At 34.4% G+C, this 128,822-nt stretch overlaps 1 protein-coding gene across 5 annotated transcripts; it reads right to left on the bottom strand.

Moving 5' to 3' along the window:
• Positions 1-33,324: 33,324 nt before the first annotated feature.
• Positions 33,325-124,523, bottom strand: LOC115452495. Of its 5 annotated transcripts, none has more exons than XM_037437421.1 (2): positions 124,129-124,523; positions 33,325-36,567 (listed from the first exon to the last, which is right to left on the bottom strand). In XM_037437421.1, the coding sequence occupies exons 1-2, from the start codon at positions 124,335-124,337 to the stop codon at positions 36,078-36,080; spliced, it is 699 nt and encodes a 232-aa protein (XP_037293318.1). In that variant the 5' UTR covers positions 124,338-124,523; the 3' UTR covers positions 33,325-36,077. The 5 variants fall into 5 exon arrangements, with proteins under 5 accessions (XP_037293318.1, XP_037293319.1, XP_030036919.1 ...); XM_037437422.1 differs by lacking the exon at positions 124,129-124,523 and adding an exon at positions 80,833-80,907; XM_030181059.2 differs by lacking the exon at positions 124,129-124,523 and adding an exon at positions 48,398-48,557.
• Between the last annotated feature and the right edge of the window lie 4,299 nt (positions 124,524-128,822).

Raw genomic sequence — 128,822 nt, 5'->3', positions numbered from 1 at the left:
TGATATCAACATTCTAAAACCAGTTGATTTAAACCAACTATTTATTAAAGCAAATGTACTGCTTCAAGCTCATGTATTATAATACTAGATCCATGACTGTTAGTCCATTGGGGGTAAAGTGAAATGCATAATTAAGATCACCTACTTTCCGCCTTATTAATAGGTCCTAGACATGACAGTTGGAGAAGCTCCCTCCGCCTTGCTTGTAGAGTGCACGAAATCAGTATTATAACTAGTTGATTTATACATGGTGTTTATAAATATACAAAAAATAAACAATAACGAATTCGCAAGGTATAGAAGATTTAAGGCTAATCTCAATATGCATTTTCTCTGTGTTTGCTTACCTAGTTAGACAATTGTATCTTTTTTCTATTTAATGCCCCGATAAACTTACTTATACCTTAGCATTTTCTTCTGTTATATCGTTGAAATATTATTACTTGTTTACCTGCTGAAAGCCAATAATGAGTACTTATTGTGTTACTACGCTAAATCCCACCTAATGGCTATATTACTTCGTGTTTTAGCTTATAATTTGATACAGTAGTCAAAGGCGCAGATATAGGCTTGTGAAGTCATTATTTAAACGTTTCGTTATAAAATATTCACAATAATACTAATAGTATTTGTACAAGATCTCTAGTTTGGCAAGTAGGATAACATCCTTCCTACGTTACTAGGACATATCACTTGCAGTAGCTACAGAGAGTGGAGACAGACTAATGCTACATGTAACCTGACCTAACCTCAACGTATACATGTAGATAATCTAATAATAGCACATCCTGAACTATTTCGAGTATTTTGAATTATTGATTGTGTCAGTCAGACAACATTTATCAATGAGTAATGAGTGTTAATTGAATTAATTCCTGCTACGCTTTGACATCTCGACTCGCACACAATCCAACATGGCTGATTTTAGTCAATCCATAGTCAACTTATCGTTAAGTATTTGTTAAAAATCAACCAGTTTAGTCTAACATATTCTACTGATCCTTTTCAGTTGTAGTTTTACATACAAAGGTTATTATTTTTTGGTAATTAAAAATATAAGCTCAAATTTGTGGTATTTTTATTAATTTATTATTTCTATTTTTTTAACTGGATACAATGAGACTTGGGATTTTTTATCTCCAGATATAAGGCTATCTTTTTCGTCACTTCATTCGGTTATCCAAATAATTATATAATTACCAAATAATTAAACATTTTAATATTCGGTTATTATATTATAATTATTTGGATAACCGAATGAAGAACCGAATACTACTTTATTAGTTATGTACCTAATAAAGTAGTATTTATGAATCCCTTTTTAAAACATTATGATTAAAGCGTTTACTGATTTCAGTAACGTCTTGTTGCAGCCCGAATTTAACGAGTTTTACCCAGTTAATGCAAGTCGACTTTCGCGGGTCATTTATCCATCTGGCGCGGGAACGTCCCATTATAGGTTTGTCGAAATGGTCTTCAATATAAACCCGTTCATAAGCAAATTGTTTGATTTGTTTTATAGTTGCTGTACATCAATCAGTCTGATTTAAAGAATGTGTTAAAGACGCGTAATTTACAATAACAATAGTAAATAAAATTATGTTTTTTAATACTTGGTTAAAACATTAAAAACAAAATGTTTAAGTAATATTTGATTGTCTTGATCGAAAACTAACAAAATATTTAATAGAATCTATATCACACGGTTATGGTCATGTTTAAATATAGCAGTAAATGTTTACTGCTATAAAACGTTATGCTACGTTTTATCAAATAATAAAGAGAAAACCTATTGTTAAAACGGACTATTTTTGCTAACAACGGTCCTAATAAATATTGCAAAACATTAAATAAATAGCAGTACATCCACAATCTGTTTTATAAATTAGTATCTGGATTACATATATAAATAATTCAAAACATATATCGCGATATCTAAATGATTTCGTTGGAACTGGGCAAATCTTTACGTGCATGATCTTCCAAAAATATGGTCTAGACGTCTTTATTTTTCTCGTGTCGAGCATTTTAAGAGGTTTTTAGGGTTCCGTGTTTCAAAAGGAATACTAATTACAAGGTGACTATTGTCCGCTTATCTGTCAAGATATGTTTTCACGAACGTGTAGAAGAATTTAGTTGAAATTTATAACATATAATGGAGTCTGTGGTCCCTTTCAGGGCCCTTATTCTGTATGATAATGTAAACGCGTAACGCGGCCGTGTCATGTTATCTTCGTGAAATGTGCGTGGAATGGTATTCTGTAAGCCAATTTTTATAGTCCTAAACATGATGCGTTGGGTTACGTGCTTGTTACGCACTGTTAAAATAACGTGTGCGATAGAGAATAAGGCCCCAGCTACGAAAATTAAAACTTGTAAGTCAACGCGATCAAAGGATATGACCGTTTATGTCGTATATTTTGCGGCTTCACAAGGACATCAACATCTATAGGGTTTTTAACTTCCCGTTATACAGAAATCGTGAATTTTGGCAAGACACTATCATCGACACGATTAATGAAAAAAAAAACAACTAAAAACTGTAAATGTGTATACAAGTTTATACGGAAACCTCTGTGTCTGAATTCAACTTTCACTTGTTCGGTTTTCTAATTTGAGCAAGATCTTTAATTTCAACGTTTTAAGTGAATACCCGGCGCGGCGTCTCGAATAGTGTCGAAAAATATACAATTTTTTTTCACGAAATACTTTTACATCTCGTGAAACGTTTGCTTCTGTGTGTTAATTGACATTTGATAAAACTGACGCTCTAGGAAAATGTCATCATAACAATTACTTAGCCCTTATTGAGGTTATTGGTAAAAATACTCAACCTTAATGAAATTTTGTATATTTTATTCATTTTATTGATATTTACTGAAGTACACTTTCTGTTCAGAATATTATTTTATAAGATATTTACAATTAAATCTTGTTTCTAAAAATAGGGTAAGCTGTGAAATTATTTTTTCTTGACATTTATAAATTATATTGAAAATTTTTAAACAACGTTGTCTGTATGCAGTGTATTGAGGATTAGGTAGTGCAATGTGTTCCGTTAATTTCCTACATGTACACCACTATCACATTTGAAGATAAGCGTGTTAACATATTTTTACGTAACATGTTTAATTAGTTACAACTAACGCTCTACCATTTGCAAAATCAATTTATTTCTCAATCCATTAAATCACGCGTCGCTTCAATGCTTGTACTTGGCCAGAGATTCTTGGCCTTCTCCCCCCCTCTGATATCTATTGTCGGCCGAACTCTGAGAAGGTTTTCAATGATCATTCGCAGTTCAATACAAAATGGCCGACAATAAAAGTTACCCCATGTTAAGTACAATGCATGGTGCAAAGGGGCTGCTACCCTTATGTTGATCCGGAGACGATGGGGTAAGTACGTAATGCTAGGAGGAAATAGTAGAGGTTCATATCTTTGATGTATTGTTTGGTAAATTCCAATAAATAAGTATTATTGAAAATGTGCTGACGGTTCCACGTGTGTTTATGATTACTGAAATATTAATTTTATTTTTTTATTAATTATTTGAGTTAACACTATCACGATTTAAATTAATTAACACCTCATTTCCACAATTGTTTTATTAGAAGCGATATATAACATCATTGGTAAGATGTGTTTGCATTGATGGTAGTGCATATTGAAAGAACAGTGTAATTTGGGCATCTTATCTCAGGCTGACAAACACAGTAGTGTTTTGTAATTTGAACTTCGGGTGATGCTGCTACTGAGGCGAACGTGAAGTACTATTACGTGAGAACCTTGCTCGTCTTAGCATTCAGTCATCTTTGAGGGTATATCCCGTTGACGTACAATTTAACACGGTAAGAGATATTTTGACATAATTGGAGAATAAAATCCGGCAAACATTCGTTAAGGACGGAGGTCGTAAACCTTCAAATCGTGTAGGTTTAATTAACAATAGATGTTTTGCACAATTTATATTTGAAAAAACTTAATATGTTTCGTGACGATTTTGATCTACGCCATTAAATGTTTTTGTTATAGAAAACTTGCGTGCCTCACACATGTTGTTTGTATTGTCTTTTTGTTATGTTCAATTAAATGGGAATCAATTTTATTTAGTAGAAAAAATATTCATACTGGTTGGTACTTTTTATGAACATTCTCTCTCTCCAGTCAGTCCCTCATGGTGATATATCTCCATTGGCTTTGGTCTTCTGCATGATGAATGAATGGATAGGAAACCTGGTCTATCTATATTTTGGAGTTTCGTCCTTTTTAGGTTGTGAACATTAAAGCTATATGGTTTTATCTCCTGACAACCAATAAACGCCATCTTGTGCTTTGTTTCTAAAAGATCTATGACCATCTACAACGCCACGTGTAGCTTTTGCCTGTTTGACGACAGTAAAAAACAATGCCGTGATACCAGAGTCTTGCATACATACCTCTGGTAAACATTTATTTGTAGAAAAATTCGTCTAATAAAGTCTAAAACCCGTTTACTATGCAATATACTGTTAACCGAGCAGTAGAGCGGCTAAAGGAGTACTTTTAAAGTTTACTTGCTCTTTGAAAACGTAATAACTGCTCGGCGAAATTATCACAATCCGAAAGGTAATATCTTGAGCGCTGCACTAATTCTTATTTTACTTATGGTAGTTCACTGGTGGTAGGTCTCTCATATGTGAGAGTCCGCGTGGATAGGTACCACCGCAATGTCTATTTTGGCCGCCAAACAGCAGCGTGTAGTGACTGTTGTGTTCCGGTTTGAAGGACATTGTAGCCAATAACTACTGAACATAATAAGACTTAACATCTCATGTCTCAGGATGACGAGCGCAGTGGAATACAAAACAATACTTTATAATTCAGAGTTTTAGATGGTGTTTCTACTGTTTACGGGCAGTTTTATCGCTTACCTACCATCAGGTGAACGGCAAGCTCGTCTCGTCATTCAAAGTAATAAAAAAAACTTATACTGATGACTTCAAGAGAAGAGTGGAGAAGTTATCTCAACTCTCCTACCTTCTTGCTTCTCCTACCTACTTGCTCTAGTTGGCAACCAAACCACTAATAGTAGATCGGATCTCATCTCATCTCATCAGCCCACTACTCTCCACTGCTCAACATAGGCCTCCACTAGATCGGATATCGACTTACAGCCCCTGTATCACTTTTTATAAGGCATACAAATTAGGCTCAGGAAGTTCCGAATACATATATGATGCTGCAGTGATGATTCTTAGCGGTTTCAGTATAATACTTCGGTGAAAAATACTTAAAACTTCCCTTAGAACCCGCAAAATTAATTCGATGGAAAAAACGTGATCTGCAGTCAATAATCATGCATGTTATATGGATATTTGTGTCAGAAAATAAAATGCCACCATGAGTTTACTTTTATTGGCATTCGTATTAAATAGACCTTTATTGACATCTTTAGAACTATTATTCGTGTTAATATTTCATTGATTGTCTCGGTGGCGTAGTTGTAATGCAAGTGCGGTACGGCAGCGCTCTGTCCACTCGGTCCTGGGTTCGAATCCCGTTTCGGGCAAAGTGATATTTGGGTTTTTCTGCTCAATATCAGCCCGGAGTCTGAAATATGTGCCTGATATGGCGATAGGCTCGCCTCCTATCACATCCTGGGACAAAACACACTTGGCAAAAAGTGGGTGCCCTGATTACATCTCTGCATACCCCTTCGGGGTAAATACGTGATGGTGTGTGTGTAATATATCGTTGATTTGAGACATGATTAGTGTATTCTCCAATGAAAATAGCATGCTGGTGTATGTTGGTGGTAGGATATATTTTATATCCGCCCGGATAGCGATCACCGTACAGTTTGTTAAAAGCTGCCATAGTGGCCTACGTGAGTGTGTCGCGTTCCGGGATCAGCCTGTATACATGCAGTTCCAACAGGCCGGCATAATTGTGTCGACTGCCGAGGGGTAATCATCTCTCGTCAATCGACATTCTATTGAACCCCACTCCCTTTACCACCAGGTGCAGTGGGGTCACTTTGTGGTGTCCGTATTAAAAAAAGGATTCTCGTATATGGCAATTTTAATATAGATGTCTCTTTTTTCCTATTCTACTGAGAGTATCCAACACTCTAATACTTTGACAGTTTACAAATCATGTAACCACGAAGTAGTAACGAAGGTAGGAATAAGGTGTCTAAGGCATTATTTATCAGGTCGCTTGATCAAGGTTTGAAAGTCCGACGCGCATTGAAGAGCATATAAAGCCATCGGTGTAGGCACGTGAGATCTTTTTATAGGACTTTAATTTTATTCGTTAACATAATATAATGACATAATGTAATGTATATACATACATACATAGTAGTGATGTAATGAATGTCATTTTTTGAACATTCGCGAATGCGAATGCGAATGCGAATATCTGCTACCGACATTCGCGAATGCGAATGCGAATGCGAATGTTTAGTTTTTGTTCAAATTTGGCGCCAATTTTCTATGATGATTATCTAAATTTTATTATTATCTAAGATGATAATTATCTAAACATTAGAAAGTTATGTAAAGACTGATAAAAAAATTATAGAAGAATTTGTTTTTGTTTCTTTCAATTGCTTTTAATTTCTTAGTTGCTAATGTGTTACAAGTTCGAATGAGAATTACATTTTTAAGCTTTATTAAAGTAAACGAAATATTTTTGTTTATTTTTAAAGTTTAATGTTCCTCTACTCAAGTTTAATTACTAACTTAAAAACATGGTAAAAATAGTTAATTAATTGGTATGTTTTAAGAAAGAGAGGTATTTTTCTTTGAGAGTCTATAATTTTTTGTTTGTTTGTTTAGACTATATTTATAGTTTATTGTAGAAGAATATTGTTTTAGTTTAGATTTTGATTTTATTAACCTGCTATTACACACACACAGTATTACGAATATTATCTCGGAAGGGGTATGAACTGGCGCAATCAGGGCACCCACTTTTCGCCAAGTGTGTTCCGTCTAATAGTGTGACAGAGGCGAGCCTATCGCCATGTCGGGCATAAATTTCACACTCCGGGCTGATACTGAGCAGAAAAACCCAAATATCACTTTGCCCGATCCGGGATTCGAACCCAGGACCTTAGAGCGCTGCCGTACCGCACATGCAGTAGAACTATGCCACCGAGGCAGTCTACTATTATCTTCAAAAAATTTTTTTCTGACATTGACATTCGCAAAATATTCGCAGAAATTTTGCGAATGCGAATGCGAATATCCAAAAATATGCGAATATTCGCGAATGCGAATGCGAATGCGAATATTCGTTACATCACTAATACATAGGCCAGTCCATAAAATATGGAAATAAATGTTCGTATTTTAAAATCATTTTCACAGTCGCATGTATGCCTTTTTGATCACAAATTAATTAACCATGGAATTATTACACTGTTAATACAATGATATGATATGTTAGATCAGCTTTTGCTCGCGGCTTCGCCCGCGTTAAGGAGTTTTCCGGGATAATTTTTTTCCGACTTACTTGAGAAGGATCTTTATATTATGACCAAATTACACAAAATCTTTATAAATTGTAGCCTCTGTGTTATTCTGATGTATAACCAATATTACTGTAAAGTTTCATCCTAATCCGTTCAGTAGTTTTTTCGTGAAAGAGGAACAAACATACATACATTCATCCTCACAAACTTTCGCATTTATAATATTAGTAGGATTTATCATTGCGGGATATAAATTCTTCTTCCTAATAAAATAAATATGGGTTTTTGAACGTGTTGGGATAATAACGTATTTCGTTAAATACGGCATATACATGTATAATGTCCTGGCTTCACATTAAGACTACTTATTAACCCGGATAAGCAAACAATTGACAGTTACAATAGTTGATTGGAATTATAAACGGCTACCGTCGGAGGTCAACCAACTTTGGTTTAAAAAACGTATATTTCTAGAAGGATATATGAAATGTATTCTTATATAGTTATTATGATTGTAAACTGTACTCGATTTAGTAATTACTCAATTCTATATTAATAAATTTGTTATATTTTGTAATAATTGCGGATGACGGATGATGTAGATTATCATCATCATCATTCAGCCGGGAATCGTCCACTGCTGGATAGGCCTACCTCATTGAGCGCCATAGGGGCCGGTCCTGGGCCGCCCTCATCCATCGGACTCCGGCGACTCTCACCAGATCGTCGGTACATCTTGTGGGTGGCCTACCTACGCGGCGTCTTCCGGTTTGTGGTCGCCACTCCAGAACTTTTCCTTGTAGATGTATACAAAAACTTAATCTATTTTATCCTACTTATTTTGTTTAATCAAAACGCACAACGGCCCGACCTACTACGGGCTAAGTGCGGAAAAAGGAGCCCCTCATCATAGAACACAGGTTATCATCATCAGCCTGTATTATATACTGTCCCACTGTTGGGCAAGGTCCTCCTCTACTACTGAGAGGGAATAGGCCTTAGTCCACCACGCTGGCCTAGTGCGGATTGGTAGACTTCACACACCCTCCAAATTCCTATAGAGAACTTCTCAGGTATGTAGGTTTCCTTACGATGTTTTTCTTCACTGTTAAAGCAAGCGATAATTCACAAAGAATACACACATATTTTTTTAGAAAAGTCAGAGGTGTGTTGCCATTGGGATTTGAACCTGCGGAGATTCGTCTCGGTAGTCCGTTCCACAACCAACTAGGCTATCGCCGCTTAGAACACTGGTTAATCAAATGTTAAATTATTTTTGACTAGCTTCCGCCCGCAGCTTCGCCCGCGTGGATTTCGGACTTCAAAAATGGAGGAGGTGCTCAATTTGTCGGGATGTTTTTTAATGTATGGTGGTATGCAGGTCCGATTGTCCGGTCAGGGTCTGATGATGGGATCCTGGTGAAATCGAAGGAACTTTGAACCATTAAGGTTGCACACGCGACGGAAGTTTAAAAATGGAGTAACTTCTCCCGTTTTCCCAACATTTCCCTTCACTGCTCTGCTCCAATTAATTGTAGCGTGATGAAAAGTATACTATAACCACCACAGGAGTATGACAAATAATTGTACCAAGTTTCGTTAAAATCCGTCGAGTAGTTTTTGTTTCTATAACGGTTATACAGACAGACAGACAGCCAGACAGACAGACAAAAATTTTACTAATTGCATTTTTGGCATCAGTATCGATCCCTAATCACCCCCTGATAGTTATTTTGGAAATATATTTCGTGTACAGAATTGACATCTCTACAGATTTATTATAAGTATAGATATAGAAAGAAGATAGATATAGATATAGATAATTGTAATAATAATAAATAAATAATAAATTTACCTCCGAAAAGATCACCCGGATAGAGCCCAGATCAATTTTTTTTAACAAAATACATGTCACGCCTAGTGAAATTAACGTTTAAAAATTATTAATGGTAACTTAGAGGTAAAAAATAACATGTTATATTAAAAGTAATAAATGTAACAGTTAAGGAGAGAAGTTATATAAAAAGCGTCATCATCATAACATTCACCGTATGTCTTGTGTTGTTCTTATTTATATAAATATTTAAAGTTTTGAACTAATAGCAAATAGGTTTTAACATGTTTTTACATTAATGTCACTGCGCGTTTATTCGTGAAGAGGTAAGTAAGGTAAAACTAGGCGTGTCATGCCATGTGTGTTCTGTTCCATGTTGTGATAGAGAGTGGGCATACCGCTATATGAGGTACAAATTTCAGACTCTGGGCTGATAGCAAACTATCACTTTCACAATCCGAGATTCGAACTCATAACCTCGGAGCAGTGTACCACGCACGCTACACAACTACGCCACCAAGGCAATATAATCAAAACCTAAGTACATTATAAAAAAGTTATTCTCACTAAAATAAGTTTCGAAACTGTTTCATCAAATGTAAAAATGACACGAAGACTTTGTCGTTTGACTTTACGATAAAAAGCATGTTTGCAACTAAACAACAATAAAATGTTCATAAAAACTACAGAAGGCTCGCAAAACTTTTATGACGTCTAAATAGCTTGTTGAATGTTCTAATGTTAAGGTGTATGTATATAGACATTACAGCATTTATAAATATAATCGATGTGACTTGGATTCAGTGCTTGTGGCTAAAGGCCGGACGGTTTTAAGCTCTATTCCCAAATCGATCTATATTAGATATTTTAGGTCCTTTATTACCAAAAAAAAAGCGACGATAGCCTAGTTGGGTGTGGAACGGACTGCCGAGGCGAATGTCCGCAGGTTCAAATCCCAAGGGCACACACCTCTGACTTTTCTAAAAAATCATGTGTGTATTCTTTGTGAATTTATCGTTCGCTTTAACGGTGAAGGAAAACATCGTGAGGAAACCTACACATCTGAGAAGTTCTCTATAGGAATTTCGAAGGTGTGTGAAGTCTACCAATCCGCACAGGTGTGTATGTTAGGGGCTTGGCCCGGCGGTTGCTGGATGGCTCCATCAAATCCGAGCGGGTCAACGTCGGATCGTAAGGCACAATATACCCGCCCAGTCGCCCCCCGCGAGGGCTGGCCGATGGCAAATCACTTTCTACGCGAAATTTAAAGCCATAAACCATTGTAATGGCCTAAAAATACATCATCAACTTCATCATTGTAATACCTTCTAATGAAACACGTCCAAAATTGCGCAAAGAAACTAACAAAACATGTCACACTCGTGAACAAAGTCGCGGACACGTCTAGTTACATCATAATATTAACTTTTTTAGGTCAGATCTACGACTAGTATTGCCATCGCGACGATATCACAGCAAATTATGAATACGAAGCTTACATAACATTTAACTGCTAGACTCGGTGAGAAAGTGGCTCGGCCGTTGGTAAAAATTGCGGAAAAGGCCTCGATCGGCAGCCCTAGTGACGAGTAACTGTAATAAAACATTTGCGTTTTAATTAAGCCTTGTTAAGTTTTAGTGTCAGTTCGTAGGTATTGGTACCACTCTAGGAATACATGTAATATTTTGTAATGAAACTCTTTTTTGTATTGCTTCTAACGTCGAGACGTGCTTGCCGTAGCCGGTAAGTGGTACGACCGCCCATAAACAAAATGCTTGAATACTTTGCATATCAATACTACTACTAAATATATATAGACGAAGCTTATTCTCCTTATTTAAATGCTAATCTCTAACTACTGCTCCGATAACCTATAATGATAATGCTTAACCTATAGGAATCTACATTGCTAAGTGCTTTAGCTTTGAGCTATTTTTTCTGAAAGACGGAATTTTTAGTTATAGATGTATAATTTTCGAACTGAGAAACAAGAATTTTGTAGCGCAATACATAATCTAAACATTTGTGACCGAACTTCGTAGGAAAGTTAAAGCTAGCAGACTAACAATTTAAATTTCATCTGTAATTTTGATGAATAGATTTTAGGGCATTGGTTTTATTCGTTTTAACGACATCGACTGTAGACTTTAGCCTTAGATTTTACAACGTCTCCAGACAAAATGGGCGATCATTTATTATGCTCTTACCGCGGCAATAACGACGGAGTTTAATTTTAAACACGTGTCTATGCGGATTTGACAGATTAATTTATTATTCTTTTTTATATATTCACGGTGTATCCAGCTTTAAATTCGGAGCACGGGGATCTCAAATTTTTGATTTTGGTGGCACAGAGGATATATCATAGTACCAATAATACACAAGTACCGACTTACACAAGTATTATTTGTATTAAATCGAGGACAAGGGGGGGGGGGGTTGTAGCTTCCCCTTTATTGGCTATGTATGTGTAACTTTACTTTTGCGCCCATTGACTATACCATACTACAGTTCAGATGTTTTATTGATATAAAACAAAATATTAATTAAACAGGAGGTCAGGTTCCTAACTAAATCTGATTGAAGAACCGACTTATCTCTTTCAGTTGAGAATGGACATTAATTTTTTCTACGTGTCGTTACTTTGAATAATAAGGTAACTTCACTATGTTTAATTTCAATATAATCACGATTAACTATTTTGTACATGTGTTGAGACCCCTTTGATGAATTTTGTGATTTTAAGTAGAAGGTAAATAAATGAGTTATGCAGCAACGGAAATGTGTCACCAAAATTAGCGTATATTTCGTCTGCTTTGAGTCCGCTTAACATTTCAAGGATTCGTACCTTAGAACCTCCTTAAAACCTTTTTAGGTTAGCCATGGCTAACATATCAAATCAGAAACGTAAAACCGGTATTTTCGGTAAAAATATTCGTTATTCAAAAAGAAAGAAGAGTGTGTGGTTTCATTTATTAACGCAATGTCAAAAGGTCCCTGTACAATGTTCAATATACAAGTTTCAAATCCCGGTTGGGTTTTCCTGATTTTTTTTCGTTTTGTAGCTTAGTGCGAATTTGGCGTGTGCGTGGTGTATTTCTGACTAAAAGTATGATGTTTCAGTTGCGGCGTACTTGGAGTAGTAGTTGTGGCATTAGGGCACGATTGTTTTTATTGATATTTAAGTACTTTCCTAACTTGTATATTTTCATTTTAGATCTACGATTAAAGTTATTGTAAAGAGTTATTTTCAACAATCACGTGGTGTTATATTTAGTACCGCAATATCAAAATTACGTAGTGTTTGTCTCTTTCTCATAAAATTGGTAAGGGTACGTTCAAATCAATTCAAAAAATTAGGGTCTCTAGACCCTAATTTTTTGATTAGTTGTCACAAATTCTTTGTGCATGAAATCGAGAGGAAAAGCTAGTAACACTTAGACTCAAATAAAACAAAGTGAACATGCCTCGATCATATAAGAACCAAATTAAAATATAAGCCCCGTAATTTACATGAAAATAACGCCCTTAATTTAACTTCCGTAACCGTCCGATTTTAATCGTTTTCGCAAACGGCTCATTTCCTTTGTTTTAGTTAACTTATTTACCCGTGCTGAAAATCCAGAGTTAATTGCGCCTTAAAACTAATCAAGTGAAATTTCAAATTTATACGGGCAGGTTACCCAATTTGTATGTAGATGACCTGCGACCATGTATATCCTTGAGACCTTTGCGTGGTCGAGTAATGGTATAGCAATAATGTATAGTTCTGTCAAAAGTATGCGATCAAGTTGATAAATACCAATGTATAGTGACAGATAAATTTATAGAAGTCTTAATAATATTAATTACAAATAACCATTTCTTGTCGCTGTGTAAATACTTAAATTTTCATGCTGTAGTCTCCTTTAATAGAAAAAGCGCGTTACACTGTTAATTAAATTGTGAAAATACTACACCATTGTTTTTATTAAGTCGTGTATCCTTCGTTGGAGGTCTTTAAATAAATAAAAAAATAAGACCATATTGTTCGTATACAAAGTTGCATAGATAAATGGACTCGTTCACACATACAAATATTAACTCGTAAAAAGTATGTATGTCATATGTGTTACATACAATTACTACTAACGGCATTTATAGGCAAACGATTATTATTAACAGACCAACTTTACTCAGTGGGATTCTTATGAAATGTTTATTTTTTTTATATTATGAGCATATGAAACTGGCTCCACTGCACCTGACAGTAAGTAGAGTGGACTCGACTTAAACGCTTAATAATTTTTATACGAACATACCCAAAGTAACTCCACTGTACCTAATGGAAAATAATGTGGTGTCGACTTCAATGCTTATTTTCTTATACGAGTACATTAAAGTGACCTCAATGCACCTGATAATGGAGGGGAGTCCAGATAAAACATTGACTGACAAGAGACACATTAATAATCTCAGTAGAGTGACCGTCCCACTCCGTGGATCATTTAAACAAAATGCTTATAAACGTCACATCGAGCATTGTTAGATCCAAACATACCTAGATAGATTGAAAGCTCAAATACCTGTAAACTACAACGTATGAATGACGCCCACCTTACAGAAGGCGATGTGGGCGTCACAACTAGATGGATGCTCTGACGAAACCTGCGCATATTGATTGTTGGTGTTGAATGATTGCACGCAGTACATCATGACGTGGGACAACTGGCAAACGAGTCGATGTGTGTATTATTTCCTACTCATATATTGTATCTTCGAAGATGTGGGCATCAGATTTATTCAGTGTAGCTATCAGGTTAGTTGATGTATCTGAGTCCAGGGCAGAGTTGCTACCGTTTGGGTAGTCTTGGTATTTTCCGTCCGCCGAATAAATCTCTTGGAAAAATTTAAGCAATTTTTTTTTGCTTTGCGTTTCTCGAAAAGGAATCCTTATAGGATCACTTTTGTTCGTCTGTTTATCAACTCTTTTTCTCAAGAATGCGTAGAACTGAAATTTATATGAAAAACTCGGTTCAACATCTTAGCTGTAAAAAATTAAACTTGTACGTCAACGTGATCAAAATATATGTGTTTATGTCGTATAGTAGGGTAGAATATATAGAGTACTTCCAATAGAATCACAAAATTTGGTAAGAAGCAATGTGTAATAGCACATATAGAGGAATAAATCTGAGAACCGTAAGTATGAACTGATATAAATAAAAAAATACTGTTACTAACTTGTTATTTGCGGTTGGTGCAATAATCATCTCTACGGATCGAACGGCAAAGCTAAGTTTGTCAATTAAACTAGCATTTTAGTTATATGCTATATATGGACTGGCTGGCTTTTTTGTACCTAATTACGTACGGATTTTGTACAGAACCCGCAGTGCACGAACCCAACTCGCTCGTGTCCGGTTTTTTAAAATAATTTTCCCTCAAATTTTAATAAGATAGAAATTCGACATGTGATTTAGTAACGTGCTTGGATGATTTAATGTTAGGGAATCTGCCAGATAGAAACTATAGACATATTTATCAACTAAATAAATATATAAGCATTTGAGACGGTCAATATGAGGTACAACAATGTTGCAGACTAACCTATGGCGCGACTTAACAAGTTATTTGTATTCGTTTAGACGCTCTTACTTTAAGGTGTGGATTGTTGCTCAACATGCTCAGCTACACTTGAGCAACATTTTGGTTCTCTACTATAGATGGGTACATTAAAAACAACTTCATTTTTTTGCAGCATATATCAAAGTTTCCGGGGATAAAAGTCCCGCTATATATTTTTCAGGGATAGAATGCAGCCTTTATCTTTCCCAAGGTCTTAAACTATCTCCATGCCAAATTTATTCGATATCCGTTACGTAGTTTTTGAGTTTATCGCCTTCAGATCGGCAGACAAATGTGGTAGGGGACTTTGTTTTATAATGTTTTATAACTTTAACTGTTTAACCTGTTGAACCTCCGATGCACATGCATCAGAGGTTCTCAAAAGGAATACATTTTCCCCGTTTTTGCGATATTGTCTATTGATGCTCCGTTCCTATTGGTCTTAGCGTGATGTTATATAGCCTATAGCCTTCCTCGATAAAAGAGCTATCCAAACAATAAAAGATTTTTTCAATTGGAATCAGTAGTTTCTGAGATGAGCGCTTTGAAACAAACAAACTCTTCAGCCTTATATAATAGATCTGTAGTATATATTGCACAGCCAGTAGAGAAACTATAAGCTTCTCAGAATTGGAATATTACGGGTATAAACTCAATTATTAGAAGTTAATTCGAAGAAACGGTATCCCAACTACGCAACTAGACTACTTATTAGCCTAGAACCATTGACGTATATTCTATAGACACGAGTGTCCATATAAACTATTTGTTCAATATCTGAACTAAAATGGCGACCAAAAGTCACTGTTATAACCTATTTATTCACTTGAACAACAAATAATTTTAATCATTTCACTAATATTTTTTATTCACATCCAGGTTTACATTTAGACTCGAGTTTTTATATTATGAGCGTCACTCGGTTAATAACCACACGTTGTCATTGCAGTTCAGTTGAGTCGAACACAATGAGTACGGAACGCCAGATCTAGTACGTAGTTCCGCCCTGTGGAATGGGGGCGTTCGGAGAATTCCACCACGGTATCCCCTGCCTGTCGTAAGAGGCGACTAATAGGGGCCACGAAGAGGGTCGTCGGCGGGCAGCAGGGGGCTGTCCGCCCTAGTGCATTTCTGTGCATCTTTGCACATTTGTCGGTTAACCCCCGGGTTGGACGGCAGTGTGTGTAGTTGGCCTCACGCTGCCGTAGACGCCGAGGGCGTCCTTCGGTGCGCGGGGGCTTCTAAGCCCCCCCCCCCCCCCCATAGGAGACGGGCCGCAAGGCGGCACCGCGCAGGGGCGGCTGCGATCGCATACTAGATACTTCAACGTCAGAGGAAGCCCGCAGCCGTCCCTAATGCGCCGAAGAGGGCCACCGCGGAGTTTTAGCTGGTAGGCCGTGCATAGGTTTAAGTTGTATATAGGGTTAGGGACTCGGCCCGGCGGTCGCCCGAAGGTCGTCATCAAATCCGGGCGGCTCAACGCCGGGCCGTAAAGCACGGTTACCCCAGCATAACCGCTCAGTCGCCCCCCACGAAGGCTGGGCGGTAGTAATAAGGGACTTTCTCCGCGAAACAAAAAAAAAAAAAAAAAAGATCTAGTACGAAGTTCATATATATCGATGCCTGAAACTAAATCAATAGTGAAAATCACGTCACATATAATTTCCTTTATATTGTTTCGATTTCGAAAATCAAAAATGTTCCGGACTGCATTGTGAGAATCCTGACCGATAAATTATAAAATTATACAACTCCAATAAGCCAGGATCGACAGTGACAAGCATTTTATAATAGCAAACGGGGATCTCAACAAGCCGCTGGGCGCGTTAATTACCCTTAATCCTTTCTCTATTGTTACTATCAAAAACAATATAAACCACAGCGGAAATAAAACTTAAATCTTATCTTCCGTTTTCGTATCGTTTTGGCATCCTTATTTTCCTTATTGGATGAGGTCCTTCCGTAGCTTGGTTTAGTACAAAACAAGTGAGATTACCTCGGCTAAGCCGCGCCGCACAAGGTTAGTTTCCGAACACTGGATAGTCGGTCGCTTAGCGACAAAAAATGAGTATTATCATGAATCTATTATATTTTTTTATACGCGCAAGGAAAAGGGACCTCACTACACCTATGGTAAGCAGAGTGGGGTAGTATGTTCACTGACGAGAGATGATTACCGGCAGTCGACATAATTATGCTGGTTTGTTTGAACCGGATATACACAAGCTGATCGCTGAACGTGACACACTTACGTGGGCACTGTAAGGTATCCTAGGTACTTATAATATTTGATTTTTAGAAGTTTTTTTGTGTATGGGTTATTAAAAATTTTAATAAAAATATATTTTAACGTATTTAAATTACTATTTTCTTTACCATGAGATTTGATCATCACCTTTCAGTAATACTTGCTCATTGAGACCATTACTATAAGCCCAAACACACTATATATGCTGTAAGTTGCTGAGGAGTTGGATATGCCGCAAACTACATAATACAACATCAGTTCAAACTTGCAATATCTTAAAATACCACCAAAGTATGAAACATCACATTCGAAAACAATCTTAATTGTGAAAGTAAGAAGAGCTAATGATCCTTAAACGCCTGAATAGATCTTCCTTAATTATAGTTAAGAACAATCTCGATCATCAGTCTTCAACCAAAAAACCGCATCAAAATCGGTCTATTCATTTGAGAGCTACGATGCCACAGTTACACATACACTGACACACACGCACACAGACACACACCCACACAGACACATACCATAAACATAAAACCCCTCTTTTCGTCGAGGGTTAATAAGAATCACTTCAAGCACAACGGAAAATAATTTCTTGAAACTATTGTAGGATTGTCCTAATAAATATAATTCTTTGTTTAATCCATTAGCGGTGTGAAGCGACACAAAGAGCGGTGGGCGGGACGTCTGTCATCTACAACAGATATCTAATGACCTCAAAGACAGTCTTCCTTTGCCTTCGCCAGTTCAACCTTATTTTGGAAGGTTGCGAAGATGGTATCGCGACTAGTCGTGAATTATGACTTTTTGCGAAAAAGTAATATCACGGAAATGCATGATAATACGATACAGGATCCGCCATTTTGCGATAAAGTATTATTAGATAAATGCATGATAATATAACACGGGATCAGCCATTTCCCTATACTAAAGTCTCACAATTATTGACTATCGAGGTTATATAAAAGTGTCTTCGTTTTAATTACTGTTATTTTGACTACAATACAACTTAAAACTATTTATATACCCGCAGGAAAACTACATCCATGCCGAAATATTTTTTATAGAAGTATTGTTTTATAAACTAACCTAAATTGGAAATTAAACTATTTTACAGATTTATTCGCGATACCTCTGTTTTTTTTTTCGAAGACTGTAGCGTTCGCAGTCATGGAGATGGGGGGCGGGTCTTATTACAGCCATAATTTAATCTAAAATAACATTATAAAATTTATTAGATTCAAATATTATGTCGAAATGTTGTAATTTATTAAGTTTTTAAAATATTAATAAACTTCCCGATAGAATTTAAAGAATTTGGGTTACTATTTGTAAATATTACTTACACTCAAATCAAACAAATAATTTGTCTCTAAATTATCATCTTTTTCCAAGAAAGAGTCAGAATTAGAATTTAGAATATTTTAAAACACTAAAGCTGTAATACCGCTAGACGCCTCTAGATGGCACTAGGGGTACCAGTGCGGCGAACTGAGTCTATGGCAATTTTATTACACAAAATTGAGACACGTTTGAGTTTACTTCAATCAGTAAACCCATGCCATCTGTCAGTACAAAGTTAGTCTGGCACGAATAATAAATTTCAATTGCTGTGTTGAAGATTCCATAGAATTTAACTTTAAGAAATACTATGAAGTAACTCCCAGAATTATATTTGGTTAATCGCAAATGAAATTACGTAATATTAAATTGTTTTCTATTATGTATCACATTTGTTTCGAATTGGATTCATGCCATTCAAACTATTTTGATTGTTAGACGAAATAAATAAATAATTTTTAAATAGCCGTACGAATTAAATATTCATTTAAATATTAAGATGCTAGAACGCACTTTCAATTCTTTATCATAAACTTTTGTTTATGGTTCCGTTTTAAACAGTCAATAAAAATGTTACTTATCACAAATTAAAATCTTTAAATTAATACGACTTTATATTATTCTCGAATATAATGTATTTACATAGCTCATTAGTAAGAAGTTTGTCTATTGCGGAATTCTAAGACCACTTACAGAGATTACACATTTAAATATAGACGGAAAACTGCAACAGGAATAGAATATTAAACACGACGCGAGCGAAAACAAAACGATCATAGACAAAGGAGAAAAATTTGTACGTTCTTACAGTCAAGGACTTATATTTATGTTGCTTGATGATATGATTATCTCGATTATTGTTGTTATAATCAAAAGACGTATCAAAAAGTACAAATACCACATTTTTGAGATTAGATGTCATGTGAAAGAGTTGAGTGATTTATAATTTGTACCAACACAAACATACTCATCAGACTGTGCATTCTAATGGCATATCTACCTCTTTATTATAATATATTAATATCATTGTTATAATCAGGTCTCGTGGCTGGACTTCGATGTGAAATTCCGGATTCGTTTCCCAGGACGTGCAATTAAAATTTATGCGAATTTTCAATTGGAACAAAATAAAAGTCTGAGTTTTCAAAATTGGAATTAGTAAGTACCATTATGGCGATAGACTCGCACCCTATCACATACGGGACAATAAAATGCATTAGCGTCTTATTGTAAAAATATAAATGTAGAGTCGACAACTACAATGCCATAACAAACCAACAAACACTATTGATAGTTGTATGGCTACATGTCAATCCCCTGGTATAAATTATGCGATTGGCAATTAAATCGTTTGAATTTTCGATTGGCAACATTGATGCGATCTGTCATCGGTATCTGACGAATGGCGTCGCGGCTTTCGACTAACCACGCGTTTCCCGTTTTAGAGAATTGGAATAAGTATAATTTTGAATTTCAAATGGAATAAAAGTGGACTTGCAAGAAACCATAAAATATTTCTATTTTTAACACTTCAAAACTTTGCTCTAAATATTTTATGTTCAACTACGCTATACCTGTCATTTGATACTAAAAATAAGGTATTATTATTTTAAACTAAAATAATACTATATAGTGGCGCAGCGTCCATACAACCCAATTCCTACCGGCTTCCCTTTTAGGTTTATTTACGATTGTCTTAGCTTTGGTTTTCTGTTAAATTGACCGCTAAATGTTAACTAAGGAAAGTATTTTATGCCTCGAGTTACCTTTTTAAAAAAATTTCCCTTCGCCACCGATAGTCCCTACTTGTACGTATCAGTAACTATATTATTATTTTAATACCAATTTAATAACCTGAACTCTTAATACATGTATAATGCGGCAGAGCTGAAAAATACAATTATATTAAGAGTATGAATACCATACGCTCCATCGAATTTCCAATGCATCATACATTTTGCAGTAAATGAAATACTGTTAAGCAATGTTTTTTTAGTCCAGTAAAAGTAGACATTAAAGTTTACAAAAAACGCATAAAGCTGAAAATTAATACGAGTATTGGGTATACTGTTGTATATAAAATGTGAAAATCCATCGATCCTAGGTGTGCAAAAATAATTCAAGATCAAAGTTTGTAATATTGTTTCCATAATGATATTCCAAAGATTTTTGATTCTACCTCATATTATAGACAACACTTTTTCAACTTTTACGATCGCTATATCTTAAAAATAGTCATTCTTAGGGAAAAGAGTATGAGATCTAATAAAATAATTGTATATTCCATAATTGTGTCTAGTTTATTTTTGTGGTAAAACGTAACAGTTTTGTTGAAAAATGCAAGAAACACATATATTGATTTTGATTTTTGTTGCACACTGCAGACCAATGGCGATTTTTCACTATTAAATTATAATTGTTTTTCAACACTCGTACTAATTTTTAGCATTATACCTTTTTTTTTGTAAGCTATCTACTATTTTTCAAGCTAACTTGACCGGAACATTTGGCTGGATATTACGAAGTTTAGTAACATTTAGTAGCCGCTTAACATCGAAGCCCACGTATTGATTCATCGTTTAGTGAATGAAGTTTCGATTGGTGTCACTTATTGGCGTTTGTATGCTAATATATGCATACTTCAATTATTATTGAATTCATCATCTTTAGTTGATGTGATGATGCAAATACATTCAGATGTCATTTATTTCTGATCCAAACTAAGATTATAATGTTTGTGCCGTGATTAGGAATTATAAGGATTGTCCAGTTGCAGCCATCAGGCGTGTTTGTAAATTAATTGAGTGATATTAAGACAAATAGACACTTTTTATTTAAATAATAGTGACGCTGAAGTAACAATAAAATTTAATAATGTGAGTCCATAGTCATTCCATTCTAGTTTGGTAGCAGTTGGTGAAGTTATGAATTTGTCCTCATTCATCAAGATCCTGACAAATATTTGATAGACATTTGTCTATGTGCGGTAATCGAACACGGGGCCATTCGTTTCACAGTCAGCTCGCTGCTAAGCTACAGATGCTGTCATTGCGCTGTGCTGTACGTTTATACAAATTACATGCGGACGAAATTTCACTTCATAATGTGGACGACCAAATCCGCATTGCGGACAGAGAAATATTTTTTGTGCCTAATAAACAAAGTTTTGGTTGATAGCCCTTAACATGATTGTTATTAAAGTTACCTAACTTAGTAAGTCGTACAGATACTCAGAATCAAGACATGATTATATATTATATATTACCTTTTATATTCAGAGTAAGTTTTTCAATACGAGATTTCATGTATTAAATTAGGGAATGTTATATTATAAAATCTTTGACAAATCTTTTGCATCTCAAAAACTTTAAGCTGACGTTAAGATTGAATTCATGTCAATTTACAGTTAAGGTCTGGATGGCAAAATTTTATTCAAATATTCCTACTTATTACAGTGATTATTTCACACCCTTTGAACTAAGGTGACCTAACTCAAAAAAGACGATTTGTTGGGAACACATAAAAGACTTGAAAACAATATAAAAGGCAGTGAATTGGGCGGTCGCGGCGTAAATGAGAATCTGTTTCTATTCTATATTTTGTCTTTTTTCGTCATAGGTTTGTAGAGGTCGTGTTTTTAACAAAATATCAAAATATATAAATTTTGAGCGAGGTCACTTTATTTCTAAGGGTACGATTTTTTTTACTGTGATAAGTAGGAATAATTGATTCAAATTTTGTTCAATTATAAGTGGTTACAACTTTAACCATTAGATTAGAATGAAATTCTGCTTGGCATACAGACAAGTCCTTGATTAAAATGATTGTATTTATCTCCGAAAAATACAACATAGAATATCGTGAGTCTGGTAATATAAACATTAACATAAGCAATACAAGACTCTTTGTCTTCGAAGGGGTCTGGTTGCTACGTGACATTTGTGGAGTGTCGAAACGTAACGCGATATGTCCAGAAAACCCTAAAACTGTCGATTACCCGCGGCTAATGTTACGGTACGCGGAAAGGAACCGAGACTTTGATGTAGAGAAGTTAGATAATCGTCTGAGAATTGTTAGCGCTTTTTGTACAAAAATGATTGAAATTTACTTATTTGTCGCGATGGTGGTAATATTTGAAGCATCTTTAAAACGACAAAATTTGTTATCAATTACAAATGATTTGTATTTTAATATAAAGCTTTCTATAGGTGAAATTAAAACATAAATAAAATATTTGTTATATAATCCAAGAAAAAATCGCTTTCCTTAAAACGTAATATAAAATTATTAAACTCAATCAAAGTAAAAAATATATCCCTAGCCGGAATCAAATAGGAAACAGTTATCCTCTTTCAGAGATTATAATACAGTGGTATAAAGATGTAGAGCCAAATCATAAAAACTAATTGAAAATTTAACTAAAGACAAAAAACATAAAGTCTAAAATAGTTTTCTAAGAATACTTTGGGCTTTGCGGCTACTAAAATGAAATTGTAAGTTTTAATGTAGTTTTCATGATATTAGATAAGTATATACTAGGTAGAGACTCTGGATTTCCACTTCGCACGATTTTGACATCCTATTCCTTTTCTTAAAGTCTGGCAGCACGTTCACGAGTCTTTTGGAACTGGTTTATGAGTGAAGATTGTTTGAAACGAATTGAACCTGTTCGTTACGAAATAGTTATGCCGGCTAATGAAATAGTTATGAAGTATTTAGAAAACTCATTGCTTTGGTAGTGTGGTTGTATTACATGCGCAGTATGACCACTGCATCGTTCTGAGGTCCTGGGTTCCAATCCCGGGTCGGGAAAAGTGGTCGGGCATAAACTGCATACTGTATTTGCGCGCGTTATAGCGATAGAGTCGCCCCCTATCACATCACGGGACGGAAAACTTAGAGCGAAAAGTAGCTGCCCTGGTTGCCCCTGCCTACCTATTCGGGAATAATAGCGTGATGGTGTCATTGTTTTTCTCTGTTTTCAAACATATTTGCGCCATAATGAGTGAAAATATATTCTTTACTAGTTATGTTATTAGTTACTTATTTTAGTGCCCAAATTGGAGTGGATAAAGTGGGGGAATGATGTCTACTTGCGCTGAGCGAATTTTCCTCGAATTCCACCAAGTCCGGTATCGTGACTCCGAATTATTACACAAAGCGATTACAGCGGTCGGGGGATAAGAGCATGCGCGATCGTGCGGATTTACCAAAAAATGGGTGCATTTATATACCTTATTTATTTGGGTACTTGGAGTTAACGGAATCGCTAAAGGTAAACTTTAATCTTCAAATAAGAATTATTGTCATAAATTATGTGTAGTTAATAACGTCATTAAATATCAAAGTGAACTGAATGGGCAATTTTACTCGTACTATAGTCATTTTAACTTCTTTATACGATAGGACTGACACTTCATCTTTGGATAAAAGCCCCTAAACATAAATAGAATTAAAAATAAAACTTCTTTATATTTTATCCGGCGTATTTATACTGGGAAAATTCTTTGAAACGATCGGAGCCGCGGGCAGTACTTATATACTCAACTACTAAGTACTAAATACCTATACATCAGCTAGTTATATCCTTTACATCATCTTGTCAATCGATGACGTTGTTACTACTTACTTTTACTAACAAGGAAAATACAATGAGGAAATAACCATGACATTAAAACCATTATTTCTAAGGTTGACTTGTGACTAAATTTACCAATAATCATGGGGGAAATCCAACGTAGTGAAAAACATAGCATTTCTTGTTTTTGTAGTGCACTTTGGCTGTGTGGATGGGATTCTTTATTCGACTCTCGGGTCAAGCAAAAATACTATTCTATACTAAAAATACTGAGTTTATATATTATTTAATTTATATAATACTTTAGGCATGTTTATACTAAAGGCATACACATTACGGAACGCATAATATTAAAATAAAATACTTAATTGATCACGTAAACAAACAATTAATGGTTATTATTACAATTAATTCAATTATATAACTATACATTCTATATTGGATATAAAATTACTGAAATATAATCAAAGAAGATATGGGCTGGCAGGAAAGGGGACATAAAAATATACAATATTAATTATTTATAAATAATAATGCGTAGAACGCGTCGCGATCCCCACCGAGGACAATAAAGATAATAAACCAAGATCTAACCTATTCGCGTACTAGTAGCATTCTGCCTAACCGTTTAGGAATAAAGGCGTGACCTTATGTTAATTTGTATAAAATCATCTACCATTAAAGTTTGACCAGTGCCTTCAAGTACATATATCTCTTTAAACGTAGGGATTTTTATTTAATAGGTGGACTTTCGTCTTTCATGTCGATGCAATAATTCAAATGATCAGTCTATTGCAGCGTTGGGCTCCGGACACCCCTCGCGTTATAGCAAGGGTTGTATTTCACCATTGAGCCGTCACCTGTTCGGACTAGAGTTGAGAAATTCTTACGTTTGGCTCTAATTTTAATGATGTTCAATAAAATTATTGGATGGTGCGGCCTCGTTCGTGTAAGGGACTTATCCTGGCATGAAAATCGTGTTTACGTAATATTATGCTAGTATATATACATATATTATAACATCATAATACTTATAAGGAGCCCTGTATTATATGTATACAGTCCCACTGTTGGGCACGGCCTCCTCTACTGCTGAGAGGAATTACTACACTATAGCATAGAGACTATAACATATACATGTTAATCCAAGTAATAGTCTATGTGAATACTAAATTTCATTGTTTCTCGTTCAGCAGTAAGGAACTAACAAACATCTAAACTCTTCAACATGTTCAAACTTTTGTATAATAATAATAGTAAGTTTATTTACAATATCGGTCAGTTTTGCATGTTATGACATTTGTGGAACTTGTTTGTGCGTGTACAATAAAATACTATGAAAAACACGTCACAATGCGTCATTTGTATACATGGTCAACAGTATTATATCAAAAATATTGCAACAAAAGACTACAACTAATAACGTCATTTGGACTTGTATTAGTAATAAAATTTAGAATAGTATCAAGTTTAAACGTTTTCTAATAGTCACTATGAGTCATCATAGAATACTTGAACATTCTTGGAATCTTGCTAGAACAGTTAAAACCATCAAGTTTTTTTTAAGCCGTATCAAAATACGTACTTATGGTAGGTCTCTGGTACTGGTGCTAGGTCTCTCATATGTGAGAGTCCACCTCGGTAGGTACAAACGCAATGTCTATTTCTACCGCCAAGCGGCATTGTGTCACTGTTGTGTTCCGGTTTGAAGGGCATTGTAGCCGGTGTAACTAGTCATAATAAAACTTAACATCTCATGTCTCAGGATGGCGAGCGCAGTGGAATACTAAACAATACTTGGTAATTCAAGGTATTGGATGGTGTTTCTACTGTTTATGGGCGGTCGTATCACTTACCATCAGGCGAATGACAAGTTCGTCTCGCCATTCGAAGTAATAAAAAAAAAATACTTACAGCTTTCTTTCTTTTACTCTGTCAAAACATATAGAATTCGCGACTCGTTGACTTCAGACGCTATCGTGACTGTCGATATATTTACAGGCTTCTTTCTGTGTTTCACAACTGCCAGTTACATTTAAGATGTTAATCCGACAAAGTTAACGAGGCCCGATTGTCGACGCCTAATGTTATCCCTCAAATGCTCTGTAATTTCGCCGAAGTACTCGCATGGATATATTATTAGGCTTTGAATTGGACAAATAAAATTATCATTTACAGGAATTGTTTGTTTAGAGAATAATAAGAATTAGTAAATGTTTGAATTACGTTTGCAATTGTACAAAATTTTAAATTGGAGCTTATAGAACTTTCCTATAAACAAGGTATTAAATCTTTTAGTATCACTGGTTTGTTTATCGTTTTAATACATATTGGAAATCTAATAGTTATTTTGGACTGACGAAAACAGCGTTCTGACGACTGACCTATCCACGGTGGCCTATAACTGGATTTTATTATGAAATTAGGGCCATCTACGTACATCGAAGATGCTACTTTACAAATAATTAAATTGATTATAGTCCAAAGCTTGTAGTAACAGAATTAATCCCGCTATTAAGTTGAAACTGTGAATGGCAAAAAGGGCGTAATTTCCTTTTACTGCCGAGAGTTACGGACATTTAGTTATTAACGGTTAAGTCGTTCTAACTGCCGTCATCATTATCTAGAATGGAGACCGCATTTAGGTTCGCCTAGGGTTCCCAGACAAGAGCTAAGTATCGGCAAAGTCAGTAATATAATGGACATAAGTTCAAGAAACAAATAGTTCTAAATCTTATAGCAATATGTCATTTTTTCTATGATAAAGTTAAATAGAGTATGGTCGTTGTGGGAATATTATTTTTATTGAGCTGACAGTGATGACGCTGCATATTTTAACGTACGTATTATACGTACTACTTGCAATCCATATAAATGTTGAGCAATGAAATCATATTCGATCGATGTTCATCGTAACTAGAAATACTACCGGTTGACTTCAATGCATGATCGGAACGACCAATAGGTCGGATTATTCATTTCTAATAGCAGTAAGAGATAATAGCAGTAATGGAATTGAATCTTTAAAGACGCAAAAAAGAGAAACATGAGTTTATTTGACGGTAACTGGCCAAACTAGGTGTAGTGAATTAAACGAATTTTAATAATGTCAAATATATTATAGTTTCAAAAAAATATCAGCTTTTTACTTAATTTTTTTTTTACATAAATATGCGTTAAATATTTTATTTCTATTTTTGAATATTTTTCACTCAGTACTAATTTCCTCGAAGCATTTGCATCAAACTAGCGGTTAAGGCCAACTATTTAGAATAGACCGGGTTGAGCCACGGTTACACGAAACGTCCTTCGGCCAGACAGAGCGTCGACCTGAGAATGCTAGCAAGAGTTGAATGGAGTCGAAATGTAGACACTTTTTAGGACGCCTACTTCTAACCGTAGGTTATAAATCAATAATTTAATATTTTGCGTTTGTCGGGAATCTTTGTACACACTTGAAGTGTTGAGCTGACTACATATTGCAAAAGGATAAAAGGAAGTTGAAGATAACCATAATTGAATGTAGAGACGAATTTGAACATGGTGGTAAGTTTCATGACTCTTCATGAACAATAACAATTAGAAAATTGAATTATACAGTCATTTTTATATTGTATTGATAAGTGCAACCACAACATCTCTTTACCTCCGCTAACATTGTGTCGAAGGTCATCCATGAATTATGAATATTTAGAAATAATCCAATTTAATTTGTTTTTCATAATTTTGTAGTTGAGTGCGAATATGGCAATAAAACGTGATGTTGTCACTGCGACGAATTCTCTTAGAGTAGTAGTAGCATTACGATGATTAAAATGAAAATAGTTTTTATTGATATTTTTTTTTACATTTGCACTTTTTTATTTTACGTCTACAATTCGAGTAACTTATTGTATAGTGTCATTTTAGAGAACATAATTATATAGTTTCATTAACAGCCGTTTTCAATAAACGATCCCATTCTTAATCTTCAATCCGATTCAGAGAATGGATCAATCAAAATAACACATTTGTAATCATGTCATTAACCTTTGTTCTCATTGGTCGATTTTTGAGATAGATCAAAAAAAGCGATTGGAATCCTTTATTGAAAATGGCTGTTAGTAACGCAATGTCAAAATAGTCCTTGATAGGACTGTGTGGTACTGTATAGATCTCGTTTACCTAAAACAGGCTCGTATTGGCAATGTCCTTCAAACTGTAAAAGGGATAGTTTGCACGCAATTAATTACCACAGAAATAGCCCATAGTGGATATGTTTACATAAAAATATTATAAGTTCAAAAGACACGACCTTTAAATATTCTGTATTTGAAATGAAAGCTGATTATAAACCGTAAAACATAAATAGGATCGAGGATCAGAATTAAATCTGGTTTTTTTGTTTCCTACTAATATTATAAATGCGAAAGTTTGTGCGAATGGATGTATGGATTTATGTTTGTTCTTCTTTCACGAAAAAAAGTACTGAACGGATTTGGATGAATCTATATAGTAATATTGGTTATACATCAGAATAACACATAGGCTACAATTTATAAAGATTTTGTTTAATTTTGGTCATAATATAACGATACATATCAAGTAAGTCAGAAAAAAAATACCTCGGAAAACTCCTTCACGCGGACAAAGCCGCGAGCAGAAGCTAGTTAATATATAAAAAATATTCTTAATGGATTCTAACCTAGACTTAAGACATAAATTAGATAGCGTAAGCATCAGAAAATCTTGAATACTCACAGCAGAAAGAAACCCGTTATTCAGACATATTGACGTCCCTCCACAATGTTACGTTTAATACTATAACGTCATAACTTCCTTTACCTGCGTAGAGTTGCGAACTTATAGCTGCTGTAACCATTTAGGACTCGCGGTTTTATGAAACTTCAAAATTAGTATTTGTATGACACACGCCATAGTGTGGAAAAGCCTTATTAACTTTTGCCTACTGTTTCGGACGAATGAAGGGTTTAATACATATGTATTTTAACCGACTTCAAAAAAGGTGTTGTCAATTCAACGTGTTTTTTTGTAGTCTTTGTTATGACAGAACTCAGTCATTTAGCTTATAGGAATTTGTTTCAGCTAGCTACTTGACAGAGAACATAGCTTTCCGTTTCCATTTTTACAGTATAGGGGTTAAATCTCTAAGAACTGGGGTACGACGAGAGTACTAATATAAATTACATTGATAGCTTTAATACTAGGGTTCAAGTAAATAACAGAAAAGAATTTCCATACAATCTTTCCTACACTTTTCTCCTATATAGACATGAATTTCAAGAAGTGTGTTGTTAAACGAGTCCTACAATCATTCAAAACGTTTTCAATATTTCAAATTTCTGCCCACTTTAATTTGGTCTTGAGGACAATTTGTTTCGGTTTACAGTAATTCATAGAGCACTGTTTTATTAAGTAGTTGCGGAAGGCAGTATTTTTTGCACTAAGGGTATCTAGCAAGTAACTCATCTAATAGTTGTTTCTATCGCCCATAACCATTCATAATATCATAGAAATAGGGAGTATGTTGCCGATCTTTGAAAGTAGTTTGGGGAAAGTTATATTGGTTCCAGCAATCTCGCAAACCTCATGAAACGCTACTAATTACTGACATGATCAATGATATTTTAAGAGACATGTGACCTTTTTTACTGAAGAATAATTGTGTACGTCGGTTTTCTACGGCAATACTAACATCCGATGGAGCTAGTCAAGTCACTGTCATAAAAATCTTAAATTGCATTCTAAATTTTGCACACTACTTCTACATAACATAAACGAAGCATCTGTTTAAAATTCAAATGAAAAAAAAAAGGGGGGAGGTTAAATTCCATTAGGCAAACAGCTAGTCAGTATTACAGTAGTTTATATCATGCCTACGTACATGAATGAATATAGTTTGTTGTTGTTTTTGAGATCAGTGGTTGTGCGCAATTTGTTTGTAAACAAGAATGGCGTAGGGACTGCTCCATTAGAATCACTGATGTGCAAAGTAAATAGAACCCTAGTTTCATTCCTATAAGTGGGTTTTGTACATCATCTCGGATTTGATAACCTGATCGCGAGAAGTTGGAACTTGGATAGGCATTGCTGCCTTCGTCATCCTTTCAACGTGATAATAGCTATACTACACTGGCTAAAATGTCTTACAATCTGGACTACAACAATAATTATGTATTGTTGCTTGGGTAGAGAAAAAGTACATTGCTAGTGGTAGATTATATTTTATATCCACCCGAATATTGACCACCGTACACAAGGTGTTAAAAACGCTGTAGTGGCTCACGTAAGTGTGTCTCATTTCGGGATCAACCTGTGTACATCCGGTTCCAACAGGCCGGCATAATTATGTCAACTGCCGAGGGGTAATCATCTCTCGTCAGTCGACATTCTATTAAACCCCACTCCACTTACCATCAGATGCAGTGACGTCATTTGCTGTCCACGTATAAAAATAAAATAGATAATGCCTCAAGAAACTTACTAATTCATCCACTACTTTGAATATATTGTGCATGGACAGGTTTTTTTTACGTATACGGCGAAGTACTCCTCTGCCTCTGATAGTAAGTGTGGTCCAGACAATGTGAGGACTGACCAGCGATGATTATCGCTCGTCAGTCGGCAAAATTATGCCGGCCTATTTGAAACTAATATATAGGCCCCAGAACGCGACACATTCGTGGAAAAATATGGCGGGCTTTACAACGTTTCCAGTGGGCGGTATACGTGCGGATACCAGCAACCCACTACCAGCAATAATAATAATAATATTAGCCCTGTATTATATACTTGCCCACTGCTGAGCACGGGCCTCCTCTACTATTGAGAGGGATTAGGCCTTAGTCCACCACGCTGGCCTATTGCGGATTGGTAGACTTCACACACCTTCAAAATGCCTATAGAGAACTTCTCAGATGTGCAGGTTTCCTCACGATGTTTTCCTTCACCGTCAGCGAACGATAAATTCACAAAGAATACACACACGATTTTAGAAAAGTCAGAAGTGTGTGCCCTTAGGATTTGAACCTGCGGACATTCGTCTTGGCAGTCCGTTCCACATCCAACTAGGCGATCGCCGCTACAGCAAAGCACCGCTTATTTTAACTTGCACCTTAATGTGGATACGCCCTTGCCTATTGGGGTGTAGTTTAAATATTACAGGAGCGGATTGAGTCACGCAATTGTGATTCTAAGTGGAAGGCATCTTGCAAGTGTGTCTCCGTCTGGGTACTATTAGTATCCCTGGTCTATTTCTGACCCTAAGGTAATGTCCTAGCACTGTAGTTTCGGTTTGAATATTCTCAACAGAATAACAGATCTATCTCAGGATGAAGAGCTTTATTACTTAGTGCTTTATCTACACTAATATTATAAAGAGTAAAGTTTGTAGGGGATAATCTCTGGAACTACTGAACTGGTTTGAAAATTATTTTACTAATAGGAAGTAAAATTACTCTTGGATGCTATAGACTACCGGAAAAACTTTTTGACACAGACTGAGCCGCGTGCATGAGCTAGTAAATATTATTATAAAACCTATGGATGACAGTACTGTTTGAGGGTTAACTGTTTATTTGTTTATTACTAAAGATCAGTGGTGAAGAGTCCATATAACTCGATTCCTCTCGGCTTCCTTTTTTGTAGGAACTAATTATCACTAGAAGGATTTACAGACTGCATTTATGTATATTATTAGTAGCTATATGTTGTGCTGGTTTCCTTTTCAGAAGAATTCACCCTTCGCTACTACTAAACATATCCTGTATGGTGTCTGATGCTGCTATATAAACACTAATTACCTCTTTAAAATTAAATATAATTAATCGAGGTGGCATTGAGAAGATCGACTTCAAGCAGAAGTTTCGTTGTAAAGCTAATTCAAATCCAGGCAATATGCTTTAAAATGCATCGCCGTTGAAATTAAACTAATTTTCGGATTCTATTGCGGTATTACTATTTTATTTTCTCCCGACGTTTCGAAGACTTTGCAGCCTTCATGGTCACGGGGGGGACTGAGGTGTTGTTCATCCGTAAAGTCAAAGTTACAATATCTACCTACATTTTACAATTATACAACTTTTTTAAAATGTTAGCTGTTGGTGGTCCGATCTACGCAGAATGAGCTCACAGTGTCTTGAAGTCTGGCAGTCGGTCTTTTGGGTTCCGATTTAATTAAATGTAGAACTGGAAGCTTGCACAAGCCTGGGATCCAGGTCCATAAACATAAGAAATCATTATGCATCGCCGTGTCTATATTGAGGTAAAATAAGGCAGATGAAAAAAAGTCGATATTTTAATAAATATATTCACTTTCTTCTTTACGTAAAAAAAAATACTGTTAACGTTGATGTATTGCGCGCGCAATATGATACCGCTCTGAGGTCTCAGGTTCGAATCTCGGGTCATGCATTTATTGCATTTGTCTGTACAGTATCAGCCCAAAGTTTGAAATTTGTGTCCGATATAGCAATACACTCGCTCCTTTCACATTATGTCTAGAATACACAGGGCGAATATTGGGTGCTTTGGTACTGGTGCCTACTTCATCGAGGATAAGATTTATGTATGTTTGATTTGTTAATTCATTTAAGAGTCCAACAATGAATCGATGAATCACTCATTAAAATGTTTCTTAAGGCCTTAGTGGTTAAATCTGAAACCCTATTATGATCAGTCTTGATGCAGATTTTATTCTGAAATCGTGTCGAGGTTTTTGTTTATATTTGGGCGACATAACTTGGCAGGTCTTCCTCGACCATCGCATGAGTTTTAACAATGTTTATTTTTCATTGAAGCAACGCAGATTTCCTAGTATAACACGCTCTCCTATCCTCTAGTTCATAAGTATTAATTACTATCTTATTTATAACCTGTCTTTCTCGAGTTAAAATGTAGGTATCTTATTCACTGAAACTGCTTTACCAGACCTTGAAAACCATCAGAAACGGCTCAGCTGTATAATATTGGGTTCTCCAAAAATACACTTGTAGATTAGTTAAAAAAGTGTTTTATTTTTTTTATTTACTTTCATGTCACTTTTATATATAACTGACATTAACATCAAATATTTTATATCCAGAGATTACGTAGGGCACTGATCACCCTCTAAATCAATTAAATTATTTCAACGTGCGTTACATCACGTAATCTTTCATGCAAGGGCGTGAAATACTTATATTATTCATGCTTATTCGAGACCTAGACTCGAACTCAGACGATGACTCATCCTTGCTAATGGAAAAATGAAACAGAGTTTACAGTTTTAATTGTAATATTTATTTAATGATCATCTCTTAGCTTAAGACAGGAAACATTTATAAAATAGCAGCTAATCACAATAATAAAATTATGATAACATTTAACTTTACTATCTCCGTTGAACAATTGTCACCTCGCCTCTGTCTAGATGCCTGGCTACCGAGTATCGCCTATTCCATCAATGTCCTAATAACGTATCTTCCAAGACAAGTAGTGCACCGCCGACAACTGTACTGATTCAATGAGCTAGTGATTTGAACTTTTGTCAGTTAGTTCGTTAATCCGATAAGGATTATATCCATTTGAAGTGGATTGAAATGAGTTACAGTATTCAATCGGTCGCGTCTTATTGCATCAAGTTTGTCTCGCTCGTATGCCGTGCGTGTGAAAGGGACGCACCGCTTCAATAATCTGATCTCCTTTTTTTACATTTCCAATTGTACACGTTTCAACTAAAACTAGAGGCTCGGTATTAAATTATTTACTTCTATGAATCTCACAATCTCGTTAGAGATAATTCTAGAAGCCACGTTCGTTGGGACTCGCGGTCCTTTTGGTGGCTCGCTTGTTACGGCTACAAACCGTTTCAAACGTGGCTTAAAGAATGCATCGAACTACTTAATTATCATAATTATGTGCGTTTTATTAAACAATTTGTAAAATACATTTGGTTGTAATTTCGATTTATTAATAACTAGTGAACAAAACATTATTTAGCGATCTGTTGACTTATTAAACATTAAGTCACACACCGCAACGCCCTAATAAGGGCGCCAGCTGTGTGTACAAGCGCTTAATTTATAAAATTTATATAATACAATAATGATTATTCAACATTACATACAAATCGAGCAAATTTAAACAAACACAAAAACAAAGTTTACACTTTACAAATCGTGTTCGCAAAATTGTCTAAATGCGTTTCTACTGACTTTTAAATGACTTAAAAATCCTTTTTATACGTACACAATGGCCAATAGAAAAGGAATCAATTTTTTCGAAGCATCTTTTTTTACAAGCACAATGTCCAAACAAGTTGGTTGGGAAAACTAGCACAAATACGACACACAGGCTAGGCTAATATCACAGGAGTGCTGGGAACGGTGCAGAGACCCAAACCAGCTCGCCACCCTACACGCGCCACCCACTGTACCACCGGCCACCCGCGCTCAGCCCCCCGCGGCCCCGCCCGCCCCCGCCGAGCCCCCACGCCGCCCCGCCGCTCCACCGCACCGACACCCCGCCGCCCCGCCGCCCCGCCGGCGCACCCCGCGCGAGCGAGCTCTCTTACCTACCTATTTACTATTCAGAGGGGGCGAAACGGTCTACAACCGATATATTTTGCGACAATTATTAAGACTCCAAAAGAAAAGGAACTCAACACGAAACAATTGCACAATCAAGTGATTGATCGGTTTCGACTTATTGCACAACCATTCGATAAGTATGCTCGTTATGAACAAATCGCAGTTCGCTAACGTTGTTTAAACGCTAACAACCGACAACAAAAATATTAAACCATTCGACATCTATAATTAGAACAATGTTTAAAATTTTGCAAACAAACAACGTACACGACTGCAATTAAAATAAATATACCTAAAATAAATAAATTAACAATGCCACAAAAGTTTTAGTAAAATAAAGGAGCTGGACTATTGTAACCGATTTATAATATCATAATGGTAACGAAGCTTAAAATGGTGACGTAAGCAATAAGGTAACGTTCCAAGAAAAAATAAAAACAAAAATAAACCTTAAAGCGATAATACAACAAAACATGTGAGATATGTGCCACGCGATCAAATGTTTGAACCAACACGCACCAATCGTTGGCCACACATTTCCTGAATCACGGTCGGTGACACACGCAACTGTCGGATATGGAAACTAAAATTCCATCCATTGACACATAATTTCTAACAATTTTTCCTTTGTACTTGCTAACGATGGCCAAACAATAGCAATCACTTGCTCAATTATACATGACCTTAAATTGCTTTGTTAAAATGCTCGCGCGTGTCACTTGTGTAGCGTTTTGTTTAATCTCCGAGAGATTTTACTTGTTCGATCCTCAAAACTAACAAATAAACTACTAACTCAGTCGCAAAGCAGAATAAAAAATAAGCACATAAATTAAACTAAGCGAGAAGACAACAATGTCGTCGCAACCGTTCCCAGTCGTTTTGCACTATCTCTTAATCACTATATTTACTTTACAGTACAATAATATAACATAATAATTATCGCTTACAACTATGCCTCCAATAAACCGTAGAACTTCCCCCCATATCTCTGGCGCAACACGTCACGTCTGTGCCGCGTCACAACGGCGCAGCTCGAAATGAGTCCGAGTCCCTTCGTTCTATAAAAAATTATCGTTGAACACTAATTGGACCGCGCCCGTTGGCAGCGCCTGAGCAACTTTCACTTAAATAATATAAAACACGCTAACAAAGTAAGTACTCATCTTAAACAACAAAGAATTGGCTAAACGTCTTCCGTCTGTTTGGGGTAACGTGAAATCATAATCCTCGTCAGTCCGTAGTCCGTACGGTTGGAGAGCCGCCCGGGCCGGCGGGACTGCAGTCTGCACGCCGGCGGTCGGCGGAGCGGCAGCTCGGCACGGCTTGGCACGACTCGGCGCGTCAAGGCAGGCTCCGCGCCGGCGGCGGCTCAGCGGCGGTCAGCGCCTCATTCGGCGCCGTCGCATCACAGTGGAGTGTGGAGGTGCGCGCTGCGGCGCGGTCATGAGTCCAGCACGGTCAGCAGGCCGGGGGGCAGCAGAGGTACGTCCTGTCGCGGCATCTGGCGCGCCAGTTGTGCGCAGCCGAGGTTCGCGTCGCCCAACTCGGGGATCGCATCGAGCAACGCGAGGCACTCGTCCTCGACGGCTCGCCGGGCCTTCTTGCCGACCCAGGAGTCGTCGCACTCCTCGCGCGCCCGTCGCCGCCGCGCCTCTTTCTCCCGGCGCGCTTCCTCGCTGAGCCGACAGTAGGTGTTGTTGATGCAGACGGAGCGGCGGAGGTCCCGCGCGGGGTCCTCGATGTTCTCCAGCTTCTGCGAGCAGATCTCGATGACGCGCTTGCGCTCCTCATTGGCGCGCAGCCGCGCAGAGATCATGGAGAGCTTGGGCCTGGCGGCGGGCTCGGTGCGCGGCGGGCCGAACATGTCGTCCTCGAACGCGTCGGCGATGTCCACGCCACGCGCGCTCTCGCGCTCTTCTTGCGGCGTCATTCTGTAACAAACGAAGCGCGGACACATTAGCATCTATTAGCGACTCGTAAATATTCGATACAAAATTAGAACGATCGGAGAGCGGGAGCACGATCGCTAAGAGCCTATCAGTAGATAATATTACGTTGAACATTATGTAAGGCACGGCCGCAGTTAACCGGAGTTTGGATGTCGAAGAACGTTTAGTTAAATTCTAAAACATTGTCGGAACGCGATTGAATCAAGGAGACGCCCTAATTATTTCATAATGGCAAACACTAGGTCAGTCCGAGAACAATGCATCGACGCCGAACGAGCCGATCAGGTTCACAACTTGTTATAATCCGCTCTCCGTTCTCAATAACATCAAAAGTGAGTTTATTAGCGGTCGAGTGCCGACGGACGATAAAGAGCGAACGCAAAACGCCTCGGAAACGCACTTTTCATAAACACCCACCTAAAAGATAAATCAGGGGAAATGATGAAGAATCCTGACATAAACATCGTGGCGGCTCGGCGAGCGACTTCCAGCGGGCACTAATTAAAATGGTTCCACAAATGTCACAGAGTTCACAACGGTGCGCCGTACGCGCGCGCAATTCGTCACTTTGTCCTCGGTGATGTGAAACGCACAGACAAGGGAAACAAAAATAAACGCGACGGCGAGCGGCGTGCGCGCAGCGCGGCGGTCTCGCGGCGAATGACAACATACCTCGCTGTAGATAAGACATTGAAAAAGCCAATTGCGTCATGTGCCACTACGTACGTGTGGAGAGGAAGCGGGTGACGTAGACCCAGCCGTCATTTTAAATGCTATTGACTGAGCGCTGAACGCGCAGCGCTGCGTGTCATGAGTAGTTGCTAATTTGTTTACGGGACAAAAGATGCAAGCGATGTGTCCGTCAGACGCGGCTGTAATGTCTGCTCGAGCGACCGCAGGGCTCCGTCACACGACATGAGGAAAACTACGCTTTCCACGCACGTCGAGCTCATCGATTGTTGCATAAAAAATCCAGTTTGCAGTTCCCGTGTTCTGTGATCATTACATGGCACTAAAAATAACATTAAACGCTCCATGACATCAATTCGCGTTTATACATTTTCCACGCACGTACACACGATCTGTTCCTAGTGGAATATTCACAGACCGGAGCATGTATCCTGTACAACAGCTTGTAACTGTGCCGATGTCCGCATCTCCAAACTCTTTATTATGAAGAGGATGGAAACACAAACGCGAGTAAAAGTGGTTATTACCGCCACCTACTGAGGTCACCCACTTTTCGCCGCTTCTATTTTGGACCAATAACAGTCTTGTGCCGCTACAATATTTGTATTATACTGTACTTCTTTATTTATCGTGTTAAGCGCTTTTTCCACTTTATTTGCCTTTGTTTGGTTGGAGTAAGTGCATTACGACTACGAGCTCATAAATAGTCAAATACAGAACCATAAATTATAATAAAAATCTAAGTAATTCTTTGAATTTATTAAATTAACTATTCCGCTTATTTGTCGTTCCTTTCTACTATAAATTTGACGTTGAAGATAGCAAAATTCGCAAATCTGGTAACAAATTCTAGAAAATCGTAAAGAGGCTACATACGTGTAGTCGAACATCCTCTGATATCAAAAAGAGCAGGAACAATAAACCATGTAACGGTATAAGGAGATTATAGACAATACTTGAGGTTTAACAACGCGACGCATCCTTTAGAATTGGACAAGAGATGAGCCTGCTAGAGAACATACAAATATAACACTAAAGGTTACATCTAAGCTTGAAGGACCCATACCTGCTAAATTAAGGAATAAATACTTTCTAGGTGTAATTATATTTCATGTAATAAAGTATAAAATGTTTTTATAAGGTCTATAGACATAGTGTTGTTCAACACGGACTGCACAGGAAAAAGTCACTTATGTGTTAATTATTATAGATATGTGTTTTTTATTAAATTAATTAAGTAAATTAAATCTAACATAATATCGTACATAATACTATTAATAATAAACTAAGCCCGAATAATACTTTCGTGTAAGTAAGCGTGGATCAAATAAGCAAGTTTATAATTGCAAATTATCACTATTTGGAAATACAATAAAATGTTATGGTACTTCAATATTATTATCAGTTAAGTTTGGAAAAGTCTCAAACCTCGTGAATATTGTTATAGAATATATCGTAGATCATAATATTTATTTGCGCAATATATTTTATTGCGTCTAGGATATCTTACGTTATTAGGCTTATTAAATTACTTATTAAAATTGTATTAAATCGTTAGAGGCTTAAATTGCAGTAGATTATAAAATTAAACCTTACGTATACATACGTATATTACGTATACCAATACAAAAAAAAAAACAAAGTTAAAATAGGATCATATTGTAGGCTTAGGAGGTTGTGATTTATAATGCGTCGCTTAATATTTCACAGCAAACTAATAGTTTGGTTATAAGTAAATAAGCTTGTTTTACATACTGCAATCTACCGCAGTAACATTTAATTATATGTTATCTGACATTAAATGTTATTGGAAATATAGAAAATGTAGAAATAACTATTACCATCGTTTAATGATGAAGATAAAAGGAAATGCATAGACCACTTACTATTCATTTTAAATAATATGAATCAAAATCAACCAACCACGAAGTCAATATTGGATGAGGAATTAATTAATATCATATACGAGGTCAATATTTAAATTAGAGAATTAATGCATTACCGTAATAAATAGTCAATTAAATACGCATAATTAATCGATAGCAATGATACGATATAGTTTCTACCCAGTATCGCAGTCTCGGTTGACCTAATACGAAAGATTCCAAGTTTACACCACGAAACATAACTGTACAACACAATATCTTTGTGCATTGAAGAAAAATTTCCGAATGAATCACAAAGTCCAGAAATAAACTCTTCCAAAATATTTTAAAAGAAAATCTAAGCGCATAGAGTAACAAGTTATAAACTGAACTTTTACTGTGAACACGTTCCATCACATCTTATTATCGAAAAGACGTTACTCTGTACGTGTTTTTGTTCCGAAATAGCTGTTTGTCTGGCTACGGATTCGCTCTTGTTTTAATAACTGATTCATACTTGAAACATTAATATGAATACCGATATTGCTCATACAACAGGGTTTTTTGTTTTCTATTACGTATTAAGCGATTGCGGGGCATGTTTGCATTGTAGCTAATAGTCAGGGTATAAAACCTCTTTGGGAATAACCAACCGTTTGATTATCCAGAATAGTGTGAGGAACTAATTTAAGGGCGTCTCCACACGGAACAGCGAAGAGAGCCTGTCATACATTACGCACTTCTTTTTTACTCATAATTCACATTTTCTTTAAAGTAAAGCAGTTTTGGAAGTAATAATGAAGTTATTGCATATAACTTTATTTTGTGCCATTTGAAACCGTAATATGTATAAATAAGGCCTTGACCTGACCTTATAAATCAACAGAATATAGCAGAACTTGTTAACTGCGTTTAATATAGTGTTTGCTTTATCGTAGTATCGACCGTAAGCCTAATGACGTCATTAACCAATTGACAATGCTAAGTTGGAGCAATGACATTCAAAAATACCGGAGCCGCGTTCGATTTATATTTTTTAAAGACGTGTTTTGAGGCGGAGCGCCGAGGGCCGACGACAGCGCGCCGAGTGTTGCCGACCTCACAAGTTACGATCTTATAAATCTCGCGCCAGTCGCTCTGTGCTACTGCCTACCTGCACTTTCTTTTCTTTGTCCTACTCAGAGTTCGATATGAGAATGCCAGTTATAGGGGCCTTTTTTTGATACTTTTTGATGTTACCACGTTTAACACCTACGAATCGTCCGTGTTTGTTCGGTCACGATGACCCAGCTTCTTGATCCGTTTTAGGTTAGTCTTAACAGCTTAAACAAATAATTTTAACAATATAATAAGTACAGTTACGCATTTAGTTCTTTCGTTATCAGTAACTTGGTTATAATTTTCCTCTTGACGCCATAGTATATTGACGCAATGGCCTTTTTGGTACAAACGATATTATGATATTGATTGTTAAATAAATTGAACTCTAATGAGAATTGTATAACGGTACATAATTACTTCATAATAAAAACCTACGCTACGAATAAACTTCAATTTATACTTCAAATACAAGACTAAAGATATCTTTAATTAAAGTATTTTGACTAAAGTATTATTACATAGGCCTATGTAAGCAGACGTTTAACCGCAAAGGCCACCAGCCGTTCGAAGTCCTAATCTTTGCAGTGATTGAACTGAAAAACCTTGCGTAGGTCATAGCCCTTCGGAGCATGTCTCCGAATAAAAACGAAGGCGGCATAGCTAACCGAGTCAATAAGTACAAAAATTTTAAACCAAATTACCGACCATTTATAATAGAAAGTTACTAACGATTTTCACTTTTACTGTCAAACTTCCCTTATTTTTTGTTCTTAAAAGCTTTGTACGTCATGTTAGGTAACTATGCGGAAGTGTTAGCCAATTATGTAATAAACGATTAGTTATGTGTTTCGATAGAATAATGCGCTTAGTTAATAAGTGGAGGTGTCGACGTGTGCACATAAATAAGTGCTTAAACCTTTTTTTAGCCAAACAACTTATTTCTAAGGATTAATGTCGAAAAACAATAAAACGTTCATTCAAAGAACGATAAAAATGTAACACCGTCAATAAAAACGCTAATTACGCACACAATAACCTGTGTAATAAATTAAATTTATAGTTGTAGAGAAACATTATAAAGTAAAGCTTTTATTATGTCTTGCAAATGATTATTCCGCTGGAATATGTGAAGTTGCGAATACACTGAAAACTTTTAGGGTATTAATACTATTAGAAGCGTTATTGCTTCTTTTTATTAAAATGATGTTTGAGAACACAATGATAACACGATTGACAATTGTGGATATTGGCATGTATCGCGCTGTACAACTGCATACATAACACATCCAACACACAGACATAGTACACAAATAACTGCGTATTAATTACATTTTACATGGGCACAGCAGTCACCCCACTGTAGCAGATGGTAAGTGGAGTGGGAATAGAATGTAGAGTGACCAGAGATGATTTTCCCTCGGCAGTCGACACAATTATGCCGGCCTGTTGGAATCGGATATACACTGGCTGATCCCGGAACGCGACACACTTACGTAAGCCACTGTTAGGTTCTAACACGTGTACGGTGGTCGCTATCCGGGCGGATGTAAGAACTATCCTACCACGAGCAAAATATTTTTAAATAAGCACATATAGGTGTATATCATTTTCTCGACTCCTACATCTGAAACGCAGTTCATTCAACAGTAAACATATATGTTTATGACATATGCCATATATTACCATAATATGTTGAATTACGCTTATCGATATTTGTATGAATGAAAACCATATTTGAATGTACACTTGACCTGAGTGAAGACTGTGTTATTGGTGTACGATTCTGATTATGTTCGACTTTAGTCACTATCGATATGCTATTGACTCGTTGGTATTGAAGATTGATTTGTAAATTCCGTCTTGTGGTACGGTGAAGTGAAACAAAAACTTGGAACAAAGACTGGTTACGTCATACACAATTATACAGAGAAAGGCGTCGGTTATGATGATCTTACGACATTGAATTGCACTGAAAATTGTATACGGAGACTCAATAAAGGAATTGAACCAAATATTTGAATGATTGACGAAGAAAATTATAATAATTTCCACTCATCCACCAAGTGAGCGATAACGCTGTTTGCACGCGAAGAAAAAGTTATTACAAACTAAAAAGATTTTCATTTCTTACGTTTTCGCGGCATTAAATTTAAAAATGAATAAAATAACACTAAAAACTATTTGGTAACATATATCAATCCTTTTAAAATACGTATTCGTTCAGACGTTTCAAGGTAATTACAAAATTGGATACACTGTTATGTAATTTAAAACAAATATTACATAAATACGTTTTGTAGATATGCTCTATCATAAGTAATAAATATATACGAACAAGCGATTGAGACGATTATAAAGAATAGGGAAGTTTCCTATCTTTGATTTAATATATTATTTTTTATGTAACCGAAAAGAATACGAAATAGAATTTCTTGTGAGGAATCAGTATTAAAATTGGTTGCAAAATAAACCAGTTATTCATATTAGAAATATTATGATGAGAAATAGTGGGGGCGTGGTGGGATTATCACTCTGTCCTTTTCTCAGGCACGTAGCATTATGGCCAGTGACATTTGATGACGTTACAGTTTGCTATTATTATTATTTAACAGCTACCTCTTCTATCAAATTTCAAAGCTTTATACTTTATTATGGCGTGAATTTAAAAAACATTTTTTTCCGTTAGATTTTAGATATCATACATTTTAAATAAATGTAGTAAAAAATAGTTTCCTACCCTATTATGTTTTTAAACTCGTGACTAATTAGTATTAAATATTTGAATCGTAGTTTTTGAGCGCTGTCTCAGTTCTTTTATGTTTATTAAAAAACTAGTGCCAAAGTCGTGAAGCCAGAATAAAACTGTAAGTTACTAGTTCAAAGGCACATCTTGCAGGCACGGTTCTTGCTCGGGGCGTTATTGATCCATCTTCATCTGAAAACAGCTATCAAATTCTAGCCAAATATTAAATATAACGTAATTTGAAGTCAAAGATTAAGTTATTATTCGGATTTCATTCTTGAATTAAGAAAATAATTTTAAATAAAAAATATCGTCATGAGTGGTGTCACAAAAAATGTAAACTATACTGCATTAAGTTAAAGCATTTTATAACTAAAACCGTAATCTTTAAAAGTAGTGTACGACATAGTTTACACCGTAGTTTAATAAACACAGAATATTTTCGTCATAAGTGAGATAAGTGTCGTGATAGCGAGAATCAGACACTGAAGGGACATGAAAATTTATTCAACTTGATGCTTTATTCATTTGAAATTGTGTTACAAGCGCGACTCCACATTTCACGTTGTTCAAACCCGGATTTAATAATATTTATACTATTCAATGATGGCTTGTTCATGAAATTATGCAACATTAAAACACAAAACAAAACAAGATCTTTTGCCGACACAGTGATAAAACTTTAATTTATGCTTTCAATTACAACGCACCTTTTCTATGAATCCAGAAGCGGTTCGTATAAAATTTTAAGAATACGATTTAATCAACGAAGAATCTTCATCAGTAACAAATAGATACAACTGAGATAAAGTACAAGATTCACGTAATGCGATACAAAGGTTACAATTGCGAAAGGTTACGCGAAAAAGAAAGTTTAACTTGAAATCTCGCGTAAGACACTTGTGTACTTTATTTAACAAGTGCACTATTATCCAATTCCGAGTAAAGATTCAGTTTTCACATAGAAATTTACAAAGGAAATTGCTTTTCCCCGTCGAGAGAATTTCCCTTGAAAACCCTCTGAAGAGATCACAATCATTCGCAGGTGTCGTTGGTGTTGGTGAAGGACAGATATATCATTCCCTCACTGTCGCTCACCATAGAGTATTATAAAGTTTACTGCCGCGGAAAACGTGCCAAGATCCTAGTTTTGTTAGTAAAGTGGAAGAATAATACTTTAATAAACTTTAAGGACAATGTACTTATTTTGTTTGTTAACATCGTATTTTTTGTAGTAAATTAACAGCCGGATTCTTTACGCGGAACAAGTCTGTCAGAACAAATTGGGGCGAATATTTTAACTCGTAAATCTGGCCGAAAGTGTACCGTAAGACAGTTAGGTTTAAATGGATTAAAATAAATGATCACGCGTGCGGACTTGTGGGTTCCGAGTTAACAAAATCGAGAAATTGAAGTAGAAAACTCGTGTTTTTGTTTGGTCAAAATATTATCAAAAATATGGTAAATCGGAACATTGCGTTGCATATCTGCGGACGTTTTGTGTGTTATTTCCCAGCGGCCGGATATTGCGGGGCCAAGTACCTAGCATCGCTTCCATTGTAAGTGTAGACGAATTCTGGTCCGCAACTATATTCTCCAGCCTTGTACATCAAACATCACCATATAGCGCCTTATATTTCACTATGATCATATCACCCTTTATTATAACAAGATTAAAGGATAACCAAATATTTGAAGTCAAGAAGGAGGTAGGAAAGTAACAAAGAAAACAATATAATATTCAAAATGGCGGGTGTACAGTTACAAAATGTTTCAATGGCGACCTTCTTCGATAAAAATCAAGTCCAGGTAAGTTTATCCCTAGAATCTTGTTTTGGACTGATCTTGAGATTGGAAGGTAACATTTTTTTATAAAGTAAGCAGACATTCGTATACTTTAATCTAACCAATCATTCGAAAATCAAACAATCTATCAAACAAAACCAACCGGCTTGTATAATGTTATTATGTTTACAATTTACTTATTAAACAGAGCACCACCAATAGTCAATAAGTTTAAAAGCATGTCAGCTACTCAGGTCATTACTCGTGATTTATATCCGAGCGGATCCACTGCCGGTTGTGTACTGCAACCTATTTGCCGCTTGGTGTAAACCGCGCTATGGATAACACATTATCTTTTAAATTTGTTATGAATATCACAGGGTTTATATCAACTTTATTTTTGTATATTTATCAAAACATTTTCCACAGTAGGACTTGTAAACTACAAATAATTCATTTTTTTATCTACCCACTCCATCCGAGTCTTAAATAACTCGTGTAAAGAAACTATTAAATTATTATATACTTAATTTATTTTTATAGTCCATAATAACATTGATGCTATATTGTAAACAGTGTATAGTATAATTTGAGACTTTAATTAATGTTTCAGCGGTTTATTCCATTTTTCGATAGATGGCAGCACTTGACGCTGCGTTGGGAATTTAGCGTCAAAATAGATATAATATTTTTTACGACTACATAGTTATTGTATTGTAAAACTAATTGAAATTTATGGAAATTGTCGGTGAAATGAATTTGTTCGATTACTTATATTTAAATATAAACATATTTCTTTATATCTTAAAAAAATAAAAGCATTTAAACACGAGTTATATAAACATATTAAACAGTATAAAGTTATATAATAAAATATTTTTGTTATTGTCTTCCACTATAATTTAATTATTCGGAGCTATTGACAAAAAAATGCAACTAATAGCCGACATGTTTATTAAATAATTTAGAAAGCATATATAGCTTTAATAGTTTGTTTCGTTTTTGAAGACATTTTTGAAACACAGCTGTGTAAAGTATAAACATCAATATTTAAAAATCATGTTTTCTTCAAGACTGGTGCACAATAACGGGACGCTTTTTATTTTTGAATATTTTATTAATCAAGCAACATGGTTATTTAATAACATTCAATTTATTTACGTAGCTTGGATTTTTCAAGAATGTTTCATTTAGAGAACAGGTTAATATTGTAGTAGAACCTATTATGTAAATAGGAAGAAAGAAATAAAACTTCCTAATGGCTAGTCGAATTGTGATTGAATTGTGAACTTGAACATTTTTTAATGCACATTATAACTAACTTCTATATGGACGTTTGGGCCAACGGAACTTCATAAAGGCAACGTGATAAAACAAGTGTAATTTTATGTTATTCCTTTTTGCTGTGATATTGATTGTAAAAGTCTGATATTACACACAAAAGAAAACTGGAACTGGTATAGATTTCTAATTACTATTTTTTTTTTGTATACGTACCCTTTTTATTTCTTTACCCTTTTAATTATTTTTAATATTAAACAATATTTGAATGCAGCCTATGATACGAAAGAAGACGTTATTGACTATACTGCATACCAAGACTAAATAATATTACAAATATTTTAACCTTCATTAAGTAATCCCGAAGTACTAAACGTTTGAGTTATTCTCAATCTCTGACCTGGAAAGCGGCGGCCGAACTACAGAACTCATTATATAAGTGTACCCTTTGTTCGGTATTGTGTTTGAAATGAAAAAAAATGATCCAATCATTGGTGTATTATGTCCAAGTAGGATTTCGCATGAATTGTCAGCCTTTGAAGTCAAGTTGGTTTTAATGGTTTAAGTCGTATTCGAGAGGATTATCAAACTTTGTTTCAGGAAAATTATGACTACAATTTTTTATAAATATTTAGAAAAATAAATAATTACTGTTTACTATATGCAATGAACTTCGGGCGCCATCTGGAAACTTTGTTGATTACGTCCATTCGTAAACTTAGCTTCATATTAAAGAATTTCCCCATCTCTGCATACTTTCGTAAAAGTATTAACACCTTAATACACAACCGATTTACTTTTATGTAATGTTTGATGATGTAATTGTTAATGTACTCAGCCCCTGCTACTGTTACGATTGGACTTGGCAAAGTATTTTGTTTAACTTAATTTTAAAGTAAATCCTTTACTATGAAAAACATCGGGTGATCGGTTGATGTCGCATTACGTAGTAATTAATTCTCTTGTGCTCTTTGTCAGTGATACGAAGTGTTCGTCGCGTGTGGGAATAAAATGGCGGAAGTTTGTGATCTCAATTATTTCACCTAATTCTAAATAATACTTTAAAATTCATCTTAATGTTACCGTTGATATATAGTGGATTAAAAAAATACAAAATATTGCTAGATACTTTTATCTATAAATAGGTATTTTTTATACAATTCATAACCAAAAAAGTGTTTTTAATTGTTCTTTAAGTTTTTTTGTCAAATATAATTTATATATTATTATTTAAGGGACCGTAAAATAAATAAATATAATTTAATTAAAAACATATATTATGTTACCTAAAATTAACTCATTAAAATATTGCATAATATTAAAAATCATTATAAACCTTTAAAATGTTTAAGTACCTAATTAATGTTTTAAAAATCATAAACATTTTTATGTCTTAGAATGTCATGATAATAAAGACGTCGTCACACTAGATAACTATTCATTTAAAAAAATGTGTCCCTTATTCTCAAAATCTCAGATTTGACTATTTGTCATCTCTTTCTTTTGTCACCGCGTAGGAAAGAGATAGCAAAACTAGAAGAGGGTAAAGGGCTTGTCCAGGTAGAAATGCATAAAATAAAAAGTTAATTTCAAACAGTTCATATAGCACTGTATGACGCGTCATATCTACATTAGATAATCTTAGGTTATAAAACTTATGAACAATTATTTTTCTAATTACTTAAAATATTCGCTCAAGGGAAACTGTCTCTTGATAAAAAATGTCGTTACATTTAAATCATTTGACATTAATACATCCAGAAATACTTTTATTTTGTTTTAATTTATTGCTAAAAATACATTAATCCTTTCTCTTTTCCAAGTTAAAAAATACACAAGAAGTTTTATTAGAATAAAAATGCACTATTTATGAACTCCTTTTAACTTTTTAACCTAATTTAGAAGTAAGTTACAACTGCTCCAATTAGTTTCCGACGACTATTGTCAAAGAAAAAGCAACAGCGGTTACGATAAAAGAAGTCAGGCAAATAAAGTAACAGCACAAACTATTTAACACATTCCAATAAACTAATGAGCAAAAGTAATCGAGTACAAGTTGTTGCCAAGGATATTAACTCCTCATACGTTAGAAATTTATTTCACCAACGTCTCTTTGTTACAAAGTCATAAACTTGAAAAAAGTTAAAAAATAATTTGAATAAATATTTTGTAAAATAAAAGTGCTAACAGTAAGTTTTTTTTTTAACAAAAAGTAATTTAATAATTACCTTATCAACCAATGAAACAATCCGAAAAAAGTGTGCAACACTCCAGCTTCATAAATCCAAAAACAATACAACACGAAACAATTCAAAAATCGAACGTTCTAATTAAACATAATGCCAACCTCAACGAGCTGTATCACATGAAACGATCAACTTAGCACTTGTCCAAACAGGCGAGCGGCGCGCGGCGCGGCGCTACTACATCACTGGTGGCCACGAGACGCTCGCGATACGTGTGCTTGTGACGGCTTCGCACGCCAAACTGCGTTTGTGTTCTATTCCGTACATAAGTTCTTGTGATTTACAGAGGGCGCGCAGGCGGGCGGACGCTCTACTAGATGCTCCCCTTGCGAAGGATACCTCATTATCCTTACTGTAATCCGTGTGCCTTTTTGATAATTTTTATTTATAGGGTGTCACTGGATGTGACCTTTTTGAATATCATGGGGTTATGCGGTTGGATATACTTCATTTGATGATACGTATTAATAATACTTCACGAGTCAAAGAAAAAACAATTACGCACCGCTTTGATGAACTATTACATGGTGACTTACATATATACGGTTGCGGAATATACTATTACGCTAAACATACGTTTGAACTAAATATGAAGCTTAAGATGGATTGGTTAAAAATGATATTTTTTGATAAGATTTAAGTCGAGAATGACGCTCATCAACTTATTACAAATGTTATTTAATTAACTATAAGCCAATTTTTCAATGCTTTATTAAAGAAATGGAAAAAACATAAACACGAAAAGTTAAAACAAGACAAAACTAAGCATGTCATGGAACAGCGTCAAGCATTCGAAGGAACGTTACAAATGCACACGCGCTAAAATATTTCACCGAATGCAGCGTCGAACATTTGCCGGAACGTTACAAGAAATACTAGTGTGTACCCATCCTAAACACTAGAGTAAATCCTCCGCGTAATTTTTAATCGTCGATAAACCCACGTAATGTTTCGCTTACCGTTTGACGCATGATCTTAAAAAGTATTTCCCAATTGATATTCAAGGTTGCCAACCGAGCAACAATAGTAATAGTTGAACATTCATCGTAAAACATCATTATCTCAGCGTTCTCAGCGTTCTTAATTTAAACGATGGAACTTATTCATTCAGATCGATTTTATTTTAGGTACGAATGATCCTCTAGATAGTCTTGTATTATTACAAATATCTACCAAATTCGATAAAAAAAATGACAGCTACGCCAAAAATTCACACATACTTTCATACGTCACTGATTTCTACCTATTATGTAAAGAAATCAACGCGTTTGACCTTCTAAGGCGCTCCTTATTAAAACTTAAAAATTATATTAAGACAGGTTTACCTTACAACTTTTGCCTTTATTTATTTAGTACTAAATACACTGTTCCCATTTTAATGGAAGGACCGGGTAACTGACTTCTAGTAATTTCTGCTTGTTGCTTTACATCATTCGCAAGAAAAATTTAAAAAGTACAATAAATTTTTGAGATAAAAACCAAATACAGCAGTAAAAATAAAGCCAGATTCAATGATTCTGAATAATATAATCATCGTTAAAACAAAGTATGAGCTAATAATATCAAATCTAATTTGGATAAGAATACATTTTTCCCAAAATATGTTCGAGGTGAAATACTACAAATAGTGAGATTGTATAATAAGAAAGAGCTTCTTAGTCCATAACGATGCTTGGAGACTGCGCATACATTTGAATTTGAATGAGAGCCAAACGTAGACAAGCAGGCAGATGGGCCGACCCTCAGATGGCCATATTTAATCATGCGCGAAGGTGCGTACCGATAGTTTGGGCCGTGTATAAATACTCCGCTTGATAATGAACTGTTATAGATACTTCATCCAAAGGTCGTATATCGAGTTTTGTTTTTATTTGGTTTCATTTTCGTTTAGTTCTAAATTAATTTATTGTTGGTGAAAATGTTAGAGCTATGATGATAAAAAACAAAGACGAATTGATAAAGTTACGTCATCATAAACAGCGAATAGTCCAATCCCCGTCCCAACAGAATGCGGAAGGGAGGTCGGCAGACAGTAGTTACTGTTTTAACCCGAATACTAGAGGATGGTGGGTCGAGGCTCAATAATTGCGGGCCGTCAAGACTTTCACCTTCGCCGCTCGGCCTTGCCCGGCCGGGCCGCTCACTGTAACTTCCGCCCGCCGATTTGCCCGCGCGGCGACAATGCCCGACGCGCGCTTTTGCAATCAGAATTTCGGAAAGTAGCACCGGAGCAACGGCCTCCCGACTAACGGTCGCAAGTCGCTCGTACTTACGTAATTCGAGAAAATATGTGTACTCGAAACGTTTGGTATCCGGTTGGATCCTGATTCCCTGGCTTACTCCTGTTGTAATTCCCCTATCACGGATGTAAACAATCGTAACCCTTAAATCAGATGGAAATGCATCAAACGGTACATTGAAAGTGGTCACGAGCGCTGGTTACGATAACGTGTTTAGAACTAATAATGCGAATTTAGGTCATCAGCTGAGCGTATTGCTAACGAATACACATTTTAAGGACTACAGAGTATAAATAATCTTTACACAAACCACTTTTTTTTATGATTTATAACAGGTTATATACGCTAATATCAACTTATGGAAGTATACGTCATGCAATTGTAAGTTCGTCATGTGAAACCCGGCGGTCGTAACAGGTTTTGTTTATGATAACGTCCGAAACAAATGCAGTAAAATTTAGGTCATCCGAGCGTAGAACGTACTAATCAACGTAGGAGTCCGCAGTACGAACAAGGCCGAGTGATCTGTTGCAATGGCGGTTAACAGAAGCGAATTTTATTTTTAATAATACAACAAATGATTGGTGAAGCGTTACGTTTGTATTGTTACTTCATTACCGGTGAAGACTATTCGACGTTCTTGATACCTTATTCGTTGTGTTACTCTAACCGAATGCGTTAGCATTTAGATTTTTGTTGGAAAAGTACGTTAACTTTTCAAAAATTCTCATTTAATACTTATGACTAATTAAAACTTACTTTTGGATTATCCAGATCCCTGGTTGTAAACTATCATTCCAAGTCTTGCTGATGATAAATTTCAATAACCTAAATAAGACGGTAGCCTTTAAAACTATCATAAATTAGTCAAAGCCACAACAAACTTACACTACACCTAATTAATGAAAATTAGTTATTTTGCTAGATAAACCGGGATCGAGAATTGCAGGATAACATATCAGTTAAACAATCTGACTCCCTATTAACAAATAATAATATTATACCGTAGTGTGGTCGAATACCAGTTCCAGTATTTATAGACGGATACTACCCATACGCTAAATCGATGCTTTTAATAGAAATGATGCTCAATTGGATTCTATGGTGCGCGTGCCAAATCTTACCATGACATTTAACGCATTTCCTCAGCTACTAGGCCATGTTCTTACCATCTCAGTGTATTTTTGTTCAAGTACCGACGAATGTCGTGGGTCGTGCTAATTTAACCATCGGGTTAATCGAATATAGACTTTATTACAGCGTATTAGGTTTGATAATGTTATTTATATACTTAAGACATTCTTATCTGCCAGCGTCGGTTGTAATGAAGTTTCTTGCTCTATTACATACTAACCGACTGGACAATTTTTATTAAATTATTGTATTATAATAATAATAATTTCCACTGTTTGCTATACAGTGATATGTAAAATCCACTTGCAATAGTTGACTGTACGAAGGAAGTTATGCAAGGCCGATACAAGCTAAATTCGCATTAATGCCGTTGTATTAAGGTTCAAACAGACTTTCTAGTCAAACAAAGCGTTGATAACTTTTTGCATCACAGAATGTAAAATCTATTGTTAGTGATATCCGGTGAACAGGCCGAAAGAATTCTACGAAAAATGCTTCAAAAAACTACATCTAAAGAAGTGTTTAAATGATGTCACTCATAATTATAAAACGTAATCCTCATTGAGCCAACGACCGATATGTGCGGAGGTCGGCTGCTTCCCAAAACTGTTATCAGTAACGCGAGACTGATGGCATCGTGATAAACAAACGTGCCAACGCCTCAATAGAACTAGATTCAATTTAAATCTGCCGTATCAAGTATGTATCAATATAGTTTATTTTATAATCGTTTATGTTTACGCGAATGTTAGACATTGAAAATTAAACTATTTTTCGGATTTTATCAAGGTTTTTTATATTTTTATTTTCTCCAAAAGAAAAATACAAATATAAAATGCGAAAAATAGTTCAATTTTCAATAGTTTATTTTAGTTTATGAATTTGTATCTGATTTTTGTTCGGACCTTGAAGTAGATTCAGTGATTAATTATCAGTATTATTTTATGACTTAATTAAAGGGTGTAAGGTTAAGTTAGATACGGCGGAAAAGTATTTTACCTTAGCTGGAATAGCTGATTTTCATACGTGTACTAAAAAACTAAGACCGCAAATAAGCTACCTATGAACTAAGCTCCTAAGCTTACTTTTTGGACTCCTAAGCTTAATGCTATATGAAATTTATTCGATACTTCATACATACGGCCTACGCTTCGTTTCAAATCGCGTTAGACTTTAGAGGCCTCAAAAGAAAGTGATAAAATACGCAGTAAAATTATGTATTCGTTATGAATATGAGACAGATATGTACCATTATGCAATCGTTTACAGTTCGATGTCAAATTATTTAAAAATTAAAATAACATTGTACGGTTGGTCTTTCGATTTTACATTTAATGTAAGCATAACGTTAGCTTCAATTAATTTTCATTGAGGATACAATTCGGGGAATACCAGACTAATGTCAGCATAATTTGCTCTAATAACAACACATGTTTTGTTTCACGCTTTAGTCGCAAATTAAAGTATAGATAGCATTCTATTATTTAGACACAAATTAAAAACTAAATTGTAACACTATTGAATAAAATGGTCCCAAAGTTTTTGACTATTTAATCAGTAAATTCAAATCATATTTTTTTCAACAGAGTAGCTAAACTTACTTTAATAATTTTGTACTACATTTTATTTGGAATAATGCTGTGTCCAAACTGCATTCAAGCATTTAAATGAACTAATAAGATTAATCATACTTCGTTTACACCAAGCATTATGATATAACGCATCTGTGGAACGTGAACCACAATTATACACTTTAAAACAATGGTGTAATAACTACATTCGCTTGTACCCACCCTGCTTGCCTAGAAATACCTCAAGCTATTGTCTTTTTAAATTGTCTGAGAAGTGTTGCATACGATTTAAAAAATTGAAACTTATGTACCATTTTCTGTTCCCGCGATTGTGTCATCAATTATAATAACATGTAGGGACATTTGTGTTTGTTTTATTTTGTCCCTAAGCAAATAAAATAAGCCTATTTCTATATGAGTAACTGATAAAGATGATTACGTTGATAAAATATTTTGCGAAGCCAAAATATCAATATCGTCAAGCATGTCAGTGTATTGAGGTACAGGAAAAGGCGCAAATTTAAATACAATCAAACATATACACTTATAAGTGGAACGGATTTTTTTATATCTTTTAATTATTTTTTATGCATAATCAGGCAAACGTGCAAGGTCATTTGAAGTTACGTGATGTTCACTGCACGTAAACATCTTAGTTCCAAAAGAAACATGAATGCTGGCCTAGGGCAAGGATTAGGGATTAAGCAAAAATGAGATTATTTGGGCTTCTACAAGTATTCATTATCACATGAAAATAATATCGGTTTTTTACGAGATAATGGTACTCCTACGCGTCCTGCCATTCAAGTTGTAGACTTTCTACAGCGTGTCCCTACCATTTTGACTCTACCACTTTTTACTCTCTCATTTTTATAGGGAATGAATCCTAGGCAAATTTGGGCCACGCCAGTCATTGTTAGCAAAGATCGGCCAGGTTGCGCATGAGATGTGTAGTAGTAGTGTAGGTAGTGCAGAAGTGTGTGCACAATACACAGGTGCACTCTGTTCTTTCTTATAGTCCGGTGAGACGGCAGTCCGACATTGCCGGCGAAGATCAGGCGCATTACCAACGGCGTTACATGTTTTTTATAATATAATTTAATATTATAATCGATAATCAAATTGGTATTTTTGAACGTTAATACTATGAAATTTGTATTGTTTAAATAACTCCAGTCCTATCAATTGGATTAGAAAGAATTTACTGCAAGTTTCGAGTAGTTCCACGCGTATGTTAAGGACAGAGCATTTCACCTGACGTTGACACGGTTGCGATCACCTGAGATGGAACAAGGCCAACTAAACTTCGATATACAATTACTAAGTAATTATTAATCAATCTTTATATAGCATTGCATTCTGACTAACGACAGAGTCATCGTTTAAATGTGGGTGAATCCATCACGGAGTCTAATATTAGTAACTCGATTCATACAATTTGTATCATATTTAGAATTCTTTGTTACTAATTTTAAAGGAAGTTGTCGCTTGAAGTTAAGGAAATACATAAATTATATATTATCGTCCGAATTTTAAAATTATTCGTTTAAAAAGGAAAAAGTATTTCAGCCAGCCATCAAAATTCAAAATGCATAATAAAAATAAATCTTTACTATCCATTTAAATTTCAAAGAACGTATTTAATATGAATTTAATTAAAAAGTAAGTATAACCCACGTGAAATGCTCACGGCGAGCCGGAGGTTTGTTTGGAAACTTCCACGGCACAATATGATGTATGTTTAGTGTTTTTAAACATTGTGCCAATATGACGTAGGCCGAGCACGGTTATCGGCGAATCTGTTTGTCTTGAGGCTAATTAGCAAACAAAGAAATAAATTAAAAATATATTTATGGCTTTTCCCGTGAAAATGTTCTTGGAATTCTCGCAGGAAATTTCAAATGTGCTATAGAGTTAATCGTTTTCGAGTTAGTCTCTGGATTGCCGCGCATCAACTACGTTATCCGTTTCTAACTGATGTTATTAAAGCAGTTAATTTATAGTAACTGAGCTAGAAGTTAATTGTTTATTATTATTCGTACAGTGATTTAATATAAAGTATAGAGAATACGTTGACAGACAGAGTTAACAAGAGAACAGAGAATCGGCATTTTACATAGAAAATTCATAAGCCCAATAGCAGCATAGAGTTTTCATTTCGAAAAATGCACATTTCCTGTGGCATTGATTCGCCCAAAATAATTTCAAGTAGACACGAAGCAAATTATAATAAATATATTTCGCGAAATATAAATTCCCAGTAGTATCGCAATGACGATAATGATTGTGCTGACGCGCATTACGATACGTTTCATAGTGCCAATGACATACTCAGTGATTATTTCCTCCACCGCGTCTACGTATTTTACTATATATACTGAATTATATTTTATCGCGCTGTAAATATCCGATGGAATAACCAATTCCGTCTACATTCTTTCTGGCTAAAAATCTATGGTGAGATTTTGATGAGTTATAATGAGTCCTAATTTCTTCCTAATTATGTTGAGAGTTTCGTTCACTTGTAACTTTAGTGATAACTATTTAAACAATACACCGTGTCCTCTACCTGTGCTACATACATTGTTTTATTTTTAACAAAATTACCACAGTTTTTTTACTATGAACACTTTTAAAATTATTTAGATACCGATTTAAAAAATACGTAAGCCAGTAATAATCCCTTTTCCTACGTCAGAAGATTGATAGTTCAAATGATTCATTCACGACTACGTATTAATAAATAATTATACACTATTGTAGATTTCATTGTATTACGCTATGTCGGTCACTAATGAAGGTTAAGATTTGAGATCATGTTATATCTTGGCGTTTACTGTGCTGTTTATTATTAATTTAGTTTTATACGCTTCTCCTGGCGAAATATTTTTCGTAAGGTTTTTTCCACGAAAGTACAAAGCTGCGCGGAGACCACCCTAGAAATAGCCTTGCATTTACAAGGCCTTGCGTGGTGGAAGTCTTTCGTTGAATTCGGCGGTTCTTTTTTATCCTGCCTAAACAATCAATGCAATCATACCTTCTAGCTGGCAGACCTTTCACCAGAATAAAAGAATAGCAAAGACATTATCAGACACCTGGTAATCTGGACCTACAAATATTGAACCTGTTTGATCGATTTTCTTTAAGATGGTGTCACTTGGCTATGACGCGGTTGTATGTGTAGAGTGGGGCTAACACATAATTCACAGAAAAATTATTGCAATATATTACTTACCATAAACGACTTGGAACTAATCATTTACATCTTACTAAAATAGAAATTCAAAATATTTGGATATTTAGATTTTTGGACGTGTTAAGATTTACACCAACAGCGTTGAATTAATTTCGACGAAGTTTTGTCAACATCATATTCAGAGTACTTTTTGTCTCGCAATGTGCGTAGCGTAATAATTTCAGTTTTTATTTCAAAAATGTTCTTTGACGCGTTTGAAGTCGCGAGCAGAACTTAGCTCTATTACAAAACTACTTCTAAATCGTTATTTCATCATCAATATACAAATAGCGAATACATAACACGAGTAATGTAGCGAATTGATAATGTACACATCGCCAACCCAAGTTGGAGTGATCGCAAATCTATCGGTGGATAATAACAATACTTCTTCAATGATATTTATGTGTCTGCTTCAAATTTTTTAATTTATTTTATAACACGAAGAAGAGCGAGTCTGTCATCACTGTCCAACGCCGACATTAGTAGAAGAAAAATGAATGCGTTTCCGGCCTTTAAGATTTAGGGAATAGATGGAAAAAGTATAGCGATCACCGTACACAAGGTGTTAAAACGCGCCGTAGTGGCCCACGTAAGTGTGATGCGTTCTGGGTTCAGCCTGTGTATATTCGGTTCCAACAGGCCGGCATAATTGTGTCGACTGCCGAGGGGTAATCATGTCGCATCACTCCACTTACCATCAGGTAGAAGGAACACTTGTAACACGTATAAGAAACAGTTTAGGTTTGGAAATCTCACCATAACTGCAATAGGTTGTTTCATATATTCATATTTGTATGCAGTCAGACATTGGTTTGTGTCTAATCTGTTTGAAGCTAAGATACTAATCAAATACACTTGTCTCCATCAAGACAATTTTGATCAAACCATAACTGACCGGAATTAGATTTGACATCCTGTCCTATATATCAAGGCTGTAAACATGCTTTGTGGAATCCTATCCAGCTTTGGATTACGTGAGTAATAAAGGGCGATAGGGTTTTAAATATTCAGCGTACAGACACGACTTTGTAACAGTTTTATAATGTATTACGTAATGTATGAACAGAATCGTGAGCCCCTATATTGTATTCGTATACATGGTTATTAAAGTTTCATACTTGAGAATATTATTTGGTTTTCAAGTTGGTTTGTAGTGTATGCTGTCATAAATTGATGGTAAAAACATATTCCGTTTGAAATCCATTGCGAGTTGTTTGTGGTATTATAAATCTGAATGTTTTAGTATATTTCAGATAACAAGGATACAATCATGCTATTTTTAACAAATTTCACTGATGGTAGGTACTACTGCAATGTTTATTTCTGCCGCCAAGCAGCAGTGTGTAGTCACTGTAGCGTTCCGGTTTGAAGAACATTGTAGCCAGTATAACTACTGGACATAATAAAACCATCTCATGTCTCAGGATGGCAAGCGCAGTAGAATCAAACAATACTTTTAATTCAAGGTGTTGGATAGTGTTTCTACTGTTTATGGGCGTTCGTATTGCTTACCATCATGCGAACGGCAAGCTCGTCTCATCATTCCAAGCAGTAAAAAAAAAGGGTAATATTTAAAAACGCTTCTACAATAACCTTGTAATTAATTTCCACATTTCAAAACCGTACAATTGGCATTAAATATCGAAATTCAAGCAACCGAGGCATAATTAATATCGCTGATAAACTGGTTGGTGTCAATCTCAACACCGGCTGAACTGTTTTACCCATTACTGCGAATTAGTAAATATTAGTCTTCAGATCTATTAGTATATGAGATAAGGATCGAGGAGAATTTATTATAAGGTTTTTCTGTAAGGTAAAGGAACCCTTACAGGTCCACCTTATCTTCAAATGAGGTGGAATGAAATATAAAGAAATACCTTTGATTAAATTGCTACATGCCACTACACATTATAAAAAGTAATAAGAAAAGAATTAACAAAAAAAATTTGTATGATTTATTATTACACTACCTTATTACTACTTATTACAAACAAAATGGCGGCAATATTTCAACTTCATACAATTATTATGAAATTGAGAGTTTAAATAATTGTTAAACTGATCAACTACTAAATATTGATAATATTGGCAGTCTCATTGCGTGCGTATAAAAAAAATTGTTAACTATTATTTAATTCAATTAGTTTCACTACCCTAGAACGTAAATATGACAAATGACCTGTATAAACCAGATGTTTTCCACAAATTTTTGTACATTTACTTTTTCATTGTTGACAGTATTGTTAAGATTTTAAAAGCTAGACAACAGTGCCAGCAATTAGCCCTAACATAGACGGTGTGCCGTCCACTGTTCCCTGCGAATTAGCTTCGAGGCATTTTTGTCTGGCTCAAGCCTACCCATCTCTGACATTACCTCTTATGGTTTAAGCAGCGATTAAATTTATTGAGCAGTGCCGACTATCTTATTATAATTATACGTATATTTATACGTATGTACGGGTATGTCTATATGACAGTATGGAGACAGGCGTCACTACGAGGTACTGGTGGTAGAATACTCGAATTCGGCGTGATTGCCGCCTCCGTACTCAAGATTATAAAATCCGCCATACTAAACGACGTGTCAAGTTCTGAGACCAAAACGTATATCCGGTTTCAAACAGGCCGGCAAAATTGTGTCGATTTGCGAGGGGTAATCATTTGCCGTCAATCGACACTATCTGGACCCTACTTCGCGTACCATTACTTAAATAGAGTGGTGTCTATCGTGCCAATATAAAAAACAAGCTGAAACAGTTTCTCTAGTTTTATCACTTATCAGTATGTTTGTATAAAACCCCAATTTAAATAATATACACTCATATTATATCTCAATATAAAATTCGTATTTCCTTCCACTGATTATTATCATTTGAAGAGTTGTTAAAGCATTGACCTCTCAGTATATGTTGCACAATATTAATTATTATTCGGTAAAACCAGTACGAATATGTAGATTGCACTCATTTTAAAATATTATTTCGGAATTTTATCTTAATCTCAAAATCATTACAAACTTGCGATTATTTGAGTATTTAATGAAATATTCTAAATTTAAATGTGAATATTATATTTAAAACTGTTCTTTTTCTGGCCAAATATTTTTTATTTCAAGAAGAGTTAAATAAATGTTCTAAAGAATATTGTTTTATGTAACCGCATCCGATAGCGTGAATATGTACTACACAGATTAGTGTGAGAATAAATCTATTTGATCAATGGCCCAGCAAATGAATCATTGTCAGAATCTTATTATTCTTTAAGATCACTAACATCTTAATATTTTAATAGATTTTATATAGAAAACTCAGCTACCACTCGCGGATTCACCTATATTTTCCGGGATAAAAGTCCCGTTATATATTTTCCTGGGATAAAAAGTAGGCTATGTCCTTCCCCTGGTTTGAAACTATCTTCATACCAAATTTCATCGAAATTCGACCAATAGTTTTTCAGTTTATCGCATTCAGACAGATGGACGCGGCGGGGACTTTGTTTAATAATGTGTAAGGATAAACATTTAAGTAACTTCTGTGGGATGCATTACCAAGGGGCAAATGAGTGGGCGAGGCTTAAGGCGTTCTGAGCTGAAACTAGCTCAAGGAGAAGGACATGAGACCTACATGCAGAAATGATAGCATCACATAAACAAAAATTCATAAACAAGCAAACATACAGGGTGTAGATAAAAATCTACAGTGGAAAGTTTTATGCATTATGCAACTTTATATAAAGTTAACTTTTGCAAGTCGACCACAATCTCTTGGACCTGACTTGGATTACCTAGGCCAAATTTTATTCAAATTCAAGCAACGTTTTATTTCTTTATACGTTAACCATCCATACGTCTTAAATAAGCTTGAATTTAAATAAAAAAAGTCGATGAAGCCGTGTAATTTCAAACAATAAATTACGAACTAGAATCCATAAAACCTATCTAATTATGGTTTATCACTCGTAGTATTGTAGATCACATAGGGGTAAGCAGTAATGTTGGCCGGTTTAGTTAATTTATCTCCTTCATCCATAATGAAATCAATACCCGTATTTCTTTAAATTGAAAAAACATTTTTCCAACAGTGAATAATAAATCTCATTTTTCACACTGCAGTTAAGTGTTCAGCTGTCATCTTTATCCGAATAAAATTTCAATCGACGAGTAAAATTGTATCGCTCTGCGGTTGCAAGAATTATGCTGGCCTAATCCGAACAGGCCATTTTAGTGGGTATTCCTTGTGTACGATGGTCGTATTTTATATTAATCGACAAAATACATCAAATGTATCTAGTAATGCATTTATAGATAAGTAGATATTCACAAGATCATAACAACGATTAATGCGCATAATATACTTAACGACGGAAATACCGCAAAGGTTGCAAATGCCATTGACTTCGGACAGAAATGTTTTTTTCGCCTACCTTTTTGTAGAGTAGGTGTGATGAAGGTTATTTTTTAACAAATATGACTACATAACGTATAGGTAACTTGTAAATGCAAATGGATTTCTCAAATTGAAACGTAACAATGATTTTATTCTAATCTATTGGAGAGTGTATCGTAATTATTTCACACAAACTGTTGTTTTTAATAAGTGTATTGAGAATTACAGGCTTATTTTATTAGAAAGTCAACTCCGAGTTAACACTTTCTCTCGTTAATTACACATTGTGAAGGCGCGCGTTTAATCAATATATTTCTAAGTCTTCTTTGCGGGCCGATGTTTGAATTTGAATAGAAATGTTCGTTAGCCGTAGGTATCAACATTGTGCTATAGAATTTTGTTAATCTCAAAGTTTCTGTAACAACTATAACGTTTAGAGCTATCACGTTTTTCTTGTATAAATACTGCGCGTTCCTTCCCAATATTGCTTATGGCATGATCAAATTATTTTCATACAAACGTATTGTACACATGGAAATCTGCAACCCATCACCGTTCTAAATGTGATTTGTGACTAAAACGTCGATAAATTAATCTACTATTGTGTCTGATACCAGAATAGACGCGGAATAATATCAAAACAAATCGGCATTTACTCAAAATTCATTACCGTCCCGAAATAACGAGATCTCGTATATCAAATATATATTTCTAAACATCACGAATTTCTGACCCAATTTAACACTCGTATTGTCCGATAACTATTTGTCTGGTAAACAATTGTTAATCTGACAAAGTATTTAAATGATTATCTACATTCATTAATTGATAAGTAATTTTCTTGAAATCGGAATATTTGTATCAATGCCTTTTGTTGTTACAAAAAACCTTTTTATTCTGGTAATTCACTGAGATTGTTTTATAAATAAGTGCTTACACTTATTGAATACCTATTACGCTTGTATATCAAACAAAAAGACTCGGAATTACGTGGTAGCGGTGCCGATATCGGCCGAAGTAGTACGAAAATAGCCGACCGCCCGCGCCCGTTCGTGGCACCGATACTCGACGAGGCCGCCTGACGTCGACCGCCGACGGCCGAGTCCTTGGTTATTAAAAATCAAGTGACAGTTTCATCGGAGTTTTTCACTTTACTGATTGTTTTAGGTCATTAACTTTGTTTACGTGTCATCGTGTTATAATGCCGATTATAATTTCAAAAATAAACACTATTACTAAAAGTATTAAGTGTTAAAGACCGTGCAATCAGTTTTTAATGTCAAATTTGAATTTAAAATTAGAATTAGTTCTTAGCATAGACATAATTCACGATCGTAATAAATTATAGCATGAGGTAAATGACTTTATTATATTTATTGCCAGAGTCGTAGTATCGTACAAAACTATTGTAGTTACGGTATATCCATATGATGCGGGTATCACGTGACGGACTAACAAAAGACGTTGACGTGTGAGTTGTGACGTCACTTGTTATAAAGAAACAAAAATTGCGTTTATGTTCACCAACAATATACCGAATATTGTTTGACTGATGATTGCTTGTGACCATTTCTCGTAATGGATATATAGGCTGACAACATAGATACGTTTGCTATAACTATGTGTGTGCCTATGAATAATTTTTTGTCCACGTTCACATAATTAAAGAGTGTTAACATTGCAAATGGAGATTCCTTAACTGTTTTATGAACAATATATAAAATAATTATAACCGTTATGATTAAAACATTTGAGATCGCATATTACAGAATACTATTTAATGTCAGGTAAAACATTTTAAGTACCTTTTTATATGACTTCCTAAATTATGTTCCAATTTTATAGCTGCTCCTCTATAAATAAAATAAAAAACGTAAGTCACTTTACATAGGTTTTCTGTGTACAGTGGTATTACCCCGGTACAAATGATTCATTCGGTAAAAACACAGCTGGATATAACACAGTTTTTATAAGACTGATATAATAATAGTGATAAAATCACAATTTATAAATAAAAAATATATTCTAAAGATATTGATCGGGGATGCACCATATTATCTATTTCGCATAATATTAAATAGATTGTATATTTTTAGGTTCATACCCGTAATAAATTAACCTAATTATGTATTAATTACACGCAAATGATTTATCAAATTAAGAATCGATATCTAAACTACGATTTGTATACGAAATATAACTCAACCATCGTTATTACTAAGCTACGAACCTCTTCAAGTTCTGTAATAATTTAAATATTATAAGTGTACTGAATTGCAATTTATTCCTTAAAAACTATTGACTATTACCATATAGTACTAAGGCAAAGCATGGTAAATAGTTGCAACTTTTGCCTATTTTTCGCGGGGAATAACGCGTTTTTCCACCGGCTTTGGGGGGAGTGGAACGATTGTGTTAGTTTTACCGGTCTTACAGCCCAGTGTCGACACTCAAGAGTATAGCATCATCCGAGCTAGTATTGTGCATGTATTTAGCATCTTCTGTCTTGACATGGCGAAGTTACATTGCAATTCAAGGGTAATACAGTATATAATATAATAATATCAGCCCTGTATTATATACTTGTCCACTGCTGAGCACGGGCCTCCTCTACTACTGAGAGGGATTAGGCCTTAGTCCACCACGTTGGTTTAGTGCGGATTGGTAGACTTAACACACCTTCGAAAATTCTTATAGAGAACTTCTCAGATGTGCAGGTTTCCTCACGATGTTTTCCTTCACCGTTAAAGCGAACGATAAATTTATAAAGAATACACACATGATTTTAGAAAAGTCAGAGGTGTGTGCTATTCGGATTTGAACCTGCGGACATTCGTCTCGGCAGTCCGTTCCACATCCAACTAGGCTATCGCCGCTTTTTTTTAATAATACAATATGCTACAAATATAATTGGCCAACTAGATTCGCCAGAGAAGTAGAGGTATTTTGTTTATCTGCAGAATTCTGTCACATTCCGTAGGCCATGTGACTAAAATGAGCTAAAGTGTTTGCTATATTTTCGTCTCTATCGATTTGGAAACAAAATGGAGAATTCATTAGCAAAGGTGCCCTTCAAGACTTTAGACGTGAACTCTACTCAGAGTCTGAAATGATAATTACATTTCACAGTTAATTTCAAGACGTATATACGTGTTTTTCTGATTGTTGTTATGTTTATTATACAATGTTGCTTGCGCTGGGGAAAGTTGGATATACGGTTTACAAGAGACAAAGTCAAGAGCCAATGAATGGTTGATGTCTAATGCTATACATAGTGATGTCGATTATGGTAATGATAAATGTGTGTATTTATGTGCATCCACACGATTTTTTTATGTGAAAAATTTTGTAATGAGATTCTGAACTCTGAAGTAAGCTCGGTAATTTTATTCTTTGTTTACAGCCGAAATATTAAATAAGAAATTATATTTGCACTACATCATTTTTAACATAAGTTCGCAGTCACTGTCGAAGAAAAACATATTTTAGTACTCTACGCATAATAATTGTGTTATTGTGCTCAAATCCTCACAATTTAGTCCTGTAAATTATAATCCTCTGGACCGTATCAATAGGAGTGAATCTCTAAAATGTCGCTTAATATAAAGGTATAAATTACAATTTACTTTGAATCTCAAAGAAATTGCCACGATATTATACATACATTATAATGAAATAAATACGAGTAATTTGTTTACCTTAACCGGTACACGTATGAAACATAATTGTAGCTAACAACGCTAAGCAAAATACTATAAATACATACATAATTATAATAATTCCGTATACCGTGAAGTGCAACAAACTCTTTGTGTTACACGACATTAGGACTATTAAAATTCAAAGCTGACGTTCAAAAACAATGATCATACATGTTTATAGATATATAAATTAAATCTAATAAGGTGATGGGCGATTTTGGTAGCTCGCATTGCTTTGGGAGCAGTTCATTCACCTTGCGGGGAGTGATTCAGCCGTAGATAAAAATAATAACGTTGAAAATGTTACATACAACCGTAAACTTACGAAATATACTGCATTCATGAACGGGACTCGATTCCCGATAGTTCTTTTGTAGAAGCCGGTAAGTGATTAAGGACTTAACAATTTTAGTATTTATATTCAACGTCAATTGCAATGGCTTGAAGAAAGAATTGGAACTTTGCAGCATGCTTTATAGCCATAGTTTGTAACTTATTTTCTTCACATTGATACTATAAAATAAATAAACGAATAATGTAGTTCCCCTAATAACAGCAATTTGATACATATTTCAGTATTTACACAGCAATTTTTAACTCTATCGTTATTGATATAAAAACTGCGAATTTCCAAATTTTTCTTGTTTGACCGCTGTATTGGTGAACCGCTGTATCGGCCCACGTGAAAACGCTGTGTATTTTTAGCCAATGTCACATTGGACGCTATTTGCGAAAGTCACTGACTCCATGATCAATAAGATTAATAACTTGGATTGAAAATTAATTACGTACTTTACTACAAACCGACTAATGTAAATCAGTTGTTACTGAAGCCAGAACACGTTTATTCATATTGCCGGCTAATAACAAACATTTTACAGTGTGCAGATTTGTAAGCGAAAGAGAAACACATATAAGTAAAGAGTGAAGAAATATAATACATTTTTTAATCACCCCTTACTGGTAGGTCTCTCATATGTCAGAATCCGGCAGAACTTTGCAAGACGTTTAGAACCGATTGCCGATGGAAGGTGATACATTTTTTATGCCACTTGCAAGCATAAGGCCTGCCGAAGCGTGAAAACTTGCGCAGTCTTCTTCGCCATCCCCTAAAGAGGCACAAAAGTATCTTCCATCCCCAAACCCTAGTATTTTCTATAAAGGTCATCGATCTATTTCTGGTAGTATTTATAAACGATGGGAATTCCTAACCACCGTACTAATTGTAAACTTAATAATGTATAAAATTAAATGGGTTTATTAATTATTTCATTTCTTTGCCATTCTATTAGTGTTATAGAAAATAATTACTCTTACTAATGTACATTTTTAACTCATAATATGGTATGTGTTTTCAGGTGTAAAGCACCTTTGTCAACAATGAACTCATTTTTTGTTTAAAATTATCACTACCATAACAAAAACACATTCTTGCTTGTTACAATTAGTTTTATGTTTCAATTCGGTGTTGTGTTGATCTACAAATAACACCAAACTTAAATGATGCCCTTACAATGTCATTTAATTGTCATCTATAGCAGGTTTTCTCTATGTTTTCTCTAGTGTGGACCCCTAATGTTATTTAATTATGACGTGGATCGTCCGTTCAATAAAACAAAAAAACGCTCTCATACTTTTCTTTGCAAAACTGACATCTGTTTCTCTGTCTTTGCGACCAATTTGCTAGGGTTGATTACGTTCCGTTGGATTCTTAAATCTGCTATATACATCTAATCTACTAGCAGTTTATTTCTGTATTTAATTTTGCACTGTTTGCGCTTTATAGTATTTCTTATGACTTTTGTTTTACCTACGGGCCCCTTAAGAGGGGCCCACGGACCCCCAGGTTAGGAAACCCTGATCTATAGTATCGACTTTATATATAATTTTTTCCATTCACAATATGTATTCAAAATATTATACCGCTCATCCCCACCAAAATTAATAGATAAGACACATTTATAGCAATACAATGAATTAGTAATAAGTAAATCAGTAGTTCCTAATAGATAAACTCATTACCGTCTACTGTCCCTAAGTTGACTAACTTTCATTTTAAAATACAAATTCAACATAAAGCTATAAAATCGTTTCATACAAAAACCGGTTATTTTAGTAGCAAGGTTAATAGTGTAAATCTCACGTAGGCCAAAGTTATATTACTTGACTATAAATTGCAGCAAATTATTGGCACATTGAAGTCGGCGGAGGTGCAACTTGTAGCTTAATACTAATATAATTTACGTTGGGAGCTAATAGAGCGATTTTGCTTTCAAAATCGTTATTTTCAAAATTGCGTGCTAACGTTGTATAGAAATAAATAGCTTTCGGTATTGAATTATGTTATTTATTTGTTATATAAAATTTGTATTTAATCTATTTTTGATATTTATGTTTTAATGAATAATGTTGAAAATAAACCCTCACCGTTGATTTTATTAGTTATATTCATTCATCAACTATTATACTGTATTTAAATGAATCCTTATCTTAATTAAAATGGCCATTAAAAGATAACCGTGGTATTTGATGCACATTTTTTTTAACAGTTATGCAAGCAAGAATGTAAAGAATTTTGGGTATATCTTGTGCGTAGACATAGTAATTAATGATTTTCAAAAAATATAGAATATATGCTATAAACCTCACAAATTCATAAAAAAATCAACTAAAAAGGGTTCCGTACGCACACATACAAATACTTGATATTGACGTGTCATGTAAAAGAGATCATGTCAGAAAAATAAAATAGTATTGCCATTTAATCGTAGTGTTTACAAACGTCCCAATTGGGACAATTTTGAGTCGCTTTATAATAGCATGTCTTCCTGATAATATAATATATCGTTGGTAACAGTCAAGCTTAATAAATCTAAAGTTATTACGGCAATACAATTTGTTAATCAACCGTAATATATTTCAAAAGAAAATTTGCTATACCAAATTGGGTCATTGACCGGGCGTTACCTCACAGTAACTGTTATGGGAGATATATTGATACTATAGTTGTATGTATTTGACGTCCTTTATCTTCTACGATATTTTTCTAAATTCAAAACTATTTACTTTTTTTCGTAGATTGGAGAGGAAACTTCTAGTCCGTACGTCCATCCTTAATTGACCTTCTTTATGTACGGTACCACATATTCCAGAGAGTTCAAGTCGTATCACCGATTCTACCCAACTAATTTTAATCAAACTTTCGCAATAACTAAGTTAGACTGTATGCTTTTAAAGTCAACATCGATTCGGTAGTTTTTGTGAATACGAACACAAACAAGTATTCACCAACATTTATCTCCATGTAACTGTAATTTATACAATGTATTTATATGTAGATAATTCTACTTATATTATAAATGCGAAAGTTTGTGAGGATGGATGTATATATGTTTGTTCCTCTTCCACGACAAAAATAATGAACGGATTTGGATGAAACTTTACAGTTATATTTGTTATATATCAAAATAACACATAGGCTACAATTTATAATGATTTTGTGTAATTTGGTCATAATATAACGATACATATCAAATAAATTGGAAAAATAATGTATCCCGGAAAACTCCTTCACGCAAGCGAAGCCGCGAGCAATATACAATAAACAGCTAAATACTTCAAAATATATATTCTTATGTGACAAATATTTTTGCACACGATGTAAAATTGTTACTCGAGTTCATTACCATATCGCTACGCGCGCACTTTCTATATTTTCTACGAGCCTAATGTTAAATTAACACGGCACAGCGTCCAGAAAGTCACACGACACGTCACCGATGAGATCCTGTGGAATAATCGACCGTAATTATCAAACTTTAATGATCATTATTAAATAAAAACAATTATACAGTTTGGGTTTATCAGTAGCCAACAGTTGCAGTACATTGTATTAAGAATGAGAGGTTCTTGTATGAGCATTTATGAGTATAATTTCGGCGAAACGTTTTTAAGAAGGAAACGCCGCGTCATGTTTCGTGTATATTCATAATAAAATAATAGGAAAACGCTGTCATGGAATTTTAGTTACGCATATTTTATAAGACATTCTTAAAGGATAACTGGGCTTCGTGAATTAGTGACTGTACTGTGGTAGGATATTTTATATCCGCCCGTGTTAAAACCCACCATAGTGGCCCACGTAAGTGTGTCGCGTTCCAGGTCAGCCTGTGTAATACAGTGCCAACAGGCCGGCATAATTGTGTCGACTACAGAGGGGTAATCATCTCTCGTCAGTATTACAACCTATTGAGCGTGAAAACGAACAACAAATTTTATCACTGAATATAGACACGCCCTATCTCGGTGATAAACATCACTTAAACGGATTCATTACATCTAATAAATGTTTCCAGCTGATCTAAGGTTCTGTCTTACGTAACAATAAACACTTTTTATAAAAAAGTTATAAACGTATTCGAGAATTTATTTGTTAATGAAATCCAAAATAAAAATCCTTACTGATTAAATATTGTACAGATTTGTTTCTCATTATTCACTTGGAAGTTAGGTAGTTTAAAATTAATGAAACTGCAGAATGCCGTGTACTGAGATACAGGTTTATAACTTAGTTCGAGATATAATCTTGTTCCTTCTCTTCATACAACCATTTTATTGTATTTATTCAAAAGAAATACAAATATTACAATAATTAAAATCATATCTATAGAATACGTAATCTTATTTATATCTTCTTGCTATAAATAAGTTATCCCTAAGCGACCTAAGGATGAATTAAGCGAGGGATCTCCTTTGGAAGGTGATACTTTTTGTTTCCATTAATTCCAAAGTTACCTCTCTGTTGGAACTTTAAAATCTTACGCGGAAATATCATTAAAGCAACGTTTACATGTTACGTAAACAAACTTCATATTTACGTAACATTCTGCAGAGGTTTCAAATTCAATCGGTGAGTAATAAAATTGGATTCTTGTGAGGTAAAACTGGTACTGTTGCGAATTTTTAAATCAAAGGTTTTTTCGACCAGTATCGAATTCGAATTTCGAATCAGTTATCGAATAGAACTATTTATTAAAAGATATAAAGCAAGGCAGTGTAAATAATGATACCATAACCACAAATTGAAAAAAAAAGAATACGATAAAAATTAATGAATTCGAAATTTAAAATGCATTTGATCATAAAGATAACGCATAATACGCAACGAGAATGTCTATTAAACACACATTACGTATTTATAATAACGTTTTTACAGCACAGTTAAACATGGCGATGAAACTGCAAGTCCTTGAAACGCTTAATGTATGCGTAACTGGTGTTCGTGCAGCGATAGCTTCCCCTACATAAGAACCGTCAATTACGACGATTTATGAATAATCTCTTTCAACTTAATTGTATTCATTTGCATCTTATGTAACAGAGTTTTTCGACAAATGCTCGAACCTTATTGGTCAAAATAGCATCTCTCAAAGAACGATAAGAAACACTACATTCCATTTTCAAAAATATATAACGTGAAAATAGATTTACGAAATACAACGTATTAGAAATGACAGCAATATTCCCCTCGAGTCCCAACACATCGTCTATAGGAGATAGCCACAGACAAGTCTAGTCTATGATGTAGTTCCAGACGTCGGCGCGAGTTCACTGCACCGCACCTAACTTTTATACTTTATAATTGTATGCTGATTGTATTCTTACATTAGTGCGATGGCAATAAACGTGAATATTAATGCATCTTGAAGTGGATTCCGCTTCCGTAGCAGTATCGACGTGCCGAGAAATTTAGTTGCTTAGAAGTCTTTTTTCGCGGCAAAATTGCTCCTTATAAATAATTACCTAACACCAGGGAAAAAGGGACTGTTATGCCAGACTGCGTGACTTCCTGACCCATTTTCTACTAGAACAGCCATTGTAATGGGTCCCTAAAATATTTTTTACGATGGCATTGCCGAAATACTAAGTTGTACCTTCCGTTAATGCATTTGAGACAGTGCCGGGATCATAGGGAGACCGAAATTGCTGCAATAGTCACCCAGAGAAATTCTTAGACACCTATGAAACTATGGATCCATCCTATGTAAATAAAACTTGGTGAATGGTAGGTATGGTTAGTGCCGTATTTACCTTCCTTAAGTATATGCTACTGCCGCCCCGCATGTCCTGCGTCCGGCTGCTTATAATGCTGGGGCAAAAAAACCCAGTCACAACTATGCTGCCTCCAATGCCGTTGTCTATACGCCTATTGCCAAATCCGACACTGAATACTCCAACGGTACATTTAGATTTTAGATGAACCGACCTTTTGAAATCTAATAAAAATAAAACAAAACACAGTAATGATTGTTTATACTACATAATGATGATTATGTATACGCGAATGTTAGACATTGAAATAAAAATATTTTTCAGATTATATCGCGGTTTTTTTATATGATAGTCCCATGTAACCATGAATGCTGCAGTCTTCGAAAAGTTGGAAGAAAATTATAATATAAAAAACCACAATAAAATGTGAAAAATATTTTTATTTTAATGCCAATACACAATAGTACATTCGCTTTGTCTGTTGATGATGCTTATTTCATTTCACCCTCTAAAAATATATTCACCACATGAAACAAAACAGGCCTATCCGACAAAATCTGTTTTTATTCCTCTAGCTCATATCTTTTATTTACCTTAAACAGTTATTTGTCAGTAATATTAAATAAAGTCATTCCTGACACTCAGTAGATAATCCTTTATTTATTGTATTCAGAAGAAAAGAATTCATTACCACATTGAATATAAATGACTAATCAATTGACATTGTAGTGAATAGAATCCGTCGGAGCGCGATCAACAGCCGACAGAGCTCATAAAGCTTCATCCTCATAAATACATTGAATTAGTCGCGACTTCCATATTGTCAGAGCAGTTTCGAAACATCGCGTCAAACTACGATCACAGGCTGTGATCACAGGCAAGTTATGCTTATTTGAAAATAAAGCTGCGTTCTATGCTTTACCTTAGACATTTAGGCGAGCTGTACGCATAATAATCTAAAGGTTAATTACTCATAAGCCTAAATATAACGTAGAGCATGGTACCAAGCCAATTTCCAAGTAATTTAACATGTTTATAGTACCTAACTCAATAATACAATCCACATTGACTAATGAATAAATCAATTAACCATCAACAAGTTCTTATGAAAAAAAAATGTCCGAAAAGCCGACGTTTTAACAAATTTTACGGCACCTATTATCTTCTCTTCAACACCGTAAATTAAACAGCTAGGTAGATAGGAGAGTCGACGCGTCGGCCGACCAGTGGCGCGACACTAGCGGACAAGTTCACCGACCAGTGGGGCGACAAGTTCAAAGATTGGAATCTGTTTTCTTTGTCCGTGCGTGTGGTGCGGATCGGTCGGCCGACCGGTCCAGTTTTCCCACAGTGACATCTGCGAGTCGGTTCAGACGCGCAGTCGAGATTCTCTGGGCTCAAAGATTCTCGCAGGGCTCAGAGCGGGAGGCAGGTGCGTACGTCCCACAGGATAAGGGATTCAATTGAAAATCGGGCGGAAGTATTAATTTGTCAGTCGGCAGCGTGTTAATCAACGCATATAGGCGCGTGCCGAGCAATTGGCTTGCTCTAAATGCTGTTAAAATTTCGCAATTGGAGCATAATTAAAGGAATTTTACGAATTATTTCGTGCATAAAATTTACACGTAGGTAAACCACATTTAAGTTTATAGTTTTAAATGTATACCACGGTATTAAACTTAAAAACTGGTTTGTAATAAATGTTCTATTAATATTTATACATCAGATAGTGAATTTCAATGTTTGCGTGCATATTCGTCACTCAATTTAATATCAAATAGTTAAACTAAATGTTAGCTTGAAGGACCAATGAATAACAAATATATTAGGTTTCAAAATAAAGCATTATATTTACATGTCATTGTATTGTCTTGTAGTTCAAAACTGTTAACCACATGTCCGATTTGTAAAAGTCCTGATTTCTAAGCTATATGTTTTAAATTCTATGTTTAATGCGGCACAGTTCATTTTCACTATTATATCAAAATAGAATCAGTTGACTATAACAGATCCATGTATCATTAGTACTAATGTGTCAATTCAGATATACTTTTAAATTCGATTTTTCGATTATAGATGCTTGTATTTGATACTCAAAGTTAAGCAACGAGAGAACATTAAGCCGTCGGTCTCAATTGCCGCCGAGCAGCGCAGTCGGGAAGCTACCTCAGGGGCTCTGGAATTTATACTTTATAGTAGCACAAACCCTTGTCATCAAACTAGACACGATCATTCCGAGGGTTATCTGTCTATATAATAGTATTTTTTAGGATCTATTCCTTAAATGCATCAATATAAACATTTTGGACAAGTCACAGTGTAAAATCTTTAAAGTTATAATTTAAAAATAAAAGTATGACAGCGTTAATCTTATATTATAAAGGCAAAAGTTGGCGAAAATGTTTGAACATTTAGATGTTTGGATTTTTGTTGTATTTTTAAATCTCATTTTTATGAAATAAATGTCGATTACGTAGCGCAAAATACTTCACGCGAACGAAGCCACGAGCAACACCTAGTTCAATATAAATTCTAAATTATTAACGTCTTGTAAACCTTAAATATTATAAATCTCACAGGACACTACGCAAACAAAACGTTTAATATATATTACAAATATATTAATCGAGTTGAAACTCATTAAATTATTAATATTCGGCTCTTGCCATCTGAAACAGGTATCAAAGCGGGCGCAATGTGCAAAATGTAAATATTAAAGGAAAAACACGTCCTTTGATGAAGTAACATTTCATTTTTTAAATAGTTTTACCTTTTTAATGTCTGCTTAATCCACTGAGGGAAATATTTATGAACCGAGTGAAAACATTTAATCTGTTTCAATATTTAGTGTTTATTGTACGGTGGTTTTAATTAATTTAATTTGTTAATACGGTATCAATAGGGTTGTATATTGAGTGTTTTGTCTCTGTCGCTCTTATGTTATTTGAAGTAAGATAGAAAGTAACACAAGATATAAGATTGCGTATTAAAGTCCCAGTAAAACATTTTATTTGGAGCACTATTTAGTAAATATTATTTAATATGTGCCATTTTGTTACTCCAAGGAAATGAGTTTAGATTCAGCATTTAACGTCATCGATAAGATAGTAGTATCGTAATCTATAAGGCCATTAAACTCTTTCGAATTATCAAATATAAAGAGGAATGTATACGTGTCATAAAAAATAAACAATGTTGTGAATAAAGTAGATTTACCATCTCTACTTTTCAGTAGAGCATTAAATCATTTTTACCTAGAGATGTTGTTTACATATAAATAATATATTAATGCTGCTAAGTCAATAGCTCTAAGTAATCCCGTTTACGAAAAACTCTACTACACAAGAGAGGTTTTAAAAACTCAATTTTATTTTGCAATGGCGCGGAATTGTATATATAAATTGGTTAAATAATCTTGGTCATCTACACTCTGTAATTGGTAAGATTATACGAACACTAAAATTTCTTATATTATCGCCTTTATCATGTGAGCTTCTGGTTCAAATTGTATGAATTTAATTAAAATTCTAAATTTCATTTTTAATTATATTTTAGTATGCATTTTGCCAAAAACTGATGCTCACTAACTAGGACGCCATATTCTATTCAGACAGATTACGCGAAAGTAGTTCGAATTCCGAACGCTTGGCGGTGTCGTAAGTTTACGCAACCAATTTAATAAGAGCTTTGAGGATGTACAAGTATCCCCACCCTCAGTAGTTTTGCTTAACGCGGCGGAGGACGGGGAAGGTCAACTTAAGGTGGTGATTGACTAAGTACCTTTCACGATCTTGAGGCGCGGCGCGTCACTTTCCCCGCTCTAGTGAGTTTTTTCGAACGTAACATCACGATTACATCAATATCGCATGCGGATCGTTCCGCGTGCAAACTGCACCTGTGAAACGGAACGCATCGTTTGGACTCTACATTATTTGGTAAGAATTCGTTCGAAATTCGAAATTTTAAACAATATCGATGACACATTTGCTAAGAATCTACCGCGTGCACTAAATTATAAATAAAATTAAGTGATGAGGGTTTTTTATAAATTTAATAATCAAATTCTGATGCATCATCTATAAACAAGCAAGTAAAACATTTTTCATTATAGTTATTAAACGAAAGGGAATTGTAATTCTTTCAGTTGGCAGCTCTGATTAATAGTGATGTGGCAAGTTGTATTTTTTTTAATTACACCCAGAAGACACGAACAAAAAACCTTTAAGCAAAGGAAAGCATAGAGACAGAATTACGTGGCGGGTCGCAGTTAGTGTCACGAATGATGGATTGCGAACGGTGCGGGCCGATGTAGCGAAACGTAGGCCCCACGGCGCTCTCGATAACCGCTTTTGAAACCATAATAACACAACTTTACGTGACTACTATCTTCTTAAATGACATATAGAATAAACATAGTCTTTTAGTCCACATTATGATAAACATACGTAAATACAAGTCCGTCTCGTTCCTTGAATATAGAGCAGAAAAACAAGTTCTCTACTGTTTCATGTCAGAATCGCATATTATTATTAGGAATGTTTAATATCTTATGTATAAAAGCTATTAAGAAACATGTTAACCACATTATGAAGTAATAACAATTTATATTTTAATGTTAATGAATACGCGAAGCAACCAACTATGTAAAGAAGTTCGAAAACCAGTAGCAAGATATAGAGATTTCAAAGCTAAATACAGAGCTCTTTTACAAGTTTAATACGTCAAAGCAACGCCTAGGAACATCGTCCGAGACAGCAAACAAAGAGGCATATTACTCAACTAATACTCTGCGTTAATAATATGCAAAATGCTTTGATAAAGAACGAATATTTAAATTCGGAATCCGAATGGAACGTTTTATTGATAACGTAAATAATTAAATTCCACGCCGATTAATATGAACTACCTCTTTGCCTAATAAAACAACATTTTTTTTCGTGCATATCATGGATTAGAAACTCCTTTGTAAGTTGTAACAATTTAAAAACTATAAACATTTTATGTGTCATACCAACATAACGCAATACTAGTAACGTTATGCTGGCATTATCTACTCACATCACGCTAAGAATATCTTCCTTAACCGACAGGAATGTTAACTAAGATTAAAGGTCGTCTTCATTATACTATGTTTCAAGGGTATTTAATGTGTAATTAGAAAAATAATAAACAAAAATTCATGTTCAATATCGCACGTAAATCGAAACGTTCCGTTTGTTTGAGTTTCAATGTAGGAGAGCATATCGTACGAATTCCATTTAACCGGCTAGCCGCTGACGAAATAATGTGATTATTATTTAAGCGAAATACAACCTTAACGGCTTGCGATAAAGTCCATACCAATTGTATTAGTTTATAGGCATGGGCGTACATCGAAAACGCACCAAGCATCTATTTTTAAAATCGATGCGGTGACCGAAGTGGGACATTTGTAAAGCTTTTTCAATTAGGAAACAGAGACATTCGTCTTAGTCGACTGACTAGATAAGTCGATTTTGTATTTTTAAACATATAGCGTAATGCAAGCGCTGTCGATTTCGGCTTAAAGAACAAATATTCTTGTATGATTAATGAAGTTCTTTTTTTAAATTCTATAACAATAATAGTATCTCCTTGGATGTTATTTTATAACATTTCAATATAACAGATTAAACTCTGTATGTGAGCTAAAATAAAATAAAAAGCATTCATGCAATTAGAATTTCAAATACATATACAAATATATAGCCATAATATCAAGAATCTATAATATGTTAAGTGATTTATATCAAGATCTAATATGGAAATCTAGATAGATAAAATCTTTACAGTGTAAACAATAATATTATTACCGTTAAAATGATCACTTTGTAAACATTACACTGTATAAAAATGTTAATTAGTGCGAGGAGATTTTTAAATAAACACCACGATAATTTAAACGTTGTACGCAGTCTCGATTTTCGCGCGCAAACATGGCCGCCTGCCAAAGGGACTGTCCATTACCCACATAATGGTTTACTTTGCAGATTTTATGTTAGAATTGTATTGTATTTTATTTTAATATAATTTAAATGGTAAAATTCGTCACGTGATCTGTAAGGTCACGTTATTCGTTATACTAGTCACTTAATAAACGTGATTTTAATCATCTGTGAATATGTGTATAGTATATTTGCTTATGCGATTTAAACTTTAGTACTTGTCATTATAATATATTAATTTACCTATAATTAAATATTTATTCCGTATTTTAGGAATATCCTAGGTTCCATGGGTTATATAGAGCTCTAGGAATATTTTAGAATTATTTTTAGTACCTAAATATTTACGTTGTTATGTGTTATTTTTAGAGTTTTTAAATTATTAGATTAGTAATGTTTATATTGCAATATTCAAGATTACAATCGGGTATAAAAACGTTCCGTTAGACAAAATGAATTGAAAATAAAATTTTGATTGCAGTTTTTAACTATAATTAATGCCGGCCCGGGCGGGACTACAAAAAAAACGATGTATACATAATACGTATTTCGTAATTAATTCCCAAAGGTCAGATATTCATGCATGGTATAATAATTTATGATACATCAACTACGATTGTTGTTTGAAATAAAAAAATAAAGTATTACGTAAATCTATAGTCAATGAATCACCATTAGTTTATGAATTTTGACACCCCTAGTTTTATGACCTATTTTAAACTGTTACATTGATAGTTTAGTATCTGTCCCACAGGTTTCTTGCTGGTCCCCTCAAATTATGCTAAGAGACTAGGGCTGGCCCGATTCCGTTATAGCTACTACCTATGTCATTGGTGGTATTGCATTGGTGATAAAATTATGAGTTTTCTTCAATTCCAGGCTTCTTAGTCAAATTTTATTGGTGCATATTTGCTCATTTTGTTCTATTAATCCTATAAATGGATATTATTATTTTTGTGTCTCCTGTTTACTTTGTACCACATCGAAGGTAAAAGTGGCCCTTGCCACATCAGCTATCATAGCGACAGCAGAACTTTCTCCAACGCAGTGCGTTGAAGCGTGGGTAACATCTTTGCAATTTCTGCACAACCATTGTTTTCTTTTTTATATTGTTTTATTAAAATATCTTTTAGGTTTGGATGGGTCAATAACAATAATTTCCTTGCCTGTTTGCCGTGGGGATAAGGTCGAATATTGATTAGAGCTAACAATGGATTCAATTCATAAATTATCCTTACAAAAAAAAACATCAAATCAAAATTATCCTATAACAATAGTTTTAGCATCCAATACCTAGAAAAACCGTAAATTTCAAATGCAAAGTCGAATACCACAGTGAATTAAAATGAATTCACAAAAAATATATTCTATCAAGATGAACTCAATCATGTAACATAAGCCAAAAAAACTAAGAACGCAACTTGACCTACTTTAGAAACAGCGGGTTAAAGACTTAGAGCAAGCGTGCCAAAATGTTGATCCGTTGAAGAGTGTGTAAGATTGCCATCATGAGTCAAAACTTGCTAAATTGGATGTAATTGTATGTGCTGTTATCGTTTATTAAAATGATATCAGACATGTTGATATAATACACATTATAGATAGCGCCTCAGCGATTGATATCTTGTATGTTATATATTATTTTATGTATGTAGATAGTGCGTTAGTTACAATTATCCTGATTTTTTAAACATTGTTTATAATTTTTAACCAATCAAAAATTGTGTTTTCAGCGCTCTAGAATAATAGTCACCTTAAAGAAGTTCTTTATTTTATACCATTTATATTCAAAAACTTTTGAACATCAATAATGATAATAGTTGTCTTTTGCATATTGTATAATTTGCATTTGCTTTCACGTCATGCTATTGTTTCTGCCTCCAATACGTCAGAATATGTCCATTCAGCAACGTTCAGTAACATTTCATCATAAACAAAAAGAGGATGATTTTTTCCATCAATGGACATAACATACCTTTAGTACTTTTTGTTCTTTCTTAAGAATCTTCTGTCATATGAGCGTTACTATCTGTTCATTTTGTAGAGACCAAATTGCATTGTACTAGAAGGTTACTTAATGGAATAATTCATCACATTTTCCTCAATGTCAAATTTGATTGCACCAATTTTGATATCCATTCTCTACGCCTTGGCGGCTAATATAATCATGAATGCAGTCCAAAAGGAAAACACATCAAAATTATTTTACCAAATTACATTCTACTTTCAATACTGTGTCAGAAATGAAAGTTAATGAATCCAATTGAAGACAGATTGTGCGGTGGTTTTGCTTATTTGTATAGTTTATCAAATATTCGAATCAACTTCGTAGTAATTAACTGGATCAATGTAAATGCACCGTTTTTGGAGTATATGTCACGTTTGAAAGAAGTTAAAATATTAATAAGGTTATTATTAATTGTACTCAGGGCAAAATTTATGTAAATTATTTAAATTGCTCCAATCAAATAGATGATTTGTAGGCCAAATATATTCAAAATCCGCAAATGTTACCAATACACTTAAATAAAAAATATACATCAATTCCCAATAACACGGCCTAATTAAAACGCGCGACCATAATGCAAATTACCGGACTTATTAAATTCATAACGAGCTAGATTGTAAGCTAATCAAAGTCCCACAGTGAAGCCTCATCGGGCATGAAATATTATAAGAACAACATCTGGACAACGGCAACACTGGGAATATGTAACTTGAGTCTCGTCAAAATTTCAAAGTGCAACGTTGCATCTTTGAATACAAAGGTGTCACATGTTGAATATGGATTGATCGGCTTGGTACGCACTGGAGGTGCTCGAGTAATTTCAATACATCCGTTTTATACGTTCCGTTATTAGACAGGTCAAGATATTTTGTTAAATACAATGGTTGTTATATCTTTGTTGGTACAAATTAATACATTTTTGACGTTTCATTCGGTTGTAAATAGTTCTGGATTTAAATTACTTATCCTGGTCCTATAAACTGGCCAATGGCAACAATTTATTTGATAATTTGTCCACTGATACTGCTGATTTAAGTCTGATCGGGTTTGGTTGTTATTTTCACAAAATTACCCGAATTGCTTGCTTCTACTTCACTTTTTACCACAAATATTTCACGCTGTTTCATTTTGCTAATACGCAACGCCAGATATGGATACTCTTGCACTATGATAGTCAATTCAAGCAAGCAGTTCCCGTTAGATATCCTATAAGAGTACTCGTATAGAATAAAGAATGTTCGCAGAGCGTTCAAACGTAATGTAAATATTATGTGTTTACTGTTTACACATATTTGTTCGCGATCGTCTTCACTCTCCGTTACACCGATTGAAGGACAATTGATATCACCAGTTTCGATATGTAATACACTGATAAGGGCATAGTTAATTCGAGTTTAGAATTAGTTTGTTCTTTATTCTTGGTATTGAAATTTTGTATTAGATTCGAAAATCGAATATTTTATAAATTTAATACATTGATAAGATAAGTACATATATAGACAAGTCATTTTGAATGTAGAATTAGATTTTGTTATTTTTGCATGGCTATTGAAAATATTTTATTTTGATAGCTTCACCTTGAACTGTTAAATCGTTAATGATTATTTTACTTTGTTATTCTCGTATTATATATTCATGGAAACCAAGTAACCAAATAATTATTTCTTTTAAAACATACTAAGTAAGGCATGATGTATTTTTATTATAGGTATTTTGTAAATCAAATTTTATCGTGTATTTTTATGTCTGAAAGTCGACGCGGCTCTGTGTCCATATTTGTCTCCCTTGTAACTTGTTTATATAGTTCTATATATTATAGCATTTTATGACAAGTTATACATATAATCAGTGTCAATGCATAACAAACTTATATAATGGCTTTAAAACTATGTGTTTAATAAATTTAAAATGATCCTAGGCTAATGGTATGAACTTACCAAACTTCTTTAAGAACATCGAGGAAGGACTTAGATTCTTAAGTACCTAAACTGAGAATCGAAACCAAATGCCCACGGGCTTCTCTAAATAGAAGAGTAGCGAAGTGAGGAAAAAATTGACACTTTTATCGCTATACATTCGATAGCTCCGTTGATATTATCATAATCAATTTGATTAGTCGACAAAATATGAATTCTAAGTATTTAGTTAATAATAAAAAAATAGTAAATTTCTATCCACAGACATCAATATTTATCCACCGCCGACCTCACCGACGAGCGCAACTTATGAATAACGGACTAACCTATAACCACAATAACTGATGGCGGAAGATCACGGCCGCATACAATGTGAGCACGGCTCGGCAGCATGCTGGCCGTTTTGCTTGGAACATTACCTGAAATATTCGAAAAAAGAATGTCATAAGTTTGTTTTTTCTTTTCTCTCTCTCTCTCTCTCTAGCATGGCGCGGTTTGCGCATCTGCCAGTCATGTTGTAAGTTAAAACCTAATTTTAGATCCATAGACAAAATAAATATGATTGATGATATGTATTTACTTGGGTTTTTATTCCTTCATTTGCCAATTAAATAGATAAGTGATAACTATTTCACCGAATTCTAAATTTAAATCTGGGTATCATACTATCAACGCATCATTTGCAAATATCGATATTAGTGGCAAAATATCAGAAAACTCGTTACAAACTCCTATGAATTAAACTTAACTTTAAAAATGGAATAGCCATAACACATATATTCAATAACAATATTTTCACGAGCTAATATCTATGAAAGCATGCAAACAAATATCAACAAAGAGATTATCGGCGATGTTTCGGTACCACGTGACCACAGATAAGATAAATTCGTGCGATACAGCTTAAAACGCGTGCGTATTTCGATTAGTTTTCTACAAACGATTAGAATTGAAAGGGTCAAGAGCCTTGTATATGACATTGGTCCCGACGCGAAAAAAACAATATACAAATATATTGACAGAAAACAATATTGTTTGTTTAATTTATTGATAACTGGACCGATTTTGATTAAATTTCTTTTATAGAAACTGGGGCTATTGACATGTTTCTTCGATCCCCATATTGTTTGAATAATTATAGCTTACAAATTTAGTTGAGTTAATATAGATAAATAGAATAATATATATAACGTAGATCACATGAAATACAAAACATCTAAGCCATCGCAATATGTAACATTACGTAAAATCAGATACCAACTCTATAAACAAGAATCCAGCATGAGCATGAATTTTTTATCTGCGTGTAGCCTAGTTGTCGCAGATGCGAAATACATTTTAAAATATTTATTCACCGATAACCGCGGTGAGTAAAACATAATAAACATAGCTTCCGTCGCATCGGAAATTTAGTTATCTAAATTATACTCAATGAAAACAGGGGTTAGGGACTGTGGGCGTTATTGTTCCCGTCCTTGAGCTAAGAGCTGACAATTGAAGGCTTTAATAATGGAAATGTTACAAACTAAATAACACATGGACTTGTGCCTAGCTTCAGGATAGGAACAGCGTGTGAGAACAGGAATGTCAAGATATGGGTCTACATCGAAGCTATTGATTTTTCATTATGCTCACTGATATTTGTAAGCGTTTTATGGTTCGATAAGATTCTATGCACGTATTTATCAGGTTGACAAAGAAATTACCACATATAAAATAAGGTCTGAGACATTTATGCTCTGTTGCAAATCATAATAATAAAAATACGTCCCGAACAACAGTAGGTCACTCCGATCCCAGTTTCGCCAACTTACAAGAAACTATATGAGCCCGAGTACCTGATACGGTCAAGTTCAGTCGAAAGAGTGCACGCGCGAGTCTGGTGCAAGCGACCGCGGCCCGCGTGCCCCGACACCGTTACGCGTACATATCTACCGCCACCGGCCAGCCGAGTTTAATGACTGACTGCACAATGCGAGCGTGAAATGTACTTCGACGATTCCGTTCGAAATTTGAAAATGCAATTTCTTATTTGCCATGTGGCCAGTTATGTGACAAAAAAAATCCATTCCAAAATCAAAAATAAAGACGTTATTGAGTGTTTTGAATTTGCTAGAAATTTGCTTTAACTACCTACATAAATGATAATTATTGATTGATAATCATGTTTAACTTAACATGTACTACAAAACCGCAAGTTTCCTAGTTGGCTATCGTAAATGGCAATTAGTTTGCAATCTTGTCAGTGAATAATTTATCGCGCTGTTATAGGTTAATAAGTAATGATTTCAATTTGAAATTTATTACGTAAAATGAAAACACACTCAAATTCATTATTTATTTAAGTGCAGAAACATTCCATTTTTTAAAAATGTGTATGACAACACGGGTTACGCAACGCTTAAATGGCAAAATGTTACCAACGTTTCTCTTTGCAGTTGTGTATATGTAATTAAATAATTCGGCACGGTGTTATATGATCGGTACATCGGCCAGTTGCCAGCCTTTATCGTTGTTTAAATGCGGGAGGAGGTGGTCGATATCTTATCAACGAGTGATAACGCGCTACAAAAAACCGTATAACTTAACTACGACTCTATCATTCGAGTTAATGTTGTATTACTTTTTTTCTGTATGAAAATGTGGGAATATATCTTTTTTATAAGCAATAAAAACCATAATAAGTTTTTTACTATGCCTCACAGATTTGGTTATGGTTATTAGTAGGGAACGTATGAAAATAAACGAAAGACAAGATATATCTACAACGGTCGGTATTAAAGCTGTTATATAAATTTTACTACGACTACAAGCGTCATATAGAACAGTTAGTTCATTATACAAGAAAATAACATTATTTTCTTACAAAAATGTATTATTATATCTTTATATTATGTTTTATACGTTATGTTTGGTACCTCAGTCTCCCACTTATTGACCCTAATGTGTTTAAGGGCATTTTTTGTACCGGATCGATTCCAGCCACGGTTCGAACGAGCGTGGATTAATCGTTCGTCAGAATATTTTCTAGATATTTCTTACATTCCTTCTCAGACAAAATTATGTGATTTTATCCAATTTTCGTTTGAATCTTATGTAACTTCTTATGAATGTTATGATTGCGCAAGATGTTTGGATGTTTGTTAGAAGTAAACGCAATAACAGCTGAACGGATTTTGATGGAATTTGACGTACGCAAAGACCATCTTCTGGATTAACATAGAGTATAATTTTTATCCCGTATTTAAAGCGCGAACAATGACTAGTCCTTCTTCCAAAAAGGATTTTATTCTCCACGAAAAATTATCTTTTACTTGTAACACAAGTCCAAATATAATGTTGACCCGAGAGGCATTTCTCGACGGTCGAGAATTCCGGCCCGCTTTACCGGGCGAATACCGACTGATCCCAGTCTGACGAGGTTCGAACCGGTGACGGATTTTCACGGCGGCTAATGTCCAATCGGGTTCAAAACATCGATATCCTACCAAATACATATAGCAGGTACTTGTCAGTTGTCATTTACTTTGTAACCTAATTGTTAATATTATATTCTTGATATTACTATAGTTAAGTCAAAATTTAAATATTTAATGCATGTTGTGTTCACTTTAAGAAGGTTGTTCACTTTTGTCAATGAACTAATTTTACTCTTGAATTCTTGAATGAAATAATTTTACTCTTGTAAATTTTGTACTGTGTAGTTTTGTGAACCTAATGAAAAAATATCCTTAAAAACACAGATACATTGTATTTCTACGTGAAATTGGCAATGTTTCTAGTACATTTATTAAATGTACTTAGAAGGGGTACGTTATATCTTAGAAGGGGTTGACAATGGGCAGGCTGCCAATTACAAAAAAATAAGTCAAACCCTTTCTTCATCATACTTTATATTAATACATTGGAATAGCATAAAAGAAACAAAACATATTCCGCTATCTTGAAAAATATGTAATCAGTGTCATTCGATTTTATAAAGTTTAAAAATTCTGTGTAAGCTCAAACAATTTTAGCATGTGAATAATATTATGTTGTTATTTACTGTTGTGCCAAATAAAGGTTTTTATTATTATATTATTATTTATTATCGCAATCGCTCTGAGTTAAAGTAGGAAATAATAAACAAAAACTATATTATTTGCCAACACGACTCATCAACGGCAACATGGTGGTTGTTGAAACCTTAAATTAATTTACCCACAAGCCGCCATATGCATCTAAGAGTTTGCTAACTCAGTTACCTCCGCACTGGTTCACATGCCACTCGCTTAATCTTAGTTATTTTGATATTTGTAGGTATATATGGGGATATAACAATAAACATTATTATTAATTAAAGTTAATGTCTCTATGGTTTTTAAATCATGACGTAAAAATGTGACAAAAGAATGATCAGTCATAACAAGAGTTTATTTTTAAAAAGGCTATAAACCTTTTTTAGTTTATACACTTGAGCATCTATTTAAAAAACGAATAAATAAAAAAATATGAAATAAATTATTTAACTTGATTCATGGGAAGAAATATTTAAATTTAATAAAATTTAAATTTTACTATAAATTATATTACCATTGTTTTGTACCTACATTTAATGCAATAAAATATTATGATTATGATTAAAATTCTATAATCTAAATGGTGGCGTCGTGCTGTAGACATACAGCATGACATATTTGCGTTAAGGTGGTAGCTCAAGGTCCATTTTCATACATTTTGTTTCGGCTTTAATCTGGGTAACTAAACAAGTATTGGCAAGTAAAGAATTTAAATTCACGTCTAGTTAGTGATTAGTTCTCGCAGTTGAAGAAAAATGTAAAAATAATTAATAATCATGGATATTTCGGCCTTTAAAATTTAATATGACGAAATTTTAAAGGCAGAAATATCCATGATTATTAATTATTTTACATTTTTCTTCAACTGCGAGAACTAATCACTAACTAGACGTGAATTTAAATTCTTTACTTGCCAATACTTGTTTAGTTACCCAGATTAAAGCCGAAACAAAATGTATGAAAATGGACCTTGAGCTACCACCTTAAGCATGAATCGCCCTGGGCCTAACAGAAGACGTTCATGAAATTATTCGCCTGCATTTTATGTGATCAATAAGATAAGGATATAAATCTGTATATGAGTATAGCGTTTCGTATTTATTACTTTATATGATTAATACTAAACTTGTTTTTTATATACTTAAGTACACGGCTAATTGACCCCACCGCGCCTCATGGTAGATGGAGTGGGGGTCAATAGAATATCGACTGACAAGAGATGATTACCCCTCGGCAGTCGACACAATTATGCCGGCCTGTTGGAACTGGATATTCACAGGCTAATTCCGGAACGCGACACTTACGTGGGCCACTATGGCGGGTTTTAACACCTTGTGTACAGTGGTCGCTATCCGGGCAAACCAACAAAATTTAAAATTGTTAATATAACCCACATAATTAATAAAAGATAGTTCTAAATCTAGCTTATCTATAAACCACAACTGACTTTTTGAGTCATGCTTTTGAATCCTTGCATACCAACTTGTCTTGTCATGGGACATGTCGGTAGAATGTTGGTCCAAATCAAGCCATCTATACACTTGTATGGACTTTAAGTAGTGTATGGAGTGATAATTGATTTTAAACTTACAATGCGTGAATATTGTGAAAATATTTTAGTAGTATTAAGAGTGAATAACATTACATTATCTTCCAAACAATGGAAATATAGGTAATATGACGTATCCATTTTATTTCATGTTCCATTTCAATAAATTATATAAAAATAAACAAATCTTTACTCTCAATATCAAATAAACAGTATATCAGACTGTGTAGTCATTTATATTTAAAGTACCTTGAGATATGGATAAAACTAAGTAAATAATGAAAATATAACGTACATTACTTTTCATACAAATATTATTCAAATAAATATTACCAATTAGTTCTGTAACGGTTCTCATTTCCATCAATTAATTTCTTAACCAACTTCGGTTAAACAGAATCAAAATACCGTTCGCCAACAGAAATCGTATCCCATTTCGATTTGTAAAAGGGATTTGCCTATGATTACTGTAACTCAAACATTAAAGTTTCCGTTGAGGAATAATTTATCGCCAAGGACTCCCGTCAGCTCGGTTCAGTCAAAACACTGCGTACGTGTGCAGAATTATATAAATGAAACAACATTGGTTAACACTTGTCGACTCATTGTGATATGTGAGATTAAAAAGATAGAGTTGATAATTATATGAGCGATCAAAATCTGTTTTATTTTAATTATTTTGATTTTAGAAAGTTATCCGATAAAAAAAATAACCACTATTTTGCTGCCTTTTTGCTATTGTTATTAGTTCTTAATTCTTAACAATAAAAAGCATAAGGAATCTTTATACATAATTTCGAATGCCTTTTGATTTATTTGTATGAATATGGAAGTATGAGACCCTTACACATTCCCAAAAACTTACACATTGACTATAAGTGACAAAGAGTAATGGCCGATCGCGCTCTTCACAGATTAGGCAACGCTCTGCAATCGCTTTGTGGCTGCCTAATGGCCGGCCATTTTAAGATCACCCGTGTGTCGAAGATCAACTTAATTTGGCGTTTATTGTCGTCTGACTGAGGTGTCATATCTTTATTCCGTCACAAGATTACAATTTTTTGATTTGTAATATAGCAAGCAAATTTTTGTTCTCTATAATGTGTCAAGTACCAAAATATCGATAAAAGACATTAATGTTCTATTGATAAGGAACAAAATAGATCAAACATATATTGATAATGTATAATTAATGTACATGGGTGGTTAAACCATGATTTATACAGCGTTCAACTATAAGACAAGATAAAACTGTACGAAATATTGACCAAACAATGAACACAAAGGTTAGACCGTAACTACAGAGTAATGTATCTTTGTGAATTATCACATGTATTTGAAAACAACTGTAGAATCTGTCTTGCTTTAGCTGAAAGATATCAGTTGCCTACATTGTCTAAATTAAACAAAGCAATTGCATCTTCTAACAACTGTTCGCTACAGATCTTATGAACATGATGTTTTGATAACTCTGTTGAATAACTTTCGACCTTTTCTGCACTAATTATAATTTGTATTGTATTGAAGATATACTAAGTTTGATGCCAAAGCATATTAATTACTTCACTTATTAGTTTTAGTGTTAAATCAATATTTTACTCATATACTCCCGTATTTTAACAATATTTTGGTACAAAGAGTTCATAGTTCTGAAATGTAATGTATGTCCTGTCTGAATTGAAATATTACTTTCAATCCCGACTTGAAGCATAGAAAGTAACCACATTGAAATTTCGAAGCAACTATAAAATAATTCATAGATCAAGATCAGACACCAAACATAACTCCACCAATTATTAACGCTAAGTACAAAATCCCCAATTTATATAGTTTAGTTAAACAGTCATATGCTGCAATCTGTACTCGCATTCAATATAGTGAAGGAGCAAAATACGTAATTAATCGGGCAACTTCTGTCACTGGCCCCTAGCACACAACGGGGGCCGCAAAACCTTAGTCAACTGAGACCCTTCAATATAAACTCTTGACCCCTTGTACAAAATCCAACTTTATCTCCCCAGCATTGGGTTTAAAATCATCTGTGCGGATTAAAACAGATGAATAATAGCGTAGGGTAGTTTTTCAAATAAATAATCGTAAACGTTTGTGGTATTTACCATCGACAATTAAATTACATTGTGTTGTATTGATTTTCACGGGCTTCTGGGCTTATGGTCGGATGTAGCGCAAAGACAAACTTAGGTTTGAATGCAAAATCGAATTAACACATTTTGAGTTCAAATCTATGAACATGTATTGTATTTTATTTTCATCTTAATTTTTATATGACATAACGCAGAAACAAGAATGTAGTCATTAGCAGTATGTCACTTGATGGTAATTACTCCTGCCCACTCACAAAGCCCAAGGAATAGTAAATTGAACGATCTACTTTTCGGAGGGAGTGCGACGAATAGATTTTGTGCCTTTGCCCTATCTATAACCAATTAAGAAAACATTACCTTAACGGAACACCAAAAACCTGATAAAGTTCAATAAAGCCTATCTATTTACATTTCATTAATTTATTCATTTATCGTGGGCTAATATTCGATTGCCCTTTTTAATACATTGTTTTCTTTGAATAAATTTATTTATTAAATGTGACCAAAACTAACGCTGAAATAAATACCTCACTCGGTACGTATCATCACTACATAGTATAAAACAAAGTCGCTTTCTCTGTCCCTATCTATGTATGCTTAAATGTTTAAAACTACGCAACGGATTTTGATGCGGTTTTTTTAATAGATAAAGTGATTCAAGAGGAAGGTTTATATGTATAATAACATCCATTAAATAGTGGAGAAATACTGTTATTTTGTTATGTTATACCCGTGCGAAGCCAGAGCGGGCCGCTATGTTTTTATATACAACGTTCACAGTTTTTCTGTAGTTTGGAATAAACAGTATACCATTTAGGACTTCAGGACATGATCTATCTATGGTCTAATATTCCATTCAAATCCATTCAGCACCTTTACTGCTAGCAAAATTAAAACGTACAAACTGCACAACAAACTTCCACACACACAAAATCACGCATTTATCCTCGAAAAGGTACGCAGAGGCGCAACCAGAGCACCCACTTTCGCCAAGTGCGTGCCGTCCCATGATGTGATATTGCACAAACTTTCATATTATAATATTAGTGAGATTATATGAAAATTACGTTAGGAAAAACTGTCGTTGATGACGTCACATTTAGGAATTTGTATGCTCTTTGTTACATGATGACGCCATGAGATATTCGGAGAAATTGTTGGCGGCTCCTTCTTCAAGGAGTTTGTAGTAAATTGGAGGGCTATTCAACGTTTACTAATGACGGCATCGGTGTTATATATATCGTACATAACGTTATTTAATGTTGTAGTTACTAGGCAGATATGATCATAATATAATATACAATATATAACGGAATTATGACAATTTCAAGATGTTTTTTTTTTCAGTAGCATCCGAATTCTGAGAATATTTATTTAAAGACAGTGTGTCCGTAATACCCATTAAGTACTAACCGCTTTATCATAATATATTTAATACATATCTAAATAAAATTCGTAGTCATTATTAATTTAGCTCAGCAATTGTTTGCTTGTACTATCTTTGAATCCGTGTACAATAATTTCTCTTCCTAACTCGGTAAAACGAAGTTGAAGTAATAAAGTGCCCCGGATAGTGACCAAAATCCAAACCAGTCCGTGAGTATCCAGTTACTCTCTCGCTACGCCCCCCTCCCTGCGCGCTACGGTACAATACTTTCCGTAAAACAAACGGCGATGACGCCCCACAATGTGCCACGAATACTTATGTTCTTTAAAGTGAAAATGCGTGAAAATGGTATTTGTTAATTTATTACAAATTAATTCCTAATCTAGATTTTAGATTAGCAAGAAAACTTGCAGGTCATTCGCAAGCTAGATATTTTTCCAAATGAGTTCACACAGTTATGCTCGTGGGGTTGCAAGCGAGATTAGCCATGTAAACAATCATGGCAAGCTGACTTCTGTAATATTTAAAGGAGAATTTGCAACGAGTCGCATATGTATAGAACTATTGAAATATTGCTGCTAGGCTAAACACATCCAGAAAGTTCCTGCGCTATATATTTCTGCGAGAGCTTCTAGTCCAAAAATTCAATTGTCTAGTAATAATAAAAATATAAGATGCCGACACAACCTTGAATCACCACTTAATTTTTTTCTAGTACAAAAAAACGTTTATGTATATATATGTCTATTAACAATTTACATTGTTTTAAATTATGTTACCAGCAATATTTCAGCGGTCATATCACCAAAATTGTATGCAATGTGTGTGTATACTGGTGGGTTTTTTTGAACGTTTAATTAATAGATAAAAGGGTGAACCTATCAAAATAATATTATTTTGTATTACCACTTTACATTGCAAATTTAAATAACTTAAGTAACAGTGAGATACGTTCATTAAGAAGTTACTACAAGGAAATATTTAATATAACCGAAATATGTATGTCTCCCTGCCTGCCCTTGAAAAGCGAAAACCATTATGCTATGCTATAAAAACCATCTTCCCTTAATCGTTTTAAATCTACATAAGTCCTTCAATCCTCATCAATTTTATTTCAATAGTTTTATAATATCATGACGTCATTATATTAATGTCTTTAAAAACTATTAGAATATTCTAGAAAACACTATTTCCTAGAATAAAATCTATTCAAAATAAGTCGGTACAGCGGTCGTGACATCGCTAAACAGAAAGAAAGTGAACGGTTCAACGTTATTCAGCATCAAATCCAAATCGAATTGATAAATAAATCTGTGTTAATGTATATCGATTGTCGTTTCGGGAAAGGTGAATTGATTCTGGAAAATTTTAGAAAGAAATCAGTTCTTTTGATATGCTAATTTGTTCCTGGTTATAGAAAATTCTAACGCATATCTTCTGCTCGGCGCTGTTTGTTTAAAACCTCTTTCCCGGTAAAAGTATCTATTCTTTAGGATAATGTCTCCCATTGGTAAAAGAATTATCAGTCGAAGTAATAATGCCAAATATCAAAGCGTCGGGGCGCAGGGGGGGGGGAGCTACCAATTAAATAGTGTCAGGGCGCTTCCCCATCGAAACCCCGAGTGATGGAAACACAACCAAGATAATTTATAAAAAATTTGATAAAACGTATCCCAAATTTGAAAAAGAACTTACTCGTTCATACACATTCAGCTAAATTATAATATAGAGTGACTTCAATCGAAATCTGGTAGAACCTAATATTTATCTAGTGACATTTATCGGATCATTTATGACGCACGCGAATTTACAATCTAGCGCCTATTCCGAGATAAAATAAATACGACAGTAAATATGTCGTTTGAAAACTCTAGCTCAAGGACAAGCAAGAATCCGCATTGAAAACGAACATAAAATCTAAAATGTTGATTTTGAAGTTGATTAACGGCCGATGCGTTTAACAATAGTTGCGAATACTTAAATGACATTGATATAATATTAACATTGTAGAAAACTATTTCCTTTGTTGTTTATTTGTGATTTCTTTTGTTTATATTCAAATAGAATGTTTTTTCCTGCCATTATTGTAAAAAACACGCATTCTCGGTTTCAGAACGTGCTATCAACTTATCGTTCGGAAAATAAATCGCGACATCGTAGATGTGTGCATGGATCCCACATACTTATAAATTTACCTCCATATTAGATATAGTTTGAGCAACTACTTGCTATTGAAGTATGCATTGTATCTAATGAAACAAATAAATAAATAAGTTCTTTCTTTTCAGTTATAACCCACGAATAAGTAAACTTTATATTAATAAACCAGTATCAAAGTTTTACCAAATTTATCTTCGTTCCTGAGCCTATAATTAAAAAATCTCGAAATTGGGTCAATATATATTTTGTGCGTGTTGTGTACAGCGTATAACGCAATATATCCAATTCATGGTCACATATTCATTAAATGGTACAAAATCAACATTTCTCAAAGTAAAAGTGGCATTCTGATCACATCAAGGCGTTTTAAGTAAATCTTGTTATACAAGTTTAAGCGAACCTTGTTTGTGGCTAAAAAGTGAATATAAAATAACTATCCGTGTTCCTGATGGCGTGATTTATTATTCATACGGTACTTTTCATATACAGGGTGCAGACGTAATCGCCTTTAACACTTAAAGTTTTCACCCTGTATAATAAAAAAAGTCAAAATCATATGGTGTATAATACAGATTTAGTTTAGTAAAATATAAATGTAATTATACACTTATTTATTTTAAGGAAACTGACAGTGATTCAAAAAAGAGTAACAGTTAAGAAAACGACTACAGATAGTAATAGTATGGTGTATTTATCGCCGTTTTATTTGAAAAAACAAATTACATTTACGTATTAAAAGTTAACACAAAAGAAATGATGGCTTATTCTTAAATTCAATTCTTGGGGTGATTATTGAGATTTCCAAGGCCTGAACACACTAAACCATACTACTTTAAATGCGGCATTGCTTCCATGTTTTTATCTAGTATTTGTTTTTACATGAGCATGGAATAGTGACACCACTACAGTTAATGGTAAGTGGAGTGGAGTCAAATAGAATGTCGACTGACGAGAGATGATTACCCCTCGGCATTCGACACAATTATGCCGGCCTGTTAGAAGCGGATATACACAGAATTATTCCGGAACGCAACACACTTACGTGAGCCACTATGGCAAGTTTTAAACCTTTAACATCTTGTGTAAAATACATCCTACTACCGGCAAAAGTAGTATATCTTAATCAATGGAATTAACATTTGGTGAATGAGGTAAATACTAGCGCATTCGTCCGCTCGAACTATAAAAAAAACCTTTCAAGACACTATTATAAACGCATTTACCACCAAACCTTCGTCTCATACATCTGACAAGTCAAAAAGTATTCTACGTCCAAATGACCCTTTAAATGTGCCAATACGTACCATAGGTGTACAGATTGCGTCAAAATCATTTAGCTAATGTTTGGAGGTCGACCTACTTTTAAATATTTTTGTAGGTCGCCCGTATCGGCGTTTTCCAAGCAACGCACCTCATTATATGTCATCTTGTTAGTGTTTTATTATTGTATGTTTGGGAAATCCTTATTGCAATATAGTTAAAGCTCAAATTAATGACATTAGGATTTTCTATTTAGTATCAATTCGGAGTTTAGTATTGTGCCCAGTACATACCTACTAAACAGTTATAGGTTCTCTGAGACCGCTGATAGAATGTGGAAGTGTAACCTGTCTATCTATAAAATTAGCAAAATGTGTTTATAGCCTTCCTGCCTATCCCTAAAAAAATGGCGTGATAGTAAATATGTAAAAATAATGACAAAGATGTGGTAGAACACGTACATATGTAAAAATAATGAAAAAAAATGTGTTTGAACACACATTATCTTGAATTGGAAAGTCCCTGTCGGTAATACCCGAGTATTAAGTAATACGTAAATGCACAATTCTTGTAATAATATTATCCTGCTAATATATGACGGTTGTACGTTTATTATAAGTACACTGCTAAATTAATTTTAATGTCATTTCGCGCAAAGGTTTTTGTGATCCCAGGAAAAGACAAGATTTATTTAAGAAGCTATTCGCGCGGGCGACTTCAACTTTTATAGCCTTTAAAATTACTTGTATTATTAAAAATTAACTGCTAAATAATATCATGCCATATTAGGAACATAAACGTCGAACTAAATTAGGATATAAGAGAAATAAATCTTCGCGGATACATGCAGTCATTCCAGTATTTTTCTTTGAATATCATATAAATAATATTGTTATTAGGTAATCAAAGATATAACTAAAACGAGCAATATTTTCTGTATACATGATATTAGTACTGTTTTATATATTGTATTGTTGGAAATAGATCTACCACTAAGAGTATATTATACTCAACAGCGGCGAAGCGTCCGTACAATCAGATTCCTATCGGCTTCCTTTTTAGATTTATTTACATTTGTCTTAGTTTTTGTTTTCTGTTAAATTTGCCGCGATATGTTAACTAAGGTACTTTTTGCCTCGAGTTACATTTTGAAAAAATTAACCCTTCACCGCTGATTCTCGTTTTGAATTAAGCAAGGTGTACAAAGTTATACAGCCATGGAAATCATTCGGCGTGCTGTTGTGTTTTCACGATTGTTCATGCGTCGCCAAGGTCGAACATTAAGAAATGTGTCATTAACACTGCTCTTAATTGCATTCGAATGTTATCTTTTTGTATGTGTATGGTAAATTACTACGAAACTCGTTACGTTGTAGTACGGGTTTTAAATAAAAAGGGATATGAAAAATACATTATGGCATCACGCAGATTTCAAATTGCAAAGAAACAGAAATACTACACTACTATGAAGCAACGGACAGCAATTTCATTACATGTAGTGTCTACAAGTAAACTCTAAAGCCGACTTTCATTGGCAATTGCAATGGTAAGCCGACAGAAATCGTATTATTTGCAACCTTCAGTATTTGACATGTTTACATATTATGTATTATCTACGAAATCATTTACTAAATCATAAACATCATAGCTTAAAGCTAACGTACTAATTCATTTTAGAAATAACTACAGTTTCTGCGTAAAGGAACAATTATGGCAATCAATAAGAGTCGCAAGCGGCCACACTAAGGTTTCAGACAGACAAACGGGCGCACCATTCCGCTACTAGTGTATATAAATAAATATACTCTTACCCTAAATGACCTACAGAGTACAGATATATTGTATGCAATAACCTTTCTCCTAAGGCTTGTTAAGATATGATTCCTAACAATTATCGGAATAATATAATAATAATATTTTGAGAAAGAAATTTTTCGGGATAAAAGTCGCCCTACATATTTTCCCGGGATAGAAAGTCGCCTTTAACCTTTCCAGGGTCCTAAACTATCTTCATACCAAATTTCATAAAAATCCGTTCTGTTGATTTTGGGAGAATCGATACCATACAGTCAGACAGAAAAGGGGACTTTGTTTTATAATCTGTATATATTTAGGTTGTTTTTTTTATAAATATCTTTTTTTTGTCTATACGGCTCTACTGTTTAGTGCATCAAAAATAATTTGTTACATTCAGTGGCTTCATCAGTTCGTTAGGAATGCTCTTTGGTTTAATAAAAGGTATGAAGCTAGGTATGTTTAAAACACTCATGACATAGATCTTTGTTAATAATAATTTACCTTATACTATGCTATTTAAAATAAAATATAATTTTAATGACTTATAAATATGTCCAATGCAAAACGACTGATTTTTAAAAGTATCAATTAGACAACTTAAAGAAACCAAGATACAATACTCATTTAAATAGTTAAAATATTATAACTAATCATCATTAATATATAAACAAAATATCACGCTATAATATAGTGATTAAAATCGTATATTAAAAATCAAAAATAATGATTTCCTCGTTCGACAAGTTTATCTCGTCCGCGGTTGTCACAATGCGTTATTCAGTGACTTGACCGTGGATACAAAATTAAATAATGGATATCTTGTACATAACACATATTTTATATTTCTTTTGAACATTTTACATTTTAATATTTCTCGTCTACACAAAAGTGCATGGACAAAGGGTGGCAAAAAAACGAATTTCGGCTCTACAATCCCTGTTTACAAGGGCTTCTCGCGACCTTTGCCAGGTAATCCATATATCTTGAGAACCCCAACGTTAACTCCCACCTCGAGGTAACCATTTACTTGCGACCATTTTGGTTGTGGCCGTATTAATCCTACTTGTAAAGCGACTGTGAAATGAGATGTATGTATGATTGAAATAAACGCTATAACTGCTGAACTGCTGTATCAAATTTAGCCCACAGAACAAGCAACTTCGCAATTAATATTAGGCTTTTAAAACCAAATAACAACACTTTAAGACTTTATACTGGGAATGAGTTATCATCGTTGTATATATGTACTACGTACAAGATTTGGCGTTCCGAACATTCATTGTGTTCAACTGAATTGAACTGCAATCTATTCAAACTGACGTTAGTATGGTCAATATTGACACCTCGTGGTTGTGTACGGAGAGACGCTCATGATATAAGAACTCGAGTCTCAGTGTAAACCTGGATTTGAATAAAAAATATCAGTCAAATACGTAAAATTATTTCTTTTTCAAGAGAATAAATAGTTATAACACCGACGTTTTGGTTGCCATTTTAGTTCAGATTTTGAACAAATAGTTTATATGGACGTTCGTGTCTATAAAATATACAACAATATCACATATTAGGTAAACAATGAAAACCTATTTGACTCTATATTAAACACATCTTAGAATCATTAATTTCTCCTGCCATTTTGACACGGATTAAAATCTGTCACCTTCCGCCATTTTGTTTCGGCTCAGACATGACAGTTGGCGAACTTGCCGGTCCGCTGAATACGTTTACATAAGGGATATTATTGCATTGTGTAATTATCTTTTTGCTGTCCACCCGCATGGAGCTCTATGGGGGAAATGGAGAGTGTACTTAACCCGATGACTAACAATGTCATTAAAACTAAGAGCTTTATGAATAAGTAATAGTAACAATTAAATTTAAAGGCATACGAATTGCCAAAGCACAAACGTCGCTAAAATAAAAGCCATAATTATAAGAGTTACCGCAACACAATTTTTTTTTCGACAAAAGTAACAGTAAATTTGACAATTACTATAAAGAAATGATTCTCAGTAAGTAATAAAGTCGAAAATTCAATCAAAATAAATCTTAAAAGGCAAAAGGATACAGAATGCAATGGATTAAATTTTACTATTAAGCTCAGTAATCCATTGTTTACTTTAACAATGAACTTGTTCCAACTGTTGCTCATTAGTAAACAACAGGATTTATAATCTTTTGTATCGAAGTAAACGAAATATGTTGCCCAAGTTTAGTTTTTAGACGGCATAAAATATGTAATTTCCTCAAATGATTCATACAGCACAGTAAGTCAATTGGCATTTATTTTTGTTCTGTTTACATCTTCAACATGTTATTATAATGTAAAGAATTGCTTACTATTATATCTATTACTGCTATTATCTACTATCTATAATAATATAATTCGCATTACAAAGCATCCACATTATATGTACTTAAAAACAATAGTATCTTCTACTAACTAAACAAATTATCGATCGCCTATACCGGCCTACACAAACCTCAGAGTAATAAATGTCCATATAAATACATACGCGTCAAATTAAAAAATAAAAACCTCCTTTATGACATACTTAAATATACCTTACTGATTTCTATATAAAAGCAGTTACTCATCGGTAGCATTCGCATGTAATACAACAGGGATTTAAGCATTACATCACAAGCAGTTCGTTCTACTTGTAATGTGATACCATCGCCTGAGTCGCCTTGACGGCATTGACGACTTTGTTTTGTTTTCAACAACAATGTCAAATTCATATTCTGTTTTATTTGAATTAAGAATGCCGAATATCTGTGTTAGCGAACTATACTGGGATTCGCTTTAATGATTATAATGTACTAGCTTTTGCCCGCGGCTCCGCCCGCGTTATAAAGTTTTTCGGGCTAAAGTTTTCCGTTATAAAAGTCACGCTATATATTTTCCCGGGAGCCTATGTTCTTCCCAGGGTCTCAAACTGTCTCCATACCAAATTTTATCCTAATACGTTGGGTAGTTTTTGAGTTTAACACGTTCGGGCAGACCGATGCAGCGGGGGGAGTTTGTTTTATGATATATTTTTGTAGAACTTTTTAAGAGGAACAATCCCGTCATACATTATTGTTGCATAACTTTAACCGTTTACGCAGCGCACGCAACAGAAGCTCTCAAAACTAATAAATTGTCCCCGTTTTTGCATCATGTTTCATTACTGCTCCGCTCCTATTGGTCATAGAGTGACGATATATAACCTATAGCACTCCAGGAACAAAGGGCTATCCAACACAAAAATATTTTTTCAGTTCGAACCGGTAGTTCCTGAGATTAGCGATTACTGCTCCGCTCCTATTGGGCATAGCGTGATGATATATATAGCCTATAGCATTCCAGGAACAAAGGGCTATCCAACACAAAAAGAATTATTCAGTTCAAACTCCTAGTTTCTGAGATTAGCCATTACTGCTCTGCTCCTATTGGTCATAGCGTGATGATATATAGCCTATAGCACTTCACGAACAAAGGGCTATCCAATACAAAATGATTTTTTTAGTTCGAACCGGTAGTTCCTGAGATTAGCCATTACTGCTCTGCTCCTATTGGGTATAGCGTGATGATATATAGCCTATAGCACTCCACGCACAAAAGGCTACCCAACGCAAAAAGATTTTTTCATTTTGGACCAGTAGTTCCTGAGATTAGCCATTACTGCTCCGCTCCTATTGGGTATAGCATGATGATATATAGCCTATAGCACTCCACGAACATAGGGCTATCTAAAGCAAAAAAAAATTTTCAGTTTGGACCGGTAATTCCTGAGATTAGCCATTACTGCCCTGCTCCTACTGGGTATAGCGTGATGATATATAGCCTATAGCACTCCACGAACAAAGGGCTATCCAACGTAAAAAGAATTTTTCGGTTTGGACTGGTAGTTCCTGAGATTAGCGCGTTCAAACAAACAAACAAACAAACTCTTCAGCTTTATATAATAGTATAGATTATTCTTTATTATTAATTATTTAATAAAACATTATTTCCTAGCAATGTTAGATATTTTTTTTACACATTATTATTGCAATATTAGACTTTTTACCCAGACCAGAAGTATAGAATTAACTCCATAAACGACTTCTGAATCCGAGAGTAGGTACATTAAGTAACGTACTACGTTACGTCACACCATTTGCGTGGACATTTGGCGTGAGGGTTTGATAAGACGGTTACGCTACCGTTACTGGGCCCTGCCACGCTGACGTTTTGGCACATACCACGGCTCCGGCTTTCACTGCTCTCGATCGACGGCCAATATTTGAGGTTAAGGAACATATAACGTTATTACGCTGGTATGCCGTAAGTTATTACTCTTTAGCACATCAATTTGATCTTGTATGGAACGTACTGAGAGTTTAATAAATAGATAGTAGATGCTTTATGGTTTCTTGACTTTCCCTTTCAAAGTATTTTATGTTTTAATAAAGATGATATCTTCTATCTAGATTATTAAAAAGCAATTAGAAATTTCAGAATTTCACGCTACGACCAAACTAAAACTTTACATAGATATCAGTGGCCTTAGATTACAAACTTCAAATAAAAATTACAGACGCCGTGAATGATGAATTACTGTAAAACAGGTTACCCGGGATTGATTCTCGTGGGGTCACTCGCTGTTTCGGATGTGGATTTTTTGGCAGCGGAAATCTCTGGAATTCTTGATCCTTACAGGTCACGCATGAGAGACGGTTGAGTTTTGTAATTTTTTTTTATTTCAAACTCATAGAATGTGATTCAATTTTGATATAAGGATAATTCCATAAAACGTACCTAAACCTTCATAAAACTATTTCTAAATCCTTAAACGATAAGTATCTGACTAATATAATTTTATATTTAATATGTTACTTAATGATATAAGCAATATAGTAAGATCCCAAGTTAGTAGTTCACGGATCAAAGCCCCGCGGTAAGGGTGCCTACTTTGTCATAAAAATATGAATAACCCTCGGTCAAGGGTCAAGTGCCTGATTTATTGTTGACCACTACACTGACTGATGGCCTATATCTGAATTTCTTTAGCCATTTACTAAAACTTGAAGTTTCTTGATGGGTAGAAAGGCAAAGCATTCTTAACAAAATTATATATGAAAATTACAAAATTGAGTAAGGTTAATACTGCCTATTTCGGTGTAATTGTATTATAATATATACAGTACTCAGGTCTCTGGTTCGATCCCCGAGTCGGGCAAAGTTGGATTTTTTATAGGCGCGCCCCTATTACATCATGGGATAGAATACACATCTGGAAAGTGGATGCACTAGTTCTTTTATTATTTCCTTAGTAGGAAAATGAGTTAGCGGTCCGCCTGATGGTAAGAAGTATCCCCTACCCATAGACTTTGCAATACCAGAAGCACAGCCAAGCCCTTGCCTACATGTAGGTGAGTACTCTTTTTAAGCCTCGTATAAAGAAGGACAAATCAAAGCATTCAGGGAACACCGATGCAGGGAATTCATTCCGAAATTTACACGTGTGCGGTAGGAACGATGAAAACGCATGTTGTGCCTCTGTCTACCCCTTCGAGGATAAAAGTCGTGAGTGTGTGTGTGTGTGTGTAAATAAGATTCATATTACAGATATGTTTTCCATCTAAACTAGCAGATTACGCTTATCGATCAAGAATAAATGTCTAAGCATTAATATTCACATTAGTATAATCGTAATTGCCCGACACTAAGCGATATATAATTAAATGCAATATGAAATTAATAACACGCTTACTCAAAGCCGACATGATCAATTCAGAACTAAGTTTAAGAAACTTGTATAGAATATGCAAAATCAGAGGTCTATTACACGAAAGTTGAAATTCATTGACAGTTCCTTAAATTTTAATATTTATTATTGGACCACGACATAATTAGTTAAATAATATTAAATTTATACTGCGATCAGTATTTGTACCTCCTTAATTTGTATTTCATCACTAACCTTTTTAGACAGATAACAAAAAAGAATAGAAAAGAAAATAGTTTGTCTATGTCCATGGCTAGTCACAAAATCCGTTTAAACGCGATCGCATTCGAAATTCAAATAGCGGCAATAGGTCGCACTCCACTGGTACAGTACGTACAGTTGCATTCTGTAATTGACTTTACTGATAAACACACACAAGGCCGCGCTGTGTTGTGAGCGATAGGACTTCACTGTCTGCCGTGTATAGAATTCAATTTGAGTTATTTTCTTACCATTACGTGCTAAATATCGAGCTTTTCCCCCTTTAATACACTGCAGCTTAAACAAAGATAGCATTCATATTACATAGTGCGTCCCGCCCTAACACCCTACGTCTCCCTCGCTCGTTACACGTGTACAATCTTTGTTACCTGTTATCCGCTACATCCTTTCCGCAAACTATCATTTTACAATCTGTTTGAAATATAGAGATGATATAAATCTTAGTATTTTAATACATCAACTTTATTTCATAGAAATCATGTAAACATGGAGTGCGGTATTTCAAGTGTAGGCTTGTAGCGATTAACGTACCAATGATGTGAGATTAATTAATGACATTATGATAGTCTATTATGTAAATACGGCTTTGACCATTAGGTGAGTGCGTTGTATTAGAGGTAGTAATTGTGCCGTGCTGTCGTGCGCATGCCTACCGTCACAATAAAAAGATAGACCTCCATGTGCTATGTAATGTCAAAGCCAATAGGTACAGATTACACTACCAATTACCGTCAATGTATAACGCTACATTTTGTTTATGGATGTGCTCGCTCGAGATTTATAAAATTTACAAAGGAATAGAATGTATATCTGTCATTGTTAATGCAATTAAGCAATCATTTTTATATCTATTCGAATTAATCGATGTAATTAAAAAATCAAAATTGTTAATATCATAAAAAAATAACAATTGCGCACAATATTGCAATTACGTGTTTTGTAACAAATTGATCAACGTTTCGACTATCGAGAAGGCGCTGCAGTCGACATCTCTCGAACGTTTCAACACTAACTTGTATGACAACACTTTAAAATTCACTTTAGTGTAGTTTTTCGTAAGAGAAGACGGTAATTTTTACGACTGCTTTGCTTCACTACAGATTCACGCAACAATTTGAATGTTTTAAAATAAAATGAATAGTACTACCAAATAGACGACTATCTACAATCGATGACAATGTCTACCTACGGGGTCACCTCTAGTAAAAAACGTAGCGCACTCAAGAACATCCCTAAAAGTACGTTGGCCTAGGAAAACCTTGGTTTACCCTCAAAATTAATGAGCGAAACCCTAAACGAGTTTTTGTGACGGCACCCAAAACGCCTTTTATGTTGTTTAACCTCTACGTCTTTAGAGTCACTTTACAACCGCTGAAATACATCATATAGCTTGTCAAAACTCATGATTTTTAACACTAAAATCACTTAACTTTTTAAGCAGGTTCTAAATATTAATTTCATTATAGAATATTGATACAGGGTTCAAAGAAGAGATCGCCGTTAGATGAAGACAAAACAACTTTGTAATTTATTATTCTTTCATATTCCGTCATTGTAAACTTTAAGGTAAATAAAAAAAATCTACACCTGCTGGTAAGTGTAATGGTGTCTAAATAGAGTCCATTGACAAGAGATTATCCCTTCCCGGACCCAACGATGAGTTTGAAACCTATATATAAATTATGATTTTCAACATAAGGACCAAAATTCGTACCACAAATCTTGTGTAGCACACGCAGTTTGACCTCAACGCATTCTCTCCGGTTTCCTTCTAAAGGACAGGGACGTATCGTGAATATATGCCGCCATAAACGCCCCATTCGTGTAGATCACGTTTCTCCCTAATCTATTTCGGTCCCTGAAGTGATGGGGCCCGACCCCTAGCCCCGCGCATTTACACCCAAGAAATATTAGAAAAATAATCACAAGGAGTGTTAGAGTTTAATTGTTGGATATTAAATTATAAATATATTATTTAAAAGACAAATTGCGTCGAAATCGCTTTAACACAACCTTCACCTTGAATACTAAATGATATTTTTTTCGTGTTTCCTATTTAAAACAAATTATTATTAATTCATCGTGCATCCTTGATTTAATTTGATTATATAACATGACCTGACCTAACTAGTGAATGCGAGACGAAGTAACCCACCTTGATAGGAATTCGATGTAAGGGCCCATACGATAACAGTTTGTCGTAATCAGTCATGATAAAACAATAAAATTTCATCAAGTTATTTTAAACTTTTATGAAATATTTCACACGCTCTCATGTTTGAAATTAGCCACATCCGTGTTTTATTAACCGATTTCAAAAAAGAGTTTCTAAATTTGATTTGTATGTTTTTTTCTTATATGTTTGTTACCTTATAACTCCGTCGCTCATTAACCAAATTAGATTTTTTTATGTATAAGAATATTTTACCCACGTACTGTCTGATTGGACCCATATTTTTTTCAAAATCAGTAGTTTGATTTTTAGACCATTGTAACTGAAACATGTCCAAGCCATCGAAATTGCCAATTTTGCATTCCTGTTACTTTGTCAATGGTGTTTTTGCGTTCGGTTTTGTTGAATCATTTCTTACATACTCACAATTCAACTACGCTCTCAAGACGGTTTATTTCTTACCAACATTTAACAGCTTTTGAACAAAAAATTAAACAGCCTTCAAAATTCACTAAAAGCAAACTAATTTAACATTGCCTGCGTACTGGATACGAATTTTGGAGTCGATGACTACTTGAAAATTGCTAGCCTAGCTAGATAAGTACATAAAATAATCTACGAATATAATGTTTATTCTTAATTCGTCACCGACTCTACAATTGGAATCTTATAGATAACGTTAAATTATTATTAGGTTTTTAGTGGATTCTGAAGGGAGTTTAGATTTTTTGTTCAAAAGTTTTTTAGTCGAAGTAGAATAGAATAAGAATATGCAATTGTTTTTATAACACCTGTCATTGGATCAATGCACACGGAGCGAGAAGCCAAAATGTACAAAAAATAAAAAAACAAAAAGTAGAGCAACGACGAAGCAAAGGCAAATTCGATAAATAAATAATGAGCGATATAGTTAGGTCGGCACCACGTAGGGATGGCTCGTGCCCTCCACGTTCATAGCAGCTGACTGTACAGAAGGTATGCTGAAATTCCATTTACAGTGTTTGCTTGCAAGGATTTAATTATATCTTTTGTCTGATTTATTAGGTTCGCACGAGGGATAGCCATAATATTTTTTTAAAACTCGTTTTTATACTGTTTAATTCTTTTGAGAAAATCAAATAATATTTACTTAATATTTTATTGAGCAACAATCGTTATAAATCATTCGAGTAATTTACCATTGGTTATTCATCTTGTTGAAAGCTGTTTAACCCTTTTCTTGACAATGTATCTCGTCAGATACAGTCAACTTTAAAAAATCCTTGTCTCGAAAATAAAGTGAATGAAATGAAACCTCACATAACAATTTATATTTTGCATGATTCCAAACGATTTTTTATCTAGCATGATGATGTTAGTAGTACCGTTAAATTTTGAATGCAAAAACTGTTTACCGAATTGACACGATCCCATGCAAGGAGGTAAGTATATTGTTATTTTTTTTATTCTATGCGGATATTTATGGAGTGCGATTGTTTTTATATTCTCTACGAAGTAAACATGTGTATCAAGTGTGTTTTCACACTATATGTTGATTATTGTATAAAAAAACGAATCTTATTTTTGCATGTATCTCAAGGTGCACACCACCAAGTAATAACAGAATTAGGTGATGCATGTTATGTATCTCATGGTGCACATTGCCATATATAGGGATATTCATGCATTAGCTTTGCACGTGTCTTCGCATGCATTGACGGTGAGTTATTGCTGTAAAAAAGTAGTTTATAGTCTTGCTCATTTTTCTAAACGTTTGCTCAATGGAAGGACCATTGAGCAAACGTTAATCATATTTGTGTGAATACTAGAAGTGCAACTACCGGACCCCTATTTTTGCAAGGAAGATTATAACAGGCCGGTGTTTATGCTTAATGTTGGTGGTGAATGCATATTTTCTTCGCAGAATACCATGGAACAAGCGACGTGGCGAAGGTACCGAGCGAAAAAAAAATTTGCTTTAGTACCTAAGTCCGGCCGAAAATCAGACTTAGATGAGATTTCAGATTCAGATAGTGAAATAGACCCCGTCTTCATAGCAAGGTCGGAGAGTTATTCATCGCTTAATCTGCCTTTGTTACTGTCGTCGTTTGAAAATCTTAATTTATTGTCCGATGAAGAAATTACGCTCGTTCAAGCAGCAGTAACTGGGTCTCCACTTTTGCCATCGCCAATGATTCAACAGCCGTCACTAATTGTTACACAGCCATCGACATCCGTTTTATTTCCGTTCATTATATATGTGTAAATATAGCCTCTTCACATACACCAAACTAATCATCATATGTAGCGTCGTCTTTTCGATCTAAACGACTAAGGCTTGTAATTACACGCCCAAAGCCTATACGCTAAAACCTCTTATAATTAACGTGGACGAATAAAAGCTATCAACACTGTGCAGGTATATTTGACAAAAAGTTTTCAGAAGAAGCACCCAAAACCCCATTAGAATATTTTAAATGCTTTTATACCTATGATATCTTGGGTATGATATCTGTTCAAACCAATTTATATGAAGGCACAAAAAGGAGACTTCATTAGAGGAATTAGACGCGGCAGGGCCTACTCCAGGTAAAACAATTAAAGCCAATGTTATACCACACCTTATGTCAGATTGGACATTTCCCAATATTCAGTACCAAGAGGGGGTGCAAGTTATGCATTAAAGGACAAACCACTGTTATGTGTTCAAAATGCGGCCTAAGACTTTGTCTTCTGCCCAATAAAAACTGCTTTTTATTTTTTCAAACCGGACCTGAATAGATGTATGTTTAAGTTTGCATTTTTTTTTTCATTCTGATTATAATTGTTTTTTAAGTAATTTGTCGTTTTATTTTATTTGAGCATTGTATCCTCTCGGATACATTGGCTTATATGGGGAAAAGTACAGATACTTGGCAATGTATCTCGTGGGATACATTGTATATCTCCAAAACTAGATACCCAGGATTTTTTTTTACCATTTTTTATATCATTAATATTTATGCTCAAAACAGAATTAAACAAAAAAAAAGATTTTCCATAGATTTTTTTTCTTGCCAAGAAAAGGGTTAAATATTTTGGATGATAAACTATCATTAAGTATTTCATTGACATTAATACATCTCGCTCGCAAGCGTAAATAAAAATGTTATTTTAAATAACTTTTGTTTTATATTTTGTCTATGATTAACGTAATACGCAATAACTATTTATAAATTCGTGTCTGAAAACCAATCAAATTATAATTACCCCTACATTTTATATTTTGCTAAAATACAACGCACGCCACGTGTCTATGCGTACGTGTTAAACATATGGCAGTTATGTAGAACGCCTTCTGTACCCCTTCCTTATGTTGTGCAGCCGTGACTGACGGCAGAGAGAGCGGCGCGGCCTCCGGCGTGACGTCACTGAGGTCGCGCCTGCTCGCCGCGCGCTTCCTACTCGTTGTGTCAAAATACGCCGCTATCGGTCGATTCCAAATTCAAATATTTGAGTTCGTCAATTAAAAACAAATAGATAATCATTGGCCTGATCGGTGTTCTTTATTTAAAAAATATATTTTATTCCCCAAGTAGAGATGAATGCACATAGTTTGTTATGATTTTGTTTTTATTCAACACAAGCATGATTATGATTAAAAAAAAAATATTTTTCTGTCAAGTAAATTTACCAACTGGATCACATTTATCTATAATACAAATATAGATAAAACATTAAAATGTTTATCTTCTTCAGTCAACATACAGCTGAAGGGACGGACTGATAAAAATAGTTTCATACAATACTATTAAAATCCTACTTTAAGCAAACATTGCCAGTTCAATATGAGTAGGCAGTACAGATTTTTTATCCTTTGGTATCATAATTACCCGTAACTTTCTAGAAACGGTTTTGGGCGCATATTCGGATTCATTCATTGCAAAGAACTGCAATGCACGTCCCACGATCCATTAATTGATACGGAACGAATGAATATTGATGAGATATTTGGTTCGTTTAGCGAGCAAGATTGGTTCACATCCCTTACGGATATTGATCAAATAATTAAAATACAATAACATTTAAATAACTAGTTTACACATAAATATGTATTTGATTTAAATTAGATAATTTAATTTACAGAATTTAAGTCCGTATTTTAAGGCACATAATACCTTTTGTTTTGAACAAATAAATTTATCGTTAACTATTTACTAAGCATCAATTAATATGGTTCTATTTTGCTTAACCCCATCATACCTACGCAGCTTTATTAGCGGCGAGGTCGTGTCTCATGTGTAGCTTTGCTATGTATAACCGCCGTCTACATTTATTTTGGTTCTTATTCTTCGAAGTAAAAATATAGATTAATTTCTTGTAAATTGTATTCTACGAATAATAATCGTTATCATGACCCCTATACAAGTTGCGCAAAGTATGGCAGTGAGGGTCTACCCTTGTTGGGTAAAATAACGTAACTCAAACGTGTGTGTTCATAAATTATCCTCGTTTGGGAAATGAGAAGCATTGGCTTTTATTTCGATCATTTTCATCAAATTAAAAATTCTTTGCTCTCATACTTCTTTGCCCATGTTTTAACATAAATAAATGCGAATGAATATATCGTGGGTAGACCTGATTTTAAACAGTTACTTTACATCCCCAAAGCAGAAATAGTGCATTTTCGACCTTAAGAGCGGAACGGATATTGCGATGGGCGTGGTTTTGGACTTCCACTAATCTTCTTAAGCATAAGAACAACAAAACAATAGCACTTCACGTTAGTTTTTAAATAAAATCGATATAAATTTTCCACGTAGTCTTGGCTCGTTGTATTTTATTGCAGTGCGTTAACCTTCATTTATATTAAAATCTGAGTCCTCAACCAAAACACGAACTACATTAAGGAAAATACATGTAAGTACTGTTTAACGACTTTTTCGGCATTATATTTCAAAAATCGAACAAGAGAACACTCATTTATTGTTTAAAATATACAGAGTCCGTGATTATGACATATATATTATGGTGTTTTATAGCACAAATTAACAATTATTTGTAATTAAAAATGCTGTTTACTGAAATGAAATGAAACTCGGAATATTGATTGTAGTAATATACTTATGTATGAAATTGTGTGGGTATTGATTTTTATTATATTGATGCGAATGTTACAAATTGAAATAAAACTATTTTACGGATTTTATCGTGGTTTTTTATATTATTATTTTCTCGCGACGTTTCGAAGAATTTGCAGCCTTCATAGAGAAAAAGTCCAAAAATTCAAAGTTAAAATGTCTACCTACAATGATACCAAATTTTTTAAATGTTTTAGCCGTTGACGGTCCGATCTACGTAGAACAAGCTCAGTGTCTTGAAGTCTGGCAGCAGGTCTTTTGAGTTACAATTCAATTAAATATAGAACAAGGTCTTATTTATGCTTACAATCATCTTCTCTACTGAAATGTATTTCTAGTGTTTTAGACAGTATAAAATTAAAAAGAATGCTATCTAACTGACACGTCATAATAGAGCCACGATGCAGTAGGTACTGAGATATTTTGTGATTACAAACAAAATAGCGCTATAAGGTAAAGCTATTCTAAAGCATATCATTATTGACCTTAAGTATGGCAAAATGTGCTAGAAAACATTTTTTATACGACATTGAGAATAACGTAATAAAAATCTTGAAAAAAACTTAATGATTTTAAAATAATTATAATTAGTTTACATAACTCAAACATACTTTATTTCGTTCAATAGTTTATTATATTTAATACAAACTCTTAGTACATTCAGTTCACACGCTCAAAATATTTTACTCTCAGATTAAAGTGCATACAATATAAATCTATAGTAAGTTAGTTCTCATAGCTATTATAAAAAAGGCGAATTATAAAATAGAAACATAATTTGAATTTAGAAGTCTATCTAGGTTATAAATAACACGAGTAAATCTGAGAGCATTATTTACTTTGTCACGATACGTCTGTTCATTCGGTTCAACAAAAACGCATACCGTTAAACTATTAAAAACATCGAATAGCTCCAGCCACATTCTACACTCGACAACGATTCATAAAAACAAAAAGTTTTTCGTGATTGCCTCGCGCCGGGCAAGGTCGCTTCGCCCGTGCGGACATATCTGCATACTCTCCATTGCACTTTTAAAACAGACTTAACTGCTCAACGATGCGTTTATATAGCAATGTATCGGTGGAACGCGATGATATCGTAACAGTAAGAATCTGGCACAGAAATAGTTTCATTTTGTGTTGTCACAAGTCGCGGTGATTGTCAACAAACGCAATCAACTTTGAATGAAACGTGATTTGTCTACTTATTAGGCAATTATACCTCCGCTTGGTAATCTTCAGTGATCCTAGAATCATATGTAGAGAAATGTTTTGATATTTTGTTATAAAAACTGTGAGCGAAACTAAATAAGTCCTTGAGAGTCACGAAAGTAAAAAAAATCTAAATTTCCACGAATACTACTACCTAACTACTAAATATGACTACAATCTTAATTCTCATCCACAGTTAACCAGATTCCAGTCTTCTATTAAACAATAACTAAATCCCAATGACACATACGAAAATTATTTGCTGTCGAAAAATAAATGAACAAAACTTGACCTCAAAGAGAATCGTGACGAGCGTCGTATTTGCGATAACATTAACACGCAGGCAATCCCTTTACATGTTTATTAGCACCGGGTTGAGTTTGTAGAAGATGCGGATAATTAGCTAAAAAACTGTTGTTAATTAGTCACATGTGATTGATGGAGCGAATTAGAATAAATTATCGAAAAACATGAACACGATACGACCATATACGACGGAAAGATGCGAGCGGCCTGCTAATGTCAGCTAGATTACATAAATTTATGTTGCATTTTTTTATTAAAAGTAGTAATTCGTTTTTATAAACGATGCACTTTTGTATACAAAACAGGTAGTATAATTATGTAAAAATATCGACTTAATTATTAAAAACATTGTGGTAAAATCGCATGTTTATCTTCCTCGTTAAGAAAGCGATAACAAAGGTTTTTATGATCAACTGACTGATCGGTGCCAGAATCTCGCTTACTCTCAGCCCCACTCATATTTGATCACACCACGCTACGGCATCGTCTCTTTTAGATATAAAATGAAACTAGAAATACGATGCACATCACTCAAAATTTTAATAAACTACAATGACTGATAGACAACGTTTGAATCTGTGGCTATAGCAAATGAAATTTTTCCCCAAAATTATATATTATATTTGCTATATTTATATTATATTCTTTTAACTATTACCTATTAATTTAAATAATTACTCAGAATAAACAATAATCTTGTAAAGGATTTCTTTTCTTGAACTAAAATTTACTTCAATCTACATCTGTAAATAAAGTTGTATTAAGGCAGATTTGTGTTTTTTTTACAAAGAGTTTTTTGTGATTGTTCTTACAGCGTGTTACAATAGGACAATTCCTTTTTGTTAGCAGTAATAAAAAAGAGTATAGAACAGTTGGGGTAATGTTTTCGAAGGTAGTACTTCAATATAATTGTTTATGGAAACACTGTGGAGTGGGATTATTATTTTATAAAATAAAATATACGCACATATTATAACGTACTGGGGTTGTTCATGTTAACTCAAATATCTATAACTACATATAATAGTTAATTAGTCACCTAATACTATGGACTATTGTTTAATTTTAATCTTACCAACTTTATAATATAAAAATGCCAAAATTTATGAAAATGTATAGATATTTGAATGATTAGATGTTCGTAAGAAGTAAACGCAGAAACGGTTGAATGGATTTAGATGAAATTTGACACACGGATAGACCACGTTCTGGCATTAACACATAGCTAATTTTTCTACGATAATTTGCTCCTCTGGGATATAACGCTTTTTTTTATTTAGGGACTTTCGCAGTCGATGAAGCCGCGAGATACACCTAGTTAATAAAAAACTGATACCCCAGAGGACTGTATATTTGAATAAAACGCCACAATTTTACTTCTCTCCAGTGATTATTTTCAAATCGAAACACCACTCATTTTTTGGATGCATAGAATAACGTCGAAATGAAAAGGCAATAAAAACAATACAATCCAAAGCTAGGTGATGATTAAACGACTGCTCCTAAAGAATATTTGGTCACCAACGCATGTGCTTAAGGAGTTCCAGCCAAAATAAAAATTGGAAACATCTAGCTCAAGGGCACGTCTGGGAGGTTGCGGCCTCGACGTGCCGTTACTAGGGTGTGTACAGCGAATATACAAAACTCGCACTGTGCTTAGATAACTAGTTACATTTTAGTTTTGAAGTCCAGAGCCTTCTAGAAATTTCTGTGAGCAAAATTAAATAATTGAAATTTATTTTGTAGACATATTCGTCTCTATAGGCGGGGCCGTCCTGGTTGGATCATTGTCTCGGATAACCAATATGATTTGACAGTTCGCTCTTACGTAAAGTTATATCATTATGTATACATAAAGGTAGTTATAGTAAAATTTTCGATTCCCGAACATTCCCTTTCCCCCACAAGGTCAACTGTGCCTAATTCTAATATTGTGAGAGCCTTGCTCGTTTTGCCTTCAAAAATATTACAGCAATAATTTGTAATTATTGCTCTATTTTATAAGGTCCCATGTACTTTTATTTTGTCTATTATTTAAAAATGACGCGTGAACGAAAGGATCAGGGGTAGTATCATACGATAGTATAGTTCTTTGAAATTTTCTCGGTATAAAGCATTTCACAGAAGCAAAGCGCGCTGCCATGCGCGATTGCAAAAATAATGATTCTAGGACTTTAGTGCAATTTTAATGTCACAAAAGTTACGAAACTACTATCATTCACACGGATAAAATGAAGTCTCGACTATTTAAATTATTTAGCAAGAGAGACTGTTGCATTCTCTAATGTATCTGTTTGGGCTATTATCGTATCATTGACCTGTAATTTTCATGGATGACGGAATCGCGCAGTAACTGTTAATCTGGAAAGACATATGGAAAAGATCCACAATTCCTTCACTTCTGCTCTACAAAATTATTCAAAAGACGTTGTGTGAAGACATGCTGAATTTTACCCACGCCCGTCTAGAGGAGCGCAGAGAGCGAAACGGTTCGTATTTAGAGATTTATATATTTAAAGCAATAATTTTCGATATAGTTTAGTTAAGTATAAAATAAACAAAATTTGAACAAACCTAATAGATTTTTGTTATATTGTTTTTAAAACTGAAAATATTTACGGGACCTCTTAGAATTAATGGGCAGAATAATTGATTTATAAAAGTTTATTTTTATCGAATTACTCGCAGAGGAAACATAATCTTACACAAGTTTAAAATAATATAAAGTATTCTTAAAGCGTTTCTAAAGGAAGACTATACAAGCCCATAAACTCTGAATAATTGATGCAAAAAGTCAATTTGTTATACGAAAATACGTGACATAACCTCAATTAGATTATTATTAACTTTGAGAATGTTGGTAGGGAAGTACCTATATTTTGTACCTGAATGGATAGCAGCCACAATAATTTTGAACAGATTTCTATATAAAGGTTTATTGTAAACCTAATCATATATTTAAAATCTTCGTGATAAACGGCAATTACAAGATTCGTTCAGTTCGACACAGAATCCTTCAGAACCCATTTCTAAATCTAAATATTCTTAGCGTGAAATCAGGTAAACGTTTAAACTAATAAATTTTATTATTTTTTTTATTAAAAACCAATTCTAAACTCAAGACAAAATTTCGTGATAGTTTTCAACAAATACGTTTCATGGTCCACAAATTTTGCCGACAACACGTAAAATAGATTTCGTTCAGATTTATTTAATTGTACACCGTTACAGCTTCGGACACGGTCCATTCCCGACATATCAGTTATTAAAATGTGGAACAGGGCCCTTATTCTGTATGATAGTGTAAACGCGTAACGCGGCCGTGTCATGTTATCTTCAAGAAATGTATGTGGAATGGTATTCTGTAAGCCAAATTTCTATAGTCCTAAACATGATGCGTTGGGTTACGTGCTTGTTACACACTGTCAAAATAACGTGCGGGATAGAGAATAAGGCCCCTGATTGTAAACCAACGCTATGCCATGAAACAAACATGCGCTACAAAAAGTCGAATGACATGACAACAATGACGTTACTATGGTCCAGTATTGTAGCAAGCTTATGTCATACAGGACAAGTCAGTGACGTTTAATAATTATCATACCCAATTCTAATATGTGATCCAATGCCGAGAACCAACCAATAAAAACAAGTCTTTGTTAAAGCATGTAAAATTGTTAAATTTTGATTGGTACAATTTCGCGATGAATTAAAAAAGCGATCTTTTATTAAAAATGCCTTAAAGAGAGTCCTCTGGTGGAAACGTGTGATCATAATTATATTGTATAATTTTTAGAATCCCATAACAAGATGACAAAAAATCTATCATACTTGACAATTTACATGATACATAAAGAACTCTATCATTTGCAATACAATCAATATATGATACAAGTGTTAATATATTGTATATTTAAACAAATAATTATAAAGACAACAAGATAGTAGCTGAGTTAAGATGTCCAATAAGCACGGACCCTGCACGTCTTTATCCCGCTATCGAGTTGTGGGACAAAGCCCGTACGCTGTCGAATACTCGCGGGATACGTCGGCCGGGGTACTAGAGTGCGCGCGTGACACGAGACACGCAGGACACGCACACGTGCACGGAACGGTAACCGACACGTGTTTCTAAATTATACAGAATGTTTTAACAAAAATTAGATTCATCTTGTAGAACATTACAGAATAATCGTTTTTGACGGCCACATCAGTCTTACTTATAAAAATTTCGCAAAGCTATGCTTAGTTAAAACATGTTTACTCGATCAGCTGTAAGTCAAAACCCGCCATCTTGCCCCTTAATAAGGTTTAAACTAGGAAACCCGTGATGATTTGACAGCTATTTAAGCAATTCTAAAGCACCTCTTAACGCTAAAACAAGTTTATAAGTAAGACTGATTATGTATGGCAGTCTATTTTTTTATCTATTTATTCGAACGGCTTATGTATAAAATATGCACAATCTGTCCGAACTGAACGTAGTAGCGAGCGATATTTTCATAGTACAGATAAAGAGGGTGGGCTAACCAACTTCACGGCGGTCCAGAAGATTAGCGTTAACGACACGATTACAATTTTCAGAGCTCTGTTTAGCTTGGTATGTTTAAATATATAATAATAATAATATCAGCCCTGCACTATATACTGTCCCACTGTTGGGCACGGGCCTCTTGTACTACTGAGAGGGATTAGGCCTTATTCCATCACGCTGGCCTAGTGCTTAATAATAAAATATTAATTATATAATTAGTTTAGATGTGCGAACAATTACTGAAAGTAGATTTGCCATGAATGTTTAATAATTTTGATTCTCTAAACAGTAATTAGTCCATCTTCATCGTATAATACAGTCATCCCACACCTCTCTATCAACACAATCGTTAATATTTAAAACGTAGATACGTACGATGATATTAATATTAAAACTGTAGCTCCGCTTTAAACTAGATTAAGGTATTTGTATATCTAAACGGTGAATATTTGTAGAACTTTTGAAAAAAAAATTACGTTAGATCGATTTAAAAAATAAAGTACTGAACTGATTTTGATGACATTTCTAAAGACCATTCTAGAAGTATATCATTTTAAACAAAAATAGAATTGAATAATAAATGACCTAGTTCTGAAGTAACAACCATAAAAAATACACGTCATATCAAGAACCACCCCCTTTTTGAAGTCGTTTAAAAATTAAATACTTCAAGTTACGAAAACCTTGCACACAATTTCCTTTTATAATTTTTAAAATACGAATATAAGACATATACGAAATAGTATAAAAATAACTCCTTAGATATCGTGTTCATTGTTTAGCATAATAATTAAATAGTATACATCACATACAAGGTAAGGTCGGACTAGATATAGTACAAGTTAACTTCCTTGTGATAAGGATGTTTTGAATCTTGCATACTTGTAGTTGTATACTTATTTACTCTTGAATAAACCGTCATAGTTTATAGATTATCCTTGTATTACTCTATCGCCTGTTTTAAATACTTAGCTCCTTTTTTTGATTGTCGTCAAAATTTGCAGTAAATTTTTTAATTTAATAGGTCGAATTTATGTCGTTGCAAAACTATGAATTAAATACTAATATTCTCTACATCTAGTTACATTATTATATGTACTTTATACAAGATTTTGTTTATAAAAATCCCAAACCAAACATACCTATTACTATTCGAAATAAAATGTTACTCATATTTCCAATTATTGTCGTGGAAAAAAATCATACTTCAATACTGGAATTGATATTGGACTGGCGAATGTTCGATGTTAAAAATATTTCAGTAATAGAGCGCGGATTTCCAGGACGCCTATTCGAGTTCCTAGTAAACGCCTACACAATCCAATTTTAAGTTAGAAGCTCGATACATATAATATAATAACATCAGCCCTGTATTATATACTGTCCCACTGCTGGGCACGGGCCTTTGCTACGTGGGATTAGGCCACGCTGGCCTTCTGCTAATTGTTTCTATACATATCACAATTTAATTTGGATATTTATCGGGCATAGTATTCTTGGTGGTTCATTTACTCTAATCGAGGAATACTTCACGTATATAGAAATGATTACTTAATTAGAAAGCTATTATTTCAGTAAAATGGCTGGCAAACGCTCCATTTATCTGCAAATTGAGCCGTAATAACGTAGACTTTTATAGAAATGAATATAATTGAATAACATACTCAGTGCCTTGTGATAAGTGATACTACTATTTTATAAAAATATTAAATATTATTTGATATTTTTCAGAATAAACGCAGGACGCGGTTAAATTGGATGCAACAAAACGACCAAGAAGTTGCTCAATGTGGCACACAGAAGAACCAAGAAGTTTCTAAAAATACGTGTTTACATACTCTCTATCCTAACAGCGTGAAAAGTTGAACTCGAATTCAGAGTTACAAGCGGACATAGACGTGGGCGAAAGATAGTTTCACTCATATAACCATAATACAGTGTAATGATTCTCGACGAACTCTATAAATTATATTGAACATATCGTGATGAAGAACCATAAATTATAGATTTTTATAACCATTATAATCTTTTAGTTGAATATTCTAGAATCTACTAAAACTAAAAATGTAACCACATTGCTTAATAGTTTATACATACTTATTCACTGAACATTGGTATTGGATCGGCAGCCTTGACCCGAAGATGTATGGGCGCTATGACAGTGATAAGCCTTGCCAATTACCGCGCAGTCAAGGTCGATAGTGGTCTTAGATACTCCGATTACAAAAACTTTAAATGCAGACGATAATTCCATCTTGCTCTTTAACTACCAGTTATATAATAAAATGTAAATTCTCAATAAAATACATAATATCTTTCTATTTTATTACTAGTTATATAACAAAATGGCAAAAGTTTTTTATTTTTATAAAATCTAATCATTGAAACTATTGCTGTAAAAAAACATAGACATATTATTGTACTCTCGTTACAAGACTCTATACAAATTCTATTGTAAATTGCGAATTTGCGACTACCAACTCACATTGTAATTTTTGGACAGCGTACTTTTTGCATATAACGGCATCTACCCAAGTTCATTGCAGTTTGCTAAGACGCAGTAAAAAGAGACTTCTGATATAACCATTGATGCAGTTAAAAAGAAATAAAACTAAACTCTTTGTAAGTGAAATTGCCTTTTTCTTACGCCAATAGTTATAAAATGAATCTGGAATATATTTCAAAACACTGTGTAATCGCAGTAATTGGCTCTCAATTTACAAAGAACCTTAGGTGCTTGGAAATAGAGCTCAAAACCAGCACGAATTTATTTTCCTTTATCAATTAGGACGTATTAGGATGTCATGGTGAAAACATATTTGGTTATGGAAATCGCCGAAATATGGTAACGTTACAAATGACGTATCGATAAGTGGAAAATATGTTGAAAAATAATAGTATAAGTATATAAATGTAAAACGACTTGATCTCTTCTAAGAAGAAACGAAAAATATACCCTCGTCCTTCTAGAGAAAGGGGAATGATATTTTTACCTTTACACAGAAATACCTTCTCAATTGTAGCACAAATTATAAAAATTTGGTCACCGATAAATTAGGTAATAGCCATTATACAATCTTGTATAAGGGTACAGCGTCGAAATATAATAACTTGGAGATACACAATAATGCCATGACGTCACCGCTATTATGGTGTGGGCGAGCAAGCGAGATAGTATTCATCATACAGAGGTAAAGTATTCTTAGAGTAATTTAATAATCCCGTGGTAAAATCAAACAAAAATAAATTACTTATATTTAGAAATAAACTGTACGTGACTTTAGTTTCGCTGAGATTTTCGTCAGGAAATTTTCCACAACTATTTACAAAACGACAACTACATATTTAATGTTAATCTTTATTCGACTTAGATACATAAACGTTATATAAATGGTTTTTAATATGGATAAATTAAAATCATCTTGCAACGAATATGCATAGAGCTATAAAATTAATGCGAATTTTATTCAAATCTTACGTCACATGTTGGCTTCAGTCGAATAATCCAGTCGGTGGCTTAGCAACAAGTAATATACGACTGTGGGTTTGAATCCAAAACGGTACGATCTTAAATATCAAACAAAGTATAGAAAACGCGCATACATGGAGCGGGTAAATCATGAATCTTGATTTTGTAGTGGTCAGGTCAATGCTTGATACGGATATATTAAATTTAGAAGGGACAAAAAATAAATAAAAAGCTCATTTCGCAAATAAATTCACGATATAAATACATGAATCCAATGAACTAGTTTTTCGCTAATTGCGTCATGAGTTAGTTGCATAGATTCTCCTTTGAAGGAATTCATATAAAGTAATTTTACATATTTAATATTAGCGTAGATTTTTTGACGTACATTTTTCATTTCCCAATATATTAACTTTTGACTAATAATAACTCAAGCACTATCAATATTTTTTTCCAACAAACACAAACTCAGCGGCAATATTTTTGGCATCCCCATGTTAACTGAACGCTTAGTATTCTAACCACATAGACCCTCAAATCAGCCTAGATTATTACTAGCAGAACATAATATTTTGCTGGTTCCGAAGGTCACTGAATTACTACACCGTATTTTCTATTAAAAAATGTAACATAATTCAACAAAACTAAATATTCTTAACAAGGTTTTAATAAAAATCTGAGTGCAAAGGAACGCAATCTTCCTAAACCTCATTAAGGACATCCTAGTAACAAATTCCACGAACGATAAAGAACCGCAGTGTTTTAATAAAAAACCCGGTGCGATTATCACGTCCTGCAGCGGTATCTAGTAATCTAGACAAGCATCTGTCACTATCGCTCCGTCTAGACGTTGTTTCGCAGACAGCACCGACGTATTCGTATGCAAATCACTGTATATTCAAGTGTTTGCAATTTGCTAAAAACGCGTTACCGATCATGTTTCGCTTTGGTTACTTTTTACTACGATTCTGATTTTGAATTTAGAATTGATTGTAGATGGCCAGTATAGATACAAAATAATCAATAGTGAAAGTATTTGAGTGAGCGTAAAATACTCTTTTTTTAAATTTGTGACCATAAAAAAAAATGATTCTAAAAATACTTGTTTACATTACAATTTCACCGCTAGATTAGTTTAGAAGTGTTCCCTGTTGCAGGGCGTCAGGGCATGAATAATAAATATACCCAGACAAAATAGAGAATTTTAAAACAGTAGTAATTTCTAGTTATAGAGAATATTCATAACAGTTTCTATTTTCACATAGCAAAAATGATTATTTTAATAAGACGCGCTTTTTCAAGCTTTTGCTTTTGATCGTCTTATATACACTTGAATTATTAGAATGTATTTTGAAAATAAGAAATAATCTTCAATTACCCGACATAGGACCATTTTCTCCTAATATCCTCATTTGAATTAAGTGCTCTTTTTTGGAAGTAGATAAGCTTGGAATTTGGACTTTTGTTGTTTGAGAGCTTGCTGGCACAACACTTTGTTTGTCCTGCCTTCTGATGTGAGTAGTGCAATTATTGAGACACTGTCATTTGCTGTCTTGCCGCTACAGAAAGACGGTTCGATCATTATCGGAAAAAGAAAAGTGTAGTAACAGCACCACGCCATTTTCCCTTTTCAATGGGTAGGCAGTGGTGTAACAAAACTTTTCGTCAGATATTTATAGTCTAATAGACAGCGAGAAAATGTAATTTCATTAATATTATTCATGAATCGTTCCGAAAATGATGTCTTTTATTTTCTGTTCGTAATTTAAGCATTTGAGCAGCTTAAATTATAGCATTTTACGTGTTATTATTGAAAGTTCTCACGAAAGTTTGTGACTTAACTACGTATGGATAATTTTATTTAAAATCTATAAACCAATTTAAGACCCATTCATAATAAATTTATTGCAAGGAAATGTACCTAGAGTGATTAGAATCGACTTACTCATAATAAACAATCGAATTACTCTTTGTATTCCACACTCACATAATACAAAGTGTCTGAATTCTATTAAATTTTAATCTGTAAAATAATATATCGTACCATGTGATGCACACTGCATATTGTGAGACTTCGCATCTATTATCTGTGGGTGACGAGCGCAGTGCAATGCCATGCAGTGCCTTGCAACTACTGTACCCTACTGTTTATAGTTGACACATAATGTACGTACTAGTATACATGAATTTGGTCTGCGAATCGTTCTAATGATAATTAGATTCTACATAAATTCTACGTCAAGGGAAGCTGACTGGAATCGAGTTATATAGACCCTTTATCACTGTGAAGTATCATAAGGCGAGCTGCTCGGTTCCTCCATATAAAAAAAATATATAGACCGTTCGCCACTGTGACGTATCATTAGCCAAGCGCCTTCCTCAGTTTCTTCATATAAAAACAAGGTAAATTGACGCTCGAATTAACACATAAACAGTAGATAAAACATTTTCTATTGACACACGAAGAGCGCATTATCAACTATTGATTTACGATTATAACCGATAAGGATAGCCGTGAACTTGTTATAAATGTATTGCATAAGGAAAATAAATTAATACGGATTTATATCGTGCTAGGAAATAATTAAACCTTTATTGTCAACAAACGACCTTGTAGTTAGAATATTGTTTTACAGTACTTTAATATTTTATAGGGCTTAATCACGAGACGAACAAGCCCTGCTGATACCACCATGACTGCTTCTCAACATACAATTATTATAATTACAACAATTACTTTATTATTATTTTTCAAATGTAGCACCACAAAGTATATACTATTGCGAGATGACTATTAAAAAATCCCCACAAAGGAAAAAGGAAATACACTATATTTTGTTGTCAGTCGAGTAAATTTCTTCACCTCAAAAATACCCCTGAGCATTTTGCACTCCCAAATTTCCTATAGCGTAAATAAAACAATTTAGTGGAGAAACCCCCCACCTGGCAAATGTGAAAAGATTCTTCAAGTCACTGCCTTCGTCACCCAATACGATATTAAATCTCACACTACTTAGTAATAACATCTGATACATTATCTTTGAAAATACGCCTCTCCTGCATGTCTGGATAAATAGACAATGCGGTTGTTTACTCCCAAAAGCAGGCCGTCATTTTGACATTGCTTTTACTGAATGTAGCTATCATACTTACCTTATTAAAATTAACTTTTAACAATAAGTCACTCAAACCGTACATGAAAATAAAAAGTGTCAATTTCAAACAAAGTAAATATCAATACAAAATAATTTTAATTAAACTAATTTTCGGATTCTATCGCGGTTTTAGTATTTTATTTTCTCCCGACCTTTCGAAGACTTTGCAGCCTTCATGGTCACGGGGGGGACTGAGGTGTTGTTCATCCGTAAAGTCAAAGTTACAATATCTACCTACATTTTACAATTATACAACATTTTTTAAATTTTAGCTGTTGGTGGTTCGATCTACGCAGAATGAGCTCACAGTGTCTTGAAGACGAAACGTCGGGAGAAAATAAAATACTAAAACTGCAATAGAATTCGAAAATTAGTTTAATTTCAATGTCTAACATTCGCGTAAACATAAGAAATCATTATAAATAATTTAATTTTACGCGCCTTACTACTCTAAGAGAATTCGTCGCAGCGGCAATATCACACTTTCAGTCAGAAAAGACTCAAACACATGCCAGATTCGCACTAAACTCCAAAATCATCATTAAATCGGACAAGGCAAACTCGGAGATTTGGTAAAAATAAATCGTTACTTATTCACGGATAACTTTTGGCACAAAGTTAGCAAGGTTAAAAGGAGTATATATGGCATCTCAAAATTACTCTGTATATTCGTTTTCTATAACTTTTACTGTCTCCCAATATAACAAGGCAAAAGTCTGTAATGTATAAAACTATTAAAGGTAACATTTACCAAATTTCAAATTTCGGTTGAACATAACCTCACCCTCGGTCGACTAAAACTCAGAATCTAAACGTTTTTTGTCGACTAATCGTATTCAACCACACAATCACTGACGTAAAAACCTTTATCCAACGCGATGCAATTTAATCAAACAAATCTCAGGTAGCGAGATCTATAAAAGACTGTGTTGGATATGTTTGTATGGCGAGGAATAATTTGGTTTCCTAATGTGTCACATTTATCTACACAAAGTAACAGAAGGACATTTGATTATTAAAAATTTCATGGCACAGCACTGCATTCGTCACCCTTAGACAATAAGTCTCATAACAGGCAGTATTTCACATTTACCTATAAACAGTAATAGAACTTGATTGTAAAAAAAATTAGCGGCAAAGCACTGCATTCGTCACCCTTAGCCATTTGATGATAAGTCCCATAATACGCAGTGCAAACTAGTTGCAATGTCAATCTTAATAAATCGTCAAATCGCATGAACAAGACTAACTAAATAATATTACTAATCACTTAGTACATTCCAAATGTAATCTAGATTTCAAAAAATGGATTTGTAATAAGACCCCGAAATGTACTCACAGAATTTAATAAGAAACAAGAATGATTATTTACCCCTATTTTGTCGAACGCCTATCTGCTCCGGTTGTTAGTGGCTCGGAGGGGAGAAAGAGGTGGCGCTCAATGAAGGGAGGGGGACGAGTAGTTCAGAGAACACTCTATTCTTGTAATTTTCACACATTTTATTCTTGTTTCTAATATCAAACTAATTCACATTTTATTTTCTTAAAGCGTGATAATAATGTTATTATTATTAGATATTTTCACTCTATAAGTAATTATTTTATTTTTGTTTCGCCAAGAACGTACCTTATTACTACTGTCCAGCCTTTGTGGAGGGCGACTGAGTAGTTATATAAGTACCTGACAAAAATATTACTGCAAATACAAACAATTACCTTTGTACTTTACAGAACTGAACAACAACTCGAAATTTATATCTCCTATCCTTAAAGAATCAGATCGATGTACACATGTGGAGTCATTCAGATTTTTTCCAAATGTTTAAATATTTATTCCATTGGTTCAATTATATTTTAAAACAACACCGTAGAAGTTGACATCATTTAATCTTTAATTTCAATAAAAAAAAAATCATTTTAAACGGAGATGCATAGCATATTAGTCAGTAATATGGCTACACTGTATTCAGATTTACATGTAAAGCATCAATAGATATGCAAAAGTAATTGGTTTGATTCATACGATGTAATATTGTTACGTTGTTACTTCTTTGTTACTCAATGTTCAAACATGTTGAAAGAGTGATGTTTATAATTTTGTTTGGATTTCTTTGTTGTTTATAATTTAATAGCAATATTAGCCCTTTAGTTTCATCATAAGTTATTTATTTATCAGAACATTAAAAGGTAGAGCAGTGAAATATAAAATCTACGAACGAGGAGATACATAGGGTTGTTAGATATATTCTATTCTTTTATATATAAAACAGTAAAATAACATGGAAAATATCAGGGAATATTTTTATTTACCTACATGTTTATTGATAAAATACATTTGTTTCAAACCATGCTCTACCTTTCATCTGCGGGACTTGAAATACAATTTAAATTTCTTTTTTATTAATCGCTAAATAGGAAGAAAATCCATTGCTTTATGTTATTGTTGCTATAAAGCAACTAAATAATTTACCAATATAACAAATATTTTCCATTCCTAATAAAAGCTTCATAACTATTTAATAATCATTTTATTCTATATACTTTTAACTTACAGATTAACCCCAAACTCACTTCATTATACGACAACAATGCAATACAAATGACAAGTTCAAAAACAGTTTACCAGATGTCTAATTAATGCTAATTCCTTTCGAACAATCGCATAGCGATCCCTTACGTCATGATGTCAGATCGCCTCCCCTCTCCCCGCGCCCGCCGCCACCGAGCGAGCTCTCTTTCACTCATGTACAACTCACTTTGTCAATTGTACCGCGATTAATATACTTTTAAACAACCTTATTTACAATAACGGAACGAAGATAAAACTAGTATATTTAATTAGATAGGTAAATAGAGCCATCCTTAAATGAGGTCAAATTAGGTTTAGTGTGACGACCTTAAAATATACCCACTAGTCGTCAAGGCCGAAGGTAAAATATAGGCAAATAAAAAGATAAATACGAGCGTTCAACGTGTTTATCAGTATTTATAAACTCCTCGTGAACGATGATGTTATAACGTCGGACGTAGAAATTGTATCTGCCAGAGCTCCATTTCAACAGTAATTACAAATGTCAGTAGATGCTATATCAATTAGTGCGTGCCAGATGCCTTTCCACAGAAAACCTGTTTCGGTCCTTTTTATCGCCGCATTTGAGCGCAACCTTTGTTTCTAAATAACCGCTTTCATAGCGTTTTTATGGCCGGTATTCAAACTAAAATAAACATTTATAGTTTTTAAAAATGCGTACTCATTTACAAGTCACCGTCGCATATCGTATAGAGTATAGACGATTATGAAAGAAATGAGCCGACATGAATGTGATCGCTTTCGTCTCGCCTGCCCGACGGGAAAAAACTTAGTCGAAGCATTCGCCTACCTGCTAATTAGACAAAGAGCTCGCGATCGCCGCGTCAGTGACAACACGGCACACAAACATGCACACAGCGGCACATCCGAGCGTGAAGCGCAGTGTATCGAGAGTCGAGAATCGGCGGGCAAAGTGCGGGATTGCGCGTGTGTCCGCGGACGGCTATCGACGAACACTGGGTTCAGTGGCTGGCCGCATGGCCGCAACGCACGCGGCATTCGCCCGAGCAGCGGGCACGAGCGGCGAACAGCTGATGGCCCGGCTGGCGGCTGGCTCAACGCACACCTGTGTGCGCACTCTCTCTTTCCCGCGCGTCGACGCGCCGGTCGCAGGCGCAGCGCCGAGCGACGCGGTGGACGGCGACGTACGCGTGTGGTGCGCAATGCGCGTCCGCATCTCCATCCGCCGCACCGCACCGCGCGCCGCGGGCTGCGTGTGAACGCACTGATGTGGCAGATATCACAATGTGTTGACTGTCGCCACTGATTGTTGTGGCTCGCCGCGGCTGCCTCCGGCCGCGCTGGGCCAACGCGCCACTCGCTGCTGTCACTACTTACTTTGATACTTTTTATCGTTGCTCACTGATCGGCAACGCTGAACTGAACCTCTCGACACGTGCACATTAACCTGCAACGGTATCCTAAATCGGTGGCTAAATTCCAATCGCAGTCATGTGACTGCGTTATGTGACTGAATAGATTAAGGAATGTTCCTTAATCTATTCTAATTAAATTTCGATAATAGCGAATAATTTTATAGCAGTAGAAATAGCGTAAATTAGGTACATATGGTCGGGTTCATTACTTTCTGTTACTTAGTAATTTTGTTCTATAAAACCGTAGAATTAAACTAAACAGGTAATAAAATGAATAACTAGCATAGCATTAGCGTAAATTATTTAATTAATGCATGGTTTATTTAATGCATGGATATGTAAGTTAGTGCTGAATAGTGATATTGTAATTTTTTCAAAGTCTAGATAATTCAGCAATTACGTGATCGTTGGTTCCGCGGCCGCTGTTTGGGAACTTTCACAACTATGTATACCTCCGCACTGATTCGGTAACCAATTCTACTCAATGTCGTGTTCTTACTTTTTCTTACTAACGTTAACCGGCTTAACATTTTATATTACGCCACGTCCTTGAAAAAGCTATACCTTTCTTTATCACAGGTGCACAAGTCACATTTTTCCTTAATCCACGACAAATGCTCTCTTCAAACTTTCTCACAGATTGCGATTCGCCGTTACACGACTATCATCATTGTCAACCTATTTTGACGATTGAGCGTAGTCTTCTGCAAACACTGCCACATAATAACCTCATTTTATACCTTGTTCGAAGTTGGAGTTAGGTAGAGTTCCGAACTTTGTGTTCAAGTTAACTTTGTACAAAGAAGTGGAGTAATGCAATTTGAAATTGTTTTGTAATAGCCCTTTCTGCTTATCGTTCGCCGGCCTTGCTTGCAACTGCATCATGCCGACTCCTTTGCGTAACGTGATAGATTATATTGAGAACAAGTATCGGTCATAAAATTCCGAGCATATCAGCTGATATACAAATCTGAACTCTAATTTCTTAATTATGTGAGTTACATTTGTAACATGAATATATTTTACACGTGTATCCAATGTTCAAAGTCGATGTCTGCAATTATTTAATTTATTATTAAGAGTATAATCTGATTTATTCCATGTAAAAAAAACCTAAACCCAAATTCCAGATGCTCTAGAAAATTAACTATGACCATTCATAATCATTTAGATTCATAATCATTTAATTGTTAAAAATACAGTTCTCAAATATGTTTACTTAAAATAATTTTGTTTTATAATCAAGTAATATTCCCACTAAAACAAGACACATGTAGTGCACTCAATCCGCGCGTTTCAGTCACCGGCCGAGCTGACCTTCGCAACGGGAACCGGTATTTCGCCAGAACCTCCTCCGTTAACACAAGTGTAACGCGTGTAATATTTATTACACTTGTAATACCTCCATAATGTCCAATTAACGGGTTATTAACGCTTTTATTTCGTATATTAAGTATTTTGTCACTTAGCAGATGGAGAAATGATTTATAAACTCTCAATAGCATATCGTTCTAACCTAATCTAACTTCTTTAGTGTCTTCTAATCAAAGACTATAAGGATTTTTGAATCCGATCAAACATTAGAACTGATTTTGGATTTAAGTATATTACCTTGGGGTTCCGAGTTGTATCTCAGTTGTACGTTTACATTTTATTATAATTATATATACCACATTATACCACATTTGAGTTATATTGGCTGTTACTTAATTTAATTTACGACTAAGATAATATAAAATACATTGGTGTGGATAAATTTTGCATTCCAAAATGTATAATCTAAACTGTACGTGGTGTTATGTGCCACATATTAAAAGTGTGTTGGCCTCTGCATCTTCGTAATAATACGCCAGTTAAATATTTTTACAACAGATTACTTATTACTTTAAAATTAATATTATGTATAAATGTTACTCCTTTGGTATGGCGAAAATATAATTCCGTGTTATAAAAGATCTCAAGCATGGTATAGAAGTGATTTGAGTTAGGAATTATTGTCTATTTTTTTTAAATACTTTTTGTTTTTCTTAGAAACTGGTAGTGAATTTTACGGATCTATGTTAATTTCCTTTGCTTTCGTTAAAACTATTAGTCACTTTATTCAAATACATTTGTGGCCTTCAGTTGCAACCAGGATTATTGGTGCTCGAGAGTGTAAATAGTAATTTATTTATTTTAAGATCTTTATGAGAAATTTCTGTCTATAATTAACTTTACAAATACAATAACGTGTTATTATTAACTTTTTGATATATGTATGTGCAGAATAAACACCATGAATATCTTTAAAGTTGTCAAATATTTATTGGTTCAAAAATTCGATATCAAACAGCATAACTGGTGACGTCACACCCGAATGTGCCATATTAACTGTCAAATTTCCATTTTGCATGAAAAGACAGAAGATTCCGTTACAAATACTTTAAATTGTGTCTTCGAAATTCTTGTATTTTTATTCTCAAGCTCAAGTATAATTAATTTACTTCGAAACCTCATTTTTATATATTCTTAGATAATTGAGTTATGACTTCTTACATCAGCTTAATGTAAAAGAATAATATTAGCCTGTAATAAAAGTCATAATTATGGAACAGCGGGAGGCGCGCCCCGGACTGTCCCTAGAATGACATTCTAGTACTTGAACTTGATAGTGTACCTAGTGCTACATGGTCTGGTGCCCACGTATATGATATTAGATAATTACATACAACACCATTTAGTCTGTATAAGAATTTGTGTTATAATGAAGTACGGCTCGATTTAGATATCATTTATATTACTAAAAGCGGTGATAGCCTAGTTGGGTGTGGAACGGACTGCCAAGACGAATGTGCGCAGGTTCAAATCCCAAGGGCACACACCTCTGACTTTTCTAAAATCATGTGTGTATTCTTTGTGAATATATCGTTCGCTTTAACGGTGAAGGAAAACATCGTGAGGAAACCTGCACATCTGAGAAGTTCTCTATAGGAATTTCGAAGGTGTGTGAATTCTACCAATCCGCACTAGGCCAGCGTGGTGGACTAATGCCTAATCCCCCTCAGTAGTAGAGGCGGCCCGTGCTCAGCAGTGGGCAAGTATATAATACAGGGCTGATATTATTATTTATTATTATTATTATATTACTAGGTTTGATTTACGACGATACTGTTTACGTGGAATTTTTCCGATCATGCCCTCCCCGTCAGATTTTATATACTACTTTAATAGTAAAAACTGTATCAAATTCGTTCAGTCATTACGTCATACGTAAACAAATTGAATGCTGAGACAGAATGACTCGACTGTTTTCTATACGGATAGATTTAATTGAAACAATTGAGCGTCATCATCGTATTTGCGACTTGCATCTACGTACTAATCCTTACCGAATACGCCAAATTATTTCAATCACCATCCCTAATTATCAATTGCAACTTTTTAACTGTCTTCTCCGAGTGCATCGTTTTCGAAGACTGTATAAAAGTCTATCACCTATCACTTCCTAATTACGTATTATTACCATCGAATTCCCGCGTACGTGTGGCATATCGTGTCGTAGCGCGAGTTGCGCGGCGGCCGACATAGCGTCCGCGCAAGGTTGCGAGCGAACGCCGCACCGAGGTCATTGTACACAGATTTGATGTCCTAAATACCTAATACTGCTACAATTATGTTTTGTTAAGACTCGTTTTTTATTGTCCTCTGAGTAGGAATTGACGGTGAATGATGTTTTATAAATCATTCCGTGAACGCTCGTTTTGATATTCGTAAAATTAAACCCGATTAACTGTTATTTGGAATAGAAGTTCGTAAAATAATTTAATCTATTTTTTTCTAAGATATGCAATACCACGGTATATGATTCAAAACATTGTGGTCGACACTTTTTTATGATAATATAGTTGGGCTTGTTCTTAGAAATAGAAGTATTTTTTCCTGTTTGTTGCAGGTGGGTCATGATTGAGGTCACCCATTTTTTCATTATCAAGGCGTGACCGGTGTCTTCGAGTTAACTTTTTGTCGATGCTTCAGTTAAAACAATTTTATACGAAAGTTGTTCTTTAAACCGATAAAGTAAGCCGACCTCGAGCTGTTTCGTAATTTTTTGTAGGAATTCTTATTAGTT

Source organism: Manduca sexta, chromosome 11, assembly GCF_014839805.1.
Source record: "Manduca sexta isolate Smith_Timp_Sample1 chromosome 11, JHU_Msex_v1.0, whole genome shotgun sequence".
NCBI classification, from domain to species: domain Eukaryota; kingdom Metazoa; phylum Arthropoda; class Insecta; order Lepidoptera; family Sphingidae; genus Manduca; species Manduca sexta.
This window is presented reverse-complemented; position numbering and strand designations above follow the sequence as displayed.

Excerpts from the sequence above, each read along its gene's own strand:
- LOC115452495 (XM_037437421.1), bottom strand. The coding sequence starts at position 124,337 with ATGCCGCGTGCGTTGCGGCCATGCGGCCAGCCACTGAACCCAGTGTTC. Across the intron at positions 36,568-124,128 it reads GCTCTTTGTCTAATTAGCAG|AATGACGCCGCAAGAAGAGC; the intron begins GTAGGCGAATGC and ends CGTTTGTTACAG.